Source organism: Carcharodon carcharias, chromosome 1, assembly GCF_017639515.1.
Source record: "Carcharodon carcharias isolate sCarCar2 chromosome 1, sCarCar2.pri, whole genome shotgun sequence".
In the NCBI taxonomy this organism is placed as follows: domain Eukaryota; kingdom Metazoa; phylum Chordata; class Chondrichthyes; order Lamniformes; family Lamnidae; genus Carcharodon; species Carcharodon carcharias.
In genome coordinates, this window is record NC_054467.1 from 218,488,435 (window position 1) to 218,625,154 (window position 136,720).

General features: G+C 43.3%; 1 protein-coding gene and 1 non-coding gene across 4 annotated transcripts; one reads left to right on the top strand and one right to left on the bottom strand.

Annotated features, from left to right (window-relative positions):
• Positions 1 to 37,550: 37,550 nt before the first annotated feature.
• Positions 37,551 to 98,821, bottom strand: c1h18orf54 (chromosome 1 C18orf54 homolog). 3 transcript variants are annotated; one of them, XM_041191828.1, is made up of 8 exons: positions 98,585 to 98,821; positions 89,519 to 89,836; positions 86,516 to 87,385; positions 80,957 to 81,107; positions 67,840 to 67,945; positions 62,777 to 62,917; positions 45,400 to 45,473; positions 37,551 to 37,852 (listed from the first exon to the last, which is right to left on the bottom strand). In XM_041191828.1, exons 1-8 carry the CDS (start codon positions 98,676 to 98,678, stop codon positions 37,762 to 37,764), a joined length of 1,845 nt encoding a protein of 614 aa, XP_041047762.1. In that variant the 5' UTR covers positions 98,679 to 98,821; the 3' UTR covers positions 37,551 to 37,761. The 3 variants fall into 3 exon arrangements, 2 of the variants coding, with proteins under 2 accessions (XP_041047762.1, XP_041047771.1); XM_041191837.1 differs by lacking the exon at positions 89,519 to 89,836 and having other exon boundaries at positions 37,575 to 37,852; positions 98,585 to 98,810; XR_005943544.1 differs by lacking the exons at positions 37,551 to 37,852; positions 67,840 to 67,945.
• An 18,377-nt stretch (positions 98,822 to 117,198) lies between these two features.
• LOC121285755 lies at positions 117,199 to 117,305 on the top strand. The gene has a single exon (XR_005944773.1). It is a non-coding gene; the product is annotated as a U6 spliceosomal RNA (small nuclear RNA).
• Positions 117,306 to 136,720: the final 19,415 nt, after the last annotated feature.

The window sequence follows — 136,720 nt, forward strand, 5'->3', positions numbered from 1 at the left end:
TCCTATTCATGTATTTGTCAAGCTGCCTCTTAAACATCACTATAGTACCTGCTTCCACCACCTCCTCTGGCAGCAAATTCCAGACACTCACTATCCTCTGTGTAAAAAACTTGCCCTGCAGATCTCCTTTATAGTTTTCTTCTCTCACCTTAAATCTATGTCCCCTAATAATTGACTCTTCCACCCTGGGAAAAAGCTTCTGACTATCTACTCTGTCTATGCCACTCATAATTTTGTAAACTTCTATCAAGTCGCCCCTCAATCTCCATCGCTCTAGTGAGAACAATCTGAGTTTTCCAACCTCTCCTCATAGCTACTAACCGCCAGACCAGGCAGCATCCTGGTAAACCTTCTCTGTACCCTCTCCAATGCTTCCATATCCTTCTGGTAATGTGGTGACCAGAATTGCACGCAATATTCGAAGTGTGGCCTAACCAAGGTTCTGTACAGCTGCAGCATGACTTCCCAACTTTTATACTCAGTACCACTGCCAATGAAGGCAAGCATGCCATATGCCTTCCTGACTACCTTATCCACCTGCGTTGCCACTTTCAGTGACATGTGGACCTGTACACCCAGATCCCTCTGCCCGTCGATGTACTTAAGGGTTCTAAGCAGCACCGAAGCAATCATCGATGTACCGGAGAAAGAGTTGTGGGAGGGGGCCTGAATAGTACTGGAACAAGGAATGTTCCACATGCCCCATAAAGATACAGATATAATTGGGGCCCATGGTGGTACCCATAGCCACATGTTTTATTTGGAGGAAGTGAGCGGAGTTTAAGGAGAACTTCTTCAGTGAGAGAACAAGTTCAGCCAGACGGACGTGAGTAGTGGTGGATGGGGATTGTTCGGGCCTCTGTTCGAGGAAGAAGCGGAGAGACCTGAGACCATCCTGGTGGGGGATGGAGGTGTAGAGGGATTGGATGTCCATGGTGAAGAGGGGGCAGTTGGGGCCAGGGAACTGGAAATTGTTGATATGATGTAGGGTGTCAGAGGAATCATGGGTGTAGGTGGGAAGGGACTGGACAAAGGGAGAGAGAATGGAGTCAAGATAGCAAGAAATGAGTTCTGTGGGGCAGGAACAGGCTGACATGATCGGTCTGCCGGGACAGTCCTGTTTGTGGATTTTGGGTAGGAGGTAGAAGCGGGCCGTCCGAGGTTGGGAGACTATGAGGTTGGAAGCTGTGAAAGGAAGATCTCCAGGGGAGATGAGGTCAGTAACAGTTCTGGAAACAATGGCATGATGTGCAGTGGTGGGGTCATAGTCCAGGGGGAATAGGAGGAAGTGTCTGCGAGTTGACGCTCAGCCTCTGCAAGGTAGAGATCAGTGCACCAGACAACAACAACACCACCCTTGTCAGCAGGTTTGATGACAATGTCAGGGTTGGACCTGAGAGAACGGAGTGCAGCAAGTTGAGAGAGATAGATTAGAGTGGATGAGAGAAGCAGAGAAATAGTAAGGTACTTGTTTGACTGGCGCAGACTCGATGGGCTGAAGGGCCTTTTCCTGTGTTGTAGACTATATGACTCTATGACTAATTAATAAAGACTTTCACATTTCAACAGATAAGTTAAATTATTGTCTATACGATCTGAACACATGCTATTATTATTTCTGTTGGCCGTTCTATTGTGGTTTCTAAACAAAAAGTCTATATTAATAAATCATCTGCATATCGTGTTAACTGTAATGTCTTCTCATTCTGGCCTCTTGTGTATCCCTGATTTGAATCGCTCCACTGTTGGTGACCATACCTCATTGCCTAGGTCCCAAGCTCTGGAATTCTGTCCATACGCGTCTCTACCTTGCTTTCCTCCTTTAAGACGCTCTTTAAAACATACCTCTTTGACCAAGCTTTTGGTCGTCTGACCCAATATCTCAAAGAGTCATACAGACTCGAAACATTAACTGTGTTCCTCTCCGCAGATGCTGTCAGACCTGCTGAGTTCTTCCAGGTATTTTTATTTTTGTTTTGGATTTCTAGCATCCGCAGTTTTTTGCTTTTATCTCCTTCTCGGTGTTGTACTTTGTTTCTCATAACACTCCTGTCAAACGCCTTGGAATATTTTATGAAGGTGCTATACAAATGTAAGTTATTCTTATGTCTTTCTGGAAAGATGAAATGCTGACATTGCTTCATCCACTCAGGTAGGAGTAATCGCTTCTTTAGTCACTGACTTTCAAATAGATGTTGGTGATGTTTTCTTCTTCCCCATTGGAACAGAGCACCATGTTAACAACATTTGTGTTGAAGATCTGCTGTGATTCCTTGCCTATGGCACAGGAGACCAGGTGAGAACACAGTCCTATTCACAGGACATGGTTAAGCTGGAGGAACTGCAAAGCGTCAGAATCCGCCAACTGCTAGTCTTTTATCCTTCGTGGAATATACACTTTTGAAACCCATAGCATAAGTTGACTTACAGCATCTTCATTCTTAGACTTTTCTACCTTGCAAGAATGGGCAGGAATTCTGTTCTTAGCCACACACTGATGCTCCTCTGTAACCAGCTTCTTTGGCAAATATCCAGGGTTACTCACCCTCCCATATTCCTTACCTATACCATGGCAGAAAAATAATAGCTTCACTATGGAACCTGATTCTGATATCACAGTGCTTATGTCCACAGTTCATCTCCTGCTGTGGAGGGGCTCGAAAGAGATCCAATTATTTGAGAGAGACTCGTAATTTGGGCGCTGAATAGGCGTAATTTGGGTGATGTGCCTATGGTGCTGTTCAGTGCAGAAGTCCTTTCACTTTTATTTCTGGACCTCAGTAACATTGTGATGAAGCAGCAGCTTGCAACCTGTAACGTTAAGTCAAACAGCTACTCCCTGCTGAGTGCTGGCAAGTAGGGTCTCTTGGGGAGATGGAATGGATGCCGGGGTGGAAGTAGGGGGTGGGGGAAAGTGAGAACTGGATGAATCCCACCACTTGCCCATGTGGATTTTTATATTCAATAACTTTAAAGGAAGTCTTGCCACACCAACAAATAAATAAGAATAAAATACTAGTCCTAAAAATATCTAAGAACTCATTGGAGTTTAAATTCTTGGATTACTAACAACAATGCTTTCAATCTTTTTGTAGCTGGAAACTCTGGATATGGCTGACTACTACCACCCAACAACTGATCAAATATTAGCCCAGATATTGTTCAAACCACATAATGAATTCAACAAGATTCTTGTGATAGATCGTGACCAGGCTACCAAGTTACCATAATGTAATAACCTGAAAGAAAATAAGATCAAAAAATCATACCAGAATGAAAACTTATTAAGTGTATTTGAAATGTAAAAGTCTCTGACTAGTGTCTCTTTTGATGGATTAGTTAGTCAATGCTCTGTCAGTCATGGAACTGCACCACACACATCCAAAAAAAAGTCCCACGTTTGATCCCGGGTCTTTACTGAGTTAGTTTCATTTAGGTTAAGCACCACCTGACCCACGTGTGGCAGAGTCTGCAGATCACACATTGGACTTACTAGCCATCTCAGAACCCATCAAACCAGAATGGAAGCAACTCATTCTCAGTCCCGTGGAACTACCTAAGAAGAAAAGATGCATTAAATTGATGTCAATGTTCCTGTGTTAGAACAGGAGAAAAAAATAATCAGTTGATTTAGCACTCCTGCTGGTTTTTCCAAAGAGTTCTACTGAAGAACTGGACTTGTGCAGGCATTGAGTTAGGACAAGATTTAGATTGATTATAATGTTTCCACTTTCATATCTTTTACTTTTAATCTTTCATGGGATGTGGGCTTCACTGGCCAGGCCGGCATTTATTGTCCATCCCCAATTACCCTTGAGAAGGTGGTGGTGAGCTGCCTCCTTGACCTGCTGCAGTCCATGTGGTGTAGGTACACCCACAGTGCTGTTAGGGAGGGAGTTCCAGGATTTTGCCCCAGTGACAGTGAAGGAACAGCGATATATTTCCAAGTCAGTATGGTGTGTGGCTTGGAGGGGAATTTGCACTTGGTGGTGTTCCCACGCATCTGTTGCCCTTGTCCTTCTAGGTGGTAGAGGGTGTGGGTTTGGAAGGTGCTGTCTAAGGAGCCTTGGTGAGTTGCTGCAGTGCATCTTATGGTTGGTACATACTGCTGCTACTGTGCATCGGGGGTGGAGGGAGTAAATGTTGACGGTAATGGATGGTGTGCCAATCAAATGGGTCGCTTTATCCTGGATGGTGTTGGGCTCCTTGAGCATTGTTGAGCTGCACTCATCCAGGCAAGTGGGGAGTGTTCCATCACACTCCTGATTTGTGCCTTGTAGCTGGTGGATGGGCCTTGGGGAAACAGGAGATGAGTTAATCTCTGTGGGAATCCCAGCCTCTGACCTGTTCTTTTAGTTGTATCATTCAAATGGCTTTGGAAATAATATTCAGGCACTGCAGAACAGACATTTGACAAGGTATCATGGAATTTCTATAGCCTGTACCAATAATGAGACTCCAGCTTCAAAATTTCTGGTTAATGGCAACATTAACAATTGAATTATATTTAAAATGGAGTCATAATTCTGGAGTACTTAACATTATTGAATACAACCAATCAACAGTCACTTTGGATCTTTGTAAAGGTGACACCAATTGGTATTAACATGACAACTGTCAAAAGACAGGAAAACCAGAATAATGTCAATATAGTATTCAAAATTTTGACCAAGGTTTCTGTGCTGGCAAATTAATTGCAGAGGTACTTTTTCACAATTCAGACAAAGGCAAGATTTCCTTTCCTATAAACAGAAAACAGAGACATTTCCACTTACTGAATACGTGCTTATACGGTACTCTGATTCTTAAACTGTTAAATTATTTATGTAGATGAAATAATGGATGGAAGTGAGATAATTGGCTGTAATATTCCAAGAAGAGATTGTGAAGTGTATAGTACTGCTTTTTATGTTGACACCACTGGCAGTTAATACACCAATACCATGTCATTGCTGAGCCTCAAATCTCATGGAGTCGACCTTCTTATGTTAGACGTTTTTCTCTTTATTCATTGCCCATGTGGAATCCGTTTTTGTGAGCAGTCTTTTTTTGTTTGCATTATTTTTAATCTAGTATTGCGGACAAACATTTATCTGGTCGATATTTCAGTCAATTAAAATATAAGCTTTTTATAGGCTGGTAGTAGATCATGTGAACAAGGAAGTGAAGATAGTAAACAAAATGCCATTTTTCCCGGAGTTTCTGTGGCTCTTCTGCTGAGCAGGAATTTGAAATTCGTGTTTCTTTTAGAAGTGTTTTAGCATTCCAGTCCATGAAGTAGAAGGCTGTGGCTTCAAGCTCTAATCCAGACACTGCCTTCTCAGATCAACATAAGCCCCAAGTCACGATTTCTGGTGTCCTGATGAACATTTATCTCTTAAAAAACACCTTTAAGACAGACCACCTGTTCATTTATCTTGTTGCCGTTTGTGGAGCTTTGCTGTATGCAAAATTGTTCCCATGTTACATTAGGCCAGTGACTACATTTGGTAGTACATTGTTAACTGCAAAGCATTTTGGGGAAACCTGGGGATATGGTAGATGCCTTATAAATACAAGTCCTTTCTTATAACTTGTGTTACGATCCTCATAGAGACCGGTAACTTTTTAAATGAGATGAATTTCCCAAATTACCAACAGAAATAACCAAAGGATAAGATTTCATGTTTTAAGACTATACTATAACAAACCATCCAGAATCAACAAAGGTCAAACGTTACTTAAGAGGCAACTAATACACCAAACTAAAGAAAAGGTAACAAAAACAAAAACAGAATTACTTGGAAAAACTCAGCAGGTCTGGCAGCATCGGTGGAGAAGAAAAGAGTTGACGTTTCGAGTCCTCATGACCCTTCGACAGAACTTGAGTGAGTCCAAGAAAGAGTTGAAATATAAGCTGGTTTAAGGTGTGTGGGGGGTGGGGGAGAGATAGAGAGAGAGAAGTGGAGGGGGTTGGTGTGGTTGTAGGGACAAACAAGCAGTGATAGAAGCAGATCATCAAAAGATGTCACAAACAACAGAACAAAAGAACACATAGGTGTTAAAGTTGGTGATATTATCTAAACGAATGTGCTAATTAAGAATGGATGGTAGCGCACTAAAGGTATAGCTCTAGTGGGGATGGGGGGAGCATAAAAGATTTAAAAATATTTAGAAATAATGGAAAAAGGTGGGAAAAGAAAAATCTATATAATTTATTGGAAAAAAACAAAAGGAAGGGGGAAACAGAAAGGGGGTGGGGATGGAGGAGGGAGCTCAAGATCTAAAGTTGTTGAATTCAATATTCAGTCCGGAAGGCTGTAAAGTGCCTAGTCGGAAGATGAGGTGTTGTTCCTCCAGTTTGCGTTGGGCTTCACTGGAACAATGCAGCAAGCCAAGGACAGACATGTGGGCAAGAGAGCAGGGTGGAGTGTTAAAATGGCAAGCGACAGGGAGGTTTGGGTCATTCTTGCGGACAGTCCGCAGGTGTTCTGCAAAGCGGTCGCCCAGTTTACGTTTGGTCTCTCCAATGTAGAGGAGACCACATTGGGAGCAAGGAATGCAGTAGACTAAGTTGGGGGAAATGCAAGTGCAATGCTGCTTCACTTGAAAGGAGTGTTTGGGCCCTTGGACGGTGAGGAGAGAGGAAGTGAAGGGGCAGGTGTTGCATCTTTTGCGTGGGCATGGGGTGGCACCATAGGAGGGGGTTGAGGAGTAGGGGGTGATGGAGGAGTGGACCAGGGTGTCCCAGAGGGAATGATCCCTACGGAATGCCGATAGGGGCGGGTGAAGGGAAGATGTGTTTGGTGGTGGCATCATGCTGGAGTTGGCGGAAATGGCGGAGGATGATCCTTTGAATGCGGAGGCTGGTGGGGTGATAAGTTAGGACAAGGGGGACCCTATCATGTTTCTGGGAGGGAGGAGAAGGCATGAGGGCGGATGCGCGGGAGATGGGCCGGACACGGTTGAGATGCCCTGTCAACGACCGTGGGTGGAAAACCTCGGTTACAGAAGAAGGAGGACATGTCAGAGGAACTGTTTTTGCAGGTAGCATCATCGGAACAGATGCGACGGAGGCGAAGGAACTGAGAGAATGGGATGAAGTCCTTACAGGAAGCGGGGTGTGAGGAGCTGTAGTCAAGGTAGCTGTGGTAGTCGGTGGGTTTGTAATGGATATTGGTGGACAGTCTATCACCAGAGATTGAGACAGAGAGGTCAAGGAAGGGAAGGCAAGTGTCAGAGATGGACCACGTGAAAATGATGGAGGGGTGGAGATTGGAAGCAAAATTAATAAATTTTTCCACTCTCAAACCCATCATAAATCCACAGGGATCGCACACCTCAAAGGACGATAACACTAACTCTCACACACACCCTCGTATCCCTGTCAGGCTCATACCCTCTTGAGCTCGCTCCTTCATCCCGCCCATGGCTCCACTCACCACACAAACATTCCCCGCAGTGCCATGTGCCCTGCTCACACTCTCCCCATCTATTTTCATGCAGGAGAAGCCTGCTCACATCAGCCAGGAGAGGTTCCAGAGTGGGGGTGGAACAGCCCACATGAGGCCCCTCACTCACTTTGAGGAGTGTGACATCATGCTGACTGGTGAGGACATGGACCATGCCTGCGGCAATGGTGAGGTTGGTGGCGAACACCCTTGTGAGGATTCTGCACCACATCATCGCTCTCTCAATGCAACTGTGAGTGCTCTCTCTCCTGCTTTTGACTCTGCTGCCGTGCACTAATTATCTCATCTTTGGTTCACAGGGAACTCTGCCAAGCAACCGACACCCACAGCCAGTCATTCCCTCAGGTCCATCCAGGTCCTCACCTTCAGCCAAGAGGACTCCTTCTTCATTGAAGAGCTGGAAATAAGCAGCGCTTACCCACACCCTCCGACAGTTCAGAGAGACACACCTCGGTGAGACCTAGATTTAGAGCAGGCTCGGGTTCGCAATCTGGTGGTCATCAGATGGACACATGTGTGCAGCAGCTGGAGGCAGGTCCATGCAAGCTCCCTGGCACTTGGAGGACCCCACCAGGCATCTGTGAGGTCCCTCTACAGAACCCTCCCCCCCGGAACCACTTCCCCTTTTCAGACCCCTTCCCCACTCTGGACCCCTTTCCCAGTCCAGAGCCGTTCCCCACTCTGGAACTCCTACCCATTCTGGAACCCTTCCCCGTCTCCGGAACCCTTCCCCCTCCCAGAACCTCTCCCCCCTGGAACCCCTTTCCCCTGCCTTAGTAGTCCCACCTCCTCCTGGACTCCCCACTGCTTAGTCAGACCCTATTCCTGACTCCATCAGACACCCTTACTTCTTCCTCCACCCTTAGTCCTTTCCCCCTCCCAATTACTCCCTCCAGTCTTACCTCTTCCTCCAGCATCACTTCTTTCTCTAGCCTAACTCACATGAACATTCGAACAAGGAGCAGTGGGCCATTCAGCTCCTCGAGTCTGCTCCACCATTGCATAATAATCAGGGCTGATCTGATAGTAACCTGAAATCTGCATCTCACCTATCCCGTATCCTATCACCCCTTGCTTACCAGAATCTATCCACCTTTGCCTTAAAAATATTCAAAAACTCTGCTTCCACCACCTTTTCAGGAAGCGTCTGAGCCTCTGAGTGAAAAAATTTCACCACATCTTTGTTTTAAGTGGGCGACCCCTTATTTTTAAACAGTGACCCCTAGTTCTAGATTCTTCCACAAGAGGAAGCATCCACCCTGTCAACTCCCCTCAGGATTTTATATGTTTCAATCAAGTTGCCTCTTACTCTTATAAACTCCAGCAGATATAAGCCTAGCCTGTCCAACCTTTCCTCATAAGATAACACACCCATTCCAGCCATTAGTCTGGTAAACCTTCTCTGAACTGCTTCCAATGCATTTACATCCTTCCTTAAATAAGGTGACCAACACTGTACACTGTACTCCAAATGTAGTCTCACTAGCGCTCTGTACAACTAATGCATAACCTCCCTACGTTTCTATTCAATTCCCCTCACAATAAATAATAACATTCTATTTGCTTCCCTAATTACTTGCTGTACTTGCATACTAGCCTTTTGTGATCCCTCTGCACCTCAGAGCTCTGCAATCTCTCACCATTTAGATCATATGCTTCTCTTTTATTCTTCCTGACAAATTGCACAATTTCACATTTTTCCACATTATATTCCATTTGCCAGATCTTTGCCCACTCATTTAACCTATCTATATATTTTTGTAGCCTCCTTATGTCCTCTTCACAACTTACTTCCCTACCTATCTTTGTGTCATCAGCAATTTTGGCAACCATCCCTTCAATTCCTTCATCTAAGTCATTTATATAATTTGTAAGCAATTGAGTTCCCAGCACTGATCCCTATGGCACACCACTCGTTACATCTTGCGACCCTGAAAAAGGCACATTTATGCCTTCCACCTGCTTCCTGTTAGGCAGCCAATCTTCTATCCTTGCCAATATGTTAGCCCCCCCCAAAAAATGAGCTTTTATTTTCTGCAATAACCTTTGGTGTGTCATTTTATCAAATTGTTCTGGAAATCTAAGTTCAGTACATCCACAGGTTCCCCTTTATCCACAGCAAATGTTACTTCCTCAAAGAACTCCAATAAGTTGGTTAAACACGATTTCCCTTTCACAAAACCATGTCGACTCTGTCTGATGACAGTGAGCTTATCCAAGTGCCCAGCTATAACTTCTTTAATAATAGCTTCTAACATTTTCCCTACAACAGATGTTCAGCTAACTGGCCTGTAGTTTCCCACTTTCTGTCTCCCTCCCTTTTTGAATAATAGAGTAACATTTCCTATCTTCCAATACCTACCAATCTAATGGGACCTTCCCCAATCTAGGGAGTTTTGGAAAATTAAAAACAATGCATCAACTATCACACTAGACACTTCTTTTAAGACCCTAGGATGAAGCCCATTAGGACCTGGGCTCTTGTCAGCCCGCAGCTTCAACAATTTATTCAGTACCACTTCTCTGGTGACTGTAATTTTCCTGACTTCCTTCCTCACTTCCATTTCCTGGTTTATAGCTGCTTCTGGGATGTTACTTTTTTTTATCATTCATTCACTCGATGTGGGCCAGCATTTATTGCCCATTCCTAATTGTCCTTGAGAAGATGGTGGTGAGCTGCCTTCTTGAACCACTGCAGTCCATGTGGTGTAGGTACACCCACAATGCTGTTAGGGAGGGAGTTCTAGGATTTTCACCCAGTAACAGTGAAGGAACGGCGATATATTTCCAGGTCAGGGTGGTGATTGACTTGGGGGGGGGCGGAATCTCCAGGTGGTGGCGTTCCCATCTATTTGCTGTCCTTGTCCTTCTAGGTGATAGTGGTGATGGTTTGGAGGGTGCTGTCTAAGGAGCCTTGGTGAATTCCTGCAGTGCATCTTGTAGATGGTACACACTGCTGCTACTGTGCGTCAGTGGTGGAGGGAGTGAATGTTTGTGGATGTGGTGCCAATCAAGTGGACTGCTTTGACCTAGATGGTATCCAGCTTCTTCAGTGTTGTGGGAGCTGCACTCATCCAGGCAAGTGGGGAGTATTCCATCACACTCCTGACTTGTGCCTTGTAGATGGTCGACAGGCTTTGAAGAGTCAGGAAGTGAGTTACTCATAGCAGGATTCTTAGCCTCTGACCTGCTCTTGTAGCCACAGTATTTATATGGCTGGTCCAGTTCAATTTCTGGTCAACGGTACCCCAAGGTTGTTGATAGTGGGGGATTCAATGATGGTAATGCCATTGAACATCAAGGGCCAAAGTTTGGATTATCTCTTGTTGGAGATGGTCATTACCTGAGACTTGTGTGACGCGAACGTTACTTGCCACTTGATAACCCAAACCTCGATATTGTCCAGGTCTTGCTGCATTTGGACATGGACTGCTTCAGTATCTGAGGAGTCATGAATTGCACTGAACATTGTGCAATCCCTGAGGAACTCCAGCAGTGATGTCCTGGAGCTGAGATGACTGACCCCCAACAACCACAACCATCTCCCTTTGTGCTAGCTATGAATCCAACCAGTGGAGAGTTTTCCCCTGATTCCCTTTGACTCCAGTTTTGCTAGGGCTCCTTGATGCCATACTCAGTCAAATGCGGCCTTGATGTCAAGCACAGTCGCTCTCACCTCACCTCTGGAGTTTAGCTCTTTTGTCCATGCTTGAACCAAGGCTGTAATGAGGCCAGGAACTGAGTGACCCTGGCTGAACCCAAACTGAACATCAGTGAGCAGGTTATTGCTCAGCAAGTGCCACTTGATAGCACTGTTGATGACCCCTTCCATTACTTTAATGATGATCGAGAGTAGACTGATAGGGCGATAGTTGGCTGGGTTGAGTTTGTCCTGCATTTTGTGTACAGGGCATACCTGGGCAATTTTTCCACATAGGCGGGTAGATGCCAGTAATGTAGCTGTACTGGAACAGCTTGGCTAGGGGCGTAGCAAGTCCTGGAGCACGTCTTCAGTGCTATTGCCGGAATATTGTCAGGGCCCATAGCCTTTGCAGTATCCAGTGCCTTCAGCCGTTTCTTCATATCATGGAGTGAATCAAATTGGCTGAAGACTGGCATATGTAATTCTGGGGACCTCCGGAGGAGGCCGAGATGGATCATCCACTCGGCACTTCTGGCTGAAGTTTGTCATGGATACTTCAGCCTTATCTTTTGCACTGCTGTGCTGGGCTCCTCCATCATTGAGGATAGGGATATTTGTGGAGCCTCCTCCTCCAATGAGGTATTTAATTGTGCACCACCATTCACAACCAGGTGTGGCAGGAATACAGAGCTTAGAGCTGATCCGTTGGTCATAGGATCGCTTAGCCCTGTCTATCACTTGCTGCTTATGCTGTTTGGCTTGTATGTTATAGCTTCATCAGGTTGATGTCTCATTTTTAGGTATGCCTAGTGCTGCTTCTGACATGCCCTCCTGCACTCTTCAATGAACCAGGGTTGATCCCCTGGCTTGATGGTAATGCTAGAGTGGGGGATATGATAGGCCATAAGGTTACAGATTGTATTCGAGTACAATCCTGCTGCTGCTGATGGCCTCATGGGTGCTCAGTTTTGAGTTGCTAGATCCGTTCAAAATCTATCCCATTTAGTACAGTGGTAGAGCCACACAACATGGTGGAGGGTGTCCTCAATGTGAAGGCGGGACTTCATCTCCACAATGACTTAGCATGGCCACTCCTGCCGATACTGTCATGGACAGATGCATCTGTGGCAGGCAGATTGGTGAGGATGAGGTCAAGTATGTTTTTCCATCTTGTTGGTTCCCTCACCACCTGCCACAGACCCTGTCTAGCAACTATATCCTTTAGGACTCAGCCAGCTCGGTCAGTAGTGGTGCTACCAAGCCACTCTTGGTGATGGACATTGAAGTCCCCCACCCAAAGTACATTCTGCACCCTTGCCACCTTCAGTGCTTCCTCCAAGTTGTGTTCAATGTTAATATGACAATCTTCTTGTTAAAACCAATTGCTAGTTGGGCATTAATTATCTCAACAGAATAGAATAAAAAGGTACAGCTGGATCAATTTGTGTGGAAGTTACTAATATTGAGGACTTGTCTTGGAAATAAATCAGCTTTAACCAGTCTGGATTATTTCTTCCACCACAACCTTCTTATTGTGAGCAACATTCAACGCGGAGGAGCACTGATTCATCAGCTGAGGGAGGGTAGTACATGGTACTCAGTAGGAAGTTTCCTTGCCCATGTTTGAGCTGATCCCATGAGACTTTATAGGCTCCAGAGTTGATGCTGAGGGTTCCCAGGGCAATTACCTCCTGACTGTATACCACTGTGCCACCACCTCTGCTGGGTCTGTCCTGTGGTTGGGACAGGACATACCCAGGGATGGTGATGGTGGAGTCTGGGACATTATTTGTAAGGTATGATTCTGTGATGATGTCTATGTCAGGCTGTTGCTTGACTAGTCCTTGAGACAGCTCTCCAAATTTTGGCACTAGCTCCCCTGACATCAGTAAGTGTGCAGAGTCAACATGGCTGAGATTGCAGTTGTAATTTCTGGTGCCTAGGTCAATGCTGGGTGGTCTGTCTGGTTTCATTCCTTTTTTGTGGCTTTGTAGCAGTTTGTTACAACTGAATGGTTTGCTAGGTCATTTAAGAGTCAACCATATGGCTGTGGATCTGGAGTCACATGTAGGCCAGACCAGGTAAGGATGATTGATTTCCTTCTCTAAAGGAGAATGAACCAGATGAGTTTTTACAACAATCAGTCATCATTAGATTTTTAATTCCAGATTTTTATTGAATTCAAATTCCACTGTCTGCTGTGGCAGGATTCAAACCCATGTTGCCAGAGCATTAGCCTGGGTCTCTGGATTTCTAGTCCAGTGACAATAACGATGCCATCGCCTCCCTCTATAGTGAAAACTGATGCAAAATACCTGTTCAATTCACCTGCTATGTCCTTGTTTTCCAGTATTAATTCTCCAGATTCACTTTCTATAGGACCAATGCTCACTTTGTTATCTCTTTTTTAAATATTTATAAGAACTCTTACTATCTGTTTTTATATTTCTCACTAGCTTTATCATGCTCTAATTTTTCCTCCTTATTTTTCTTTTAATTATTTGCTGTTCTTTATATTCTGTCCAATCCACCTTCCACCTATCTTTGCACAATGATATACTTTTTCTTTAACCTTTCTAATTAACCACAGATGGTGTGCCTGTCCCTTAGATTTTTCCTATTGTTGGAATGGATCTATTCTGTGCATTCTGAAATATCCCCTTAAATATTAGCCACTGCACCTCTATTGACCTATCCCTTAACTAATTTGCCAATTCATTTTAGCCAGCTCAAGCTTTCATGCCCTCATAATTGCTCTTATTTAAGTTTCAAAACTTAATCTCAGACCCACTCCTCTCTCCCTCAAACTGAATGTAAAATTTAATCATAGTATGGTCCCTGCTACTTAGGGGTGCCTTCACTGAGACCATTGAGCACTCCTATCTCATGACATAATACCAGGTCAAGTATAGCCTGCTCTCTGGTTGGCTTCAGAACATGCTGTTCTAAGAAACTATCCTGAAAACATTCAATGTACTCCTCATCTTGGTTATCTTTGCCCATCTGACTTTTCCAGTCTATATGTAAATTAAAATCTCCCATGATTATTAACATGCCTTTCTGACAAACTCCCATTATTTCTTCCTTTATGCTCAACCCTACGTGGTTATTGTCAGGGGGCCTGTACACAACTCCCACAAGTGACTTCTTGCCTTTTAATGTTTCTCATCTCTACCCAAACTGTTTCCACATCCTGGTTTCCTGAACTTAGGTCATCCATAGAACCATAGAAAAGTTACAGCACAGAAGGAGGCCATTTGGCCCATCTTGTCCATGCCAGCCCGAGGACACCCAGGTGCCCTTTCTAATCCCATTTCTATTGTGCTAATAGCATCATTACGTAACAGAGCCACCCTTCCACCTTTTCCTCACTTCCTGTCCTTTCTAACTATCCTGTCCCTTCAATGTTCATGTCCCAATCCATGTATTCCTGCATCCACACCTCCATAATGGCTATCAAATCATAATTATTTATTTCTATATACCTTCTTTGTTCATCTCTTTTGTTTTAAATGCTGCGTGCATTAAGCTACAGAGCTTTTAGTTTTATCCTTCTATTATTATTATAACCTCTAGTTTCTTCTGTTGATTTATTGTTAAGATTTGTACTCTCTATCCTTTCCTGTCATGGTCTGTTTCATTTCCTGTAATAATAACTTTTTCTTTTGCTTTGTCTCTGCTCTTTGATTTACCACATCTTCCCAAATTTGATCCCTTGCCCCCACTACTTAGTTTAAAACTCTCTCTACTTCCCTAGTCATGCAGCTTGCAAGAACACCGTTCCCAGCACGGTTCAGGTGTAGACCGTCCTAATGGTACAGATCCCACTTTTCCCAATAATAGTGCCAATGCCCCACGAACTGGAACCCACATCTCCCACATCAGTCTTTGAGCCACAGTTTCATCTCCCTAATCTAATTTATCCTATGCTCAAGTAATAAACCAGAGATTATGACCTTTGAGATCATGCTTCTTAATTTGCTGCCTACGTCCTCATACTGACTATGCAAGATCAATGTCATTGGTGTCTACATGGACATGATAACTGAGTCCTCCCCCTCCCACTGCAAGTTCCTCTCCAACCCAAATATATGTCCCACACCCTGGCACTGGGCAGGCAACACAGCCATCTGGACTCACGCTCTTTGCTACAGAGAACAGTGTCAATCCATCTGACTATACTGTCCCCTACTACCAGTACATTCCTTATTGTTCCTCCCACTTGAATGGCTTCCTGTCTCAGTTAGCTCATCCACCCTTAAGACATAAAAACAAAAAAACTGCGGATGCTGGAAATCCAAAACAAAAACAGAATTACCTGGAAAAACTCAGCAGGTCTGGCAGCATCGGCGGAGAAGAAAAGAGTTGACGTTTCAAGTCCTCATGACACTTCGACAGAACTTGAGTTCGATTCCAAGAAAGAGTTGAAATATAAGCTGGTTTAAGGTGTGTGTGTGGGGGGTGGAGAGATAGAGAGAGAGAGAGGTGGGGGGGGGGGTGTGGTTGTAGGGATAAACAAGCAGTGATAGAAGCAGATCATCAAAAGATGTCAACGACAATAGTACAATAGAACACATAGGTGTTAAAGTTAAAGTTGGTGATATTATCTAAACGAATGTGCTAATTAAGAATGGATGGTAGGGCACTCAAGGTATAGCTCTAGTGGGGGGGTTTTTTTATAATGGAAATAGGTGGGAAAAGGAAAATCTTTATAATTTATTGGAAAAAAAAGGAAGGGGGAAACAGAAAGGGGGTGGGGATGGGGGAGGGAGCTCACGACCTAAAGTTGTTGAATTCAATATTCAGTCCGGAAGGCTGTAAAGTCCCTAGTCGGAAGATGAGGTGTTGTTCCTCCAGTTTGCGTTGGGCTTCACTGGAACAATGCAGCAAGCCAAGGACAGACATGTGGGCAAGAGAGCAGGGTGGAGTGTTAAAATGGCAAGCGACAGGGAGGTTTGGGTCATTCTTGCGGACAGACCGCAGGTGTTCTGCAAAGCGGTCGCCCAGTTTACGTTTGGTCTCTCCAATGTAGAGACATGTTTTGTACCCTTAAGACATGGGTGGATGATCCGGTGTGCAGGTGTATTACAATGAAGTTCCCAATGTGTGACAGCGGAAAAAGTGTGTTATGTTTTAATATTGGTATGGTCCATAACTTTTTAAAGACTAAACAATACTCACGGAGGTGTTGAAGTGATTGAACATGGCAGCTCTCAGTTCTGTTACTGCAGTAGAATAAACAACAAAAACAACATGGATTCTGCAATCCCATAAAGCACTAACTCTCAAAGTACAGCAAGCTAAACAAGACACATAATACATAACATATCCCCACCCCCCCCAACCCCCTTTATTGGAAACGTCCATTTTACAAAACATTTTCTGAACTAGGGAAGAGAGTAGACTGCCTCTATTTCCGCTGAACCCATCTCAAGTTTCTGACTTTATAAATTCAGGCATTCAGGAAGTCTTCTCTCCCGGTATGGGTTACAGTGGACTTCTGGTGCTTTTACAGGGTAATAACGTTCATCAGAGGCTAATGTCAATTTAGGAATTATAGTCAAATCTGAAGCTGTGTCTAATGCAGGTGAAAGTGAGGCGACTTCAACTTCAGTCAAACTAGACTGAGGAGGTGAGACTGGAGTCGGCATTCCTTGACTTGGAGATGGCTCTTCCGTAAGAGTTTTATCCTTAGATGGTGCTTGACTTGGCAGCAGTTGGTGCACCACGTGAGATCCTTTGCAGTTTGGACTATGTATGAAACAGGTCCTGTCTGAGCAACCACCATAGCAGGTACCCAGTTAGCTCCGGTAGCATAGTTATAATTATATAACAGGAGCTTCTTGTCCAGAACAGAAAATTTTTGACTTTGATCTTTGTGCTCTTCTCTCCACTTGGTCGTGCTGTTGATCTTGCACAACTTGTCATGTTTTTTTGGTCTCAGCAGATCAAAGCAAGTGCACAGTTGCCATCCCATTAGTAGGAATGCTGGAGATGCTATAGTCATAGTATGTGGCGTGTTTTGATATCTCAGCAGAAATATGACCAGACACTTTTGAATGGAGGGATGTCCTCGTGCTGAACTTAAAGCGTGTTTCATGGTTTGAACAAAATTTCTGCTAACTCATTGGTGGATGGGTGGTATGGTGCTCAGGTGATGTGATGAATTCCGTTACTTCTCAAAAAATTCTCAAACTCCTGTGAGACAGACTGAGGTCCATTGTCGGTCACAAGTTGTTCTGGTAACTCATAACGACAGAACATTTCTCTCAGCTTTTGAATTGTACTCTCAGCTGTAATAGAGGTCATCACTGAAACTTCTGGCCATTTGGAACGAGCATGTACAACCACCACGAGCATTGTTCCTTCAAATGGTCCAGTGAAATCGACGTGGATGCACTGCCAAGGGTTTTCCAGCCAATCCCATAGATGGAGGGGTGCCAAATGAGGCATGGTTCTCACACTCTGACATGAGGGACAAGATCTTGCCTTGGCTTCAATGTCTTGGTCCAGGGCAGGCTGCCAAAAGTAGCTGTTTGCAGTCTCTCTCTTTTTTTACTAGTAATTTCCTTTTACTAGCTGTTTCACTTTTCAAGTGGCCTTACCACAAAGGTCTGTTGTCCTCATTCTCAATTTGTTATGTTTTAATATTGGTTATGTTGATAAATTTTTAAGGCTAAACAACACTCATGGAGGTGTGGAAATGACTGAACATTGCAGCTCTTGTTTACTCTACTGCAGTAACAGAACTAACAAAACAACATGGATTCTGCAATCCCATAATGCATTGGCTTGCTAAGTACAGCAAGCTAAACAAGACATTTAATACATAACAACACAGCCCGCCATTGACAGGCAGAGCGGACGATTACAAACTGGTTTTGCGAAGTTGCAGAAAAATCTGGGGGGATTCGCGGAAGGAGCTGGGTGGGGTCATGAAAGATGCCGGGGTTTGGTGCCGGGAAGGGAGGGGGGGGGGGGGGGGGTGCATAGAAGAAACCGGGGTTGGGGGGGCGGGGGGTTTGGCCACAGAAGAAGCTGCCGTAGCCGGGGTTGGGTGGATGGTTCACGGAAGAAGATGGTGGGGAGGGCGGCCGGGTGCATAGCTGGGATGGGTGCGGAAGAAGCCGGGGTAGGCTACTCCCTCCCACCACCCCCACCTCAGCTTACTCACAGTTCATCAACTGGTCGACGGCTAGCAGTCTCCCATCCCTGCCCAGCACTCCTGTTCCCAGCTCTCCAGCCTCATTCTCTCCCCCGCAGCCTGGTTACTGTGCCAGCAGCTCCAACATCAGAACATGGTGGCGGCTGGCCTAGAATTCAGCATTGCGGTCGGTGGGGGGGGGGCAGAGTGCAGGCAATGTAAAATCGAAAATGGCGATATAAATTGAGAAAAAAGTCCTTAAGAGTAAACAATGTTAAAGCGAAATGACTTTAAGTGAGGCGATTTATTGTGAGGACTTGCTGTATTTATTATTTTCTGTATTTCCCAGCGTAAATTAAATTATTTTGAAAGATGCCACTCTTAAATTATAGTCATGCATTTATTTGAAAAACATGGTTTTGAGACAAGTCAGCTGCAGAAAATCTGTGTTTTGAACAATTCTACCAGTTGTACTTCAAAATATGCAACATCTTATTTGTCAAGCTGCTTTTGTGAATATCTCTGTCCGAATAAACATGTTTGTAAGTTTAGTCCAAGTGGGGTGTGGATTATATTATCCAGTTTTTGAGATAGCATGAGTGGAAGTCCTATGTAGGAGATCACTTTTCAGTTTATAGGGAGCAATGGCATGCCAATAAAGGCAGAGAAGATAACTGGATGTGCTTAACTCATAATACATTTATGACTGAGGACCACCAGTCAGAACTCAATTCTCAGCTGCTTCTTCCCAAATCGTGCTGTACTTCAAATAAAATCTGTACTTAAATACAGACAATATGAGATTTTATTCACTGATTGCTACCATTCAACATTGCTACATTGCCTAGCTCTGAATTTAAAAAACCTGTCATCTCAGTAATGTTTGTTTGTTTTAAAATGTATTTCTCACTGCAGAGGGCAGTATTAGGACCACTTCTCTTTTTGATTTATATTGATAAGCTGGGCTTGGGTATTCTGCAGATGACGCAGAACTCGGAAATGTAGCAAACATTGAGGAGGATAGCAACAGACTTCAAACATAAGACAGACTTTTGAAGTGGGCGGACCCTTGGCAGATGAATTTTAACACAGAGAAGTGTGAAGTGAAGCATTTTGGTAGGAAAAATAAGGAGGGCTAATTAAGAATTAAATGGTACAATTTTGAAGAGGGCGCAGAAACAGTGAAACCTGGGGGTGTATGTACACAAATCTTTGAAAGTGAAAGGACAAGTTGAAAAGTCTGATATAAAAGTCTGTATATGGGATCCTCAGTTTTATTAAGAGAGGAACAGAACATAAATGCAAGAAAGTTGCACTAAACCTTTAAAAGACAGTGTTTAGGGTTCAGCTGGAATATAATGTTCAATTCTGGGGATCACACTTTAGGAAATATATCCAGGCCTTAGAGAAAATGCAGAAGAGATTTAGTAGAATGGTACCAGGGCTGAGGGACTTCTGTTATGTGGAAAAGACTGGAGAAGCTGGGGTTGTTCTCCTCAGACCTGAAAAGGTTAAGAGAAGATTTGATAAAGGTGTTCAAAATCCTGACTGGCTTTGATAGAGCAAATAAGGAGAAATTGTTTCCAGCGGTGGAAGAGTTGGTAACTAGAGGACCCTCTTAAGCTGATTGGCAAAAGAACCAGAAACAACATGAAGAAACATTTTCTAACACTGCAAGTTGTCATGATCTGGAATGCATTGCCTGAAAATTTTGTGGAAGCAAATTCAATAATAACATTCTAAAGTGATCAATATGCCAAAGGATTCAAATATTATGGCACACATGTATGCACTCTTAAGCAGTATCAACATTGGTGAGATGCAGAAGATGTTTTTCCAATTCCATCTTGCTTAAGGAGCTAATTTCACTGACTTCTTGGAAGAGTTGCTGTATAGTCAATTTTTGTCATATGGATAGTATGATTCCTTTATGATGGAGGTCTTGTTGTGCAGTGGGTGGTGCCCCGTCTCTGGAGTTTGAAGATTCCTTTTAATGCATGGCTATGATGGATGATACTGTGGAGAAGCTTGGTGGGGCTTCTACCCAAATATTAGAAAGAGATGCAGTTCTACTAAGATCTTTATTGGCATGTTTTGTGAAAACTTAACATGGTTGTTGTTTAAAAGAAGAGAGAATGATTGCTATTGTTTTGCAATCTCAATGGAATGATGTACAGGACTAATTTTCAGTGGCAGCTGAGCTGGAAGACCAGCCATATAATTTCCCAACCTCAGTACAGGATGCACAGCATTCTCTATGTTTTGTACTAGTGCTGTTTGTAGTTGGCGGAGATCAGTGGGTAAATGTACAGGAAATAGAACACTATCAAAATGGATCCACGCTGTGAATTATAGATAGGTTCTGCCCACATTACTCTGTAATCATTTATAACAGACTTTGTGCAATACTTATACACATTACAATATTGTTTCTGTAAAATAATTCCCATAATAGAGTGTGATGAATAATTCCTTCTGGTTTAATTAATTAGGCTATTTGGGTTGCCTTTTTTCATTTTGTTAGAAACAATTTGCTTTCACACATTACACATCTCAGACACTCACACTGAATTTTCAATGGGACCTTTCAATTTTCTGTTAATATTTTATGACTCACCTAAGTGCTGTAAGGAATTAACTCTGTCCCATAACATTGTTGATTCTTTCTGGTCCTAATGTCCCCTAGATTAAAGCTTTAGACTTCTTGACCTTGCTTTCGTTATTATTTGCTCTTGGGATTTGGGCATCACTCTAAAGCCACATTTATTGCCCATCCCTGGTTACCATGAAAGGGTGGTCGGCCAAGCAATTGTACAACTTAGTGAGCTACTATGGCATTATCAAGCAACGTGATTGAGCCATGAGACTGCGGATGAAGATTAGCAATCAATGGGGATTTTACAAGAATCTGACAACTTTCAGAGTAATTTTAAGTGCTATTTGCTCACTGGCTTGTGATTTGTGGTTTGCTCACTAGGTTTATGATCTCTAGGTTGCAGCTCTGCACTACAACAATTGCACAATGGTTTGCATCCATATAGGGTGTGATTAAATAACCCTAGTGTCAAGATGACCAACACCAGTATCCCCTTTTAGTATCCTCAACATAATTCAAATTAGTCAGTTAAAGGCTAAACAGACACAGAGTTGTGGAAGTGAGCTCAGGAAGGATTGCCAAAAGCTTGGTTGAAAAACTGAATGATAAAGCAGGCGTTAAAGAAGAGGAAGGTGATGAGGTGGAAGACCTGGAAATGCAATTTCAGAGTATGGGGCTTACTTAGTTGAAGGCACATGGCTACCAGTGGTTGGAGAAGCAGGATGCATAACAGACCAGTGAGTGGGTCAGAGGAAACTAGGTGGGGGGGTGCAGTGATGGTTTGGAAAGGTATCATAGGTACCGAGGGGAGGTGATGGCATAGTGGTATTGTCACTAGACTACTATTCCAGAGGCCCAGAGTATTGCTCTGGGGACCTGGTAATGATCTGGCAATACTTCAAATCCCACCATGGCAGATGGTGGAATTTGAATTCAATAAAAATCTGGAATGAAAAGTCTAATGATCGACATGAAACCATTGTCGATTGTTGCAAAAACCCATCTGGATCACTAATATTTTTTAGGGAAGGAAATCTGTCGTCTTTACCTGGTCTGGTCTACATGTAACTCCAGACCCACAGCAATGTGGTTGACTCTTAGATGCCCTCTGAAATGGCCTAGCAAGCCACTCAGTTGTATCAAACCGCTACAGTCACAAAAAAGGAATGAAACTGAACAGGCCACCCAGCATCGACCTAGGAACCGGAAATGACAACAGCAAAGTCCTCCCTATTAACGTCTGGGGCTAGTGCCAAAATTCGGAGAGCTGTCTCAAAGACTTGTCAGGAATCAGTCTGACATAGTCATTCTCATAAAATCATAACTACAGAAAATGTCCCAGACACGGCCACCCCCATCCCTGGGTATGTCCTGTCCCACCGGCAGCTCAGACCCAGCAGAGGTGGCGGCACAGTGGTATACAGTTGGGAGGGAGTTGCCCTGGGAGTCCTCAACATCAACTCTGGACCCCATGAAGCCTCATGGCATCAAGTCAAACATGGGCAAGGAAATCTCCTGCTGATTACCACGTACCGCCCTCCCTCAGCTGAAGAATCAGTGAACCTCCAATGTTGAACACTACTTGGAGGAAGCACTGAGGGTGGCAAAGGCGCAGAATGTACTCTGGGTGGGGGACTTCAATGTCCATCACCAAGGGTGGCTCAGTAGCAACACTACTGACCAAGCTGGCCGACTCCTAAATGACATAGCTGCGAGGCTGGGTCTGTGGCAGGTGGTGAGGGGACCAACAAGAGGGAAAAAAATACTTGACCTCATCCTCACCAACCTGCTGCAGATGCATCTGTCCATGACAATATTGGTAGGAGTGACCACTGCACAGTCATTGTAGAGATGAAGTCCCATCTTCACATTGAGGATACCCTCCATTGTGTTGTGTGGCGCTACCACCGTGCTAAATGGGATAGATTTCAAACAGATCTAGCAACTCAAGATTCGACATCCATGAGGTGATGTGGGCTATCAGCAGCAGCAGAATTGTACTTGAATACACTTTGTAACCTCATAGGCCATCATATCCCCCAATCTACCGTTACCATCAAGCCAGGGGATCAACCCTGGTTCAATGAAGAATGCAGAGGACATGCCAGGAGCAGCACCAGGCATATCTAAAAATGAGGTGTCAACCTGGTGAAGCTATAACACAGGACTACTTGAATGCCACACTGCATAAGCAGCAAGTGATAGACAGAACTAAGCAATCCCACAATCAACGGATCAGATCCAAGCTCTGCAGTCCTGCCACATCCAGTCATGAATGGTGGTGGACAATTAAACAACTCACAGGAGGAGGAAGCTCCATAAATAGCCCCACCATCAATGATGGATGAGCCCAGCACAACAGTGCAAAAGATAAGGCTGAAGAATTTGCTACAATCTTCAGCCAGAAGTGTCGAGTGGATGATCCATCTCGGCCACCTCCGGAGGTCCACAGCATCACAGATGCCAGTCTTCAGCCAATTCAATTCACTCCACGTAATATCAAGAAACAGTTTAAGGCACTGGATACTGCAAAGGCTATGGGCCCTGATAATATTCCAGCAATAGTACTGAAGACTTGTGCTCCAGAACTTGCCATGCCCCTAGCCAAGGTGTTCCAGGACAGCTACAACACTGGCATCTACCCGGCTATGTAAATATTGACCAGGTATGTCCTGTATACAAAAAAACAGGACAAATCCAACCCAGCCAATTACCGCCCAATCAGTCTACTCTCAATCATCAGTAAAGTAATGGAAGGGGTCAACAACAGTGCTATCAAGTGGCCCTTGCTTAGCAATAACCTGCTCACTAATGCCCAGTTTGGGTTCCGCCAAGGTCATTCAGCTCCTGACCTCGTTACAGCCCTGGTTCAAACATGCAAAAAAAAGCTGAACTCCAGAGGTGAGGTGAGAGTGACTGCCCTTGACATCAAGGCCGCATTTGACCAAGTGTGGCATCAAGGAGTCCTGGCAAAACTGAAGTCAATGGAAATCAGGGGGAAACTCTCCGCTGGTTGGATTCATACCTAGCACAAAGGCAAATGGTTGTGGTTATTGGAGGTCAGTCACCTCAGCTCCAGGGCATCACTGCAGGAGTTCCTCAGGGTAGTGTTCTAGGCCCAACCATCTTCAGCCTCTTCATCAATGACCTTCCTTTCATCATAAGGTCAGAAGTGGGGATATTCGCTGATGATTGCACAATATTCAGCAACATTTGCAACTCCTCAGATGCTGAAGCAGTCCATGTCCAAATGCAGCAAGGCCTGGACAATATCCAGGCTTGGCCTGACAAGTGGCAAGAAACATTTGCACCACACCAGTGTCAGGCAGTGATCATCTCCAACAAGAGAGAATCCAACCATCGCCCCTTGATGTTCAATGGCATTACCATCACTGAATCCTCCACTATCAACATCCTGGGGGTGACCATTGACCAGAAACTGAACTGGACTGGCCATATAAATACTGTAGCTATAAGAGCAGGTTAAAGGCTAGGAATGCTACAGTGAGTAACTCACCTACTGACTCCCCAAAGCCTGTCCACCATCTCCAAGGCACAGGTCAGGAGTGCGATGAAATACTCCCCACTTGCCTGGATGAGCGCAGCTCCCACAACACTCAAGAAGCTTGACACCATCCTGGACAAAGCAGCCTGCTTGATTAGCATCACATCCACAAATATTCACTCCTTCCACCCCCGACGCACAACAGCAGTAGTGTGTACCATCTACAACATGCACAGCAGGAATTCACCAAGGTTCCTTAAACTGCCACTTCCAAATCCATGACCACTACCATCTAGAAGGATAAGGGCAGCAGATAGATGGGAACACCATCACCTGGAAGTTCCCCTCCAAGTCACTTACCATCCTGATTTGGAAATATATCGCCGTTCCTTCACTGCCGCTGGGTCAAAACGCTGGAATTCCCCCCCTAACAACATTGTGGGTGTACCTACACCACATGGACTGCAGTGGTTCAAGAAGGCTGCTCATCACCACCTTCTCAAGGGCAATTAGGAATGGGCAATAAATGCTGGCCCAGCCAGCGAAGCCCACATCCTGTGAATGAATGCGAGGCCAAGGAGGATTTAACATGAGGATGATAATTTATCATTTGAGTTGGTAGCAGTTAGGGAACAACAGGATCAAAATACTTTGCAATGATGTTAAAACCGGGAAGGGACAAGTATTGTGCATTAATGTTACAAAGAGGCCAGAGTGGTCCATGCTGCTATTGGAAGAGGACCAAGGTTCTCTGCACTAATCATACATGAGGCCAGTAGTATTTTTCATTCTCACAAGGGACTATGTTTCTGTGTATTAAAAGCAGAAAGGATCACTTACCTCAAGAACAATACAATCAGTCAAAAGTTTGATATTTTAGGAAACCTGACAAATAAGTGACAAAGGTGGTACAATTGTAAGATGTTTTTTGTGAAAGTATACAAACTAATTAGGGAACATATTGATTGAATGGAACACTATAGAATTCTGCGTAAAGAGATGTAGGTGCCACATTGATGATAAATGTATGAAACTGCCAGGCTGGTGTATGGCTGCCCTGAAAAAAAACAAATAACCTATTATAAGACGGGGTGAAAATCAAATGAGGTTGTGCTGTTGCTGTGTAAAGCATTGGTTAGACCACATCTAGTGTGTTGTGTGCAATCGTGGAATTTATCATTTATTTTATTTATTATTGCTTTGAAGGGAACCAATGTCACATAAGGAAGATGGGCTTGAATGTCAAAACTTCAAATTATGAAGAAAATTCAGCAATTGGGCTTGTTCTTTCGAAAATGAGAGGCCTCAAGGCGAAGCAATTTATTTTTCCAAGCTTATGAAGAGGATTCAGAGTTATTGCAGGAAAATTGTTCACTATAGCAAAGGATTTAAATACTATGGGATACAAGTTAAAAAATAGGAATGAAAAGGAATGTCAGACAGAACATTTTACACACGATACAACAGTCTGTTGGAATAAGTAACCATGAAAGGTCACTGAAGTAAAAATACACCCAAGAGATGTAGATCTGGATTTTATGGTTGCAAATTGGGCGGGCGACCCCATCCCCACACTTATGCAAAATATGGTGTAATGATGTCAGGTTGACAATCTGACCTCATCGTGCAGTCTCCTTTAATATGGAAGGTGAGCGGGTGCTGAAATCAGAAGCCCACCTCCCATTTTGAGAAAAAAACAATTAGACAAGCTATTCAGCCTGTTAAAGTTGACTGCAATTTTTCGTTGTCCATTCCCACTGGTAGTCACACAGGAAAAAGATTGGGAGTGATTTACGCCAGGTACAAGCAGGTGGCCAAGGGATAATGAAAAGGCCTGCAAACGGGACCATAACTGCATGTGGCAGCAGAGTCTGCTGCCGAAGGTGGCTGCATTTGGATGCTAGTAGACTTTAGTTCTTCAGTTTTTAGGCTGACATAACAAATTAGAGAGTGAGAAGGTAGAGGGCGGCCATGGCTGACTTCCAGTTACGGAGTAAACCCTCTCCCCACCTGATGTCCTACCCTGGGCTTGGGCACCCCTACCCAATGCAAATTGGCCAGCCTGTCCACCAGTCGGCTGTTAATTGGCCAGCCGATGCTTGATTCATCGTGGTAAGGTGAAGGCGGGAAGAAGCAGACGATGCATTTCCTGTTCTGCCTCCCTCAACCCATTGGAAAGCGTAAAATCCAGCTCTTACGGATGTAATTACAGGTGTATTGAATGTGTTTTTGCTTCAGTGACCCTTCATGGTGACTTTCTCCAATATCATGTGTAAAAAGTGCTGTCTGACATTCTTTTTAGTTCCTACATTCCCATTTTATAACTTGTGTCCCATAGAGTTTGAACCCTTTGCCATAGTGAACAATTTTCTTGGAATAACTTATTTATTTCTTGCTACTGGACTCAGCACTTTCTGTAACTTCAACTGAAGTATTTGCAATGGCAATATGTGTCCATTTCAAATATTTTCCATTTTAAAGTAATTTAGTCACACACTATCACTGATCAACCACCTTTTAAAGGGTGTCAGTGTTTTAACTATGCTCAATAACAAGAAAAATGGTGCTCTGGGTGAGCCTGTATTTTTGCACTATTTCCTTGAGTTTAAGAATAATGTAGTACTCAAAATATTTAAAAGAAAACTCCCCTCTCTTCATCAAGGCTGTTCTCATGTGGCACCCACCATTAGCTTACATGACTGCGGATCTACTGGAAATCTCTGTGCCTCTCTCAACACTCCACTGAGGTGACTCTGCGCAACCGATCCACTCTATGTGGCAACCACACTTCCCTACTTGCTCACACTAACCTGCATCCAATGGCCACTCATTTGTTCGTACAGCTCAACTATTTCACAGGGCAGAATTTTTCTCTTGGCATGTGGGCGCCTGCTCAACCTGCTCAAGCGTGAAATAGCACGTGATAACGTCCCGGCGTTATCAGCACCCACGTGATATTTCAGTCGGCGGGCGCGCACAACAGTTGGCAGTGTGCCCACCGACAATTAAGAGGCCTATTAGGACCATTAACGTTCTAATTGACAGGAGATTCTTCATTGCCTGTCCAACATTATGGTCGATGGGCGGGCGAATCGGCCAGGCAGCCTTTCCCTTTTTGAGAAAACCTCATCCAAGGGCAGGAAGAGGTTTCCAATATTAATTTTAAAAAATAAAAATGTTTGGACAGAATTTTCATCATCCATATGTGCAGGTGACTGATTTTGATGCGTAGACTTTTTTTTCCTGACATTTCAAAATCTTTATTTATAGCTTTTGGATCCTTCAGCTCCCTAAGGCAGCTCTCTGTCTTCCGGGAGCTTTCATTCAGTGCTCCCCCGTGCCCACGCTTATGTCAGCACCTGCCCTCCTCCTGCCCCCACCCCAGCAGCATTGAGCATTTCAGCGCGAGTTTCACATTGGCTAGCTGTTAATTGATACTGCAAAGGCTATGAGTGCTGACGACATACCGGCAATAGTACTGAAAACTTGTGCTCCAGAACTAGCCACGTCCCTAGCCAAACTGTTCAAGTACAGCTACAACACTGGCATCTACCTAGCACTGTGGAAAATTGCCCACAAAATTGCCCGGATGATTGTCCTGTAGACAAAAATTAGGACAAGTCAAACCTGGCCAATTACCGCTCTATCAGTCTACTCTCGATCATCAGCAAATTGATGGCAGGGGTTATCATTCATGTTATCAAGTGGCACTTATTCAGAAACAACTTACTCACTGATGCTCAGTTTGGGTTCTGTCAGGGCAACTCAGCTCCTGAACTTGTTACGCCTTGGTCCAAACATGGACAAAAGAACTGAACTCAAGAGATGAGGTTCGAATGACACCCCTTGACATCAAGAAGCATTTAACTGAGCGGCATCAAGGAGCCGTAGCAAAACCAGAGTCAATAAGGATTGGGAGGAAACTCTTTGCTGGATGGAATCATACATAGCACAATGGAAGATGGCTGGGATTGTTGGAGGTCAACCATCTCAGTCCCAGGACATCACAGTAGGAATTGCTCAGGGTATGTCCTAGATCCAAATACCTTCAGCTGCTCTATCAATTACCTTCCCTGCATCATAAGGTCAGAAGTGGGGATGTTCATGGATGATTGCACAATGTTCAGTACCATTCATGACTCCTCATATACTGAAGCACTCTGTGCCCATATGCAGCAAGACCTGGACAACATTCAGGCTTGGGCTGATAATTGACAAGTTACATTTGCACCACACAAGTGCCAGGAAATGACCATCTCCAACAAGAGAGAATCTAACCATCGTCCCTTGATATTCAGTGACATTACCATCACTGAATCCCCCACCAACATCCACCGCACTCGCACTTTCCTTCACCTTCTGAATTCCTGCTTTCAGACACCCAAAAACTGTCACTTGCTGAGCTACACCAATCCAGTGAGGAAAAGAGAGAGCAACAGCATATGACTGTTACAGAGGGCTCATTACTTGATCTGGCATGAGCAGCCACTAGCTCATGCGTTACACATACCTGAAGCATATAATTGGACAATGCACACAAGGAGTCACTGAACACGACTGAACTGCAGCAAGGCTAGGTGAAAACGATGGTTCAGTTGCCAGCTCATGCTGATGAGGATGCAGACTGAGGTATTGGACCCATTCATTGGCCTGCCAGACAGCCTCCTGTATCTGGCATGGAGCAGTCTGGCAAGGGGCACCATGCAAAGCTTGCACTATCTGCAGCCTCTCCTTCATCTCCCGGTTGACCTGCAGACACCTGTTGCAGCCTTTGTGTGGACATGTCACCTACTTTTCTGCCCTCCCTGTGAGGAAGCAGAAATAATCCCTGCTATATCCAGGAACACAGCAGAGCACTTCCAGAAACAAACACAGTACTTCCAGAGACATTGCAGTAGAGGAAATTCTTCAAATTCATCTTATACGCATGTTAAGTGCCTGGCCCTTTAACTTACACTGGGTCCTCTTCTTGCAGCTGAATGCTTGATCTTTGGTGGGGGAGATGCAAATTTGTTGAATGCTGCGTGCACCTCCAGAAGTATGATCAGTTGGTAGTGCTACAGATATGAATTTTGCCTAGTGACACTTGCCCCAACACCTACCTCCAATTCAGATTAAAATATTCTGCATCTGTATGAAGTGCCAGCACAATAGACCTGTTAACCTAACATGCTCAACCTTGGGAAAGGCCTGGTATTAACTGGAGCTCCAATCTGCTTCAGTCCAAGAATGTTTTTCTCAATCATTAATGTAAAGATGTTTTGGGGAGATTGTTGCTGCTATTTCTAGTAGATAATCCTGGTTCCTCAAAGAAGTGAAATACAATTGCTGCAAAAAATTTGCCATACCCCTTCCGCTTTGTCACTATGTTTGTTCCTGTAGGTTCTCATTAGAAGTGCAGCAAAATAAGCAGTATATTATCATTGCTAAGAAGGACATACGTTGCATGTCAGCAATCTCACTGTTGCAGGAAAATCTAGGCCATAATGTGTCTCTTCTTATCTTGAGACACCAAAAGTGCAGCACAAAATTTCATTGTGTGGGAAATAGAATGAATTGGTGAGACAGTAAGAACGGTATAAGCTTTTAGAGCTTCAGTCTTCACTTTATTAATGGTAGTATCCCATTGTAATGCTGCTTTCTGGAGTTAAACCTTACTGTTGACTGCATAGCAGTACTTGCAGATTGCAGAATAGAAGCATGGAAATTACAGTACAAATGGGAGGCTTTTGGCCTGTGTCTGGGTCAGTAAAAATTTTGCACCTTTAAAGCAGAAAAATGTCAAGATGCAAACTGGTAATAAAAATAATTGTTTTTCCTGCTGCACCCAAGATACTTATGTTTCTTATCTTTTGCTTTACACAGTATACTAAGGCTTGCACATCACTGTCCAAGGGAGCAGGCAGGCATTATAGACTTGGATAAAAGCAAAAAACTGCGGATGCTGGAAATCAAAAACAAAAATACCTGGAAAAACTCAGCAGGTCTGACAGCATCTGCAGAGAGGAACACAATGAACGTTTCGAGTCTGAATGACTCTTCATCAGAACTGAGGAAAAATAGATAAGAGGTAAAATATAAGCTGGTGGCGGGGTGGGGGGGGGGTGCGGTGGGACAGGTAGAGCTGGATACAGGGCCAGTGATAGGTGGAGATTGCCAAAAGATGGCAAAGACAAGAAGACAAAGAGGTGTTGATGGTGGTGAAATTAGCTAAGAAATGTGCTAATGGTGACATTAAGGGTAGAAAACAGGACGAGCAAGGTACAGATAGCCCTAGTGGGGGTGGGGTGGGGGGAAGGGATCGAAATAGGCTAAAAGGTAGAGATAAAACAATGGATGGAAATACACTTAAAAATAGACTTGGACCTCATTACATACAGCCAGTGTCTGAGAGCCACTAGTGGTAATTTTGTCATTGTGAGGAAGCCTCTCCCCTTGCCCAAGTCTTGTGAGTAATTGTGCAAAGTGTCACAGGTCAGGCAAATTCAAGCTAAAAGTGAGAAATAAAACAAGGATATTTCTGCCACTTATTGGATTTCAAACCAGAAAGTCAAGTTTTAGGGAAGATCGAACAATAATTTTAAGACCTCAAAACTGAGCTATGAAGGCTGATTTTCCATCACTACATTTTTAAAAATGTAACACTAATGCTTCTATAAGTTTACCCTCAACTCTATACATGCATGCATAAGTCCACCTACAACAGCTTCGCCCGTCCTTCAAAATGGGATTATTGCTACTGCAACAAATGTGCATGGCCAATCTTGCCTTTCCTAGCCTAAACCCAATTCCTTGCCCAGCTCTGAAATGGATTAAAAGCAAAATACTGCGGATGCTGGAAATCTGAAATAAAAACAGAAAATGCTGGAAAAACTCAGCAGGTCTGGCAGCATCTGTGGAGAGAGAAAAACAGAGTTAACGTTTCAAATCCATGTGGCTCTTCTTCAGATCTAAAGACAAGTAGAAATATGATGGACTTTATACTGTTTAGGAGGGGTGGAGCAGGTGGAATGATATAGAAGATCAGGGATAGGTGACAGCTAAAGAGAGATTGACAAAGGTGACAAAAATCCTAATTGGAAGATTAGGCACCTTGCAGCCTTCCGGACTTAACATTGATTTCAATAACTTCAGATCATAAACAATCTCCTCCCTCTTGACACCTTTTTTAATCTATTTTTTATTTTTATTTATTATATTCCATTGTTTTATTCATTTGCTCATTTTTTAAATCCTTTTCCCCCCAAACCCCCCTTGCCCACAGGGTCATTTGTCACTTGTTTCTATGTTGTGCTTTCAGACTCTTCTTCTGCTATTAACACATTCTGCCATCTTACCTTAATGCCACCATCAGCATCTTCTTTACCTCTCCCATTAACACTCCCTTTGTCTTGTGTCCATGACATCTTTGTCAATCTCTCCTTAGCTGTCATCTATCCCTGACCAATGTCATTCCACCTGCTCCGCACCCCCCGCTTAAACAGTATAAAATCCATATTTCTACTTCTCTTTAGGTCTGAAGAAGTCATATAGGCTCGAAACATTAACTCTGTTTCTCCCTCCACAGATACCAGAAATGGGGAGGCAATGACATAGTGGTATTGTCACTAAACCAGAGACCCAGGGTAATGCTCTGGGGACCTGGGTTCAAATCCTGCCATGGCGGATGCTGGAATTTGAATTCAATAAAAACCTGGAATTAAAAGTCTAACGATGACCAGTCTAACGATGTTGAATGTAAAGGAAATCTGTCGTCCTTACCTGGTCTGCATACATCTTAAATGCCCTCTGAAATGGCCTAGCAAGCCACTCAGTTGTAACAAACTGCTACAAAGTCACTAAAAAGGAATGAAAACGGACGGACCTTGATTGACCTAGGCACTGGAAATGACAACAGTAATCTCAGCCCTGTTAACCCTACAAAGTTCTCGTTACTAATATCTGGGGGCTAGTGCCAAAATTGGGAGAGTTGTCTCACTGACTAATCAAACTAGCCTGACTAACATCCTCACAAATCATACCTTACAGATAATGTCCCAGACAGCACCAAGACCATCCCTGGGTGTGTCCTATCCCACCAGCAGAGGTGGTGGCACAGTGGTATAGAGTCAGGAGGGAGTTGTCCTGGAACCCATGAAGTCTCATGGCATCAGGCCAAACATGGGCAAGGAAACCTCCTACTGATTACCAAGTACTGTCCTCCCTCAGCTGATGAATAAGTGCTCCTCCATGTTGAACACCACTTGGAGGTTGCACTGAGGGTGGCAAGGGTGCAGAATCTGGGTGAGGGACTTCAATGTCCATCACCAAAAGTGGCTTAGTAGCACCACTACTGACCAAGCTGGCCAAGACCTAAATGATATAGTTGCTAGACTGGGTCTGTGTCAGGTGGTGAGGGAGCCAACAAGAGGGAAAAGTATACTCATCCTCACCAACCTGCTGCAGTTGCAACTGTTTATCACAGTATCGGTGACCACCGCACAGTTCTTGTGGCGATAAAGTCCCACCTTCACATTGAGGATACCCTCCAACATGTTGTGTGGCACTACCTCCGTGCTAAATGGGATTGATTTCGAACAGATCTAGTAACTCAAGGCTGGGCATCCATGAGGAGCTGTGGGCCATCAGCAGCAGTAAAATGCTTCACTGCAGAGGGATCTGGGTGTCCTCGTGCATGAATTGCTGAAAGCTTGCATGCAGGTACAGCAGGTAATAAGGAAGGCAAATGGAATTTTGGCATTTATTGCTAAAGGAATAAAGTGTAAAAATAGGGAAGTGTTGTTGCAACTGTACAAGGTGTTGGTGAGACCACACCTGGAGTACCATGCACAGTTTTGGTCCCCTTACTTGAGGAAGGATGTAGTTGCATTGCAGGCAGTTCAAAGGAGGTTCACTAGATTGATTCCAGAGATGCGGGGCTTGTCATATGAGGAGAAATTGAGCAGTTAGGCCTATACTCACTGGAGTTTAGAAGGATGAGAGGATATCTAATTGAGGTATATAAGATGCTAAAAGGGATAGACAAAGTAGATGTGGAGCAGATGGTTCCCCTTGTGGGACATTCTAGAATGAGAGGCCATAATTTTAGGCTAAGGGGTGGTAGATTTAAATCAGAGATGAGGAGGAATTGCTTCTCTCAAAGGGTCGTGAATCTGTTGAATTCACTGGCTCAGAGTGCCGGGACACTGAATAAATTTAAGGAGGAGACAGACAGGTTTTTAATTAGTAACGGGTTGAAAGATTAAGGGGAGAGGGTGGAAAGTTGGAGTTGAGGCCAAAATGAGATCAGCCATGATCGTATTGAATGGCGGTGCAAGCTCGAGGGGCTGAATTGCCCACTCTTGCTCCTAGTTCTTATGTTAATTGTACTCGGAACAAAATCTGTAACTTCATGGCCTGGCATATCCCGCACTCTACCATTACCATCAAACCAGGAGATCAACCCTGGTTCAATGAAGAGGGCATGCCAGAAGCAGCACCAGGCATACCTAGAAATGGGTGTCAGCCTGGTGAAGCTATAACACAGGACTACTTGCATGCCAGACAGCATAAGCAGCAAGTGATAGACAGGGCTAAGCGATCCCACAAGCAACAGGTCAGATCTAAGCTCTGCAGTCCTGCCACATCCAGTCGTGAATGGTGGCGGACAATTAAACAACTCATTGGAGGAGGCTTCACAAATATCCCCATCCTCCGTGATGGGGGAGCCCAGCACATTAGTGCAAAAGATAAGGTTGAAGCATTTGCTACAATCTTCAGCCAGACCTGCCAAGTGGATGATCCATCTTGAGCTCCTACTGAGGTCCCCAGTATCACAGGTGCCAGCCTTTGGCCAATTCGATTCACTCCATGCAGCTCACCACCACCACCTTTTCAAGGGCAACTAGGGATGGGCAATAAATGTTGGCTGAAGCCCGCATCCCGTAAATGAATAATAAAAAAAAATCCTAATTCAGTGCCCATCAGTACAGATTGCATGGTCCAAGCAAAATAACTTTTACTCTTTTTGGTTTGGAACAGCCCAGGTTCCAGTTTTAAAAGAGGGAAGTGCCCAAACTAACAAGTTGCTTCATGGCAAGTAACACTATGGATTTCCTTGGAGATGGGAGTGGAGCAATGTGGCCATGCAAGAGAAATGAGTGAATTTTTACACTTGTCATTTCAAATAACTGACTGGGGCCTGCAATTTTCTATCTCTTCGTAAAGTGACTGCTACTCCCTTGCTTGATCCACTATTTAAGAGCAATATTGAGCTACTTGTGAAGTTATTAAAAGTGGTTTTACAGATACTCCCAAACAGCCAGGGCAACACAAAACAACTTTGTCTCCTTATTTTAAGCAGTTGCCAGGAAATAGCAGCAGCATCTGGTGAACAAGAGTGTTTAGTGCATGGCTAAATGGAAATGAATAAAAAGCAGAAGTACTGTGGATGCTGGAAATCTGAAATCTAAACAGAAAGTGCTTGAAATCTTCAACAGGTGTGACAACATCTGTGGAGAGAGAAACAGAGTTAACATTTCAGATCAATGACCTTTCATCAGATCAAAGGTTCGAGTTGGAATACCTATTAACCGAGTGCAGAGGCAGGCAAAGAGTGGGGGTGGGGGGTGGGGGGGAGATTGGGAGGGGAGGAAAGAATAAAAGGTCTGTGATACAGCGGAAGACAGGAGAGATTAAATGACAAAAGGGATGATGGTGCATGGCAAAAGGAGAAACCAATAGAACAAGTAAAGATGTGTCCAGAGGAGGTGTGAATAACAGGATCCTGAATAGCTGTCGAAGGGTCACGAGGACTCGAAACGTCAACTCTTTTCTTCTCTGCAGATGCTGCCAGACCTGCTGAGTTTTTCCAGGTAATTCTGTTTTTGTCCTGAATAGCTGCATGATTATCTTGTTGACCACATCAACATCTTACAAACAAACAGCAAGATTAATGATGAGTTAATCGGTTTCCTGGTGGGATTGGCTGAGGAAGGGGCTTTGGCAAGAATGCTCATCTTCAACTAGCAGTTGCGTTATCTTGGTGTTCAGTTTTTTACTTGGCTGGTTTTAAGGAGACATGCCTCTCCTTTGGTCAGATGGCAAATTAACTGACATATCAAAAAATTTAAAATAAAAACAGAAAATGCTGCAAATACTCAGTAGGTCTGGCCGCATCAGCGGAGAGAGAAACAGCATTCAAGTTTCTGTTTTTAATTTCAGATTTCCATCTTCAACAGTGCTCTGCTTGTGTCACAATAATTTGTCTGTTGGCATAATGTAAACTGGAAAGTACACCTTTAGTGAGCTGTAATCTTTGTTTCTTCCTACGTTATTGACAATTGTTAATCACTAACTTCTCACACAGTTTAGTATTATTTGAATAGAAACAATGTGCAAGAGTACTGGGAAAAAAGCAGGAAGATGGCACTAAGTCACAATGCCATTTGGAGAGCTGATGCAGACATGATTGGCTGAATGGCCTCTTTCTGTGCCGTAACAATTCTGTGATACTGTGAAGCCTACACCATTAATTTGTGTCATAGCGACGTTAACTATCACACTGTGTTCATGCCATATACTTCTAATGCTACACAACAACAACTGGGGAGGCACTCAAAGCAAAAAACTCTTGAGTTTAAATGCCTAATTGATTAGCTGTGGTGTTAAGTCAAGCAGTTTGACCAGCCAGTCATTTTTGATAAACTCAGAATTTCAGTTAAAACTTAAAAATGCTGCAAATGTTCATCAGGTCAGTCAGCTCCTGTAAAGAAATAAGGTTGCGTCAGTTTGGGTGGATATCAATCACAGTTCCCTTTATTCAGACATAAAATTGTTTGGATGGGGGGGGTGGGAAGAGTTAAATTAATCATATATATACTGGGTGACGGTCTCATCTTTCATCTGAGAAAATTAGTTTTGTTATTCTGTTGTCCTTGAAGAATTAAGATCTAAATGATGAGTCTGCAGTATCTACTGTGATTTAAGAGTCAAACTTAAATAAATCCAATTACACTGGTATGAGGGACAAGCGGGCTAAGAATGATTGGGAAAATGGACTAAAAGGTATGGGGGGGGGGAAAGAGAAACAGTGGCAAACCTTTAAATAAATAATTCAAAATTCTCCACAAATATACATTCCATTAAGAAGCAGAAAGTCAATGGGAAAAGTGATCCATCCGTGGCTGTCTGAGAGTTAAGGATAGTATTAGATTAAAAGAAGAGACTTCTAATGTTGTGAAGAACAGAAGTTAGTCTAGGGATTGGAAGATTTTTAGGAACCAGCAAAAACTGACTTAAAAAATTGAAAAGAGAGATGAAATAGAATAAGAGTAAGCTGGTAAGAGAAACTGTTCCCACTCATGAAAGGACAGATTTAAAGTGTTTGGCAAAGCTTTTTCATGCAGCGAGTGGTGAAAGTCTGGAGTGCACTGCCGGAGAGTGCAGTGGAGGCAGGTTCAGTTGAGGCATTCACAAGGAAATTAGACCGTTACCCAAAAAGGAAGAATGTGCCAGGTTACTGGGAGAAGGCGGGGGAATGGCACTAGGTGAACTGATCATTTGGAGAACTAGTGCAGACACGATGGGCCTCATGAACATACTGCAAACAAATATATGAATTAGGAGCAGTAGGCAGCCATTTGGCCCCTCGAGCCTGCTCTGCCATTCAATAAGATCATGGCTGATCCAACTGTGGCCTCAACTCCACATTCTGCCTACCCCCACTAATGTTCGACTCCCTCAATAATCAAGAATCTACCCACGCCTGACTTAAAAATATTCAATGCCCCTGCCTCCACCATTCTCTGGGGAAGAGAGTTCCACAAATTCACGATCTTCAGAGAAAAAAAATCTCATCTCTGCCTCTAATTGGGAGACCCCTTATTTTTAAATTACGAATTGCCTCCTGTGCTGTAACAATTGTAATTTTTTAAAACCATGGAACTTTTGTCATCCACTTGAACCACCAGAACAAAAAAGACAGAGCTTCACTTTCAATACTGTATTTCATTCTAAGGCTTACAAGTTTTGACAGTGCAACAACTCCACAGGAACAGGAGTAGTGCATTTAGTTCCTGAAGCCTGTTCCACCATTCAATAAGATCATAGCTGATCTGCAGCCTGATACCATATACCTGCCTTTTCCCCAAGGAGAGAGCCTTAAACCATAATATTCTCACATGGGCAAAGAAAAACAATTGACCCAAACAAAGTTAATCAATTCAACAGTATATATTCTGCAGACCTGCTGAGTTTTTCCAGGTATTTTTATTTTTGTTTCATATATTCTGCATTAGATGGGAATGTGGCTGTAGTCAGGTGACTCAAATCATCACAAACAAGCCAGCATATTTTAATCATTCACTTTTCAATTAAACTTAATGTTACTTTGTTAGATTGCACAAGCTATTAGATTTTAATAATAGTCTCTCTAATTGCTCATCATTTGTATTGATTTCTCTCCGCTTCCTTTTCCATCTTAGCACCAATATCATCAACAAGTTCCTTCAGATGTTTCAAGTGGTTCAGTGCCCTGGTGAAAGAAAAAGTTCAGCTGTCACTACACTTTATCCTGCATCCATAAACAATTAGGGGTTTGTTTCTATTCATACAAACCAGATTGGGATTGAAACTATACAGAATAATACCTACCAGACTATCTGATGTGATTGGTTGGTTTGCTCATCCTTTCCCTACAGTCTTTTTTCACTAACTTAACCAAGAATGTTTAACTCCATTGATTTTGCAGATTTAAGTTGATGTATTTTCAGAAAATTGCCCCATTATATGACAGCCAGATGCACCAATTATTAGACATACTTGACGAGCAAAACCCATTCAATTCAATAAATCTGAGTTAACAATTATGTAGCATTTTATAAAACCAGTGGCACTTAGTGTAGCTCGTAGATAAAGGGACAAAATCAACAAATATCACTAAACTTATCTCTTTAAACACAAAACTAGAACTATCCCCTACTATCCAGGCATGTTGTACAAAAACGAAGCTAGACACTTGAATAAAAGAAACAATTTTAATACTGAGAAATAAATGTCACATATTGCAACATGTATTATTAGAGATTCCAAATTCATGTACAATTTAATAATTGAGAACTGAGAGATTAGAAAGATCAGGAAAGGATGAATAGAATGAGGTTCTTGTGTCTAGCACAAAAAAAAATGCTTAAGGGTAACAAAATAAAAAGGTCTTTTAAGGTTCTATAAGTATTTAATAGGATAGAGGATGTAGATAGAATTTTTCCACTTATGGTGAGTCCAGGTTTAGCGAAAAACTAATAAATCCGGTAAGGATTTTGGGAAAAACATCTTTATCCAGAATGACAAGAACGTGGAACTTGCTACTACATTTCTTCTTATTCATTCATGGGTTGTGGGTGTTAGGAGGCCAGTATTATTCCCCATCCCTAGTTGCCCTTGAGAAGGTAGTGTTGAGCTACCTTCTTGAACCGCTGCAGTCATGTGGCGTAGGTACACCCAGTGCTGTTAGGCAGGGAGTTCAAAGATTTTGTCCCAGTGTGACAGTGAAGGAACGGCGATATATTTCCAAGTCATGATAGTGTGGGGTTGGAGGGGAAATTGCAGTTGGTGTTCCCATGCGTCTGCTGCCCTTGTTCTTTTAGCTGGTAAAGGTCGTGTATTTGGAAGATACTGTCAAAAGAGGCTTGGCAAATTACTGTAATGCATCTTGTAGATTGGACACACTGTTGCCACTAAGCGCCAATGGTGGAGGGAATGGATGTTTAAGGTAGTGGATGGCAATCAAGTGGGCTGTTTTGTCTCTTGGGTTGTTGGAGCTGCACTCATCCAGGCAAGTGGGGAGTATTCCATCACACTCCTGACTTATGCCTTGTAGATGGCAGGCAGGCTTTGGACAGTCAGGAGGTGAGTTACTCACCAGGGAGTGCTCAACCTCTAACGTGCTCTTGTAGTCAAAGTATTCATGTCTAGTTTAGGTTCTGGTCAATGGTAATCAGCAAGATGTTGATTGTGGGGGATTAGTTGACCAAATAGCATTGATGCATTTGACAGCAGCTAAAACAAATACACAAAAGATAATGGAATTGAAGGTTATGCTGATAGGGTGAGATAAAGTAGGCTGGGAGGAGGCTCATGAGCATAAACACCAGCACAGATCAGTTAGGCTAAATGGCCTGTTTCCGCACTGTCAATTTTATGTAATTCTATAAAATTAAGCACATAATTTACACTCCAGTACAGGTTATGTCTCGCTGATATCCTTTTGGGGATGGGAACAGGAAGGAATATATCTGCAAGTTTGCACTTGTGTGAGTGATGTTTATTCACAGTTAAAACTGCACTTACCCCTTCTATAAAATGTTCTAATAGTAACCTGTTCAATTGAACATAATCAATAGCATTTACAATCAAGACATATGGCCAAAGTCTATTTCCATTTCCCATGTAAAATGGAGTGCATCAGTGCAGAGAAAAGCATCTGAAATCTTCCAAAGATAAGTGGAAATTATTTTTCCAATGGAAATTTTAATGATAGATAAGAGCCAGCAAAGCATTTCTGAGGATTCAATATATTTTGGTGCTTGGATAGAGCTTCTATTTACTAAGCAAACTATAATCAAAAGAATTTGCTGTAGGATTATATACAGATGAGCATTTGACCCAAGTAAATAATTGAAGATGGTTTTTACTATGCACAGGACTGATAAAACCAGGTAAATTAGCTATTCACCTCATTTGATGAAGTGATCTGATAAATTACAGGATTATAAACTAATTGGCAACCTACAAGAGAACTGGGTTGTACTTAATAGATGTTCCATGCACTGTTAGAAAAGCACATTGGATTGATTTCAAGTGGCATTGAGCCAAACACATTAAAGTAAATATATTAGGAATGGAAATTCTATTCCAAAAGGTTTGGCACAATTGAATTACTACTTCTTAACTTAACTTGCCCTCAATGCTTTTCAGTCTTAATGGCACTCTGTACTATAGACTTTGGCCTTCTATGAAGAAAGGACATTAGTCCTTTTCGTACTTTAGGGATGTCACAAATTGCTTTATAGCCAAGGAATTATTTTTGAAGTGTGATCACTCGTTTTGTAGGCAAATATGACAGCTAAGTTGTGCCTGGCACAATCCCACAAAACCAATGAGAGGAACGTCCAGTTAATCTGTTTTTGAAGATGCTTGAAGAATGAATGTTGGCCAAGATACTGGAGAACTCTCCAGCTCTTCTTACATCTAACTGAAAGGGCAAACAAGGCCTCAGCTTTATGTCTCACACAACAACAATTTGCATTTATAAAGTGTCTTTAATATAGTGAAAATCCCCAAGGTACTTCATAAGAGTGTATTCAGGCAAAAATTGGCACTGAGCCAAAGAAAGAAGCATTAGGATGGGTGACAAAATGTTTAGTCAAAGTGGTAGGTTTTAGACAGCATCCTAGACGAAAGAGATGGAGAAACAACGTTCTGCAGAGGGAATTCCAGAACTTAAGGCCTAGGCAGCTGAAGGTAGGGCTGCCAATGATCAGGCAAAGGAATTGGCACAATCCATAGCATTTACAATCATGACATATGACCAAAGTCTATTTCCAAAGGACCCAACCAAAGGACAACACATCTGACAGTGCAACATTCTCTCATGATTTGATGCATTGAAATGCTTAAGAGCTGGATATGTCATTCAATAAAACGCCAAACATTTAAAGTAAAATAAATGAGTTAATCTCCCGTGATGTTGCACTCAGAGTCAAGGGCTAGTGTCATGGAATGGGAAATGGAAAATACAAGTGGGAAGAGGGGCGCAAGAAGAGGGGGGCAGTGGGAGAAAAGAAATGGGAACAGGTAGAAGTAAAGCAAAAAAAAATCTCAACATTGTGGAAGTTAGGAGAAGTTGGCCTCTGAACCTCTAACCTAGCGCTTGGCAGAAGCCAAAAGGCATCATGGAGAAGAACAATGGCAGGAATAGAAAACACTCACATTGGAAGGGTGCAAAGGTAAAAATGGCTCTCGAGGAGGAGGATGTTGGAATGCTAGAGACAAATCTCAGGGGAGGAAGAGTCTTATCCATCATAGCACCTCAGTGAGGGAGGAGTAAGCATGGTCAGTGTGATAGACTGCTCTGCAGTTACTGCTGCTAGTTAGTGGCAGCCTCAATGGGGTCAGCAGGTGCTAACTGCAAAAGTTGTTCTATTTGGGGGCTTGATAGAGCTTGGGACCACTGGGAAGGTTTCTTTTTAATGAGGCTGGGGTAGGGCAGAGGCATAATCTTTCTGGCCAGTGGCATGTTCAATGTTGTACCTAAGAGTGCGCCAATATCGGTCTCTGGGGCCCAGATTTTATATAGTCCAGGGAGTATATTCATGTAAAGTCAGGTTGGATGATGTGCCTGTTGCCATGCTGCTACCACTGGCATCTTACCAGTGGCAGACCTTAGGCCAATTGAGGCCCTGAAGTATCAAATTAAAGACCACATAAGAGCCTTTTCCTGCCATCACTGTGGACACTTTGCATTGGTGGCCTCCTTGTGGGCTTGAGTGTGGAGGGCCCTTTTGATCAGGCATCCTTTGGCCCACAGAGGGCCCCCAACCAGGTGGCAAGGGTGAAAGAGCCCCACCCGACCCCTCACCACCCTCATGACAAATGCCACCCCCTACCCGAGCCTGCCTGGGGCCCTGGCAAGCCCCACAAACTCACCTTGATTCTAGGGCCTCCTCCCTGGTGGCTGCTCCAGGCCTGTTGCAATCCTAGCTGTGGCCAATGCTCCCAGTGGCCCTCCTGGGACTGAAAAACTGCTGCCCCCCCACCCCGACTGGCCGGCAGTTCTTGGGGGTCGGGGAGGCCAGGACCTCCTTAAAAGGGGTGGAAGCCTTGGCTGCAGACAGTTCACAGCCCGAAAATTATAAAATCCAGTCGGGGATTCCATAACCGGCTAAGGCAGGGTCGCCGCCAACTTTCCAGCCAGAGAACAGCCGCAGCGTAAAATCCCAGGACGGTGGTTGCACAGCCGGTACTGTAAGGTTTCTGTGGCAGGAGGGACAGGAAAGCTTTGTGGGGCCTTCTGAAAATGTATAAAGAAAGGGCAACGCTGCACAGTTCACATATATCAAGGGGGCAACTGGACTTCAAGATGTTGCAAGGAGCCTGTGAAAAGAGCTGCCTTTGGGCTTGTAGGAGGGAGCCATCAAGAACGTTTTTAAACCGGAGACAATCCAAAAGGATAAGGGGGAAGCGATGCCACAGAGTCAGCGAAGGCCTGCCAAGCGAGGTTTTAGATCTTTTAAAATGATAGGAATTTAAAAGATGTCCCTCAGGCTATAAAAGTTACAGCTGAGAGAGATTCAGCCACTTCTGATTTATTTTTTTCTTTGGCGCTGAACTGCTCTGTTTAAACACAAGTGGCACTGGAGTAGATGCAGGACCAGGGAGCCAACTGTGCAACATTATTTCCCAAGCAAAGCACTGGCAGAGCAGCTGCATTTTAAAACAAAACGTTATTGCGTAATCTTTCATCGTCTGACATAATAGATATTCCATAGGCGGCCAAGAAAGCTGTAATAAAACTGAAAACGCTGGAAAAACTCAGGAGGTCTGGCAGCATCTGTGGAGAGAAACAGGGTTAATGGGTGGAATTTTCCGTGCCCGCTGGCGGTGGGCGTGATAGGTGGCGTGCGTGGAAAACATGGCGCGATCTGCTTCACGGAGGTGTGAAGGCAGGATCGCGATCGTCCACACAGCCCGCTGACGGCGGGCTGCCTTTCCCGCCACTGATCGGTAGGGAGCTAATTGTAATACATCAGCATATAATTAAAAGGCCATGCCGCCAGGCTCTTGGAACCTCACCGTATCATCCAATCCCACCGACGTGTTTCACAACAGCACACAGGTGACGTGCACTTGGCGGCGTTCACTTTGGGGGAACTGAGGTGAGTGAGCAGCAGGTTTCTCCACAGCTCGCCTGTTGTTTTCATGCCTTGGGGCGGCGGGGGCAACAGATACCTGGCCCCAGAGGGGGCAAGTGGGGGGGGGGGGGTGTTGTCTGGGGCCAAGCTGGCCAGCCTCAGAGGCGACTGCTGAGGGGCTTGGGGGGAGACCAGGTCAAGTGCTGCCCTGGTGCAGCGTATCGTGCACAGGTAATCAGGATGGGGGTCAGGCTAAGCAAGGGAAGTGGCTAAACATTAGGGACACCTGTATAAACTGACCATGCCTCTGCAACTGAGACAGATCAGGCGCAGCCACAGTGATATGACTGGGGTCAGTCTCCTAGCCTGCCCACCCATGCAGGCAATGCGGACACACCAAACGACCACAAAGTACTCCATACATTCCCTCCACCATCGCCGACCACCCACCCACAAACTTCAAGTCCGCCACCACTTTACTGGTCCGTGGAGTAGTTAGACTACACACGTTGTACAATTTCCTCGCCAATACTAGCCATGGAGTAGTCACTGCTGGAGGTGCTCATAGCCTCTTGCAATCTCAGCAACCTGGTTAGGGGCTGTCTCCCCCATGTCATGGACTGACAGGCAACCATGCAGCGCACACATCTGTGGCCATCCAAGGGGTGACCAGCACTCTCCAGGAAGCATTAAGGGGCGGTCACACAGGACCAGGAAAGGTGCTAAGCACAGCCATGATAACCGCGTCTCTCTCTCTCTCTCTCTCTCTTTCATGCTGCAGGAGGATCAAGTCAGGATCATGGATGCTGGTGACGTAGCTGTATGTCTGATGGCCTACAGATACTAGAAGACTGAGGAGAGAGTGACTGAGGCTCCTGGCTGCTCAAATGCAGGAGCAGCAACCGCATGAAGAAGGGGCAACAGGGGCTCCCCCACATACTACCCAGGAGCAACAGTGAGCTGTGGCTGGTCGTTGCCTAGCAACACCCAGGCTCTATAGACACCCCCTGCCATTCCTAGAGATGATTGAAAACCAGTGTCGCTGTTGACTGCCCATTGTCTGGGGACCTGGTGGCTCACATCTGCACTTACTGCAGGACTTGGCGCCAAGGGAACATGGAGGGCATCCACTGCCAATGGCTGTGAAAGTGACTACAGTGCTCAATTTCTATGCCAGTGGCTCCTTTCAGGGCTCCACAGGTGACCATTGTGGGATTTCACAAGCCGCCACCCACAAATGCATCCATGAGGTCACGGATATATTACCAAAAGTAATTTTTCCAAGTTTGCTGACGACACAAAACCTGGTGGGAATCTGAGTGGTGAGGAGGATGTTAAGGGGCTTCAAGGTGATTTAGACAAGTTGAGTGAGTGGGCAAATATATGGCAGATGCAGTATAACATGGATAAGTGTGAAGTTATCCACTTCGGTAGGAAAACAGAATGGCAGAGTATTATTTAAATGGTGATGGATTGAGAAATATTGATGTGAGAAGGGGCCTGGGTGTCCTTGTACATCAATCACTGAAAGCAAGCATGCAGGTGCAGCAAGCAGTTAAGAAGGCAAATGGTATGTTGACCTTCATTGCAAGAGGACCAAGTACAGGAGCAAGGATGTCTTACTGCAGCTATACAGGACCTTGGTGAGACCACACCTGGAGTATTGTGTGCAGTAATGGTTCACCACACTGATTCCTGGGATGGCAGGATTGTCATATGAGGAGATTGGGTTGACCAGGCCTGTTTTCACTGGAGTTTAGAAAAATGAGGGGGGATCTCATTCAATTGTGTAAAATTCTGTCAGGACTGGGCAGGCTGGATGCAGGGATGATGTTTCCTCTTGCTGGGGGGGTCTAGAACAAGGGGTCACAGTCTCAGGATATGGGGTCAGCTATTTAGGACTGAGATGAGGAGAAACCTCTTCACTCAGAGGGCAGTGAACCTGTGCAATCCTCTGCCACAGAAGGCTGTGGAGGCCAAGTCAATGAATATATTTAAGGAGGCAATAGATAGATTTCTGGATTCTAATGGCTTCAAGGGATATGGGGAGAGAGCAGGAGTATGGCATTGAGATAGAGGATCAGCCATGATCATAGTAAATGGTGGAGCAGGCTCGAAGGGTCGAATAACCTAATCCCGCTTCTATTTTCTATGTTTTGTACCAAATTACCTTTGTAGTGATCTGCTGCCAGGTGCCTCCTCAAAATCCACACCGTGTGTCTGAGACATTATGTTTTCAGATATCTGTTCAAAGAAAGACTTTACTCAACAAAAGGATATAATTGTAATTGTAATAATCACATAGAACCATAGAACACTACAGCACAGCCATTCGGCCCTTCTAGTCTGTGCCAAAATATTATTCCGCTAGTCCCATTGACCTGCAGCTAATCCATAACCCTCCAGACCTCTCCCATCCATGTATCTATCCAATTTATTCTTAAAACTTAAGAGTGAGCCCGCATTTACCATGTCAGATGATAGCTCGTTCCACACTCTCACTACTCTCTGAGTGAAGAAGTTCCTCCTAATGTTCCCCCTAAACCTTTCCCCTTTCACCCTAAAGCCATGTCCTCTCGTGTTTATCTCTCCTAATCTAAGTGGAAAGAGCCATGTACAGTAAAATATTTAAAAAATACCTTCAGGCGCTAACTGATCTTAGGAAGTACACCAAGTGTCACTAAGATGCTCAGGCACTTTTAATTCCCTATAAAGCCCACGTACATTAAAAACTTGTTCTTATACCAGAGATCTTGTTGTGCCTCTATCACACACCTGGATAAGACTTATAAAAACTCTGACAAGTGAGCCTTCTCTCACCATAGTCTACACTTCCTCTGTCTCAACACCTTCCTGGTTTTTCTCTCTATGTATTGATACTACAGATATTACTCCTCTGAACTCCAAATACATCATACAATCTGACCTTCCTACGTCTCATCTCCTCATGGTGTTAAAGCCAAGACTCATTGTATTATCAGCTCTCAGAATATTGAAACTTTGCACCTTCTTACCTGGTTGATTTAGCTTGTAGTTCCTCCTGCCCTGGTAGCTTTCTGACCATTGACTTTTTCACCGAGAAGGGTGGTCAGAGTCAGAAACTCGCCACCTGTAAGGATTGTGGAGGCAGAAAACCTCAACACATTTTTAAAAATCACTTGTATATGCTGTAACCTACAAGGCTACGGACCAAGAAATGGAAGGTGGGATTAGATTGAATAGCTCTTTTTTGGACAACACAGACAGGATAAGCCGAATGGCCTCCTACTGCGCTGCGAATCTTTCCATGAGTGGAATCTTACGGACTTTGGCTTTAGAGTAACAGCAAGGTCATTTCCAGATCAGAAACCTGACACTTTGGATACAGACACTTCTGGTTGCTCTTTGGAGAAATTAAGAGCCTGCCTCCAGGATTGGTGTTTAGTTAGGTGGAGCGGGCAGGATGCTGCATCAGAACCACAAATGAAGGATCAGTATTTAATATCCTATTAAATCCTAAACACTATTTATCCTTATACGTAACAGTAAAAATCAATGATCATGATCACATTGATATCTGTGGGAGCATGTTGGGTGTGTATGGTGGCTGTCGAGTTTCCCGATTTGCATTGGTGACTGCACTTCGAGAACCACTCTCAGTGGCAGCATTGTGCACTGCAGTTTGTTCCGTTCAAGGCACAAAACAGAAAAATGAAGAGAGGAGGAACGCTGCCTCCCTGCTTCACAAACACATCCCCAAAGGTGGAAGTAGCCCGGACATGGTGGCAGGTGCTTTTTCCAGAGGACAGTCGGAGGCAGCCAGTTGGCCTCACCAACAGGCTTGTCTGGAGGTTGTAGAGGAGTTGAGCAGCGAGAGCGTGGTGCCGAGGGGAGGGATCCCATGTAGGAAACAGTTCAATGACCTCTTGAGGTTGGCAAGGTGAATGTTGTGCAACTCCCAGCTTTCACTCTTTTACCTCCTTAACAGTCTCCAGCACGGGTAAGGAGGGGAGGTGTTGGCATAGTGGTAGTGTCACTGGACTAGTAATTCAGAGGCCCAGGCTAATTCTCTGGGATCATGGGTTTGAATCTGAATTTAAATTCAATTAATGAAATCTGCAATTAAAGCTAGTCCAATGGCGACCAAGAAACTATTGTCGATTGTTTTTTTAAAATTCATTCACGGGACGTGAGTTTCGCTGGCTGGGCCAGCATTTATTGCCTATGCCTAGTTGCCCTTGAGAAGGTGGTGGTGAGCTGCTTCTTGAACCGCTGCAGTCCATGTACACCCACAGTGCTGTTAGGGATGGAATTCCAAGATTTTGACCCAGTGACAGTGAAGGAACGGCGATATATTTCCAAGTCAGGATAGTGAGTGATTTGGAGGGGAACTTCAGGTGGTGGCGTTCCCATCTATCTGCTGCCCTTGTTCTTCTCGATGGTGGTGGTCGTGGGTTTGGAAGGTAGTGTCTAAGGAGCCTTGGTGAATTCCTGCAGTGCATCTTGTAAATGGTACACACTGCTTCTACTGTGCGTCAGTGGTGGAGGGAATGAATGTTTGTGGATGTGGTGCCAATCAAGTTGGCTGCTTTGTCCTGAATGGTGTCAAGCTTCTTGAGTGTTGTTGATACTGCACTCATCCAAGCAAGTGGGGAGTATTCCATCACACTCCTGAATTGGGCCTTGTAGATGTTGGACAGGCTCTGGGGAGTCAGGAGGTGAGTTACTTGCCACAGGATTCCTAGCCTCTGACCGGTTCTTGTAGCCAGAGAATTTATATGGCTGGTCCAGTTCAACTTCTCATCAATGTTAACTCCCAGAATGTTGTTAGTGGGACATTTAACAATGGTAATGCCATGAATGTAAAGGAGAGATGGTTGAAATCTCTCTTGTTGGAGATCGTCATTGCCTGGTACTTGTGTGGTGTGAACAGAAACATAGAAACTACGAGTAGGAGTAGATCATTCAGCCCTTCGAGCCTGCTCTGCCATTCATTATGATCATGGCTGATCATCCAACTCAATAGCCTGCTCCCACTTTCTCCCCATACCCTTTGATCCCTTTCACCCCAAGACCAAATCTAACTCCTTCTTGAAAGCAATGTTTTGGTCTCAACTACTTTCTGTGGTAACGAATTCCACAGGCTCACCACTCTCTGGGTGAAGAAATTTCTCCTCATCTCAATCCTAAATGGTCTACCCCATATCCTCAGATTGTGACCCCTGGTTCTGGACTCCCCCACCATCGGGAACATCCTTTCTGCATCTACCCTGTCTTGTCCTGTCAGAATTTTATAGGTTTCTGTGAGAACACCCCTCATTCTTCTGAACTCCAGCAAATATAATCCTAAAAGACTCAATCTCTCCTCATATGTCAGTCCCGCCATCCCAGCAATCAGTCAGGTAAACCTTTGCTGCACTCCCTCTATAGCAAGTACATCCTTCCTCAGATATAGAGATCAAAACTGCACAGAATATTTCAGGTGTGGTCTCAGCAAGGCCCTGTACAATTGCAGCAAGACATCCCTGTTCCTGTACTCGAATCCTTTGGCTATGAAGGAAACATACCATTTGCCTTCTTTACCGCCTGCTGCACCTGCATGCTTACCTTCAGAGACTGGTGTATAAGGACACCCAGGTCTCGTTGCACATTCCCCTCTCTCAATTTATAGCCTTTCAGATAATAATCAGCCTTCCTGATTTTGCTACCAAAATGGATAACCTCACATTTATCCACATTATACTGCATCTGCCATGCATTTGCCCACTCACTCAGCTTGTCCAAATCACACTGAAGCATCTCTGTATCCTCCTCACAGCTCATCCTCCCACCCAGCTTTGTGTCATCTGCAAATCTGGAGATATTACATTTAATTCCCTCATCTAAATCATTAATATATATTGTGAATAACTGGGGTCCAGCACCAATCCCTGCGGTACCCCACTAGTCACTGCCTGCCATTCAGAAAAAGACCCGTTTATTCCTACTCTTTGTTTCCTGTCTGCCAACCAGTTTTCTATCCATCTCAATACACCAACCCCAATCTCCCATGTACTTTAATCTTACATGCTAATCTCTTATGTGGGACTTTGTCGAAAGCCTTCTTAAAGTCCAAATAAGCCTCATCCACTGGCTCCCCCTCATCAACTTTACTAGTTACATGCTCAAAAAATTCCAGTAGATTTGGCAAGCATGATTTCCCTTTCATAAATCCATGCTGACTCTGTCCAATTCTGTCACTGTTTTCCACGTGCCCAACTATTAAATCTTTTATAATGGACTCTAGGATTTTCCCCACTACCGATGTCAGGCTGACTGGTCTATAATTCCCTGTTTTCTCTCTGCCTTCCTTTTTAAATACTGGGGTTGCATTAGCTACCCTCCAATCTGTAGGAACCGTTCCAGAGTCCATAGAATCTTGGAAGATGACCACCAATGCATCCACTATTTCTAGGGCCACTTCCTTAAGTACTCTGCGATGTAGATTATCAGGCCCTGGGGATTTATCAACCTTCAATCCCATCAATTTCCCCAACATCATTTCCCTACTAATACTGATTTCTTTCAGTTCCTCCCTCTCACTAAAACCTGTGTTCCCCAACATTTCTGGCATGTTATTAGTGTCCTCCTTTGTGAAGACAGAACCAAAGTATGTATTTAGTTGGTCAGCCATTTCTGTGTTCCCCATTATAAATTCCCCCGTTTCTGACTGTAAGAGATCTACATTTGTCTTCACCAATCTTTTTCTCTTCACATACCTTTAGAAATTTTTACAGTCAATTTTTATGTTCCCTGCAAGCTTACTCTCGTACTCTATTTTCCCCTTCTTAATCAATCCCTGGGTCCTCCTTTGCTGAATTTTAAACTGCTGCCAATCCTCAGGTTTGTTGTTTTTTCTGGCCAATTTGTATGCCTCTTCCTTGCATCTAATACTATCTCTAATTTCCCTTGTAAGCCATGGTTTGGCCACCTTTCCTGCTTTACTTTTGCGCCAGACAGGAAGAAACAATTGTTGCAGTTCATCCATGTGCTCTATGAATGTCTGCCATTGCCTATCCACCGTCATCCCTTTAAGTAACGTTTCCCAATCCATCATAGCCAACTCACACCTCATACCATCGTAGTTTCCTTTCTTAAGATTGAAGTCCCAAGTCTCAGAATCAACTACGTCACTCTCCGTCATGATGAAGAATTCTATCATATTATGGTCGCTCATCCCCAAGGGGCCTCGCACAACTAGATTGCCAATTATTCCTTTCTCGTTACACAATACCCACTCGAGGATGGCCTGTTCTCTCGTTGGTTCCTCAATGTATTGGTCCAGAAAAACATCCCGTATACACTCCAGGAATTCCTCCTCTATGGTATTGATACTAATTTGATTTGCCCAATCCATATGCATATTAAAGTCACCCATAATTGTTCCTTTATTACATGCGTCTCTAATTTCCTGTTTAATGACATTCCCAACATCACCACTACAGTTTGGGGGTCTATATACAACCCCCACTAACGTTTTTTGCCACATATCAGCCCAAGTCTGGATATCATCCAGGTCTTGCCACATATGCACATGGACTACTTCAGTGTCTCAGGAATCGTGAATGATGCTGAACATTGTATAATCATCCGCGAACATCCCCACTTCTGACCTTAGGTTGGAGGGAAGGTCATTGATGAAGCAGCTAAAGACGGTTGGGCCAAGGACACTAACCTGAGGAACTCCTGCATCGATGTCCTGGGATTGAGATAATTGACCTCCAACAACCACAACCATCTTCCTTTGTGCTAGGTATGACTCCAATCAGTAAGAGATTTCCCCGCTTCTCACTGACTCCAGTTTTGCTTGGGCTCCTTGATGCCACACTCGGTCAAATGCTGCCTTGATGTCAAGGGCAGTCACTCTCACCTCACCTCGGGAGTTCAGTCCTTTTATCCATGTTTGGACCAAGGGGTCACTGGCGGAACCCAAACTGAGTGCCAGTGAGCAGTTTATTGCTGAGTAAGTGCTACTTGATAACATTGTCGACTGCCTATTTTCTGAGCAAAAACTGTACTCACCTTGGTCCTAATTCTCTGCCTTTTCTTATTGCAGGGGAAGAGAACCGCCCAGCCAGGATGAGGAAGCAGGGGCTCAGTCGCCTCCTTGACCATCCTAACGGAGATGGCACTTGTTGCCAGTTTCCTTGCCAAATCGCAACTTCCTTAGGCCCATTCCTTTATTTTCTCACATAGTTGTAATTTGCCAGGGCAGAGTTGACGTGGTGCACACCACTGAGATGTGAGATGATGCCCTTTTTGACACCTGATACTTCCAGATATCATTTAATGCTTTTGCTAATTGTTCTTTTCCCACTTATGATGGACTGGGTGGGGGGGGGTCTTGGGGGGGGGGCGAATCCATTCAAACAGTACTAATATTTCCTCTCAACACCCATCCATAAACAGAAAGGTGTTTTGATTCATTTCCTTTTTAATAAGCAGTGAAATATTTCCCAACTAATCATTTTTTGTGTGATCCAATTCCAAGTAAGAACCCCACAGCAAATTTGAGGTAGGATGAACTCAAAAAAGGTTAGTTTATTGCACACATTCTGAAAAGGAGAGTCCGCAACATCTCTCCACACACATACAGCAAGGGATAGAGAAAGATTTTTAAGCAGAGACCACAGAAAAAATTAAATATGGATCCACGGAAAGTCCAGTGTCAAGAATCAAAGTCCCATGAGGAATTCCTTCAGAGGTCAACGGTCTGAAAACTGGCATTAGAAAATTTGCTTTTCCAGTGGCGCTGACTTCACAAGATGAAATAGGCGTGCAGCGATGTATCAGTTTTTGTAGGCGATGGTGCAGAATTTCCAGTAGAATCATGGTAGATGGGGTCAGGTGTCCAACCTGGCCAGAGCTCCTTCTGCATGACCTGCTAGTCAGATGTTAAAGCAGCAGACAGGCTTGCAGCTCAGGAAGGCAATATTAACTTGTTCAACAAGCCAGAGTCTTAGGTCATGTGACCGTACCTCACCAAAAGGTCTTCAACAAAGGGTCTAGGTCTGGAATTTGGCTTGGTCTTCAGGACTGATGACATCCCCACCATTATGGGTTAAAAGAAATGTTTGAGGGGCCATTGTCTTAGTAGACTCTCTGACTCGACTGGAAGGCTTGGTTTATCAAATAAAAAGTGCCCTTCATGTAGCTCTCTTTGAAGTTGGGCTGTTAGCCAGGTGGTCTGTTAGCAGCTCCTCAGAAATAACGAGTTGTGACATTGCCGACACTGCAACGTGACTTCTTTTGCTCTGCTGAGTCACAGACAATAACTCACAGACATAGAGACTGTCATATCACACCAGCAACAATCGAATTGATGATTAATCTACATTTAGACTGCTGTAGCTATCAGGACCAACTTTTCCTTCATTGTGATCATGAAGGATTTGAAGACATTATAAAATGATAGTTTAATTGATGTTCCTTAGTACTCCGATGTCATAGACATTAGGAGTAATGCCAACAACTGCTACAGGCTTACAAGAAGGACAGGGTGTTGATTTTTTTTTTAATTAAGTGAAGTACGAATCAGGCCACTGCTGAAAGAGTAGATGATAAGATAAATCAGGAAGCAGCGTCTATATCACTTCCAGCTTGGGTTTTAAAACTTTGAAAATTTTACGAGGAAATTAAATGTGAGTTATTACTTGCAGCGATTTGAGATTGAGGAAAAGAATACATTAGAGTAGGAGATTGTATAATGAGACAGTTGTTTAGCTCAAAAGCCAGTAATGAGCTAGGCAGGGAACTGAATGAACAGAGTTGAAGCTGAAGCATCCCAGGATTAATGACTAATGATAACTCAGTCCCTACACATGGCCGAGTTCAATATTTCATTATCTGCTTAATGAGATCATCAATGCTCTGTTCAAAAACAAGTATAACTTTGTCCAAAATTCAGAAAATATTCTATGCTGCTTCTTTTAAAAAATGTATTTTCTCTCTCCCCAGCTCCTAACAGTGTTGGCTCATATGGGGGTTCAATTCCAAGGATTTTTTTGATATTTTAGCCAAACTGTCAGTTTGGTACTAATCGCAACATTAAATATCAAGAGTTTATCTGACTGTGAGGCGTCATTATAATTGAGCATGACTCAGTTTATGCAAGTGCATTTTTCTAGTGGAGTATTGCATAGTGGTCACATCAAGAAATTTGACTGTTGTCTTTCTTAAAAAGAACAAGTGTGGAGATGGTTGGAAACAATTGTATAACTGAGAATAAATAACAGCAAAAAAAAACCTTTTAACTTTGCACTGTGAACAATTTATCATTTCATAGTGGTGAGTGAAGAATGAAGAACCTGGAGCAAATACGGTTATCTTTTGTTATTGCATTCACAGCAAAGACAAAAACTGCTGGAAAAATATTTCTCTAAACTTATTATCTGTCATATTTTGTTGAACACAGGGGAAAGAGATAATGATGTGGTTAACTGTAACTTGACAAACAGCAGAAATTTTCAGCCACTTTGATTTTCATTTGTTCATAGGATGTGAGTGTCGCTGGCTAGGCCAGCATTTGTAGCCCATCACTAGGTGCCATTGAGAAGGTGGCAGTGAGCTGCCTTCTTAAATCGCTGCAGTCCATGTGGTGTGGGTACACCAACTTTGCTGTTCAGCAGGGAGTTCCAGGATTTTAACCCAGGGACAATGAAGGAAGGTGATATGTTTCCAAGGATGGCGAGTGAGGGGAACTTCCAGGTGGTGGTGTTCCCATCTATTTGCTGCCCAGGTCCTTCTGGATGGTAGTGGTCGTGGGTTTGGAAGGTACTAAGGAGCCTTGGTGAATTCCTGCAGTGCATCTTGTAAATGGTACACACTGCTGCTACTATGCGGCAGTGGTGGAGGGAGTGAATGGTTGTGGTGCCAATCAAGCGGGCTGCTTTGTCATGGACGGTGTCAAGCTTCAAGCATGGTTGGAGCGGCACTCATCCAAGCAAGTGGAGAGTATTCCATCACACTCCTGAATTGGGCCTTGTAGATGGTGAACAGGCTATGGTGAGTGAGATGGTGAGTTACTTGCCACAGGATCCCTAGACTCTGACCTGCTCTTGTAGCCACAGTATTTATATGGCTAATCCAGTTCAGTTTATGGTCAATGATAACCATCAGGATGCTGATAGTGGGGCATTCAGTGAAAGTAATGCCATTGAATGTCATAGGGTGATGACTAGATTCTGTCTTGTTGGAGATGATCATAGCCTAGCACTTGTATGGCATGAATGTTACTTGCCACTTGTCAGCTCAAGTCTGGATATTGTCCAGGTCTTGCTGCATTTGGACATGGACTGCTTCAGTATCTGAGGAATTGCAAATGATGCTGAACGTTGTACAATCATCAGAAAACATTCCCACTCCTGACCTTATGGAAGGAAGATCATTGATGCAGCAGTTGAAGATGGTTGGGCCTTGGACACTAGTCCGAGGAACTCCTGCAGTCATGTCATGGAACTGAGATAACTGACCTCCAACAAAACCTTACTTTGTGCTAGGTATGACTCCAACCAGTGGAGACCTTTCCCCCCAATTCCCATTGACCCCAGTTTTTCTAGGACTCCTTGATGCCACACTCGGTCAAATGCTGCCTTGATTTCAAAGGCAGTCATTCTCACCTCACCTCGAGCTCAGCTCTTTTGTCTATGTTTGAACCAAGGCTGTAATGAGGTCAGGAGCTGCGTGACCTTGGCAGAACTCAAACTGAGCGTCAGCGAACAGGTTATTTCTAAGCAAGTGGCACTTGATAGCACTGCTGATGACCCCTTCCATCACTTTATTGATGATCGAGATTAGACCGATGGGGGCAGTAATTGGCCAGCTTGGATTTCTCCTGCTTTTTGTGTATAGGACATACCTGGGCAATTTTCCATATAGCCGGGTAGTTGCCAGCATTTTGGCTGTAGTGAAACAGCTTGGCTCGGGGCACATCCAGTTCTGGAGTACATGTCTTCAGCTATATTGCTAGAATATTATCAGGGCCCATTGCCTTTACTGAAATTTATCTTGTTTATATTTTTTTCATTTTTTTGAAATCTTCAGTTTGGTCTATTTGACTGAAGTTAAGGAGGATGGAAGAGTCTTTTTAATTTTCTGCCATAAGAAAAGGTTTTTAACAACTTAAAAATTTCAAATTAATTCATTTAATTGGATTTCTCGGTTGCAATCAAAACCTTCACCTTCTCCCACAAAAATCCTTTGAAGCTGCATAAAGAGTGAGGAAGGAAGGCAAGGAGTAAGAAGGAGTGATGATCAGCTAGATAGATTGTGTGTACTGAGTCTTGTACCCCTTTCTAGAGAACAGACCGAATCACATTAAGCACCAGTCAGTGTGCAGAGCTGTTTATAGTGCATCAGGGTGATCCTCTGAAGCTGTAATTTTAGAGGACAGATCATCAAGTGAACCAAGAAAGGGGTGCAGTTACCCACCAGCAACAGCTGAGGACCTCAAGGCCACCAATACTGTACAAGTTGACTCAGGCCTTTGTACTTGTATAACAAAGAGCTAGCTGAAAACCAAACCTCCTACATAAAAGCAGTTCCAAAGAGTCATATTGGACTCAAAAGGTTGGCTCTGTTTCTCTCGCCACAGAATCTGCCAGAACTGCTGAGTTTTTCCAGCAGTTTGTTTTTATACCAAATTTCATCATTTTCCCCAGGTGAACCTGGAAGAGGTCGTAGTAGAATGTCAAACACCATCTTCCCTGAGGCAGCCAATTTAAAAGCCTTCTCTGGAAGCCCCATCCAATTAAGAAGTCCATTAGGGTGGGGACAGGGGAAGTAGTGTTCAGCATGGCCCATGGGTAGGGCCTCCAGCCACTCTTACATTGTGAACATTGCTGAGGAGCCAATAGCACAAATACCTTCTGTAGGAGGATAGCAACTGCTCTCCATCTCCCTGTCATAGCTGCAAGGCCGTAGGAGGCTCCTGCCTCCTACGGAGCCGCTCATGCTCAATTTCTAGGCTCCTGACACAAGGGCAGGAAGCCCCTGTACCATCGAAAAAATTGCGATCCAATTCTACAATGAGGCTATTTTCCCCATTAGGTGCCCTGTTTGGTTAACCACCACTGCCAGGCAGATAGTCATTGTTCTTGGGATCCCACAGGAACATCTCAGATTGTATTTTCCCCAGCTCCCCACCAACCCAACTTCAAACTCACCCATGGGAAAATTCACCCCTTTGTCTTTAATGTCTTATCTTCACCACTCTCCCATGAAGGAGGAAGATGGTGGTGCATTAGATGCAATCTCCAACAAGAAACAAGCAAAGCTCCCAGAAAAGAAGAGTAACAAACTTTTCACTATCCCAGTCATGGAAGTAGTCAAGTTCCACTGCCCAGCTGAAGGAACTCCAATACCCAATGCTAGTGATCGATATACAGCTAAGATATCAATCCATTTCAATGAAGGATTGGATACAGGATCCAGTGTAGTACTGGAGACACACACCCTGGGAGCAATTCAGCCTTTGGATGTAGAGAATTGCATATGTGTGGTGGAAAATGAAAACAGGAGCATTAATCTCTCATATCATCGATGTGTAGTGGATACAAAATTGGCTGACAAATAGGAAGCAGAGATTAATGGTCAACGGACTGGAGGAGGGTTTATTGTGGAGTTTCCCAGGGGTCGGGTATTGCGACTTTGCTTTCCTGATATATATTAATGATCTAGATCTTGGTGTAGAGGCCAATTTCAAAGTTTGCAGATGATACGAAGCTTGGGGATGTTGTAAACTGCAAGAAGGACAGTGTAGAACTTCAAAAGGACATAGGCAAGTTGGTGGAGTGGGCAGGTAGGTGGCAGATGAAGTTCAATGCACAGAAGTGTGAGGTGATCCATTTTGTTAGGAAGAACATGGACAGACAATATAAAATAAGGGGTGAAATTTTGAAGGGGGTGCAGGAGTCGAAAGACCTGGGTGTATATGTGCATAGATCATTGAAGGTGGCAGGACAGGTGGAGATAGCAGTTAATAAGGAACCTGGTGTCCTAGGCTTTATTAACAGGGGCATAGAGTACAAGAGCAAGGAGGTTATGCTGAATTTATAAAATTTACGTGTTAGACCTCAGCTGGAGTATTTTGTACTGGGTGCCAAATTATAAGAAGGATGTGAACACATTGGACAGGGTGCAGAAGAGGTTTACAAGAATGCTTCCAGGGATGAGAAACTTTAGTTACGAATATAGATTGGAGAGGTTGGGGCTGTTCTTCTTTGAGAGAAGAAGGCTGAGAGGAGATTTGAAAGAGATGTTCAAAATCATGAGGGGGCTGGAGTAGATAGGGAGAGACTGTTCCCGCTCGTAAAAGGATCAAGAGCGAGAGGGCACAGATTTAAAGTGATTTGCAAAAGAAGCAAATGTGACGTGAGAAAAAACTTTTTCACACGAGTGGTTCAGGTCTGGAATGCACTGCCTGGAAGTGTGGTGGAGGCAGGTTCAATCGAGGCATTCAAGAGGGCATTAGATGATTATTTAAATGGAAACAATGTGCAGAGCTATGGGGAAAAGGCAGGGCAATGGTACTAAGTCATAATACTCATTTGGAAAGCCGGTGCAGACACAATGGGCCAAATGGCCTCCTTCTGTGCCTTTAATATTCTGTGATTCTCTGATAGTTGAAATTAGTCAGCTGCCAATTGTAGAGCCCACACTTCCTGTTAAGACAGAGTGAGATTGCGGGAATTAATGTAAAGTCTGTTCCTGAAGTATGCAGTGAGCCACAGTAACATATTTAGTGTCCAAAACACATGCATGTTAATGGTTCCTCACAACAGCTGCTTTTAACACTGTAATGGAGGAATTGGAAGTTCCACAGTTACAAAATGGTACTTTTTAAAAAAAATGTATTCATTCATGGGATGTGGGCATGGCTGGTTATTCCAGCATTTATTGCCCATCCCCAATTGCCCTTGAGAAGGTGGTGGTGAGCTGCCTTCCAAAACTGCTGCAGTCCATGTGGTGTAGGTACACCCACAGTGCTATTGGGGAGGGAGTTCCAGGATTTTGACCCAGCTACAGCGAAGGGACAATGGTATATTTCCAAGTCAGGATGGTGTGTGGCTTGGAGGGGATGGTGACGTTTCCATGATCTCACGGGTGTACCTACACCACATGGACTGCAGTGGTTCAAGAAGGCAACTCACCACCACCTTCTCAAGGGCAATTAGGGATGGGCAATAAATGCTGGTCTAGCCAGCAATGCCCATGTCCCATGAATGGATTTATAAAAAATGTCTGCTGCTCTTGTCTTTCTAGATGCTTTTATTTCATTTAGACTTCGTAGCAACTTGTTACAACTGAGTAGCCATTTCAGAGGGCACTTAAGAGTCAACCACATTCCTTGGGGTCTGTGGAGTCACATGTAGGCCGGACCAGGTAAAGGTGGCAGATTTCCTTCCCTAAAGACATTAGTGAATCAGAAGGGTTTTTATGGTGTCATGGCCACTATTACTGGGGGGTACGGGTGCGGGGGTGGAGGTGATGGCATAGTGGTATTGTCACTGGACTAGTTTTCCAGAGTCCCAGGGTAATGCTCTGGGGGCCCGGGTTTGAATCCCACCACTGCAGATAGTGAAACTTGAATTCAATAGAAAATCTGGAATTAAAAGTCTGATGATGACCATGAAACCAATGTCGATTGTAAAAACCCATCTGGGTTCACTAATGTCCCTCAGGGAAGGAAATCTGCTGTCCTTAACTAGTCTGGCCTACATGCAACTCCAGACCCACAGCAATGTGGTTGACTCTTAAATGCCCTCTGAACAAGAGGGAAGGTAATTAGGGATGGGTAATAAATCACATCCCATGAACGAATAAAAAAAATCCATATTTATTCATTGGATTTAACTCTCACCAGCCTTTGTGGTGGGATACAAACCAGCGTCTGCAGAACCTTAGCCTAAGCCTCCGGGTTATTTGTCCAGTGACATTAGCACTACGCCACTGCCTCTCCCTAATACAGGATGCTGGAGAATATAAGTGCCTAGACGGTAATTCTCGTGTAATTTTTCAGCAATCTGGATGCTTTGATGTTTCTCCTTTTATGCCCCTGTTCCTATTGTTTTTCTCATTGCTGATCATCATTCAGCTTGAGATCACTGCCCCATCCCAATTTTGCTGCTGAAGTTTTATTTTCTGAGCACAAAGATTGTGTATCCCTGGAAAAAAATTAAATACTCGTTTATGGTGAAATCTGTGATAAAAAAGGTAGGCTGTCCAAGCAGGTACCCCAAAGCATGAATAAATACCAGTGGTGCCTTCGCAAATTCCCCCAAATCAAAAGGGAAAAAAAAGAGGGAGTCCCGGAGCAGCCATATCTTCCAAGCCAACCTGGTTATTCATTCAAAACCAGTTGCACTGGACAGGACATGTTGTTTAAATGCCTGACACCAGACTCCTGAAGCAACTGTTCTACTCGAATTTGGTCGCAGAAGAAGGATCTCCAAAAGAATCCACAAAGAAAGCAAACATCCTCGCCGACTCATGGGAGTTCCTGGCTTGTGACAGACCAAGGTGGAGGTGGTTGATTCGAGAAGGCGCCGAACACATCAAGAGATATTTTCAGGAGCACACAGAAGAAAAGTTGGCATAAACCTCCAAACATCTCATCTGCCCACCCCTTCACACACCACCTGCTCTGCATGTCACAGAGGCTACAGATCGTGCACTGAACTTATCAGCCATCCCAGCACCCAACTAACTGAAGTGGAAGGAAGTCATCCTCAATCCTGATGAACCACCCACGAGAGAAAAAGGTAACATGCAAAATTAATTTGGACAACATCAACTGAGTTCCTTCAGCATGTATCCTTCGACTCCAACTCCCTCCCTAACAGCACCGTGGGTGTACCCACACCACCTGGACTGCAGCGGTTCAAGGCGGCAGCTCACCATCACCTTTTCAAGGAGTAATTAAGGTTGGGCAATAAATTGCAGCCTAGCCACCCACATCTCGTGAACAAAGAAATAAATTTAAGAGAGGTGATGATCTAGATTACTCAGAACACAGAACTTTACTAATATGGGAATCTGAAATGCCTGTTATATTTAGGGGTACTCATCAGTTGAGCAAATTATTGGTGCAGAGTACAGAAAACATTGCACTGAAAGCAAAAAATGAGGATAAAAGCCCAAATGGCCCATTAAATCTCATTCCTGTGGTACACCAGCTCACTCAGTTTAGCATTCAGCTGTATTTGGCTACCTTGAATGTTTTTTTTAAACCCCCTATGTCATCTGGAAGATTATTTTTGCATAAATATTTCTCAGCTTATGTTTTAAATTTACTTTGCATCAATTTAAATTGGCACTCTACATTGCTGACGTCATTTTTCCTAACTGTATCTGTAGCATTTAGTATTTTAGATAGTTTGATGCATTCCTTCTTGAACCACCAACTTTTTTGAGGAGATTTTGAGATCTGTAACGTTTCGATCCATTTACATTTAGAATCAGACTCATTACTTTTTTCTGCACCTTCTCCAACATTTTGTTTGTAATGTTGTGACCAGGGGGAAGTAGTCCTCCAAAGTGCTCCAAACCATGTTATAAATAACCAGAGAATGGATAATTCTGTGACTCAGAATGAAAATGGAAAAAGAAGAAAATCTATTCTTTGGCACAAATATTCCTCATTTTTACCGACAAAACAAGTTAAAAAGACATTGCTGCAATGCAAGCGGCCCACAGAGACTGCAGACCACAAATGCCTAGAGATTGAAACTGGCTCCGTACAAAACTCTTAACAGTAGTTTGAAGTAACCAAAAAGTAAACAAAAGCTCAATTTTAATGCTGAGTGCGTAAAATTTTCATACTTCATCCACTTGAACCGTCTTAAAATATCCGAAAGAACAATAATAGAATTTGCCTTTCCAAATTTGTGTTCTTTCTGAAGTGATGATTTTGAGCGCTATGAAACTTGGGTGAAGTAGAGCAATGATTGTCAAGTTAAGAACAATGCTGATGAATTTACAGCACCCTGCAAGAAGCATGACATAACAGTAAAGCGCACTGGGTTAAATAAAACTTTTACTACAGTGTATTAGTGCCAAACATTCATAATTGAGATCACTGGTTTTTGATCTGGAGTCCACGAGCCCCTGGCAGGTCTATACAGACTTTCCAGCGGGTCCTCAAAATAAATCTCTCTACTGGACGAGACAGAAAAAAACGTGGGGGTGAAGTGGAAGGAAGGAAAAAAGGCAAGTCACCAACTTTCTATAAATCGACAATAGTTAAACATTAGTTCGACATGGGTAGCTGATAAGTTATCCACTACTAAAACTCCCAAATACTCAGCCTTTTTCATGGTGATGGGTGCTGTCATGTTTTTAAGTGGTGAGACCCGCATTTATTTTCGACAAGAAGGGAGGGGAGGTGGCCAGCTACTACTTTGTTACTCAGGTACATTCAATTCAGAATTGTGAGTTCAGCATATGCCATTATGACGCGACATGGCCTGATGAGTATTTCCAGCGTTTTCTGTTTATATTAGCCTCTTGTTAGTTTGATTCTTTTAATCATGGAAAAGCTGTCAGGTTGATTTCCTTCAATCGTCCACCATTTTGCAGTACTGTAAACTGCTTGTATAATTAAATAACACAAAAACCAGGTTGGATTTGCACAGGTCTGTTAAAAATTCACAAAAATGTCACATTCAGATGAGTACTCTGCAATAAAATTGGAGGGATGGAAACATGCCGGTCTACAGGAAGTTATTCTCTTGAGTTGGACAATATATACTTTTGCCAGGAGACTAACCGCTACAAAAACAAAAGATACCTGGAAAAACTCAGCAGGTCTGACTTTGTTTTTGTTTTGGATTTCCAGCATCCGCAGTTTTTTGCTTTTATCTTAGTAACTGCTACATTTGTTTTCAATCTAATTTGTTCCTCGATTGTCACAAAAAATTAAGTCATTACGTCCACCACCCATTCCCCCAGTTATGAAACCTCTTCACACTCACTTTCCTGTTTTGAGCTCGTTAACATCTAAATATGGTGTGGCTGCTGTTAATACTAATTTGACCAATAGCTGTTTTCGCTAGTGTGATCTATGAACTGATTGGGTATGTATGCCATTAACAGGCAATCTTCAACAAAATTATTGGCAGTTGAGTTGACATGCACTAAAATATTAGTGGTACCAGAATAAAAAAAAATATTAGTGGTAACAAAAGAAAAAAATATTAGTGATGTCACACTTATCCTTTATCACTGGTTTGGATATGTACCACTGGCAAGGCTGAAAGTAATTGTCGATCCCTAATAATTCTAGCAGTGGTGGTGGTAAGCCACCTTCTTAAACCACTGCAGTCCATGTAGTGGAGATACACCCACAGTGCTGTTAGTATTTCAGTTTAGATTGGAGGGTGGGGGTTGTGGAGGTTGGTGATTACTAACCAATCCGTTTGAAAAGCAATCCTTCAACTAGAACAGCTTGGGAAGTATTGATTTGATCAAGTCTGTAACTACACTGTAATACTACCCTTAAACTAGAAATTCAAGGAGGTTTTTGCTTTTACCTTTCTAATCTCAGGTTCTTCTGCACATTCGTCATCAAAACTCTGCTGCACCGTTTGTAAACTGAACAGCATCTGTTTCAACGCTTCAACTGGTCCATGGTGCTTTCCTCCAGAAATTCCTGATAAACCAGAAGGATTCCTCTAAAATCAAAAATAAACAAAGCACTGAACGGAAAACCTCAAAGGAAAGGAAAGGTTTATCTGCTTTGTATTTCAAAAGAAAACACTGACAACGCTTGCATCTGTAAAAGAAAGCCAAGATCCCACCTAAAAAAAATGTTAACCTGTCTTCCTCTTTCAGATGCTGCCTGACCTGCTGTGCATTGCCAGTTTTTATTCGACATTTACAGCATTCAGGTTTTCCTTTCATTTTGTGACTTCAAAGTTTACATATTCAATTCTTTTTTTAAAATAAATGGTTATATGTCACACTGCCTTCTGGATATTGAGAATCAGTCAGACAATAGATCCATTTGCCAGGAGAGTTACCACTACGTCCGTTTTCAATCTAATTTGTTCCCCAATTGTCACAGAAAATCAAGCCATTACGTTCATTACCTATCCCCCAGTTATGTAACCTGTTCATACTCACTTTCCTGCTTGCTCTCCATTCCTGATCATCATTTTATCCTCAGCAACTATCTAATTTCCTTATATAAAAGACTTCAGGGCTCAAATTCAACAACTGCATGTGACAGAGAATTCCATGTTTTAATTACCCCCAGCCTAGACATTTCTTCTAACAACTTTAATTATTCTGGTTATTACTCGTATGTTATTCCTTCACATTTCTAAATGGACAATCTTTTCTCTTCAAGTTAATCTAGAATTGCACAGCAGTGAGAGACTAGCTAATATACTAAAGTACTGAAATAATATTTGGGCCCACAATATCCTTACTTAGGTGAGAGTGAAACCAGAATAACCAAACTGACACAATTGACTTAGGAATTCAGGAAACAATATTAAAACTTACTGGGGATATACTACATTACGATAAGGATTATGAAAATAGGAGGAGGGTAGAGATATATCAGCAAGTTGAGCAGATGAGTGGCATTTACAGTTCAGTTGAAACAAGTCTTTAGGTTCAAATAGCATTCCAGTACTTTAGTATTGCACTGAAGTGTCAGACTGGAGAACTACATTCTCAGAGGGACACTTTTGGAAACTTAGAAACTAGAGGCAGGAGTAGGCCATTCGGCCCTTCAAGCCTGCTCCGCCATTCATTATGATCATGGAAGATCATCCAACTCAATAGCCTGCTCTTACTTTCTCCCCATACCCTTTGATCCTTTTCGCCCCAAGAGCGATGCAAATGAACAGTGAAAGCAAGCCCCTCCCATCGCCTCCTCCACCCCCCAGTTCCTATTCAAGTGGACATGGAAGGAAAGAACTGACATTTATATGGTAACTTTCACGTTACCAGTAATCCATTTTGGAACATCCTGATAAAGCGTAGATACAATTGTTGCGTAAGCAAACACAGCAGCAACTTTGCATGTAGCAAAGGTCCACAAAACAGCAATGTGATGAATAAATAGTTCACATGTTTTCATGATATTAATTGAGGAATAAATGTTGACCAGGATAATGAGAGAACTCCTTAGCACTTTTCCAAATAGTACCATGAGGCTATTTTATTTTATCTGAATAGGAAAATGGGACCCCAGGTTAATGTTGCACCAAACGCAGCACTGCTCCTGACAGTGCAGACACCATGACATTATTTATAGCGGAGTGTGCAGACCTGGGGTCCTGGACAACATCCACCCTTAAGCAGCATTATCAAAAGAGATGAAGCAATCATTTATCCTATGAGTTGTTTGTGTAACCTGGCTGTGTGTACATTGGCTATGACATCTACCTACACAGTTGTTTAAAAAGCAATGTGATATGACCAAGATAATCTGTTTTTGTGATATTGATTGAGGAATAAAAATAGGCCAGGAGATAAGGGGTAACTCCTCTGTTCATCTTCCAAATAGTGTCACAGGATTTTTTGCATCCATCTGACAGTGTAGCTCCCTCTCAGCACTGCACTGGAGTGTCAGCCTTGACGTTTGTACTTGTGACTTGAATGTGAAACTTTGATTGGTGGAAGGAGTGCTATCAACTAAGCTACAGTTGACATTTGGCCATGAAGTATTTTGAAAGATGCTGAGGGTGTTTAAAAACTATATAAGTTCTTTCCTTTCTCAATCCAGATTATTTATAGAAAGGAGATACCGGAGGAACACCACTTTTGAGAAACTCCCTTCTATTGCCATTTTGCTTTCTGCTATGTAGTCACCTATTATGGTTACATTATGCTTAATTCCATTTGCCACTTTTTTTTAAACAGAGTGTCTCTTGTGGTAGAGGTAGTTTATCAAAAATATTTGAAAATGTTTATGTTCCCATCTATTGCATTTCATTGAATTATCCTGTCACTTATTTTGAAGAATTCTGTAAAGGTTGGTCAATAGGACCTATCCATCCTGATAACTGCAAGTGCTTAATCAATTCATCAGTATCATGAACTCAAGAGTCTAACCAACAACTGTAAGAACGAGTAACCAACCTAAAGTTTTAGGACTTACTCCATCTTCCTTTGTGGGAGCCCTTTAACTTTCTTTTTCAAAGTTATAATCACAGCATCCATTATTCCTTAGGATCTTTCAAGATCTTCAGAAGTAAAACAACATCTCTTAGTAATTCAACTACCTTAAGACTGGTCAACTCTTTAACATAATGTTTCTTTCAATAAGAACCTCCACTAGCCATTCTGCATTCAGTCTAGTGGTGGTTCAACAGTCCTAATTGCCCACTCCTCTGAAATGGAGGCAACATATTTCTCTATCTTTATCGCTTCCATTTCCTCATTCACCACTGCAAGTTTGTTTAACTCATCTCTTAGCAGTCGTATCTCCATCTCAGCTGTCCCTCTTTACTACCGATGGGCCTAATAAAAAGCCTTCTTATTAGTTTGTTTTGTTTATTTTATCTTGCACACCTCATCTTTCTTATAGTTTTACGACATATTGTTGACATTTATTTTAACTTTCATTTTTACCTTCCAATTAAGCTTTTTTTTAAAATTTCAAATTTGATCCAAACTTCATTTTCATTCATGGAACTTCAGCTTTTAACATTCTCTTCGTTTCCTTCACTGAAATTTATGCTGACAATCTCCTGTTTAAATATTTCCCAATACTTATCTATGGTTCTGTTTGCCAAATCTTATTTCCATTTATTCAAGACAAGATTCTTTTTGTCTCGCTAGAATTTGCTTTTTCCAAATAAGCTATTGCATCATTGACACATCTTTTTCATTTTCTATTGTTACACTGAATCTATATTGCAGTAATTATTTTTCAAATATCGTGCTATATTCAGATTTCCAATTTGCTCCACATCACCCAGAACAAACTCAAAGTAGTACTTCTTTGGTTAGACACGGCGCCTTCTCCATATTTTGTTTTAATATTCTTTTTCAAATATTAATCCAATTTCATTTCAAATCAGGTTGTAATCTCTGATTCAATTATCATGCTAACCCTGAATAAAAAAATCCCGCCTTCTACATCTACTCCAGGGAATAAACTCCCCCTCAAGCCACTTACAATCACATTTTCAAACTACCAACTATTCTAGCCCTTGACCTTTCATTCACTATAATATCTCTGCAGTTGTTGATCTACTCAAACACTCCATCTTCACCTTCAATGTTTCACATTCTTGCCATTGCTCTTGGAATGGTAAACATTTTTGCTCCTTTAAGTCTAAGGAATGCAAATGTGAGCATACCTGGAGCAAAACAGACTTAGACATCAGTCAACAGAGAGCGAGTTCCACAGGGGCTCACACTCGTGTGTCAAAACCACAGATCCCGCTAGGATCATCCTGAACCAAAATGATAGTGCAACTGCCCATCATAAACTCCTCTCTCCCAAAAAACAGGCCCAGACCAAAATCAAATACTGCTTCTCCATGACTTTCCTTTGTCCTTTAAGTCAAAACTCACTTGCTTTTTCTTATTGTAGTCAGGAGGTGACACTAGTTATATAATTTTAAACATCTCTTTCAACCTTTCCTCTAGTTCCTCTCTCTTCTCAATTTTCCCCATGCCCTCTGTGTTTAACTAGACCATGAGACCCATCACCTGTTCCTGCAACCCCATTCCTACTAAACAACTGAGCACCTGACTCACGCACACTGATATAATAAATGGTTTCCTTCCCTCAGGCACTGCCTCCCTTCCAAATTTCCATCAGCCCCTCTTCGAAAATAAGTGCCTTCACCCCTGCTATCTTATTATTCACTGCCTGATATACAACTTTGCATTCTTTTCCAATATCTTTTAAGAACATAATAGAAAGCAGGAATAGACCAAATGGCCCCTCAAACCTGCTCACCATTCAATACAACCACAACTGATCTGCTACCTCCCTTTATCCCTTGATTTTGAGAATCAAAAATCTATCAATCTGTGTTGAATATACTCAACAATGGAACATCCATAACCCATTGGTATAGATATTTCCTAGGATTCACAAACATCTGAGTGAAGAAATTTCTCCTCATCTCAGTCCTAAATGATCGATTCCTCACCCTGAGGCTGTGTCCCTGGGTTCAAGATTCCCCAGCCAGTACTGTGGTTTCCCCATCTCTATTTGTTTTAACAGTCGTATTTGAAATGAACTGAAAGTGTTTGTTTAGCTGTCAGTGGGCACAAGCCCACAGCACAATATAGGTCCTAATTTAACATTAATTGGCAATTTCACTCACTGGTGAAGGAAATAGAAAAACGACGAACTGGTATGGTAGGAAGTACTCTTCTGATGTTGTGGCTCAGGGAACATTTGAAGCAGAGAAGGCTTTATTCTGTACTTAACCATGATATCCTGGAGCTGAGAGTGCTTAATATGATGCCAAAGCAAGAAAGCATTCGACTTCCCAGGATCGACATCCTTCACTTTGATGAGCACAACATAAATATACACACAAACAAAATAAAATAAGATTGTCCCACTCTATTGAATGAGAAACAATAACCAGTCTAACCCTCTCTCTACACTAACCTGATGGCCTGTATTTAAAAAATCCTGATGCGAGCTATCAATCGGAGCAGGATTTGAAGCTTCAAAACAATCTTCTCCACTGTTGCCCACAGGCACTGGTGATTTGCTACATAAGCAACAAGAAAAAGGGTTACAGAGGAATTCAACAGTCTCACTTATCACTGAAAACCAGATCACAGATGTTCCCCATCAAAGGCACGGAATCTTGCTGACATGGAGTCTGTGAGCGAGAGCAGCTCTCTTATTTGTGAAACCCTGGACAGCAAATTTCATGGCGTTCATGCTTTCCAGCAGGTGCCTGCATTCAGGCAAAACAAACACAGACTGGGGTAACCATGTTATCGAGCAAAAACAGAAAATGCCGGAAAAACTCAACAGGTCTGGCAGCACCTGTGGTGAGAGAAACACAGTTAACATTTCAGGTCTGTGACCATTTGTCAGAACTGGGAACAGTTAGAAATGTAATAACTACCAGGTGAGTCAAAGGGAGGAGGGTGGGAATAAGAACAAAAGGAAAGGTCTGTGATAGGGTAGATGGCGGGTGAGATTCAATGACAAAAGGTTTCATGATGTAAGGCTAAAGAAAGTGGTAATGGGACAGGTAAAAAGATAAAAAGATGTGTTTAGAAAAGATCTGATGGCATGGTCCCTGACTAGCTGCTGTCTGAAAGCAAAGGAAATAAGAGGGAAACAAAAAAAACTAACTGGCAAAAGAAAATTTAAACAAAATGGGGGCAGAGTTATGATCTAAAATTGTTGCATCAACGTTGAGTCCAGAAAGCTGTAAAGTGCCCAGTTGAAAGGTAAGGTGCTGCTTCCTGAGGCTGCATTGAATTTCAGTGGAACACTGTGGCAAGTCAAAGTCAGGCAGGTCAGAGTGGGAGCAAGATGGAGTATCACAGAGATGACTGGAAGCTCATGGTCACACATGCAGACTGAATAGAGGTGTTCTGATCCCTGCTCTCGTCCTGAGCTGGAAAAGTTCATTCATTTTGCTTCTAATTTCTTCCCTTCTCTCACCTTCACATGGTCCATCTCTGACTCTTCCCCTTTCTCCTCGACTTGGGAATTGGATCATTATCGGAGAAGGAAAATTTTATTCAGGAACACAGACAAAGGTGGGGCAGTGGCATTGGGTGAACAGCTCTTGCAGAGGGCCAGCACAGACACAATGGGCTGAATGGCCTCCTTCCGTGCTGCAACCACTCTATGATTTCTTATCTTAATTTCTGGGGATTGGCTACCAATGAATAGTCACCATAAGCCCACTGATCCCCATGGTTACCTTGGCAACTGCCTCTCAACCCACTTCGTGTAAGGACATAATTCCATTTTCCCAGTTTCTCTGCCTGCATCACATCTGTTTAACAATGTAAGCTTTTATCCAGCACTTCCAGTATGCTTTCCTTTTTCTTGAAATGAAACCACCAAACTCAACTTCCCTGCCCTCTCCTCTCAGCGCTCTGAAGGGACCATTTTATCTGCGACACCCTGGTCCATCTCCAATAGCCCCTCTCTTTTCTACCACACCTTAGCATGCAAACGCAGGAGATGCGACAGCTGTCTTTTTATCTCCTCTTTTCCCACCATCCAAGGGAAACAGCAGATTACTCGTACTACTTTCAATTTAGCATACCATATTCACTGCTCACAATGTGGTCTCCACTACAATGGGGTAATCAAACGCAAACAGAGAGTCTGCTTTGCAGAACACCCAGGTTCAGTTTGTTGATGTGAACCCAAGCTGGCTGACGCTTGTCACTTTAATTCTCTAGCTTGCTCCTACTCTGGCCTTTCTGTCCTTGGCCTGCTGCAGTGTTCCAATGAAGCTCAACCTAAGCTCAAGGGACCGTACTTCATCTTTCGACTGGGCATTTTACAGCCTTCTAGAGTCAACAATTAGTTCAACAATTTTAATCATAACCTCCCCCTCTATTTTGTTTCATTTTTCTTTGTTTGTTTTTCCTCTTATTTCTTTTTTTCCCCTTGGCTTTGCTTTTGGATGATAGCTATTCAGGATTCTGCCATTTACATCTTTTATCTCTACCTGTTCCATTGCCACTCCCTTCGGCCTTACATCATGAAAATGTTCCTTTATCATTGACTCTCTTCTTCCCTATCACAGACCTATGTAATGGTCCTAGCTGTGGTTACCCCCGGACAAGCCTGATCCCAGACTGGAGCCCAGCTTGATAGACCCTAACTTTTATTTGTTTGTTTAGAGACGTGGAGAGTAACTACTGAACAGAGTCACAGGAGTCACAGAATCACACAGTGCAGAAGAGGCCCTTCGGCCCATCAAGTCTGCACCGACACGTGAGAAACACCTGACTGACCTACCTATCTAATCCCATTTAGCAGCACTTGCCCCATAGCCTTGAATGTTATGATGTGCCAAGTGCTCATCCAGGTACTTTTTAAAGGATGTGAGGCAACCCACCTCCACCACCTTCCCAGGCAGCGCATTCCAGACTGTCACCACCCTCTGGGTAAAAAAGTTTTTCCTCACATCCCCCCTAAACCTCCTGCCCCTCACCTGTGCTTGCATTGTAATGAGGCTTCACTATTGTTGCAGCTAAGGTAAACAAACAGGGGTGGAAGAATTGGGCTATTGCCTCGCAACAGAGGCCCAGAGAGGCAGGCCCCACACAGACAGGCAAACACAGTCAGCTGATGAACTTTTAACAAAAGAATAAAACATTTATTAAACAAGATGAACTATATTACATTACTCCCTTACCCACAACCTTTACAGATATATGTACAGATTTGTAAGGATAACACAAATTATAAAAGCTATCTTATGCTCTAATGTCCACAGTAAGTACACAGTCCATTTGCCAATAGGCAGCCTGTGGTCAGACACACCACACTCTGAAACCAAGTGACAGATGCCACCTCAACCAGAAGTTATGGATCTCTCAACTCCACCCAGGCACTTGTCCCACGGTGAGTCAACCGGTTTCACTGCACCCCATCTTTCACACAAGGGTTTCCACTCTCCAAGAACTCATCTTGGAATCTTCTCCCAAACCAACGCTTTCTCTCAGAAGCCTTCTGCAAGAGTTCACCTCCAGAGTTTCGAACTTTCCTTCCGATGTTCCTCTTCCCTGGGTCACCACATGCATTCAAACTGTCTTCCACGCACCTCTCTCACCAACTCAGCCATCAACAGTAAACCACTGCGTCACATGCCCTAGCAAAGAATTACAGATCTTTAGTTGTTTCTTTGGACCTTCTTGCCTCTTCTCAAGCCTTTATCTCTAAGCTTGAAGCTTCAAACTTGAAGCTTGGAGCCTTTCTTTGCCCCTCACTCTTAACTTCACTTAACAGACATTTTCCAGGTTCCTGTCCTTCCTGTGGCTAGAAGGTCTGCTTGGGACTTTCCTCTGTTTCCATCTCACTTCTTTGGCCTTGGAATCTTTTAGTTCTTTTGGGAAATCTGCAGCTCCCTCTCCTAGTGTCAAGTCTCTCTGGGGTCTTGACTTCAAACTGAACTTAAAACTGCAGTTTCTTTAGTTTCTCTGTGTTTGTCTGGGGCCTGCCTCTCTGGGCCTCTGTTGCAAGGCAACAACCCAATTCTTCCACTCTTGTTTGTTTACCTTAGCTGCAACAGTCATGAAGCCTCATTACAATGCAAGCACCTTTTTAAAGTGAAACTAAAATGCAATTTGACCTTTAGCATATAGATACAGAAATACAAATCAAACTTAGACTTTAAAGTTAAAACTCATTCCTAACACCTACAAATACCAATATAGCTTACTTAAACCATATCTATTTCCTAACAACTACCCTCCTGTTTTTCTTCCCAACCTCCCCACTTTCACTCACTTAAAATCTATTACATTTCTAACTTTTCCCAGGTGTGATGAAAGGTCACAGACTCGAAATGTTAACTCTGTTTCTCTCTCCACAGATGCTGCCAGACCTGTTGAGTGTTTCTAGCATCTTCTGTATTTTTTTTCCAAATTGCCAGTATCCGCAGTATTTTGCTTTTGTATGGCATTGAACATTTCTGTGCTGTATGCATGATTCCTTACTTCCATGTGGCTCATTATTTCAATTTACCCTCCTATTGCCACCTCGAACTTTCACCTTTGACATCTGACCAGCTTCAGAAAACTGAGTGAGGAAGTACAAAACGTCAGGAACAGTGGACAAGATTAAATGCTCCTCCGGCAAAGGATTTGAAGGTGGGGCGGCACATTAAATCCAACAGATGACCTGCCCACTGCCAATCTGTCCACCCCTAATCCCACTGCAATTATTTAAGGTGGCATCAGACAGCCCGCCTGCCAGTGGGTTAATCGAGGCCCTTAGGTGGGCGATTAATGCCCACTTAATTGCCTCACCCTCCTGTAGCCGGCATTTAACTGGAGGTGGGAAGAGGCCCACGCCAAGTGGCCACCTGGCAAGTGGCGGGCACAGCAGGCCCTCTTTAACAGGCCACCTGTGACCATCAGAGGGCTCCTGTCATGGCCTCTCAAACCCCAGCCATCCAACCCTTCTAATCAGGTCCTGCCAGCTTGGCACCTGGGAAGACTCCAAACACTTACCAGCTCTGATCTATCGCCACACGCCTCCTCCTGGCCTAAAGTGCCGGACAGCTGCTGGCCTCCAATTGGCCAGAAGCTCTCAGAGACTAGTGAGAGGTGGAAATCTCACCACCAGCCAATCAATGGTCAATTGGCTGTTAAATGGTGGCAGGGCAGCCAGTGTTCCCTTCAGGTGGGGGGGGGGGTGGGGGGCTGGATCCACACACAGCATAATTCTCTTCAACTATCTCTTCAACTTGCTTTAATTCAGATCTTCAATTTCTGCCTTTAACTTCATAAAAATAGGAGAAACCCTTCAGCCCCTTAAGCCTGTCCTGCCAGTCAAGTAGATCATGCCTGATCTGTATCTCAACTTTAGAATGTACTTATTTCTCCATTTCCTGTCAGTTTGGTACATTTGCATATAGTCAAGCTACCTTTCCATTGTGTCACCTTTTGTCTTTTTAAATTCTTTTTATGTTGCTTTTTGTTTTTTAACCACCAATTTCTCTCTCAATCCTGCTTTACAAAAGGTCTGCTTTCAGCCAATTACATTGAGTAGCCTCAATTTTATATGGGTGTTCTGCACATCTGAAGCATTATCATCACCTGTTCTCCCATCTCCTCATGCTTTGATCAGCCCTAAAAAGCAAGATAGTCATGATGCAAAGGTGGTGACCCTGTACAACCACAAGGGTGACCACAGAAGCTGTGACACCATCGAAGCATCTCCCTGCTGAGCATCGCGGAAAAAGTATTTCCCTGTGTTGTCCATGCCAGACTGCAGATCTTGGCTGGACATTTCTATCCTGAATCCCAGTGTAGTTTCAGAACCGTATCTACAACTGACATGACCTTTACAGTCTGGCTGCTGCAAGGGAAATGCTGTGAACAAAGGAGACCAACATATATTGCCTTCACCATTCTCACCAAGGCATTCGACCATGTGAGCAGAGGTGGCCTGTTTAAGCTGCTGGAGAAAATTGGTTGCCCAAAGTTGCTCAGAGTGATCTCCTCTTTCCAGGACAACATGATAGGTAAGGTCAGCGATGTCGGAGCAACATCAGAACTGCTTGAGATCTGCAGCGGGGTCAAATAGGGTTGCGTTCTGGTGCCAGCACTCTTTGGCATATTCTTCTCTTTGCTGCTGTCACATGCCTTCAGTTCATCTACAGAAGGTGTCTGCTTGCATATCAGAACTGAAAAAGTTGTTCAGCCTTGCCCACCTGAGATCCAAGAAAAATTGCGCCAAGTTCCCAGAGAGTTCCTCTATACTGACAATGCCACACTAGTATTCCATACTAAGGAACACTTTTGGTGGCAAATAGACAGACTGTCTCTCATGCCTGTTAAGGGTTTGGTTTGAACATATACATCAGGAAGATAAATGTCATGTTCCAGGACGTTGTCTTACAGCCAATCAGCATTAACAATGTGATGCTAGAGATTGTTAATAGCTTCACATATCTAACCTCCACAATCACCACAATGTGTCACTTGATGCTGAAATCAAGCCGAGTAGGAGAATGTGGAACAATCTCATCCTGACTGAGAATACCAAACTGCGAGTCTACAAGGAATGCATCCGTAGTCCACTCCCCCATGCACTCCCCTACAGTAGAGACCTGGACAACATATGCTAGACAGGAGAAAAGACTGAAAAGTTTCCACTTTAATTGTCTCAGACGTATCCTTGATAGGACAAGGTCACCAACTCAGAAGTGCTGGAGTGTGCTAATTCCATCAGAATACACTCATTGCTAAGCCAATGATATCTGCGTTGGCTCGGCCATGCTCATAGGATGGACAACAGTCTGCACTCAAAGGCTTTCTGTACGATGAATTTGTCACTAGGTTATGATCTGCTGGAAGTCTGTACCCCGGCTACAAAGACACCTCCAAGCGTGATATGAAGATGGTGGACATTGACACAGGCAACTGGGAGACAGCTGCTGACAGCCAGGACCGCTGGCTGCTGACTGGAAGATATTGGAAGAGGTACAGATAAATGCAAAGCTCAGCTGGCCGAGAAGAGGGCCCAGAAAAAACAGGAGCCAGCAAATCGTGCACCTTCTCAGCCTAATGTCTTCCTCTGCAGTAAATGTGGCAGAGACTGCCAAGTCAGGGTGGGGCTCCTGAGCCACACCAGGCGATGCTTAACAAAGTTGACCACCATTGTGTAGACCAATATTTCATGAGTCAGAAGGCTGCCAAAAAAAAGACCATAAAGCACCTGTCCTATTTTTACTTCTGATGAATAATTTCAAACAAAATTATAAGCTGCTCCTTCCACTTTTCAGATGCTGAAAGATCTGCTTTGCTTTGCCAGCATTTTGCTCTCTTTTTAAGATTCCAGCATTTGTAGGTTTCCTTTCCAACTCTTCCAACAGAAATTACTAGAAAGTAATCAGGAGCAAGAGCTCTCTCAGATTTTTGTCCACCTTGGAACATCCGTACCTGTGCTCTAGCTGAGATCAACTAAATTAGAAAAGGAGGGCAGTCTTTATGGTTCAGTGCTACATTAGGTGATGCACACCATAAGAGGCTTTAAAAGTTTCTGATTTCTACAAAATGTGGCAGTTCTCTTCAGATCATCACTATACACGTACATTAACTCCAACACCAAAGGGAGCCATTATGGAGAGGTGGTGGCGTAGTGGTATTGTCGCTGGACTAGCAATCTAGAGAGCCAGAGTAACTGCAGATAGCGGAACTTAAATTCAATAAAAATCTGGAATTACCATGAAACCACTGTCGATTGTCATAAAAACCCATCTGGTTCACTAATGTCCTTTAGGGAAGGAAATATGCCGTTCTCACCTGGTCTGGCCTACATGTGACGTGAGACCCACAGCAATGTGGTTGACTCTTTAATGCCCCCTGAAATGGCTTAGCAAGCCACTCAGTTGTGTGAAACCGCTAAAAAATTTCAAAGGAATGAAACCGGGTGGACCACCCGACATCGACCTAGGCAATGGAAACAACAGGCAGCAAACTCAGCCGTTTCAACCCTGCAAAATTCTTCTTACTAACATCTGGGGGCTAGTGCCAAAACTGAGATGGCTGTCTCACAGACTAGTCAAGCAACAGCCTGACACAGTCATAATCACAGAATCATATCTTATAGATGATGTCCCAGACACCACTATCAACATCCCTGGGTATGTCTGTCCCACCGACAGGACAGGCCCAGCAGAGGTGGCGGCAAAGTGGTATACAGTCAGGAGGGAGTTGCCCTGGAAGTCCTCAACATCAACGCCAGACACGATGACGTCTCATGGCACCAAGCCAAACATGGACAAGGAAATCTCCTGCTGATTACCACGTACTGTCCTCCCTCAGCTGATGAATCAGTGCTCCTCCATGTTGAACACCACTTGGAGGAAGCACTGAGGGTGGCAAGGGCACAGAATGTACTCTGGTTGGGGGACTTCAATGTCCATCACCAAGAGTGGCTTGGCAGCACCACTATTGACAGAGCTGGTCGAGTCCTAAAGGACATAGCTGCTAGACTGGGTCTATGGCAGATGGCGAGGGGAAAACATATTTGACCTCATCCTCACCAATCTGCCTGCTGCAGATTTATCTGTCCATGACAGTATCTGTAGAAGTGGCCACTGCACAGTGCTTGTGAAGACGAAGTCCTGTCTTCACATTGAAGAATACCCTCCATCATGTTGTGTGGCACTACTACTGTGCTAAATGGGATAGATTTCGAAAAGATCTAGCAGTTCAAGACTGGACATCCATGAGGCGCTGTGGGCCACCAGCAGCAGAATTGTATACAAACACAATTTGTAACCTCAAGGCCCGGCATATCCCCCACTCTACCATTACCATCAAGCCAGGGGATCAAACCTGGTTCAATGAAGGTTGCAGGAGGGCATGCCAGGAGCAGCACCAGGCATACCGAAAAATGAAGTGTCAACCTGGTGAAGCTACAACACAGGACTACTTGCCTGCCAAACAGAAAGTGAAAGACAGATCCAAGCGATTCTACAACCAACAGATCAGATCAAACCTCTGTAGTCCTGCCACATCCAGCCATGAATGGTGTTGGGCAATTAAACAACTCACTGGAGGAGAGGCTCCACAAATATCCCCATCCTCAATGATGGGGAAGTCCAGCACGTCAGTGCAAGAGATAAGCCTAAAGCATTTGCCATGATCTTCAGCCAGAAATGCCGAGTGGATGATCCATCTCAGCCTCCTCCAGAGGTCACCAGCAACACAGATGCCAGTCTTCAGCCAAATCAATTCACTCCACGTGATATCAAGAAATGGCTGATGGCACCAGGTACTGCAAAGGCTATGGACGCTGACAATATTGCGCCAACAGAACTGAAGGCTTGTGCTCCAGAGCTTGCCATGCCCCTAACCAAGCTGTTCCAGTACAGCTACAACACTGGAATCTACCCAGCAATGTGTAAAATTGCCCAGATATGTCCTGTACACAAAAAGCAGGACAAATCCAATCCAGCCAATTAACACCCCATTGGTCTACTCTCGATCATCAGTGAAGTAATGGAAGGGGTCATCAACAGTGCCATCAAGTGACACTTGCTTAGCAATAAGCTTCTAACTGACACTCAGTTTGGGTTCCACCAGAGCCATTCAGCTCCTGACATCATGATAGCCTTGGTTCAAACACGGAAGACAGCCAAAGAGCTGAACTCCAGAGGTGTGGTGAGAGTGACTGCCCTTGATATCAAGGCAGCATTTGACCGAGTGTGGCATCAAGGAGCCCTAGCAAAAATAGAGTCAATGGGAATAAGGGGGAAAACTCTCCACTGGTTGGAGTCATACCTAGCGCAAATGAAGGTGGTTGTGGCTGTTGGAGGTCAGTCATTTCAGCTCCAGGACATCACTGCAGGAGTTCCTCAGGGTAGTGTCCGAGGCCCAACCATCATCAGCTGCTTCATCAATGACCTTCCTTCCATCATAAGGTCAGGAGTGGGGATGTTTGCTGATGATTGCACAATGTTCAATACCTTTTGCGACTCCTCAGATACAGAAGCAGTCCATGTCCAAATTCAGCAAGACCTGGACAATGCCCAGGCTTGGGCTGACAAGTGGCAAGTAATACTCATGCCACACAAGTACCAGGCAAGGATCATCTCCAACAAGAGAGGATCTAACCATCACCCCTTTACATTCAATGGCATTACTATCACTGAATCACCCCCTATCAACATCCTGAGGGGGGGTTACCATTCACCAAAAAGTGAACTGGACTAGCCATATAAATACCGTGGCTACAAGAACAGGTCAAAGGTTAAGAATCCTGTGGCAAGTAACTCACCTCCTAACTCCCCAAAGCCTGTCCACCATCTACAAGATACAAGTCAGAAGTATAAGGAGTATGCCTGGATAAGTGCAGCTCCAACAACACTCAAGAAGCTTGACGCCATCCAGGACAAAGCAGCCCAACGATTGGCACCACATCTACAAATGTTCACTCCCTCTGCTGCCACTGTATGTTGGTGGTAGTGTATACCATCTACAAGATGCATTGCAGAAACACACCAAGGCTCCTTAGCAGCACCTTCCAAACCCACGACCTCTACCATCTAGAAGGACAAGGGCAGCGAATACATGGGAACACCAACACCTGCAAGTTCCCTTCCAAGCCACTCACCATCCTGACTTGGAAAAATATTGCCATTCCTTCATTGTGACAGGTCAAAATCCTGGAACTCCCTCCCTAACGGACCTGTGGGTGTACCTACACCACATGGGCTGCAGCTGTTCAACAAGGAAGCTCACCATCACCTTCTCAAGGGCAATTAGGGATGGGCAATAAATACTGGCCTAGCCAGCAAAACCCACATCCCTTGAATTAATTTAAAAAAATTATATAACATTACAACTTCAAATTCACACCATCACGGTTTTCATTACCATTTAATGCTTGTGGTTTCTGAAATTTTTTTGAAAAGTCAACAAAACCTTTTCTCATCAGCAGATGGCTCTGCTGTACTGCACAACACATTTTCAAAAGCTTCCTCATAACATACGAGCATACAAAATAAGAGCAGAAGCAGGCCATTCAGCCCCTCGAGTCTGCTCCACCATTCAATAAGATCATGGCTGATCAATTTGTATTTCTAAATCCACATTCCCATTTAAATCCAATAACCTTCAATTTCCTTGCCTAGCAAGAATTTATCTACCTCCGCCTTAAAAGATATTCAATGATCCTGCCTCCACTGCCTTCGGAGGCAGAGTTCCAAAGTTGCACAACCCTCAGAAAAGATTTTCCTCATTTCTGTCCTAAAAGGGCAACCCCTAATTTCAACACAGTGCACCCTAGTTCTGGACTCACCCACAAGACGAAACATCATTTCCACATCCACCTTTCCAAAACAGTTCAGGACCTTATATACTTTACTCAAGTCACCGCTCACTCTTCTAAACTCCATTGCAAACAAGCCCAACCTGTCCAACCTTTCCTCATAAGGCAACCCACTCATTCCAGGTATCAGTCCAGTAAACCTCTGAACTGTTTCTAATGCATTTACATCCTTCCTTAAATAAGGAGGCCAAAACTGCACAAAGTATTCAAGATGTGATCTCACCAATGCTATATATAGCTAAAGCATAACATCCTTACTTTTATGTTCAATTCCTCTAATAAAGGATAGCATTCCATTAGCTTTCTTAATTGCTTGCTGTATCTGCATGCTAACTTTTTGTGACTCATGCGCTAGAACACCTAGATCCTGCTGCACCTCAGAATTCTGCAGTTGTTCTTTCTAAGTAATCCTCTGCTTTTTTATTCTTCCTGCCAGAGTGAACAACTTCACATTTTCCTACATTATACTCCACCTGCCAGATTTTTGCCTACTCACTCAATCTATCTATATCCTTCAGCAACCTCATGTCCTCTTCACAACATTCTTTCCTACCTATCTTTGTGTCAACTGCAAAAACTACCATGCCTTCGCTCCCCTCATCTAAATCATTGATATAAATTGTAAGTTGAGGCCCCAGCACAGACCCCAGCGGGACTTCACTCGTTACATCCTGCCAATCAAAAAATGACCCAGTTATGCATACTCTTTCTGCCAGCCAGCCAATCTTCTATCTTTGCTAATATGTTACCCCCTACACCATGAGCTTTTATTTTCCACAATAACCTATGATATGGCACATTATCAAAAGCCTTCTGGAGATACAAGTGCAGAACATCTAGGCTCCCCTTTATCTATGGCGCAAGTTACTCCTTCAAAGAACTCCAATAAATTTGATAAACATGATTTTCATTTCACAAAACCATGCCGGCTCTTCCTAATTACCTTGAGTTTTTCTAAGTGCCCAGCTTTACCTCCTTAATGATCAAATCTAGCACCTTCCCCATGACAGACATCAAGCTAACTGGCCTATAGTTTCCTGTTTTCTGCCTCCCTCCATTCTTGAATAGGGGGGTAATATTTGCTACTTTCCATGTGAACCTTATTATAGAAATATTACTGTGACCATATTATAGAAAGAATATAGAGACATGGGAGAGAGTGCAAAAAAGATTTACAAGGATGATAGTAGGACTTGGAAGATATATTTATCAGCCTGGAGCTCTTTACTCTAGAAAGAAAAACTGCAGAATAATCTGATAGAGACCTTTAAAATTGTGAAAGGGTTTGATAGGGTAGATACACAAAGATGTTTCCACTAATGGAAGAGACCAGAAAATAGAGGCCATGACTATAAGATAGTCATTAATACACCCAACTGGGAATTCAAGAGAAAATTATATATACCAAAAGAGAATGGTTAGAATGTGGAACTTGCGACTTCATGAAGTAGTTGAGGCAAGCAGCATAGATGCATTTAAGGGATACTTGATAAGCACACGAGGGAGAAAGGAATGGAAAGTTATGCTGATAAGGTTGGTTGAAAAGCTGTGGGAGAAAGCTTATTTGGAGCATAAACACCAGCAGAGAGCAGCTGAGTCAAGTAGCCTCTATGTTGTAGATTCTGTACAATTTTATGTAATAATGCTGAAAAATGAATCTCAAGATCATAGTAATTTCTCTCCTTCTTCCCAACCAGTATTGTCATTCAGTTTATTTTCTGTTCAAGTAGCAATATGGAATAGGGAAGTGCATTAATGTAATCCTTATCATACTCTTTAATTCATCACCATAAATTGGTCCCCTTATTATAGTTCAGCGTACTCTCTCCAGATACAAATCAAATTGAGAAGGAAAAAAGGTCCATAATGATACTGACTATTTCCCCCCCCATAGTATGATAATTTCACAGGTGTAGTACCAAACACTATATTTTACTGCACTCAAAATGCCCAGCACAAGGCCTTTGGAAAGAGGACATTACCCTTCCTGCCAATGTTGTGACCAAAGTAAATCAAATTGCACTATGTTTAGGATGTTAATAGCCCACTTTTGCTAGGCAGGGGACCCGAAAATCTCCTCCAATTGCTTTCCTTGAAGTCCAATGTTGGCATTAGCAGACAATATCCATAACTACTCTTCTAAAAAGTTTCTGATCTTTTTAATGCTCAATGTTATAGGCTGTAGCCCGTCACTAAGGTTTATCAATAAGGAAGAGAAACTTACAATGTAACAGGTGGATTGTCCCAGGAACGATCAGCTTCCAGCACCTCTTCAGTACCAGGACTGCCATGATTCTGTTGTGGGCTGGTCATATGCTGCGAAAGCATCTCAAGAGCATGTTCTGCCTTCTGGATTAGTAAATCAATGTGCTCATCTGAACAGGGAGGAGAGCAGGAGATTCCTTAAGGATAGTCTATTTTTCAGAGATTGCATTCCAGTACTATCCTGCGCAACCACATTAAGGCCCCATTCCAATAAGAACAAAAGAAACAGAAACAAGAGAAGGCCATACTGCCCCTTGAGCCTGCTTCACTATTCAATAAGATCATGGCTGATCTTTGACCTCAGATCCACTATCCCGCTTGATCCCCAGATCCTGTGGCTAAAGCTGTTAATCTCAGCCTTGTACTCAACCCCAGGGTGTCATGGATGCTCCATGCATCCACTAGCTCTGCAGCCAACTTTTCTATAACGCTGGGTGTGGGACATTAAGTCCATGGGATTTGTTGCCTTTTAGCCCATTAGTTTTACTGGTAGTAATATTAATTAATATCGGTAAAGGAAAACCAAGATCCTCACCCTCATTTGCCCCTTGATTTCCTCTATTTTGGTAGGCTTGTGTGCCTTTTACTGTGAAAACAAATACAAAATATTGTTCGACTTCTCTTCCTTTCTATATTCCCCAAGATTTCCCCTGGGCTATTAAGGATTCCTGTTTACTTTTGTTACTCTCTTCCTTTTCAAAGAACAATAGAAGCTCTTACAATCTATTTTCATATTTTTTACTATCACAGATTTGTTGCAATGCAGAAGGGGGGTGGATGGCGTTTGGCCAATTATGTCCACATCACTCTCTGAAGGAGCTGTTCAACTAGTGTCATTCACCCTCCTTCTCCCCGTAACCTATCAATTGGCACAAAGATAGATAGGAAAGTAAGTTATGAAGAGAACATAAGGAGTCTGCAACGGGACATAGACAGCTTAACTGAGTGGCCAAAAATTTGGCAGATGGAGTATAATGTGGGAAAATGTGAACTTATCCACTTTGGCAGGAAGAAGAGAAAAGCAGCATATTATTTAAATGGAGAGAGACTGCAGAACTCTGCGGTACAAAGCAATCTGGGTGTCCTGGTACATGAATCACCAACTTAGTTTGCAGGTACAGCATGAGATTAGGAAAAAAAATGGAATATAAAAGTAGGGATGTTTTTCCACAATTGTAGCGGACATTGGTGAGACCACATCTGGAGTACTGTGTAGTTTTGGTCTCATTATCTAAGAAAGGATAAGAATACATTAGAAGCAGTTCAGAGAATGTTCACTCAACTGATACCTGGGATGGTGGTTTATCTTATGAGGAAAGGTTGGACAGGCTGGGCCTGGAACCATTGGCATTTAGAAGATTGAGGGGAGATCTTAAAGAAACATACAAGATCCTGAGGAGACTTGACAGGGTGGATGCTGAAAGGATGTTGCTCCTGTGGGTGAGACTAGAACTAGAGGACACAGTTTAAAAATAAGGGGTCTCCCATTTAAGACAGGGAGGAGAAGAAACTTTTTCTCTGAGGGTTGTGAGTTGTTGGAACTTTTTCCTAAAATGGTGGAGGCAGGGTCAATGAATATTTTTAAGACAGAGATAGATAGATTCTTGACTAACAAGGAAGTCAAAGGTTATCAGGGGTAAGGGGGGGAACGTGGAGTTCAGGCCACAATCCGATCATCCATGATCTTATTGAATGGTGCAGCAAGCTTGAGGGGCTGAATGGCCTGCTCCTAATTCATATGTTCATATAACCCCACATATTCTTCCTTTTCAAATGATAGTCCAATTCCCTTGTGAATGCATCAGTTGAACCTGCCCCCCCACCATAATCTCAGGTAGTGCATTCCAGACCTTAACCACTCATTGCGTAAAAAAGATTTTCCCCGTTGATTTTGCTTCTTTTGCCAAATACTCTAAATCTGCACCCTCTCATTCTCTGTCCTTTCACAAGTAGGAACAATTCTCTTACCAGCTTACTCTTATTCTCTTGTTTCCCTTTCTTACAATTTTTGATCATTCTTTGCTGGTTTCTAAAGCTCTCCCAATCCTCAGACTAACTTCTATTCTTCACAACTTTAGAAGTCTCTTCATTCAATCTAATACTATCCTTAACTCTCAGACAGCCACAGATGGATCACTTTTCCCGTTGACTTTCTGCTTCTCAATGGAATATTTGTGGAGAATTTTGAATTATTTGTTTAAATGTTTGCCACTGTTATCCCCATACCTTTTAGCCTATTTTCCCAATCAGCCTTAGTCCGCTTGTCCCTCATACCAGTGTAATTGGCTTTATTTGAAGTTTAAGGATCTTGTTCCTATATCAATCACAGTAGATACTGCAGTCTCATCATCTAGATCTCAATTTTTTATGGAATAATAGTTCAAGAAAAAAAAATCTAATTTTCCCCAGTACAGAAGAAAGATGAGACCATGACCCCCTCCAGTTATCTGACTAATTTCACTCCCCCCCCACCACCGCAAACAATTATAGGTCTGAATAAAGGGAACAGTGATTGATATACACCCAAAATGTTGCACTTTTTCGGCACTTTTTAAAAAAAATCACCAGTTCAGATTTCCAGCATTTGTGCTTTTCCTTTTGTATTTTACCCATTCAGGTAATTTCTTCAATCTAAGGGACCATTACAAATGAGGTTACAGGTAAATAAAAAGAACCTGAACCAAATCTAAACTGCTATCAGTCCTACTATCCACCAAGGAAACAGTATGGGCGCCCACAGCTTTGGGACAATACGATTATTCCTCCTTCCAGTACTGAAGGCTCTGACTGGTGAACAGTTCCACAACCAATTGCTTGCCCTCTGGTAACGCCCAAGTGACCACTATTCATGTGCGAATGATGTACAGTGAGTATTGACGCAATATTTGACTTAGGGGTATCATATACAAAATTGACCTCCTGCCTTGGATGTTCACAAAAGTGCACTTTCCAGTGGGGATCTCGGATTGGCAGTCAGCAGCAGGCATGACTGATTCTAACATGCAACACCCACAACACACTACACCCACCCAACCTCTGAGGGTGCCAATGGCCAATTGCAGTGCCTCAGCAGATGCCCAACCAACTCGGTGCAGGCCTGGGATTCTCTGGTTTATAAAGGTTAACCTAATACGGATTGACTATGTGGAGCTTACAGTTCTTTTAAAAATACTATGCAGTGCTAATTTTGAGTAAGTGCAAATGTGTAAGTCCTGCTGAATCTGAGTGTTTTTGTAAAGTTTTAACTGAAATTCTAAGTTCATAAAAAGTGACTGACTGGTCAAACTGCTTGATTTAACACCCACAGCTGATCAGTTAGGCACTTAAACTCAAGAGTTTTTTGCTTTGAGTGCCTCCCCCAGTTGTTCTTGTGTAGAATTAGGAGTACATGGCATGAACACAGTGCGATAGTTAAGAGCGCCATCGCACAAATTAATGGTGCAGGCTCCAATAATATTAAACTGTGTGAGGTATTCACCAGAAGTTAGTGATCAACAACTGTCAATCAAGTGGGAAGAAACAAAGACTGCAGAGCTCATTAAAGGTGTACTTCACAGTCTAAATTATGCCAACAGACAAATTATTGCGACACAAGAGCAGAGCACTGCTGAAGCTGGAAGTCTGAAATTAAAAATGGAAACATTAATGCTGTTTCTCTCTCCATAGATGCTGTCAGACCTGAGTATTTCCAGCATTTTGTTTATATTTTAAATTATTTTGATATGTCAGTTAATTTGCCATCTGATCAAAGGAGTGACATGTCCTCATAATGCCATCCAAGTAACAGACTGAACACCAGGATAATACAACTGCTACCTACTGCCTGTTGTAAAAGAGCAATGCCAACTTTGCCAAACAAGTAGTATAATTCTACAAACCAAATTTTACAATTATGTTACATTAAGCTAAGCCCAGCTAAGGCTACCTTACTTTTCTCCTTTGTTAAGCACCTTATGCAAAAGATGCTATATAAATGTAAGTTGCTGGTCTGTAGCCAAGTTTCCCTAAGCCTTCGATTTTAGCAAATGTATTATCCTTGCATTCACAGAAGCTGTAAGCCAGTGATTAATACCCATGTTAATGGCTCCACTGTGTTTTTAAATTCAGTCAGTTTATATAAAGCGACTCCAGAGTCAAATCAAGCTCGCCAAAATAATCCAAAATGTAAACCATTCATTTCTCTTCCATTTGGCACATGATTTGTTACAACCAAGTAAAAATCGAAAAAGAGATATGCTAGAAAATCTGAAATAAAAACAAAATTCTGGAAATAGGTCAGTTCAGTCAGCATCTGTCAAGTGGAAAGACAAATTATGATATTTTGGGTGTGTGACCTAAATGAGACTGAAGTCAACAAGCATTTTAAAAAGGTTGGAAGGATATAAAAAAAGAGGGGAAGGAACCAGCACATGCACACACTGTTTTAATGTCTGTTTTAAGTTTATGGCAACGCTAATGATTTTTATATCACCCTTTTTTTATTAGGTTATCTATAGTTTTCATATAATACAGAAATTAGTCAAATGGTTGAGAGTGAGGATGAAAGCTGTAGATATCAGTGGGCTGGCTGGTCCGGTAGGCAGAAAAGCAGCAAAAAGGATTTAATCCAATGAAGTGCAAGGTAATGTGTTCGGGGAGAACAAATAAGGCAAGGGAATACACATGGTAGAATACTGAGAATTGTAGAGACCTTGAAGTGCATATCCACAAATCCATGAAGGTAGCAAGACTTGCAGATAATGTGGCTGAGCAGGTATATGTAATATTCTCTCTTTTTTTTAAGCCAAGACACAAAATAAAAGATCGGGGACGTTAGTTAGGCCACAGCTGTAGTACTGTGTACAGCTCTGGTCACTGCAGCACAAGATGGGTGTGATTGCACAAGGCAGGGTACAAAGCAGATTTACAATGATGTTGAGAGGACTGTAGAATTTTAGCTATTAGGAATGATTGGATAGGCTGGCATTTTCTTTGGGACAAATGAGACCGAGGGAAGATTTAATTGAGATGTATAAAATTATGAGGAGCCTAGATAAAGTAGATAAGAAGGACGCATCTCCTTTAGCAGAGGTTAATAACCAAGGCATAGATTTAAAATAATTGGAAAAAGGGTTAGAGAGGAATAGAGGAAAAATTATTTTCACTTCAAGGGTTGTGGGGGGGTCTGGAACTCACTTTTGAAAGGATGATAGAGACAGAAATCCTCTTGACATTAAAAAACATACTGGACAAGTACTTTAAATATTGTAACCTACAGAGCTACGGACCAAGGCCTGGAAAGAGGGATTAGGCTGGATCGATTTGTGCTGTAAATATTCTATTTCTATACCATGTTCCAAAATACCAAAAAGTTAAAGTCAAAAACGCTGAATGGAATTTTGTATTCCATCAAAGCAAGCTTATGTGATGGTAAGTCCAGAGAGGTACTACCTTTGCACATCAATCTCTGTTTACATTAATTTATTTAAGTGGTGAGTTCCTAGGTGGACCTTTGTTCCCACACCACACCTTACCATACCTCTGAATGATTTACTGCAGTGAGAATCTTCCACTTCTTCTGTATTATAGTGAGCAAACCGAGCAGTATGCAGAGGTGTTCCTCTTAAAGTGCCACTAATGCCACACACTGTATGTTTATGAAATGCTGAATCCCTCTCTAAATATTTGGCAAAGTGCTTATGTTTTGGTGTATATCTAGCAGAACTAGAGTATAGTCTGGAGTCTGTGAGGCCAGTTCCATATTGAGTTGATAACAGATACTCCCTTCCATTCAATTCTTCTTGATCACATGAATCTGAGCCCAGGTCACAGTCTTGAAGCCAGCCCGGGTATTTCAGTTCAGGGATGCTAGTTATCCCAGAGACATCAAGCTCTGATTTTTGGCTGGTTAACCATCTGGGATAATTATACTGAGAAATGGAGTCATGAATATACTTTCCAAATCTGCAGTCATCCACTGGAAGGGATGGTGGAACGGAGCAAGTCATGTATTTATCTTTCTCTCGCGACACCGTTTCTAGATGCGAGAATCGAGATTGTTTGAAGCCAACAGTTCGGTTTAATGGACTATAACCAGCTTTCCCACAAAGCAATGCAAAGCTGTCATCTCTTTTGTGATGCAAATCCTCAGAATATTCCTGAGAGGTCTTTGGAGCATACTTTGTAAATGCGTATGAAGAGCTATGGTTGAAGTGGCTTCCTAAATGCTGTTGAGTCTGTGTCGAGCACTGCAGCACAGAGGACCGAGTCAGTGGTAAGGAACCATCCGGCGGCATACCCAAAAGGTCATCAGTTGTGAGGCTTGCAAGATCTGGATCACTGGCTATCCGTCTCCTCAAAGGCCGGCTAGGGAAACCCAAATCCTTGAAGGAATGTCGCTCTCTGAAAACTAAAAGACAAATCAGGGATTTAATAACGTGTATTTTTTTCCCCTTGGTAACTCAGTGAATAAACATAATGTTCCGTTTTGGAACCAAGTCATACAGAATAGAATGGTCCAGGTATGGTCCCCAGTCAGTACTGAGTTAGATAATGGTGACTGACATGGCAGTATAGGCAAATCTTGGGCGTGGGGTGGGGAGACGGTCGGGGGAAATAGGGCTGACAAATTTCAGCCAGGGTTCCTGTTGCTGCTCAATACCCAATAGCCCCTGCTTGGGCCTCAGCATGTGTAGACATTAGATGAACAGAATCAGGTTGACTTATAACCCAGGCATTTGTATAGCTGCCAGAGCACACTAGCTTAAGCGTACAGATGAAGAATGAACATTTGGTCAGGGTACTGAAGGTTGTTGATTGTCATGGAACTGCACCCAGATATAAGTCAATACCTTCAGGAGAGGAAAGGAGAAAATGAAAAAAAACCAAATGACCACATATTAACTTGGGTGGTGATGGACTAGATTTCTTGAAATACAAACAAAAAATAAATAATACTTAAATTTTGGGTTTGTACAATATGAGGGTGTCTTTAAAAATGAGAAGAATGCCCAAAATAATTCATCTTATACTTAGAATAAAACTTGGCTACATTTAATAACAGTAACAGTTACCCTCCCAGCTGATAGATTTTTAACTTTCTAAGATCAGTCAAATAAGCAAAAAACCAGTGTGCAAACTTAACCCAAGTGGACTGACACAAGATTTTAAAATTGCGACTTTATAAAATATACAAATGTGCCACAAATAAATAAGCTAGAAAGAATACATTTCCAATCTGCTTTACATTTCCCTCCAGCACATGTGAACGCACAAGAATGCATTTGCTATAATATGCATTGGGGTGCCCTGAGGTTGTGAAAGGCACTATATAAATCCAAGTTCTTTCTTTCATATATTGACAAAAAAAGACAGTGAAAATAAAACAGCAACCTGTCTTCGAGGAAATAGGAAAAGATCACAAACTATGTCCCACTTTTAAGTTACGGTCACAAATTACAACTTTCATTACAAGCATCCTCATATTAGCGGTCATAGAATTGGCAACAAAAATTAAGAGATAAACTGGAAGAATCAAAGTCCACGTTTAACCATAAAAAATAGAATGGACATAAATCGACATGTAAAAGAGAGTTAAAAGCAATCAAGGGCTAAATGGTATGCTAGTGACCTCTACAGACCAGGTAAGTCCCATTCATTTTTCCATGTTAGCTGAACAGAACCACAGCTGCAGTAGTTTGACAAAAAATAATTTCCATTTCCTTCAGCTGGAGTGGGGAAGCAATTAGCTAGGGCACTGCCTAGCAACCCATGTTGGATGGTGCACAACAGTGTACAGGAAGGGAGTTGCCTGTATAGGCCACATGGTAAAATAGCCTAAACCCAAAAAAAATACTGCAGGCGCTGGAAGTCCAAAACAGACAGAAAATGCTGGAAGTACTGAGCAGGTCTGGCAGCATCTGTGGAGAGAGAAACAGGGTCAATCTTTCAGGCCCGGGGTTACATATGAAGTAGGGGCAGGAGTGGACCCCTTGAGTCTGCTCCGCCATTTGATAAGATCACGGCTGATTTGATTGTGGCCTCAACTCCACTTTCCTGTCTACCTCTTATATCCTTTGATTCCCTCGTCAACCAAGAGTCTATCTAACTCAGCTTTCAAAATATTCAATTATCCAGCCACTGCTCTCTAGGGGAGAGAATTCCACAGACTAACGACCCTCTTGAGAGAAAAAAAAAATCTCCTCATCCCTGTCTTAAATGGGAGACCCCCTCTCAGCACAGAGACGCTCTGTTTTTCTCTCTATGTTTCTCTCTCCACAAACATTACAGACTTGAGCACTTTCAGTGTTTTCTGTTTTCGCTTATAGTATAAAAAGCCTACTTTTTGCTCTCAAAAGTGAGTGAGGTACTGGTGGGTGACAGACATCTCCTCCCCACAAAACCACACTCCTGCAAGCGTCAGCATCTCCAGGGGAGGTTGTCCCTTCAAAAATGATAAAAAAACAAAAGTTTGACTTTTGAGAGTTTATGACTTCTCAGCAATTTGGTCCTGGATGGGTGAAGGAAAGTCTAATGCGCTTACCCTCTTTCTTGCCGTGAGGAGAAGTGGTAAACAGCTTGGAACCGCTACCCAAACGCAGTTTGTTTGTACCTCCCATGGAGGACAACGGTTTCTTTTCAAAGTTATCAATGTAAGCTTCCAGTGCCTGCGACGCTGACTGATAAGTTCTACCTCCGTAGAGGATGGAGCTGTGAAATTTGGTGGAGCCAGAAGAATGATCAAAGCTGTCCGGGTGACCAGGACTGGCAAATAATTCAGATATAGTAGGTTCAGGAGAATGGAAATCCATGCCATCATTCATGCCGATCATTGACATCACATCCTCCGTATTAGTCTCATCTTAATGCATTAAAAAAGAACAAAAAGATGCAGTTTATGATTTTTATCCTTCTGTTTACAAAACATTTTCAACAACTCACGTAAAGGTGAAAGTATTTAAGAGGATACGATACTTGCAACGGGACAGGCAGGAGTGGACCAAGAGTGAGAAGCATTCTGAAGCAGACAGTAGCGATGTCTCAGTGGAGGGGAATGGAGTGGGCAATCGTTTTGAAGACAGCAAACAACAAGGAGGAAAAGCAAACCGTCATACAGATTGCCCTTGACCACAGGGGATTGGGCTTTATGGGCAGATGGAACATCATTTTGAGGGTCAGAAACAGAGGAAACAGAAACAGAATGTAAGCATGTGATAGCTTGGTAATGTGTATCAAGGACCTTGGTAGGATTAAGTGTACATTTTGCATGAGTGGATAATAACAGCGGTTCTATAACATTTACTATCCAAGATAAAGCAGCCCGCTTGATTCGCACAAACATTCACTCCCTCCACCACCAAATAGTGGCAGCAGTGTTTACCATCTACAAGATGCACTGCAGAAACTCACCAAGGCTCCTTAGGCAGCACCTTCCAAACCCACGACTTCTACCAACTAGAAGGACAAGGGCAGCAGACACTTGGGAACGCTACCACCTGGAAGCCACTCACCATCCTTGACTTGGAAATATATTGCATTCTTTCATTGTCGCTGGGTCAAAATCCTGGAACTCTCTCCCCAACAACACAGTGGGTGTACCTACACCATACGGACTGCAGCCATTCAACAAGTAGCTCTCAAGGGCAATTAGGGATGGGCAATAAATGCTGGCCTAGCCAGTGATGCCCACATCCTGTGAGTGAATAAGAAAAACTGTTGCAGGTAATGACAGTATTTAAATAAATATTAGGATCCAGCTGACAACACTCTCACTTGCGAGATGGAGGACATGGGTTCAAGCAGTGCAGTACTGTGGGTGTGCTAAATCATCAGAGATGCCACCTTTTAAGATAAACACAGGTCCTGTCTGTCCATTTAGATGGAATGAAAAGACCTTAAGACACTATTCGAAACGTACTTTTAGTACATTGGCCAACATTCCACTCCTTCCTCTATTGATACCAACAAAAATAAATTAACTGGTCATTCATCTCATTTGCTCTGTGGGATCATGTGGTACACAAATTGCCTTCAATTTCTTCCCAGTTATTCCTGTTAACTATTCAGTGAATATGGCAAAATTGCCAAATGTACATTTTGCTCCCACCTTCACAGTGGCGAAAATATAGTACCTAAAAGGGATAATGGGATGAGACTTGTAGATATATCAATTATATTTTATAAAATTGTTGAATACCCACCATCCTGGGATTCACCACTGACCAGAAACTCAAGTGGACCAGCCACAAACACCATCACTAGTAGTGCATATCTGAGGCTGTATATTCCGTGGTGCATGGTTCACTCAATTCCCCAGAGCTTCTCTACTGTGTACAATGCACAAGCATGAGGCCATACTCTCCACTTGCCTAGATGAATGTAGCTCCAACAACACTCGAAGTTCGACACTACGTAGGACAATGCAATCTGCTTGATTGGCAGCTTATCTGCTGCATCCACTATTGGTGTACTATCTACAGAATGCACTGCAGTAATTCACCAAGGCTCCTTATGCAGCACCCCCTGAAACACCTGCGAACTTCAGCACATGGAAGGGCAAGGAGAACACCATTAACTCCTTACGACACACTATGCTGACTTGGAAATATATCATTGTTCCTTCTTTTAAGCTTGTTCAAATCCTGGAACTTGCTATCTGACAGTATGATAAGTTAGAAGAAGCTCCTCCACCTTCAGCTCATTAGAGCTTCACTACAGGTAGCTATTGAAGCAGAGCCTATAACATCATTTTAATGAAATTGAATAAATATTTGAAGAGAATATGAAGAGCAGTGAAATGGAATTAGCTTCCGTCAGTGTTGTAATTTCTATAATTTATGTCTCTGCTACTGCCGTAATTAAGTCTGTTTCTAATGGACCCATTTTCTCTTTTAACCTTCTCTTTATCTTGATGTGCTTAATAAGAACCCTTGCCTCTATTATTCCCCCTTATTGTCATTTGTTCAACCCTGATTCTAACTATGCCAGTGGCCAACGCTTTTATCACCTTAGAAGTGCCCCTTTTGTCTTTTAGGGGTGCATGTACTTATTTTGTAATTAATTACAGATTTCGCAGCTAATAATTTCTCTCAACTATTCTAGTCAATTCTCTCCTTATCTTTTCAAAGTTAGCCTCATTTAAATTCAACAATTTAATTGATGACCATACCTTCTCCCTTTCTAGCCTTACGGTAAATTCAATTGTTATAGTCACCATTCCCAAGATGTTACCTTACCATCACATTGCCAAACATTTGTTTTAACTAAATCAAATATTACTTTCTCACTTAGTTGAAAACAATTGTTTTAACTAAATCAAATATTACTTTCCAACTTATAAAAGCAAAAAACTGTGGATGCTGGAAATCCAAAACAAAAACAGAATTACCTGGAAAAACTCAGCAGGTCTGGCAGTATCGGCAGAGAAGAAAAGAATTGACATTTCGAGCCCTCATGACTCTTCTGAGTCATTTTTCTCTTTTCTTCTCCGCCAATGCTGCCAGATGGGCTGAGTTTTTCCAGGTAATTCTGTTTTTGTTTTACTTTCTCACTTGGTTGAAAACATTGTTTTAACTAAATCAAATATTACTTTCTCACTTGGTTGAAAACAATCTGTCTTGATAAACTATCTTCACTGTATTCTATGAATCTGTACCCTTTTACGAATTCTGCAGATATTTATCTTCCAAAAGTATATGCAAGATAAAACGTTACAGCATTGCCATGCTTCCTCCTACCTCTCCCTGGACCATACCCCCACCACTGTACATCAAGCCATTGTTTCCAGGACTGTCACTGACCTCATCTCCTCTGGAGATCTTCCTCCCACAGCTTCCAACCTGATAGTCGCCCAACCTCGGACGGCCCGCTTCTACCTCCTCCCCAAAATCCGCAAACAGGACTGTCCCGGTAGACCAATCGTGTCAGCTTGCTCCTGCCCCATGGAACTCATTTCTCATTATCTTGACTCCCTTCTCTCTCCCCTTGTCCAATCCTTTCCCACCTACATCTGTGATTCCTCTGACACCTTACGTCACATCAACAATTTCCAGTTCCCTGGCCCCAACCACCATGGACGTCCAATCCCTCTACACCTCCGTCCCCCACCAGGATGGTCTGAGGGCACTTAGCTTCTTCCTCGAACAGAGGCCCAAACAATCCCCATCCACCACTACTCTCCTCCGTCTGGCTGAACTTGTTCTCACACTGAACAATTTCTCCTTCAACGCCTCTCACTTCCTCCAAATAAAAGGTGTGGCTATGGGTACCCGCATGGGCCCCAGCTATACCTGTCTCTTTATGGGGTATGTGGAACATTCCTTGTTCCAGTCCTACTCCGGCCCCCTACCACAACTCTTTCTCCGGTACACCGATGATTACTTCGGTGCTGCTTCATGCTCTTGTCGGGACTTGGAAAAATTTATTAATTTTGCTTCCAATCTCCACCCCTCCATCATTTTCACATGGTCCATCTCTGACACTTCCCTTCCCTTCCTTGACCTCTCTGTCTCAATCTCTGGTGATAGACTGTCCACCAATAACCATTACAAGCCTACTGACTCCCACAGCTACCTCGACTACAGCACCCTGCTTCCTGTAAGGAGTCCATTTCATTCTCTCAGTTCCTTCGCCTCCGTCGCATCTGTTCCGATGATACTACATTCAAAAACAGTTCCTCTGACATGTCCTCCTTCTTCCTTAACCGAGGTTTTCCACCCACGGTCGTTGACAGGGCCCTCAACTGTGTCCGGCCCATCTCCCGCGCATCTGCCCTCATTCCTTCTCCTCCCTCCCAGAAACATGATCGGGTCCCCCTTGTCCTCACTTATCACCCCACCAGCCTCCGCATTCAAAGGATCATCCTCTGCCATTTCCGCCAACTCCAGCATGATGTCACCACCAAACACATCTTCCCTTCACCCCCCCCCATCGGCATTGCGTATGGATCGTTCCCTCCGGGACACCCTGGTCCACTCCTCCATCACCCCCTACTTCTCAACCCCCACCTATGGCACCTCCCCATGCCCACGCAAAAGATGCAACACCTGCCCCTTCATTTCCTCTCTCCTCACAGTCCAAGGGCCCAAACACTTCTTTCAAGTGAAGCAGCATTTCACTTGCATTTCCCCCAACTTAGTCTACTGCATTCGTTGCTCCCAATGCGGTCTCCTCTACGTTGGAGAGACCAAACGTAAACTGGGCAACTGCTTTGCAGAACACCTGTGGTCTGTCCGCAAGAATGACCCAGACCTCCCTGTCGCTTCCCATTTTAACACTCCACCCTGCTCTCTTGCCCATATGTCTGTCCTTGGCTTGCTGCATTGTTCCAGTGAAACCCAACGCAAACTGGAGGAACAGCACCTCATCTTCTGACTAGGCACTTTACAGCCTTCCGGACTGAATATTGAATTCAACAACTTTAGATCTTGAGCTCCCTCCTCCATCCCCACCCTCTTTCTGTTTCTTCCCCCTTCCTTTTGTTTTTTCCAATAATTTATATAGATTTTTCTTTTCCCACCTATTTCCATTATTTTAAAATCTTTTATGGCCTGCTAGCCTTTCCACCCCATCCCCACTAGAGCTGTACCTTGAGTGCCCTACCATCCATTCTTAATTAGCACATTCATTTAGATAATATCACCACCTTCAACACCTCTGTGTTCTTTTGTCTGTGACATCTTTTGATTATCTGCTCCTATCACTGCTTGCTTGTTCCTACAACCACACCACCCCCACCCCCCACTTCTCTACCACCCCCCCACCTTAAACCAGCTTATATTTCACCCCTTTCCTAAGATTCACTCAGCTCTGTTGAAGGGTCATGAGGACTCGAAACGTCAACTCTTTTCTTCTCCGCCAATGCTGCCAGACTTGCTGAGTTTTTCCAGGTAATTCTGTTTTTGTTTTGGATTTCCAGCATCCGTAGTTTTCTGTTTTTATTGCCATGTTATTGTTTCTTACAGATCTCCCTTAGCTGCTGATAGTTATCGGTCAGGACCCCTAAATCTCTTAACTTGTAGTGATTCAAACTTGCTAACTAATCTCATTTAAATCCCTTCCAATTACCAAAATGGTATATATTATTAATTCTGGTAGTCCAACTCCCATCTTTTGTTTTCCTATCCTTTCTAAAAGTTGCAATCTCCTACAGCAAACTTTTGGCCAAATGACAAGGATTTAAACGCCATATTTACCATATCTATCCTGCTGAAAATAGCACCTGGGTAATGTGGCAAGTCCCCTGCAATAACATCCTTTCTTTCAAACATGGAATCCTGATGAAGGAGCTGTAGGGTTAATTTTAAAATTACTAATTGTTTTAAAAAAAGCTCACAATAAACTACAAAATAGGGAAGAAAAAGATGTGTGTTTCAGTGACATTTGCTGGAAGTATACAAGTGACATCATGTGAGGGCAGGATCAGGTTTGTTTGTGATGCTCAAACCATCAAAAGCCACACAACAGTCAACATCTAGGCACACAGTGATGCAGTACCAGAATATGGCTGATAGTTCCCACTTTATGATTCAGTGCCTCCAGGAATGGCTGAGAAAACATTAAAAGAGGTAAAGGCAGAAACAATCTTGAAACACGTTTCCCTGATCCAACCAGTCTCGCCAGCTGGATTGTTTCAGCACCAGGTCCTGAAGTGAGCTTAACAAAAACAAAAACAAAAATACCTGGAAAAACTCAGCAGGTCTGGCAGCAACGGTGGAGAGGAGCACAGTTGACGTTTCGAGTCCTCATGACCCTTCAACAGTTCTGTTGAAGGGTCATGACAACTCGAAATGTCAACTGTGCTCCTCTCCACTGATGCTGCCAGACCTGCTGAGTTTCCAGGTATTTTTGTTTTTGTTTTGGATTTCCAGCATCCGCAGTTCTTTGCTTTTATCTCTGAAGTGAGCTTAGTGGGTCACACTAACCACATGCTGCCCCAGTCATTACTACCCTTGTGCTTGCTAACTAAGCTGACAGAAAAGAGTAAATTATGAATTATAAACCTGACATTTATCATAAGCCTCCTTTTACTGTTGAACTTTAATCTCTATACCTTTAATAATTCAGTTCTCACTTTGAAAGCCATTTCTTTCCCCTTTGTAGGAATGTGTCTAGTCTGTTTCCGAACAACCTACTCTCTGAAGGCTTCCTACTGGTCATTTACTTTTTTACCTGCCAATCCTTCATTCTGATCCACTTGGGCCAAATCTGTTCCAACTCACTGATATCAGCTCTCCTCCAGTTGAGTATTTTCACGTTTGATTTTTCCTTGTTCATTTCCATAACCACTTTAAATCTAATGACATTATCATTACTCCTTCCCAAATGTTCCCCAAAGCAACAAGTTCCATTTCACTCTTGAGTACGAGTTCCAGTACTGGTTCCTTCCTCAATGAGCAGAAAACATACTGATCAGGAACATTCTCTTGTGCACAGTTCAGGAATTCCTCCGTCTCTGTCCTTTATACTGAAATATTAGGATAACTGAAGTTCCCTTTATCTAAAGCCTTAGTCTAAAGTTTTTGCCTCTTTCTGCAATTTGTCTGCAAACTGCTCCGCTATCTCCATCTCACTATTTGGTGGCTTATTGTATAAATACAACAGTGTAATAATTCCCTGACAGTTCCTTAATTCTAACCAAGTATATGCCCATCTTTGAATCCGCAAGTGCATTATCCCTTTCTATTGCTGTAACAATATTATTGAACAATAAGCCCAACTCTGCTTGTTTTTTTCTTTATCCTTCTCTATCTTTCCTCATTATATTATGACCAGGAATATTGTGTTCACTCCTCCCCTTACTTGAGCTAGTTCTTTGTTATTGCTATGGTAATATAATCCTACGTGGCCACTTGTGCCTACAGCTGACCAACATAATTTACCTTGCTCCATACATACATTCTATCTTAGACTATCTTGCGTTCCCACATTCTGATCTCTTCTACTTCTGAGTTACTCATTATGCTGCTTGTTTCTCCTAGTTCTTTGCACACCAGGTATCTCCTCACCAGTGCCCACCATCCTGCCAAACTAAATCCACTCCCAATGCACTAGTTAACCTCTCTTTAATGAAATTGGTTCTATCCCTGTTGAGATGCAACCATTTTATCTTGTACATGCCCTTCCTGCTCCAGAAACCTGAAGCACTGCCTCCTGCACAATTTCTCTAGTCAAATGTTAACCTCTTTACTGATTGCACTTGCACTCACAAGCATGTGCCACTTAGAGAAATCCAGAGATTATTACTTTTGAAGTCTTGTTCTCTATCTTTCTCTGTAGCTCCTGAAATGCTGCCTGTGGGACTCTTCTCCTATCTACCTCATTACTTCCGGCTATTCCACAACCCCAACAAAATGTTTGTACCCAGTTATGTTTGTGGCTGCTCTCCATCAAGGTGGTGTCACCTTCACTGAAGGTCAGTCCGAGTGTGCCTCGCTCCCGGAGGATTCCTATACTGCCTGCCTCTCCTTACCCTGCCAGATACTAACCACCTGAACTGTCGTAGCTTTGGGGAGACCATGTCCTGAAACGTGTGCTCCTAGAAATTCTCAGCTCTATCATGCCTACAGTGACTTTGGCCCCTCATCAAGCTCAGAAACTGTGACTGGAGGCACTTCCTGCGCAAGTGGTTGTCCCGAACATGTGAAGTGCCCTGAAATTCCCACATGGCAGATGAATTGCAGGTTAAGTGCGTTTTAGTCATCCCATCATTTTGCTTGAAAGCCAATCTACTTATTTCACAATAACATATATACACATATTTGTTATGATACACATTATAATGACATAAGTGTCCTGAAGTTACACATAAAATAAATACACGTGGTGATGTATTATATTTATCATATATATGTATATTTTAGTTTCTAACCCCTTACTCCAATTTAATTATTTGTGTCTACCATATTTTTATTAAATACATTTGGATCCATTTAATGTTACTTAATTTTGCTTAGTTAATTTTAAATTCACCTCCTTAAATTTAATTAAATATTTATTGTTACCCTTTTGTTTAACTTGCTTTGAAACTGCCTTCTCTCTCTGCACCAAGTTCCCATTCTGACCAAATTTCGGTCATCACTCCGTTTAGCAAATTCATCCAGGTCTCGGGCTAAAGCAGGAAGATCTTAAAAGTGAGAGACAGAAAGAGAGAGGTGGAGAGGTTTAGGGAGAAAGTTACAGAGCTGAGATGGCTGAAAGCAGAGCTGCCAAGTACGGGATTCACAAACTGCCAAGTCAGAGCAATGCAATAAGCAATACTGTTACCCTGCCAGATACAATCATTCTGTCTAACTGAAGTGATTACCACAACATAAAATCCATCACAAATACGTCTCTAAATACCTACATTACAATTAGCATGAATCTAATAAGCAGCATACAGAACAATACCATGCAATACATTTGAATGTATAACAGATGACTAGGAAAGCAATAACTTACATAGCCAATCAAATAACCAAGATCAAAATAGCGGTTATTTGATTGGTTAGTTTGAACCTAAAAGAGATGCTTTTTCGGGCAGTAACCCTGACACGCACATGAACAAGTGAAACACAATCACAATTAAATCCGAATTCTGGCCACACATTAAAATGATGAGAGACATTACCTGTTAACACACAAACCCTGCAGCTCGCTGAGGGGAAGATTGAAACAACACATTTACCCTGACAATAATGAGGGAGGAGGAAGCTCACAAACATCAATAACTACCAACAAGTATTTGTTTTGTATGTTTGTTCGGAGAGTGTAGTTCTTGTTTCAGCCCCAGCTCCTCCCAGCCTCTCCCCCTCGGGCTCTGCTCCAAACACAAACTTCCACCTCCGACAATTGTTACAGTTGGATCACAATGCGCCTGCGTCCCCTCTGGCACAATGGCAACAAAATCTCGGAGCGGTGGGTGGCCGACTATCAACAACTCCACTGGAGTCATTCACTCTCTCGTTGGGTTACCTAAATCTCCACTGGAGGCACTCACTCTCACCGGATTCCCTACAACTCCACTGGAGTCGTTGGGTTACCTACAACTCCACAGGACTCACTCAATCTCTCTTATTGGGTTATAAAAAACTCCGCCAGAACTACTCACTCTCTCGTTGGGTTACCTAATCCCCACTGGAATCACTCACTCTCATTGGTTTACATACAACTCCGCTGAAGACACTCACTCTCTCCCTCTCTCATTGGGTTGCATACAACTCCACTGGAGTCCCTCTCTCTCAATGGATTCCCTATAATTCCTTTGGAGTCATTCACTCTCATTGGGTTACCTACAACTCCACTGGAGTCACTTTCTCGTTGGGCTGCTGACAACCCTACTGGAGTCACCCCTCAGTAAGTTCGGTCTTCAATACTACTGGGTTGCAAACTGAACCTATTGGGTTCACCCACTGGGTTTATCCTTAACTCCAATGGAGTCACCCTCTCATTGGATTCACTGGGTTCAGGCTACATCTGCTTTTGGAACATTTCTGGACTCTTCTGTACCTTTTTGCAGTTTTGTTGATTTCAAATACATTAAAAACTTTTTTTAAAGTTATGGATTTCAATATCTTTAAGGGTTCGATGAACCAAAATAGGGCATCCAGGGTAACAGAGCCTGCAGTTTCATGTAATACTAACTGGATGACATATTTAATATTACATATGAACATATGAAATAGGAGCAGAAGTAGGCCTTTTGGGCCCTCAAACCTGATCTGCCATTCAATATGAAATTGGCTGATCTGTTTGTTTTGAATTCCACATCCTCATCTACCCATTATAACCTTTAATTCCCTTGCCTAACAAAAATCTATCTACCTCTGTCTTAAAGATATTCCACAGCCCCGCCTCCACCACCTTCAGAGGCAGGGAGTTCCAAAGTTGCACAACCCTCTGAGAGAAAAAATCTCTCCTCATCGATATCCTTAAAGGGCAACCCCTAATTTTAAAACAGTGCCCCCTAGCTCTAGACTCACCCACCAGAGGAAACATCCTTTCAACGTTCACCTTGTCAATGTCGTTCAGGGTCTTATATAGTTCAACAAAGTCACTCCTCACTCTTCTAAACTCCAGTGGAAACAAGCCCGGCCTGTCCAACCTTTGCTCATAAGACAACCTGCTCATTCCAGGTATCAATTTAGTAAACCTCCTTTGAACCATCTCCAACGCATTTACATCCTTCCTTAAATAAGGAGATCAAAACTGCACACAGTATTTGAGATGTGGCTTCACCAATGCCCTGTATAACTGAAGAATAATATCCTTACTTTTATTTTCAATTCCTCTTGTAATAAAGGATAGCATTCCATTAGCCATCTTAATTACTTACTGTACCTGCACACTAACTTTTTGTGACTCATGAATATGATTTAAAAAGTGGGAAAAGTGAGTGGAGTTACAATTTAATGTTTCCTGTCTTTTTCCACATTCTGATTTTGCTTCATGGCTACAGCAGTTTTACCTTGCTTATTTAAACATTTTAACTATATATTTTTGCCAGGACAACCTGTTTAGATAAATCTCTATTTGTCACACGTGATACTGGATTTCAGCAAAATGTCGATGTCAAAGAAGAGGTGAGACAAAGGGACTTGACTCGGGACTCATAGCTGACTCCATAGCTCAACTCATCTTTATCCTTATCCTCTTCAAAACTAGCTTGTTCTTCGTACAAAGTTTTCTACTAGAAGTCCTTTCAACTTTATCTGTAATGTTGTTACTCAGAGGAACCCAGAAACTGATCTGGAATGTATGTTCAGGCCTTTCTACAAGAATTGTGGTGATTCTGTTTGCAGATGATGTGTTTCTGACAGAGCCCCTGATCAAGGACTCTACTAACCACCTTGAATAATAGACTAGCTAATGGGATTCACTGGTGTTCGTCCAAATGTAGTGTTATGTTTTAATGGTTAAATAGATATAACTAGTTTTGTTTGAACGTTATCAGGCACTTAGGAACAGGAATAGCTTCTTGAGTCTGTTCTGGCATTCATTAAGACCATGGCTGATCTGTGACCAAACTCCATATATCTGCACTTGCCCCATATTCCTTGATATCTTTGGTTAACAGAAATCTCAATTTGAAAATTAACAATTGACCCAGAATCAGCTGTCCTTTGAGGAATAGGGTTCCAAATTTCTACATAACCACCTTCCGTTTATATGGCACTTTTTAACATAGAAACTAGGAGCAGGAATAGGCCATTCGGCCCTTTGAGCCTGCTCTGTCATTCAGTATGATCATAGCTGATCCACTATCTTAATGCCATATTCTCACTTTCTCACCATACCCCTTGATGCCCCAATATCCAAAAAACGTATCAATTTCTTACTTGAATATGCTCAGTGACCTGGCCCCTCAGCCTTCTGTGATTGAGAATTCCACAGGTAGATCACCCTCTGAGTGAAGAAAGTTTTCCTCAACTCAGTCCTAAGTGGCCTGCCCCGTATCCTGAGACTATGGCCCCTGGTTCTAGTCTCCCCAACCAGTGGAAATATCCTCCCTGCATCTAGTCTGTCTAGCCCTGTTAGAATTTTATGTGTTTCAATCAGATCCCCTCTCATTCTTCTAAACTCTAGTGAATACAGGCCCAGTCGAACCAATCTCTCCTCATATGACAAGCCTTCCATCCCTAGTATCAGCCTAGTGAACCTTCGCTGCACTCCCTCCGTGGCAAGTATATCCTTTCTTGAGTAGGGAGACCTAAACTGCATCAATACTCCAGGTGTGGTCTCACCAAGGTCTTGTATAACTGCAGTAAGGCATCCCTACTTCTGAACTCAAATCCTCTTGCAATGAAGGCCAACATACCATTTGCCTTCAGAACTGCTTGCTGCACCTGCCTCTTTACTTTCATTGACTAGTGTACAAGGACATCCAGATCCTTTTGTACATCCACATTTCCCAATATATCACAATTTAAATAATACTCTGCCTTTCTGTTTTTCACAACAAAGCGTATAACTTCACATTTATTCACTGTATCTGCCATGTGTTTGCCCACACACACCATTTGTCTAAATCACCCTGAAGCCTCCTTGCATCCTTCTCACAATTCACAACTCTGCCCAGTTTTGTGCTGTCAGCAAACTTGGGAATATTGCATTTGGTTTCCTCATCTAAGTCATTTATATATATCATGAATAGCTGGGGCCCAAGCACTGATCCCTGCGATACACCACTAGTCACCGCCAGCCATCTGGAAAAAGACCTATTTATTCCTACTCTTTCTTCTGGTCTGTCAACCAATTCTCAATCCATGCCAGTAGATTACCCCCAATTCCATGTGCTTTAACTTTGCCCACTAGCCTCTTACGTGGGACCTTATCAAAAGCTTTCTTAAAATCCAAACACACTACATCCACTGGTTCTCCCTTATCTATTCTACTAGTTACATCCTCAGAAAACTCCAATAGATTAGTCAAGCATGATTTCCTTTTCATGCTGACTTTGGCTAATCCCGGTAATGCTTTCCAAATGTTCTGTTACCATATCTTTTATAATAGACTCTAGCATTTTCCCTACAACTGATGTCAGGCTAACTGGTCTGTAATACTGTGTTTTTTCTCTCCCTCCTTTTTTAAATAATGGGGTTACATTTTTCACTCTCCAATCTGTAGGAACTGCTCCAGAGTCTATAGAGTTTTGGAAGATGCATCCAATATTTCCAGGGCCACTTCCTTTAGTACCAAACTTTGCTCAAAGAGGTAGGTTTTAAGGAGTGCCTCAAAAGAGGAAAGAAAGAAAAGAAAAGTGGTGAGGTTTCAGGAGGGAGTTCCAAAGCTTAGACCTCGGCAACTGAAGGCATGGTTGACAATGGTGGAGCAATTAACATCAAGGATGTGCAAGAGGCCAGAATTGGGGGATGCAGATATCTCAGAGGGTGGTAGGTCTGTAGGAGGTTACAGAGATGGAAGGTTTGAGGGCTTGGATGGCCTTACTGTGTGCATCCTTGATTTCCTGTTTGACAGTGAATTTCATACTCCATATTTTATCCAGTACTAAGAGTGCTTATTTCCTTATCCACAGCATAGACCACCTCTCTGATTATCTCACCTCCACCACCACTGAAGTCTCTTGTTAACTTCAGACTCAATTTCTCCAATGCTTCCACTGCTGGCCTTTCAAATTCCATCATATGCCAAGTCCAAATCATCCAAACTTCCACATCATGTACTGATCCTCCTGCACATCATTCCAATCCTCAGTTAGCTCTGTTGTTTCCACTGCTGTGTTGATATACCATAACGCAGCACGCAGCGGTCTTTATAAGCTGAGTCTGAATAAGTTATATAAATATAAAGCAGTCTTTCTGGCTCTGCTCAAGAATATATAACGTGTGTGAACAGTCTATTCAGCATGAATCAGGGTTTTACCACAGCAGATACAACAGCTTATTATAATGCCTATAACATAGCTCATACCAACCTGCTTTACTGAAGTGAAATAACTACTGAACAATAGCAGTAGAGGAACAGTATAGGCAGTGAGCAGGGGCAGAATCAATAACTTTGCTTAGTGTATAACATTCAAAATCTGCATCCTCATTTACAAATTCACATTTCAACCTTGTCCTTCCTTACTTTGCAATTTCTTCTGGGTCTAAATGCTAACAAAAAACTCTGATCTCTCTGTCATCCTGTGAATTGCCCTCCCCTCTGCTATGCCTTTGATAGCAATGCCTGAAGTCTTCTTAGTACAAAACCCCTGAAACTCTCTTCTTAAATACTTTTTCTCTCTCCACCTCCAAAACCACTTCAGAACGTAATTTGCTGAGCAAGAGTGCTCCTCCTGTTCGCATATTAAAATTACAAGTTTCTCCTGACACCACACCTCCCAACCACTGACTCTGACCACTTGGTCAGCCCCACGCATCCTTCTGTTTGCATCACCATTACCTGTTGTGCCTTTGGTTGCCTAGGCTCTTTGCTCTGAAATTCACTCCCTAAATCCATTTGCCTTCTTTCCTCCTTTGAGATCCTCCTTAAAACCCACCTCTTTGAACAAGTTTATGTTCACACATCCTTCTTAAGGCTTAATGCCCATTTTGCTTATTTATTTATCTATTTATTCATTCTTTCACAGGACTTGGGCTTCACCAGCATTTTTATTGCCCATCCCTAATTGATGGTGATGGTGAGCTGCCTTCTTGAACCGCTGCAGTCCATGTGTTGTAGGTACACCCACAGTGCTGTTAGGGAAGGAGTTCCAGGATTTTGACCCAGCGACGGTGAAAGAATGGCAATATATTTCCAAGTCAGGATGGTGAGTGGCTTGGTGGGGAACTTCCAGGTGGTGGTGTTCCCATGTATCTGCTGCCTTTGTCCTTTTAGATGGTAGTGGTCCTGGGTTTGAAAGGTGCTGTCAAAAGAAAATTTTATTATGCCTCTGTGAAACTCCTTGTAGTATTTTTCAATGTTATTGCTACTCTATAAATACAAATTGATGTTTTTCTTATTTCATAAATAAAACCCAATCCTAATTTTTTTAACTCTAGTCAAGAAAAACAGTATTTTTCAAATTCAACCTATGAATTACAATGTATTAACATATTTGAGACAGAATTCTATTAAACTATTTGTATTAGCCTACTGTTCTCTTAGAACTAAGATACAGCTTCTAGCATGTTAATTGCAGCAGTGAGGATTGTGGTTTAGCATCAGGAATTCAGCTCAGGAAATTTGCTTACAAAAATTGTAACTGAATTTGCCTAGAACCATTCCAAAATCCACACTTATACTCAGACTTTCCAACTAAAAATTAAAAGAAGAAAGATCTGCCTCAAGGTTTGCTTTTAGCTGAAAACAACTTGGGAGGACAGGGAAATTTGGCAGAATCCTGTACAGAAAGACATTCTATTCCCCTTCATAATTCCTTCTGATGCTGGTTTGATGGTTCCATGGGTCTTGAGCATACCTGAATATTTAACCATTCTCCATGTGAGTATGGTCAGTGAGTATCATCAGATCGTTCAACTGAAGGGGGTTATCACATGGAACCTGCAACCTTCCTACACCAGATGGGCTTGGTTTTCGGTTCAGGATCGGGAACCTGAAGCCCAGATAATTCCCTGGTCCCAACCCCGCACCACATCTGTGTTGCTCAAGTAATGCTATCATGAAATGTAAATGCCCTAATTAGTGCCACTGAACATTACCAAGGTGTGGGAGCCGACGCAGAGCACAAGCAGCAAAGACAGAGGACAACCATGATGGGGACCTGCCTCTGCCTTAGAGAGGAGCCAACTCCTCAGAGATCCAGCAGCATCAACGCGCACAAAAGTGGCCAAACAGCCAAATGCAAAGGAATGTGCATGATCTAACACAAGGTCTTCCAGGTCCCAAAACTTTTCAGTGTAGTAAAAATACTTTCACTTCTAACCGATTCAACCTGGCAGCTATGCACTAACCAGACTAGGATTTGGTCATTTACAATATCGCAGAATCACAGAATCGTTGCAGCTGTTATGACCGTGATGTGAGGAGTGCACGTATTATCTAGCCCCAAAATTCCACAGGCCATTTCACTAATTTAAAAGTTTAAGTTTCTCACCAGAATGGGCAATTGTTTACCTTCACTACTGGTACCCAGGATAAAAGAAACTTTAACCAGGCTTCTTTCAATAAATCAGAACAATGGTTTATTGTAAAACAAAACTTCTTGTTTAACAAGTTTCAAGAACTAGTTAACACACAACTGTACTCTGGAAGTATAACTATCTTTCTCTTCTTAAAATATCACAGAGCACGCACACATGCACACTTACAAACAAACAAAGGACAAATAGTCTCTCTGGAGAGATGGACTTTAGAGGTTAGGCGTTATAAAATAAAGGATAAAGTTTGCAGACTCTCAATGCTGTTGACCTGGAATTGCTTCGCATGAAGAAGTGCCGATGGTCCCAGTGGATCTCTGGAGGTTCTCACCAACAGAACTTTGGCATGGAGAAGAATGTATATAGCTGGATCAATTCTTCCTATCTCAGTTTTGCAGGTCCAAAAATGCAGAAATGGTGCACTCAGATGAGAATTATCTGGCTATAGGTTGATAACTACACACAGTTTTAAGTAAGGTGGAGAGAAGGAAAGTCATTTAGGATAACCTTCCTTTCCCACCTTATTCCCCAACAAGACTGAGTTCAATCCCACAGGTTCAAAACTTAAAGCTTGCTCTGCCATGTGATTTCCAGTAAAAACTTCCAGCCTTTGTCTACCAGTCTTTTCCTCCATTAATTAGTGATTGCAGTTCAAAACAAACAACAAACAATTCCTTAAACACTATGCAGGTCAGGTGATTCCTTGAAAGAGACCTGCTTGTTGACAGTTACAAGGTGAACTTTAAAAAAACTCCAGGTCAGCATCCAAATGTCCAGATAATGCCATGACCTTCCATATTTTAAAAGAAAAATCAGTATTGGAAGATATGATTCTAACACAGTGCAGAAGGAAGCCATTCAACCCATTGTATCTGCACCAGCTCTCCAAATGAGAGAATGGCACTTAGTGCCATTCCTCCACCTTCTCCCCGCAACTCTGTACATGCCTCCTTTTCAGATTACAGTCAAATTCCCTTTTGAACAGCTCGATTGAACCTGCCTCCACCACACTCTCAGGCAATGTGTTCCAGATCTTAATCATTCACTGCTTGAATAAGTTTTCTCTCATATAACATTTGTTTCTTTTGCAAATTGCTTTAAATCTGTGCCCTCTGGTTCTCAATCCTTACATAAGTGGGAACCATTTCTCTCTATCTACTCTGCAGATTAGAAAATGAAAATCACCTTTTTGCCCACAAAGGCCCATTAATAAACTCCTCAAGGAGATTAACAGTCTTGGAGGCAAGTGGATTCCTGACTCCCTCCCCACCATCCCCACTTTGAAATTTGGAGCACATCCCAGAGGTGCCGGGACAGCTGACAAGCTACCCAAGAACATTATTTTCAAAGCATGCAAGCTCTTGTTCCAGCAATTGAAAATCCCAACCAATGTTTTAGTTACACACTGGGCAGTGCCATTGCACAGTGAGCTAGCAAGATCTTTTAAATTATTCATAGTATAAAAGGCTAACAGAATGGATATGCTAATGTATGATGTAGGTGATGATGTACCACTGACATCAGTCAGTCATGTGTTGGACTCTCGAGAGAGAGAGAGAGAGAGAGAGAGAGGTTGGAACACACCATGCTCAGGAGCATCATGCTTACTCTGTAGCATATTTAGATGTAGTGCCATGAAACCAGTGTTGAGCAGATACCAGAATATGACTACAGTCTGTCGAGTAACCATGAAGTACGTTGAGAGTCCACAGATCAGAAGGACCACCCAAAACATGGTAGCAGCAGTGGAGACATCAATATAAAAAATACATTGGTACTATCGATGGAATCACAGAGTGAAGAAAAACTTAATAGCAGCTCATACTTAACAACTTGACGGAAGGAGGAGGCAAACTGAAGAGAGGTAATGATGACCATACCCGGTGAGCAGTTCCTGCCCCCACCCAGCCCATTTGACTGTTTAAGGGCCCACAGAGACGCCAGATGTGGGGACTATGGAGACACCACTTCTTTCTATTTCCAGCAGCAACAGGCCTTCATGCAAAAATACAAACGCATCCATCAGTTCCTTTCTTTATGCTGTAGGTCCAGTAATAGATGACATTCTCCTGAAGCAGGAAGTGGAGGAGTGCATCTGTGGACTTTGAGACCATTCTCAGAGCCTTTGACACCTATTTTAGCCCAAAGCAAAGCTTAGTGATCGAACAAGCACATTTTAACTGAAGGTCCCAACAACTTGGGAAATTAATTGAATTATTTCTCACTAATGTATATCACTGTTATGAAAATATAATAATTTTCATAATATTATTCTGGTCTATTGTTAAATAGGTTTATGGGTGTAAGTGTAGATAGTTCTGTCTGTGTGACTTACTTACATTTGGAGTCAGGTATACTGGAAGCTTGAAATTATCAAAAGAAGCTTGGTGTAGAAATGTACTTGAAGTGCAAATGAGTAAACATGGATGTTTTCTTAGCATTTAAGGTGTGAAGGGAATTTGCATTTTTAGATAAGTGAAGGGATTGTTTGTATTTCAAAAGGATGTTAGTCTGTTTACAACAATCCAGATACGCAAGGCTAAGGAATGTTTCCCAAAGGTTATTGACAATATTGGCAACATGTAAGTTTTTATATTATGGGAAAGATACAGTTCCAAAGACGTATGGAACAATGGAGTTTGCATATTAATGAGAGAGAAACATATTCAAAGGAGCAGGAAAGACATGTTGTGTGAAAGCCATGTAAGATCTAACAGGTGTGTGAGAAACAGCTTTGAGGAAGCCTCTGGCCAATTGTACATAATTCTGTTGCGCCCAGTAACTAAAGTTGGCGAAAACCATTTTGAACCCACTATCAAGTGGGTACTGTGTTAACTTGCTGGTTTTGTTTTTAAATTTAAAATTTATTTTGGACTGTTGCCTTAAAGGGGGTATAGAAGTGAGAGTCAGGTTAATTAGGAATTTTAGAATTTGTTATAGTATTAAGTAATTGTGGCATTATGTATGTGCTTGAAATATTTTATTTTGTTAATAAATATTTTAATTTAATCTTTAAAATCTCTAAAGGTGGACTCATTGTTTCTGAATTCAGTGCGCACATTTTCTCATAACAAATACAAATTTCAAAACCATTGCGATAGCGTGGTCAAGTTTCCCTTATGGATTTGGTCCGCTTGACACATATCATCTGCCATACCATAACAATCACATAGCTAGTTCTTGCGGATACAGGGTGCTGAAGGACAAGCTAAACTGTGAGTGCATAGTTGTGGGCGTTCAGGATGAAAAACTCTCCAACTTTCTGCAGACCAAAGATAACTTTACTTTGGATCAAGCGGTTCAGTATGCGAAGCAGGCCGAGTTCAGAGAATTTAACTGGGCTATAATTCAGTGTCACCCCGAGGCTTCACAATATTTCATTGACTGGACAGGCCCATGGGCATCAGCCCCTCCCATAAGAAAGCCTACCAAACTGGGCAAAGGGGCAAGAAACTCCGCACTGGCAGTCATTTGCAGATGATATGTGTCAAGCGGACCAAATCCATAAGGGAAACTTGACCACGCTGTCGCAATGGTTTCGAAATTTGTATTTGTTATGAGAAAATGTGTGCACTGAATTCAGAAACAATGAGTCCACCTTTAGAGATTTTAAAGATTAAATTAAAATATTTATTAACAAAATAAAATATTTCAAATATTGGTATGAAGAACCAACACCGACGCCAGGATTGCCCAGCAGGGGGCATGGAATGCTTCCAGTGATGCACAAGATTGTGAGGCGCCTGGATCGAGTGGATGGGAAAGGCCTATTTACCTTAGCAGAGAGGTCAATGACTCGAGGGCATAGATTTAAAGTGATTAGTAGAAGGATTAGAAGGGGGATGAGGATTTTCTTTTTCATGAGTTGTGGGGTCTGGAACTCACTGACTGAAAGGGTAGAAAAGGCAAAAACTCTCAACTCATTTAAAAGGTGTCTGGATTTGCACTCTGAGTGCTTTAACCTGCAGGGATACAGACTAAATGCTAGAAAGTGGGATTAGGCTGGGGCAGCTCGTTTTTCAGCTGGTGCAGGCACAATGGACCAAGTGGCTGCTTTCTGTGCTGTAAACTTTCTATGATTCTATGATTCAGTGCGTGAAAACTGGACATTTCAAGCGTTTCTGCAAATCCAACAACTGAGGCAGGAGACAAGAAAGTATTTATGAAGCACACTCCACCCAAGAAATTGGAAATCAAGACAAAGGCAAAATTACAGAGTTTCTTGGGGAAGTTACTCGTCTTAGTCAAGACTATTAGTCAGTTTCAGTTCAAAGTTCAAGGCTTTGATACCACCTTTAAAGTTGATACTGCAGCCTCTGTTAACATATTAGCAGATGATCTAGACTGGCTTCAGCCAATACCCCTTTATCCATCAAACATCAAATTGCAGGTCCAGAAGACACAAACCTTCCAATCAAAGGCAGGATAATTGCTCTTCTTCATTACAAGGGAAAACAGATCGTTGATTCTCTCTCCACAATCAAAGCACAAACTTATTGGATGGCAACATTGGCATACTTGTAGGAATCCTGGAAAAACACGATGTTCTCCAGCATTTGAAAAATTCATTGTCATTCATGGAACAATCTTCAACCTTTTATTTAGAACCAGTGGATCTCCAGCAGCTGAGGAAGTTTATTCAATCAGCAGTGAGTTCCTTTCTATCACAGAGACACCATCCACTGGACCCTGAGTGATTGAAGTTAGGAATCTCTCACTTCTTCATGAAGATAGGTTGGAGTTGGCGAATACAGAAGGCACCATGGCAGACGGTGACCATCCACTGGACCTGAACTGGCTCTTTCCAAAAGAAATTGATGAGGAAGAAGCCATTGCAGCACAGAGTTGGTACAGGATGAGGACCTAAGGGTTGGCCTGTCTTTCCAGTTGATAGATGTAGCATATGAATTCACATCATTTACAGAGAGAGAGCGTGAGGGGAGCGGGGGCATTTACAGCAAGAGAGTGTGAGGGGAGCGGGGCCATTTATGGCGAGAGAGTGTGAGAGAAACAGCGGGACCATTTACAATGAGAGAGTGTGAAAGAAACAGTAGGGCCATTTACAATGAGAGAGTGTGAAAGAAAAAGTGGGGCCATTTACAGGGGGAGAGTGAGAGAGAAGCAGCAGGGTCATTTAAAGGGAGAGAGTGTGAAAAGAGCGGGGCCTTTAACAGTGAGAGAGTGAGAGAAGTGTGTGAGACCATTAAAGAGCATGAGAGGGAAAAGAGCACGGAGTGCACCTGATTGGTGAGTAGGATTAGTGAGTATTTCTAATCTTTAAAGTAAAAGTAAGGTTTGTGTTTAGATCTCTAGTATTTTGTTCTCTTTTTCTTAAAGATAGCTTGTTAATACTTACATAGCTTGTACACTGGTGTGTATAAAAATAATTATAATAGAGTGTAAAGAGCTGGAATACTAGAGTAATTAATTAATAAATTGAATAAACTATGATCTTGATGACAGGGTGGGTGATGTGTTGCTGCTGCAGCATGTGGGAGCTGCTGGACACCAAAGTGATCCAGAGCGAACACATCTGTACCAAGTGTTTACAGCTCAAGGAACTTCAGATCTGAGTTAAGGAGCCAGAGTCTGAGCTGCAGACATTGCGCCACATCAGGGAGGAGGATGGTTACCTGGACACTTTGATCACACCCCTCAGATTAGGTAATTCAAATTTTGTTTGTGATCAAGGACAAGAAGATGTGACTGCAGGTGAAGCTGGTGTGGTGACCCAGGGAGTAGTGTTTGAGGAGCCTCGGCTCCTGCAACTGTCCAACAGTTACAAGGTTCTTCCAAGCTGTGTGGATGAGAGCGGGGACTGCAGGGAGGTGAGCGAACTGACCACAGCACCTTGGTACAGGGAGCCATTCAAGTGGGTCGAGGAAATGGGAATGTAGTAGTGGCAGAGGACAGTATAATTACGGGGATAAGCAGTGTTCTCTGCAACCATGAGTGGGAGTCCCGAAGGCTGTGTTGCCTGCCCGATGCCAGGGTTAAGGAAATCTCCTCAGGGCTTGGGAGGAACTTGGAGTGGGAGGGGAGGGTTCCAGTTGTCTTCATCCATGTTGGTACCAATGATATTGATAGGACTAGAAAGAATTTCAACAGTTAAGAGCTAAATTAAAAAGCAGAACCACCAAGATAATAATCTCGGGGTTGCTACCTGAGCCATGGGCAAACTGGCATAGGGTAAATAAAGTCAAGGAGTTAAATGCATGGCTCAGAGATTGGTGTTGCAGCACTGGGGTAGAGTGGAGCTGTTCCAGTGGGACAGGCTTCACTTGTATTCGAAGGGTCATGAGGACTCGAAACGTCAACTCTTTTCTTCTCCGCCGATGCTGCCAGACCTGCTGAGTTTTTCCAGGTAATTCTGTTTTTGTTTTTTCACTTGTACCATGCTGGGAACAGTGTCCTGGCGAATTGAATAACGAGGGCTGTAGAGAGGGCTTTAAACTAAATAGAGGAGGGGAAGTTTCTGGAAAGGGGATACGTAGGCTTACAAAGCAAAAGGATATGGCAGTCTTTCAGGGCAGCTATTTAGGTCATGATAACCAGAGTGTGACAGGAAGGGACAGAGTGTACAAACATGAAAAAGCAGTAGCAAATAGGATCAAAGGGGGAAAAATGATTGAAAGGCAAAATTAATGGCCCTTTACTTAAATGAACATAGTATTCGGAATAAAATAAATGAATTAACGGCACAAATAGAGGTTAATGGGATTGATTTTATAGGATTACGGAGATGTGGTTACAAAGAGATCAAAGCTGGGAACTAAATATTCAGGGGTATGTGACTTTTCAAAAGGACAGGCAGGAAGGAAAGGGTGGTGGGGTAGCTTTGTTAGTACAAGATGGAATAAGTACAATAGCAAGAAAGGATCTTGGATCAGAAGATGTAGAATCCATATGGGTGGAGGTAAGAATAACAAGGGGAAGGAGACACTGGTGGGAGTAGTCTATAGGCCCCCTTTCAGTAGCAATACTGCAGGATAGAGAATAAATCAGGAGATAATGAGGGCATGTAAAAAAGGCAGCACATTAATCATGGGTGACTTTAATCTTCATGTTGATTGGGAAAATCAAACTGGGAGAGGTAGACACGAGCAAGAATTCATAGAGTGTATTCAGGACAGTTTCCTAGAACAATACATTGTGGATCCAACCAGGGATCAGGCTATTTTGGATCTGGTAATGTGTAATGAGGCAGGTTTAATAAATGATCTTAGAGTAAAGGATCCCCTAGGAAAAAGTGACCATAATATGGCAGAGTTTAGCATATAGTTTGAGAGTGAGAAACTTGGGTTGGAAACAACTGTGCTGAACTTAAATAAGGGTAATTACAAAGGAATGAGGGCAGAGTTGGCTGCCGTGGACTGGGGAAGCAGTTTAGCAGCAAAGACGGTTGATGAACAATGGCAGGTGTTTAAGAAAATAGCTCATGACTCTCAACAAAGATATATCCTAGTGAGGAAGAATATTCAAGGGAGAGGATAAACCAACCATGGTTAACCAAGGCAGTTAAGGACAGTATCAAATGGAAAGAAAAAACATACAATGTGGCAAAGATTAGTGATAAGCCAGAGGATTGGGAAAGTTTTAAAAACCAACAAAAGATGACCAAAAAATAATAAAGCGGGAGAAAATAAACTTTGAGGGTAAACTAGCAAATAATATAAAAATGGACAGTAAGAGCTTCTTTAAATATATGAAAAGGAAGAGAGAGGCCAAAGTGAAGATAGGCCCCTTAGAGAATGAGGCTAGGGAAATAATAATGGGGAACCAGGAAATGGCAGAGGAGTTGAATAATTACTTTGCTTCAGTCTTCATGGTAGAATAATAACATTTCAAAAATACTAAATAATCAAGGGACAAAAGGAGGGGAGGAAATAAATACAATACCTATCACTAGAGAAAAAGTACTAGGAAACTAATAGGACTAAAGGCATTTAAGTCCCCTGGACCTGATGGGTACATCTTAGGATATTAAAGGAAGTAGCTACAGAGATCGTGGTTGCACTGGTAGTTATCTTTCAAGGATCCGTAGATTCTGGAAAAGACCCAGAGGATTGGAAAACAGCCAATGTAACAGCCTTATTCAAAAAGGGAGGGAGGTAAAAAAACAGGTATTGGCCAGTTAGCTTAACATCTGTCATTGGGAAAATGTTGGAATCTATTATAAAGGATATACTAGCAGAGCATTTAGAAATACATAATCTAATCAAGTAGAGTCAGCATGGCTTCATGAAGGGGAAATCATCCCTAATAAATCTATTAGAATTCTTTGAGGAGGTAACAAGCAGGATAGACAAAAGGGAACCAGTAGATGTAATATATTTGGATTTCCAGAAGGCGTCCAGTAAGGTACCACACATAAGTCTACTTAATAAGATAGGAGCCCATGGTGTTGGGGTTGTATACTAGCATGGATAGAGATAGGCTAACTAATAGAAGACAGAGAATTGGGATAAGAGGGGCATTTTCAGGATGGTAATCTGTGACTAGTGGAGTGCCACTGGGATCAGTGCTGGGGCCTCAATTATTTATAATATATTAATGACTTAGATGAGGGAAGTGAATGTACTATCACCAAGTTTGCGGATGACACATAAATAGATGGGAAGGCAAGTAGTGAGGATGACACAAGGAGTCTACAAAGAGATATAGACAGGTTATGCGAGTCGGCAAAAACTTGGCAGATGGAATATAATATAATATAATATAAGAGGAGCTGAATATTATTTAAATGGAGAAAGGCTGCAGAAGGCTGCAGCACAGAGGGATTTGGGAATCCTTGTGCATGAATCCCAAAAAGCTAACATACAAGTTCAACAGGTAATAGGGAAGGCACATTGAATATTGGCCTTTATTTCAAAGGAAATGGAGTATAAAAATAGGGAAGCCTTGCTAAAGCTATACAAGACACTAGTTAGACGACACCTAGAATACTGTGAACAATTTTGGTCCCCTGTCTAAGGAAAGATATACTGGCATTGGAGGCTGTCCAGAGAAGGTTCACTAGGTTGATCCCAGGTATGGAGGGCTTATCTTATGAGGAGAGGTTGAGTCAGTTGGGCCTGTACTCATTGGAGTTTAGAAGAATGAGAGGCAACTTTATTGAAACATATAAGATTCTTACAGGGTTTGACAGGGTAAATGCTGAGAAATTGTTCCCCCTTGTGGGAGATTCTAGGACCAGAAGACATAATCTCAGAGTAAGGGAGCATCCATTTAAAACAGAGATGAGCAGGAATTTCTTCTCTCAGAGAGTGGTGAATCTGTGGAATTCTTTAGTGCAGAGGGCTGTAGAGGCTGGGTGGTTAAGTATATTCTAGGCTGAGATAGACAGATTTTTAATCAGTAAGGGAATCAAGGGTTATGCGGACAAGGCAGGAAAGTGGAGATGAGAATTATCAGATCAGCCATGATCTCATCGCATGGCGGAGCAGACTTAATGGGCCAAATGGCCTACTTCTGCTCCTACGTCTTATGGTCTTATGATCTGATGCCCTTTTTGAGGATTCAGCTGTGTTTCTAGTGGCTGAGCAGTGTTCAGATCTTTGGTCCACAGAATCTACCAATGTAATACCTAGTCTATCACTGGTGCCTATGAAGAGCCTTCCAGAGAAAACGCTTTGCCTGATTTCACATTAGAGTCCATGGAGGATCACACTGCCAAAAAAATGGTAGCATCTATTTCCAGGGGTGAAAGTCAATTGAGGCCCATACTTCAGAGCAAGCTGAAAATCTTCTTCCCTATAAAACAGTACGTCAGCATAGAGGCTGAGGCAGAATCTTCAGCACTTCTAAAGCTTTATAGTCTGTACAGAAAACATGTCTCTGAGTTATTCAGCTACAGGAAATTCATCTTCATTTTGTCATTGAAATTCATCTGATTGCAGAAATGGTGCTGCCTTGTCTCCATATCCTCAGCAATCCTTCCCTATGCTCATAATGAAGCGGCCTCACACAGAGAAAAGTGTGGCTCTCTTATCACAGCCTATAAAAATAGGCAGTCCTTCTGAGATACCATCAGAAATCATCTCTTTTCCTGAGAGGCTTACTGGAATTATGTCATTTTTCATTCATCGGGGGGGATGCGATGGTGTAGTGGAATTGTTGCTGGACTGTTAATCCAGAGACCCAGGGTAATGCTCTGGGGACCTGGGTTTGAATCCTGCCACGGCAAATGGTGGAATTTGAATTCAGTAAAAATCTGGAATTAAAAGTCTAATAATGACAATCAAACCATTGTCGATTGTTGTAAAAACCCATCCGGTTTACTAACGTCCTTTAGGGAAGGAAATCTGCCATCCTTACCTGGTTTGGCCTACATGTGACACCAGACCCCCAGCAATGTGGTTGCCTCTTAAATGCCCTCTGACCTAGGGCAACTAGGGATAGATAATAAATGCTGGCCTGGCCGGTGACACCCACATCCCATGAACGAATCATAAAAAAAAATCACCCAGATTCATTGGAATCTCAGGTCTTCAATTACTTTCTTCGTCTTCCATGCAGCAGTGAGTGATATGACTGTGACAGTGTTCACTTGAGTTGAAGATCATTCGTCTTCCAAAGGTCTTCCCCTATGTGCTTTGAGGGAACAAAAAGTTCCTCAAGGAGTCCTGATTTCTCCCCTTCTAGTCCCAGAGAGTCCAAAGGTTGATGCCCTTCAGCCTTCTCTCTTAGGTCAGTCTTTTGTTACAAAACACTCATTGTCCTTGCTGTTTGTTAATCCTAAAACCTACACTCTGTTAACCAGCAATGCTGCAAAATTGTGGTCTGCTTCTGATGATGCTGATGTCCTCCACGGGAAACAAGAAAGCCCTCATGTCTCCTAAACGTCTTCCCTCAGGGCTGAGAATACTGTGGGAGACTGAATACCTCATGACTGTGACTTGGGGAGGGAGAAGAGAAGAAATTAGAGTTGGGTAGAAGTTGTAGTTGTAAAAAGGGAGTTACAGAAATACAATGTTAATCGTTAAAGAGGTAGTTCCATGTTGTTAAACATTCAATAGTATACTTGGGTGGAGGTGCAGTATAAAGGGTTAACAGAATTGATATGCTAATGTATGACATGGAAATGATATATCACTGACATCAGTCAGTCATGTGTTAGACTCTCTCTCTCTCTGGGGAGAGAGTTTGGAACACACCATGTTCAGGAGTAATGTGCACTCTGTAACAAATACTAATAAACAAGTGTTAAACAAGTACCAGAGCATGGCTACAGCCTGTCCAATAACCAAGAACCATGCCACAGATCAGAGGGACCATCCAAAACACTATTGTTTTAAAATAAAAATAGAATTACCTGGAAAAACTCAGCAGGTCTGGCAGCATCGGCGGAGAAGAAAAGAGTTGACGTTTCGAGTCCTCATGACCCTTCGACAGAACTTGAGTGAGTCCAAGAAAGGGGTGAAATATAAGCTGGTTTAAGGTGTGTGTGTGTGTGTGTGTGTGTGTGTGTGTGTGTGTGTGTGTGTGTGTGTGTGTGTGTGTGTGGGGGGGGGGTGGGGGGAGGGGTTTGGGTGGGGGGAGAGAGAGAGAAGTGGAGGGGGTTGGTGTGGTTGTAGGGACAAATAAGCAGTAATAGAAGCAGATCATCAAAAGATGTCACAAACAACAGAACAAAAGAACAAAAGTGCTCACTTCGGCAGCACATATACTAAAATTGGAACGATACAGATAAGATTAGCATGGCCCCTGCGCAAGGATGACACGCAAATTCGTGAAGCGTTCCATATTTATTAAGGAACGCAAGCTCCAACAACTCATCGACACCAACACCCATCTAGGACCCTCCACCCCTGCCTGTCCCTCCGTCCCCACCCTTTCTTCCAGTCCCAACCCCAGCCGTGTATTCACTATACCCCCTGACCTTCCCCTCTCCGATGCTGAACGTTCAGTGCTCAGCAAAGGACTTAGTTTCAAACCCTTACGCCCTCACCTCAATGAATTTCGGGCTCGGCATGATACTGAACTCTTCTTCCGCCGTCTTCGTCTCCGGGCTCACTTCTTTGGGCAGGAGTCCTCTCCCAGTTCAACGGATCCTTTTACCCATCTCCAATGTTCTCCCTCCACCTGGACCCCTCCCTCTGGATTCTTACCTTCTCTCGATCTTTTCATTGAGAACTGTCGGCGCGACATTAGTCGTCTCAATTTCTCTGCTCCTCTCACCCATTCTAACCTGTCTCTCTCTGAACTTACTGCACTCTGTTCTCTCAGGTCCAACCCTGACATTGTCATCAAACCCGCTGACAAGGGTGGTGCTGTTGTTGTCTGGCGCACTGACCTCTACCTCGCGGAGGCTGAGCGTCAACTCGCAGACACTTCCTCCTACCTCTCCCTGGACCATGACCCCACCACTGAACATCAAGCCACTGTTTCCAGGACTGTCACTGACCTCATCTCCTCTGGGGATCTCCCTCCCACAGCTTCCAACCTGATAGTCGCCCAACCTCGGACGGCCCGCTTCTATCTCCTACCCAAAATCCACAAACAGAACTGCCCCGGTAGACCGATCGTCTCAGCTTGCTCCTGCCCCACAGAACTCATTTCTCGTTATCTTGACTCCCTTCTCTCTCCCCTTGTCCAGTCCCTTCCCACCTACATCCGTGATTCCTCTGACACCTTACGTCACATCAACAATTTCCAGTTCCCTGGCCCCTACCGCTTCCTCTTCACCATGGACGTCCAATCCCTCTACACCTCCATCCCCCACCAGGATGGTCTGAGGGCCCTTAGCTTCTTCCTCGAACAGAGGCCCGAACAATCCCCATCCACCACTACTCTCCTCCGTCTGGCTGAACTTGTTCTCACACTGAACAATTTCTCCTTCAACTCCTCTCACTTCCTCCAAATAAAAGGTGTGGCTATGGGTACCCGCATGGGCCCCAGCTATGCCTGTCTCTTTATGGGGTATGTGGAACATTCGTTATTCCAGTCCTACTCCGGCCCCCTACCACAACTCTTTCTCCGGTACATCGATGATTACTTAGGTGCCGCTTCATGCTCTCGTCAGGACTTGGAAAAATTTATTAATTTTGCTTCCAATCTCCACCCCTCCATCATTTTCACGTGGTCCATCTCTGACACTTCCCTTCCCTTCCTTGACCTCTCTGTCTCAATCTCTGGTGATAAACTGTCCACCAATATCCATTACAAACCCACCGACTCCCACAGCTATCTCGACTACAGCTCCTCACACCCCGCTTCCTGTAAGGACTCCATCCCATTCTCTCAATTCCTTCGCCTCCGTCGCATCTGTTCCGATGATGCTACATTCAAAAACAGTTCCTCTGACATGTCCTCCTTCTTCCTTAACCGAGGTTTTCCACCCACGGTCGTTGACAGGGCCCTCAACCGTGTCCGGCCCATCTCCCGCGCATCCGCCCTCACGCCTTCTCCTCCCTCCCAGAAACATGATAGGGTCCCCCTTGTCCTCACTTATCATCCCACCAGCCTCCGCATTCAAAGGATCATCCTCCGCCATTTCCGCCAACTCCAGCATGATGCCACCACCAAACACATCTTCCCTTCACCCCCCTTATCGGCATTCCGTAGGGATCGCTCCCTCCGGGACACCCTGGTCCACTCCTCCATCACCCCCTACTCCTCAACCCCCTCCTATGCCCACGCAAAAGATGCAACACCGGCCCCTTCACTTCCTCTCTCCTCACCGTCCAAGGACCCAAACACTCCTTTCAAGTGAAGCAGCATTTCACTTGCATTTCCCCCAACTTAGTCTACTGCATTCGTTGCTCCCAACGTGGTCTCCTCTATATTGGAGAGACCAAACGTAAACTGGGCGACCGCTTTGCAGAACACCTGTGGTCTGTCCGCAAGAATGACCCAAACCTCCCTGTCGCTTGCCATTTTAACACTCCACCCTGCTCTCTTGCCCACATGTCTGTCCTTGGCTTGCTGCATTGTTCCAGTGAAGCCCAACGCAAACTGGAGGAACAACACCTCATCTTCCGACTAGGGACTTTACAGCCTTCCGGACTGAATATTGAATTCAACAACTTTAGGTCGTGAGCTCCCTCCCCCATCCCCACCCCCTTTCTGTTTCCTCCCTTTTTTTTTCCAATTAATTATAAAGATTTTCCTTTTCCCACCTATTTCCATTATAAAAAAAACCCCACTAGAGCAATACCTTGAGTGCCCTACCATCCATTCTTAATTAGCACATTCGTTTAGATAATATCACCAACTTTAACTTTAACACCTATGTGTTCTGTTGTACTATTGTCGTTGACATCTTTTGATGATCTGCTTCTATCACTGCTTGTTTGTCCCTACAACCACACCCCCCCCCCGCCACCTCTCTGTCTCTCTATCTCTCCGCCCCCCACACACACACCTTAAACCAGCTTATATTTCAGCTCTTTCCTGGACTCGAACTCAAGTTCTGTCGAAGGGTCATGAGGACTCGAAACGTCAACTCTTTTCTTCTCCGCCGATGCTGCCAGACCTGCTGAGTTTTTCCAGGTAATTCTGTTTTTGTTTTAGAACAAAAGAACACATAGGTGTTAAAGTTGGTGATATTAGCTAAACGAATGTGCTAATTAAGAATGGATGGTAGGGCACTCAAGGTATAGCTCTAGTGGGGGTGGGGGGAGCATAAAAGATTTAAAAATATTTAAAAATAATGGAAATAGGTTGGAAAAGAAAAATCTATACAATTTATTGGAAAAAACAAAAGGAAGGGGGAAACAGAAAGGGGGTGGGGATGGAGGAGGGAGCTCAAGACCTAAAGTTGTTGAATTCAATATTCAGTCTGGAAGGCTGTAAAGTGCCTAGTCGGAAGATGAGGTGTTGTTCCTCCAGTTTGCGTTGGGCTTCACTGGAACAATGCAGCAAGCCAAGGACAGACATGGGGGCAAGAGAGCAGGGTGGAGTGTTAAAATGGCAAGCGACAGGGAGGTTTGGGTCATTCTTGCGGACAGACCGCAGGTGTTATGCAAAGCAGTCGCCCAGTTTACGTTTGGTCTCTCCAACGTAGAGGAGACCATATTGGGAGCAACGAATGCAGTAGACTAAGTTGGGGGAAATGCAAGTGAAATGCTGCTTCACTTGAAAGGAGTGTTTGGGCCTTTGGACGGTGAGGAGAGAGGAAGTGAAGGGGCAGGTGTTGCATCTTTTGCACGGGCATGGGGTGGTGCCATAGGAGGGGGTTGAGGAGTAGGGGGTGATGGAGGAGTGGAACAGGGTGTCCCGGAGGGAACGATCCCTACGGAATGCCGATAGGGGGGGTGAAGAGAAGATGTGTTTGGTAGTGGCATCATGCTGGAGTTGGCGGAAATGGCGGAGGATGATCCTTTGAATGCGGAGGCTGGTGGGATGATAAGTGAGGACAAGGGGGACCCTATCATGTTTCTGGGAGGGAGGAGAAGGCGTGAGGGCGGATGCGCGAGAGATGGGCCAGACACGGTTGAGGGCCCTGTCAACGACCGTGGGTGGAAAACCTCGGTTAAGGAAGAAGGAGGACATGTCAGAGGAACTGTTTTTGAATGTAGCATCATCGGAACAGATGCGACGGAGGCGAAGGAACTGAGAGAATGGGATGGAGTCCTTACAGGAAGCGGGGTGTAAGGAGCTGTCTTCGAGGTAGCTGTGGGAGTCGGTAGGTTTGTAATGGATATTGGTGGACAGTTTATCACCAGAGATTGAGACAGAGAGGTCAAGGAAGGGAAGGGAAGTGTCAGAGATGGACCACGTGAAAATGATGGAGGGGTGGAGATTGGAAGCAAAATTAATAAAATTTTCCAAGTCCCAACGAGAGCATGAAGCAGCACCGAAGTAATCATCGATGTACCGGAGAAAGAGTTGTGGAAGGGGGCCGGAGTAGGACTGGAACAACGAATGTTCCACATACCCCATAAAGAGACAGGCATAGCTGGGGCCCATGCGGGTACCCATAGCCACACCTTTTATTTGGAGGAAGTGAGAGGAGTTGAAGGAGAAATTGTTCAGTGTGAGAACAAGTTCAGCCAGACGGAGGAGAGTAGTGGTGGATGGAGATTGTTCGGGCCTCTGTTCGAGGAAGAAGCTAAGGGCCCTCAGACCATCCTGGTGGGGGATGGAGGTGTAGAGGGATTGGACGTCCATGGTGAAGAGGAAGCGGTAGGGGCCAGGGAACTGGAAATTGTTGATGTGACGTAAGGTGTCAGAGGAATCACGGATGTAGGTGGGAAGGGACTGGACAAGGGGAGAGAGAAGGGAGTCAAGATAACGAGAAATGAGTTCTGTGGGGCAGGAGCAAGCTGAGACGATCGGTCTACCGGGGCAGTTCTGTTTGTGGATTTTGGGTAGGAGATAGAAGCGGGCCGTCCGAGGTTGGGCGACTATCAGGTTGGAAGCTGTGGGAGGGAGATCCCCAGAGGAGATGAGGTCAGTGACAGTCCTGGAAACAATGGCTTGATGTTCAGTGGTGGGGTCATGGTCCAGGGAGAGGTGGAGGAAGTGTCTGCGAGTTGATGCTCAGCCTCTGCGAGGTAGAGGTCAGTGCACCAGAATGGGCCAGACTTGCAAATTAGAGTCAAATTTGTTCAATTCAGTGAATACTTCCTACTTCACAGGGAACTGATGACTGTTGAGTCACGACTTGCTCAGAAGTTGTCAAAAAAGGTCCCCCCTTCATTACGTTTTCATGCACTTACAGAAATCCAGATTGTTCTAAGTTCGTTAAAAGCAAAATACAGGGATGCTGGAAATCTGAAACAAAAACTGAAAATGCTGGGAAAACTCAGCCCGTCTAACAGCATCGGTGGAGAGAAGAACAGAGTTAACGTTTCAAGTCCGTATGGCTCTTCTTAAGAGTCATATGGACTCAAAACATTAACTCTGTTCTTCTCCCCACAGATCCTGTTAGACCTATTGAGTTTTTCCTGCACTTTCTGTTTTTGTTCTAAGTTAGTAACAGAAATTGGAGTTCAATCACGAATAGTGCTATACAACAATATATCACCCTCACTCACGAAAAAAAAGTAAGAAATTGGGAAAATATCATTTGGATTATGAAACCTGTTCCTTCCAATTGAACTTTGCATGTACAAAGTACACTGTCATGGGCATCACCTCAAACTAATCTCCTGAGGAAGGAGAATAACTGCAGGTAAAATTTGCAAGCCTTGTGAAAATTCTCTGTCTCCCAAAGGCAATTAAATGAAATGCCAAGCTCTCATTCTAACATTAGAATCTACATTATTTAATCCTGACTAGATGGATTCCACAGATGACATTTCCAGGGTCTCAACAGTATAGGGACTATACCATTGAACAGAATATTTGATCCATCATTACATATTCTACTTTTAGTTTCATTTCATCCAATTCTTCTTAAGCAGTTAATAAAACATAGCATTAACTGCTTTTGATAATAGAACCGTGCATGTGCATGGGGGAGAAATTTCTAATTTTTGATTTGGAGTTCATCTCCTTTAATTCTACATGTGATTCTGCAGTTACAGTTAAAGGCATTTGGTATTAATTCTTTCTTATTGATGGCACTCATAAATAAAAGAACAGAAATTGGAGTTTCCTGAATTGTTTAACCTGTTGCCTGATTTAGCGTCTCCTGCTCAGTGGTAGCATATTCACCCATGAGACAAACATTGTGATTTCAAATTGAGATTTGAGCATAAAATCCAGGTTGACACTTCTATGCAGTGCTGAGAGAGTGCTGCACTGGTGCTATCTTCTGGATGAGACGTTAAACCAAGGATCTATCTTCCCTCTCAGGAAGCTATAAATGATCGGATTACACTGTTTTGAAGAAATGCTTAAGATATCCTTCTCCCCTGGTATCGTGGCCAATATTTATCCCTCAACTAAGATCGTTCAAATAGATTAGCTGGTCATTATCACATCACAGTTTGTGGGACTTTACTGCAAGCAAGTTGGCTGCTGTGTTTTTTTTATTCTTTGATGAGAGGGATTTCGTTGTGCCAGTAAGGCCAGTACTTTTTACTCATCCCTAATTGCCCATGAACTGAGCCACTTGGTAGGCCCGTCGAGAGGGCAGTTAATTAATAGTCAACCGCATTGCTGTATGTCTGGAGTCACATGTAAGACCAGGTAAGGACAGCAAATCTTCCTCTCAAAAGGAGTAAACCAGGTGGGTTTTTACAACAGTTGAAACATCACCATTACTGAGATAGCTTTAGATTAATCAACTGAATCCCTATTCCACCAGCTGCCATAGTGGGATTCAAACCCATGCCCCCAGGGTATTAGCCTAATCCAGACTACCAGTCCAATGACATTGTCACTACACCACCACTTCCTACATGACAATAGTGACTACACTTCAAAAGATCTTCATTGGCTGTAAAGCGTTTCGGGATGTTATGAGGTTTTGTAAGGTGTTCACAAAATTGATACAGCACAGTCAGAAGCCATTCAGCCCATCGAGTGTGCACCTGTTAAATAAGTGCAAGTCTTTTTTTCCTCAATCTAAGAGAATTAAGTTTACACATCCAATAAAAATCCAGCCCAAAGCCTGAACAAATGTATAAATATCCCTACTGTAAGTGTGTATGCATTTTGGTACTCTTACTGATTTTGGCTGGAAGGGATTTTTTTTTAATTTATGTTACGTTATTAATGTAGGATCAGGCTCAACTTACAAAAGGTTATCTCCCAGAAATAACATGACATTTTGAATGTTGATTCAGAACATTTAGTAGGATCCAAGATGGAATAGCTATTAGATTGTGTCAAATCTTACAACAGCTTTCAGACAATGAAAGGTCAATGATTTGTTTTTTTATTCATTTACAGGATGTAGGCTTCGCTGGCTGGACCAGCATTTGTTGCCCAGCCCTAATTTCCTTTGAGAAGGTGGTGGTGAGCCGCCTTCTTGAAACGCTGCAGTCTATGTGGTGTAGGCACACCCACAGTGCTGTTGGGAAGGAAGTTCCAGTATTTTGACCCAGTGACATTAAAGGAACAATGATATATTTCCCAGGGTGACTTGGAGGGGAACTTGCAGATGGCGTTGTTCCATGTGCCTGCTGCCCTTGTTCTTCTTGGCAGTAGAGGTTGCAGGTTTGGAAGGTGCTTTCAAAAAAGCCTTGGCAAATTGCTGCAGTGCATCTTGTAAATTATACACATTGCAGCCACTGTGCACCAGTATTGGAGGAGTAAATATATAAGGTGGCGAATTGGTATTGTTCCATAGCATAAATACGGTCTATAATACATTCTTCGTAGTTTGCAGAATGCCATTATATCCCAGCTGGGGAGTAAGCTGAACAGACAATATTAGTACCCTGAGCTTCTGCATCAAGGAGGGGTGCCATTTTGTTCAAGAACATGCAGATCTGAAGAGAGAAAGAGTTAGAAGATAATCTCTCTTTTTCCCCCAGTGGCAGCCAGAGACACATTACAGAACTTGGACCTCTCCTTTACGCTCTGCAGTACAGCTCATCCAAAACTCTACTGCCTGAACGCTATCTCACGCCAAGTCAATCATTCCTTTCCTCCTGATCTACATTGGCTCCCAGCCCCATTATTGCCTCCAAATTGAAATGATCATACTTGTATTTGAATCTATTTGTGGCCCCACCCCTCGTTATCATTGCGACCACATCCAGCTCTACATCCTATCCAGACTTATTTAGTCATCCAACTCTGGCCTGTTGTGCATGCCCTCCTTCCCACCCCCCAACACCACTCCTCGCTATTCTCTATAACCTGTGGCTTCTTTGTCAACTTGTTTAAGGTCCTTATTCAATGGTGGCTTCTGCACTATTCCCTGTTGCAGAGCCAATTTATGCAGCAAACCATTCTGATATGGGACTTTCTGAACTGTATTGGAGGAAGCTTCCATACATGTCCCGGCAGCTTACACACTCCCAATGATCTACTTAATGAGGACTCCAGTCAATCTGGTGGTAGTTCAGCTGGTGAGAGTGTAGTTTCTGAGGGAAGACATGAGCTAACTGAGCAGTGGGTAGCCCTTGTCCCAAGAAAATGGTCCTTCACCTGTTGTTCTGGGCAAAGGGTGGGTAAGCGAAGGTTTGCTACAAGACATAAGTGTCATATGAGCTGACAGGAAAGTGAACACAGATGTACTTGATGTACATCTGCTATTACATTTGATGTACATCTTGATGTACATCTGCTTGTACATTTTGCTTTTATATTATTATATACTTGATTCACCAAGGCTTCTTCGAAAGCACCTTCCAAATCCACGACCACCATCTAGAAGGACAAGGGCAGCAGATAGATGGGAACACCACCACCTGGAAGTTCCACTCCAAGTTGCTCACCATCCTGACTTGGAAATATATCACTGTTCCTTCACTGTCGCTGGGTCAAAATCCTGGAACTCCCTTCCCAGCAGTGTACCTACACCACATGGACTGCAACGGTTCAAGAAGGCAGCTTACCACCACCTTCTCAAGGGCAGCTAGGGATGGGCAATAACTGCTGGCTCAGCCAGCGAAGCCCACATCCCGTGAATGAATTTTTAAAAAATGTATAGTCGGTGATCACACACCAGTTACACATTAATGAAATAGAAACCCTTGCAATTCATAAAGGCAGCAGATTTATCTGTGGGATTCAGCATAGCAGTGTTTGTGTCCTTGAACTTGCTGGCAACTTGCAATCTGCACAAACCTCAGAGCCCTACCCTTCTGCTTGTCCATGAAGAACATGATAAAATTCTTTGCTTTACCAAACATGGTATCAGTCAACCGCTTCATGAAAGCATGAATGGCAGACTAACTAATGTTGCTGACTTGGTGCAGTGCTAACTAGGGCAGTGGGTTTATTTTGAAGCATGGAATTCTGCATTGACTGCTTTGGCCAGAGGCAGATCTATCATTGCACATGCATTGACATACACACCCCCATCACGATGGAACCTCCTTAAGTGAATAAAACTGCGCCGAAAAGAGACTGTAATGGAGAAGAGAGGTGTATCTGGAAGTAGGGGCTTTAATTTAATTTGTCAACTTTACATGTATATTAATTTCTACAGGCAGAAATATCCACTCTCCTCATCACCAGTACAATATGGTTGCAGTGTGCATTATCTATGGGTGCACCTCTACCATTTATAAAGTGTACTTTGACAGAATCTTTTACCTCTACTGTGACCTCTACTCTCAAAAATGACAAGTTGAGGGAGGCAACTAGGACTTGTTACAGCCTCCATGGTGAAGTGCAGCTTTCTTCCATGCTGCTCCTGAGAACTGCAGGCATCTAATTCTGGACCTATACAACCTGTTAGGAGGGTAAGGATTCCGTGAGGTCTCCTCTTTCTCTATGGTCTCCCTGCAGCTGCAGCTCTGGATAATCCTCGCACCTGTTGCTGCTGCTCGTCTTGCTCCGGTCAGAAAGGAAAAATCACAGGATGCCCATTTTCAGATGCAAATGAGAGCAATCACCTCCTGTTGTCCAGTGACAATGAGCATAAAATGATTCTGTGCAAAAAAAATCAATTTGAACTAATGGCAAAATGTCTGCCAAACTAGTGCAGCAATTTTTAAATGACAGCTGGTGAATGCCCATTTAAATAACGCTGGAAATGGCCATTTCTTGCTCTGTACTGCGTGTGATTTGTGGCTGGGTTTAGGAAAGTAGAAATAAAACATATGCTAATACAGTATTCACTATGGTTCAAATCACATTGAAAACCTACTTTGATTCACACAATTTAGTCACAGGAGTCTTACATCAACATCTGGAGCCCTGCCAGCCCCTGGTGGCAATAATGTGAATTACAAATGAGAATAAAACAGGCCCATTAAACTCCAACTGTTTGCATAATAGACAAGTACTGGTGTTAGGTACAGAATTCAAAGGTTTTAACCAAATATGTCCACGTTCAGCACAGTATGTGACTTGGAGGGGAACATGGTGGTGACAGTGTTCCCATGTCATTTTCGTCTTGCCTTTCTTCAGGCTCGAGGCTGCAGGGGGTAAAAGGTTCTGTCAAAGTAAGCTTGGTAATTTGTAGAAGTGTACCCACAAATAATACATACTGCAACCATAATGTGCTGGTTGTGAAGAGATTGGATATTTTTATCCGTATAAGTTAAAATATATGTAAAGGTAACAAACTAAATTACAACCAACCCGCCCCAAACCACCCCCACCGCGCCCCCCCCCCCCCACCCCCACCCCCCGCCCCCCGCATCCCCGCTCCTTTCCAGATACATCTCTCTGCTCAGTTTCATTGCCCATTCTGCACAGTTTCCTTCAATTATGGAGGTTCCATGAGCATGTCTACACTATGAAGAATCCTGCTTGAGACACCATGAAGTAGGCTTTGTAGTCTTGAGTATATTAACAGCCAACCCATTATTAACAACTCATATCTATGTACATATATACAGTAAGGGGTACAGGTATAGATCTGACTCCATCCTAGGTCTTTACACATCTCTGTACATCTCTGGATTGACCCTGCCTCTGGGTCACATGCCTTCTTACATCATTGTGTGGGCAGTACCGTACTCAGTCCCACATTAACCCTGTATGTACCAGATCATACTGCTACACACCATGATGAGATATGTATGTTGGTTTGCGGTCAGACTGGCAACGGCTCTGACAACAGGCCCGAAAGCCACAGCTCGCCACCACCTTCTCAAGGGCAATTAGGGATGAATAATAAAAGCTGGCCTTGCAAGTGATGTTCATATGAATTTTTAAAAGTCAACATGTCCATGTATTTTTTTGAGTTGAATTTGTTTTCAAAATTGGCAATTTATTGATGGTACCATTGCCCCTCCCCCCAGAAAATGTATCCACCACACAGACACATCTCACAGTTTATAAACCAGGCAATCATCTCCTGCTGGCATTTAGCTTACATTTAGCATTGTCCTGATGTGTAATCTGTTTTGTTCCAGATCATTTGGTTGGATTTACCACCTAACAATGGGTGGTTTGGGGTTGGGTCAGAGGTTAAAAATGAAAGCTTCTCAAACCCAACCCCACACCATCACTTCTGGGTTTAACAGCAGAGTGGATGGGGGTGGTGGCGACAATGGACATCCATCATTCCCAGGAATTTCTAATGAGGCTGGCAGCTTTACAGGTTTAACTGTGGCCTGCTGGCTTTCCCAGGCTTTGGGAGGCCTCAGGAGAAGGTAGGCGCCTTCACAAAACTGCTTGGGAGGTCAGGTGCCCCTTCAGCCCCACAAGCTCTGCACCCCCAACCACCTTAAGACCCCTCCATGCAAAGAACTCCTGGGTCCAAGCCCCATGCCTGTCAACCCCCAGGGGTCAGCCTCACTAGCCCTCCCCCAGGTCAGAGTTTGAAATCCAAGAATTTATGGGGAGATGGTGGCATTGTGGCAATGTCACTGGGCTAGTGATCCAGAGACCCATCCCAATGCTTTGGGAACATGGGTTCAAATCCCACCACAGCAGCTGGTGGAATTTAAATTCAGTTTATAGATCTGGAATATAAAGCTAGTTTTAATGATGGTGACCATGGAACAATTAGCAATTGTTTTGAGCTCACTAATGCCATTTAGGTAAGGAAAAACTGCCAACCTAACCTGGTCTGGCCAAGATGTGACTCAAGGCCCACAGCAAAGTGATTGACTCTTATCTGACCTACGAAAGGGCAATTAGGGGTGGGCAACAAATGTTGGCCTTGCCAGTGACACTCACATCCCATTAAAGAAAAAGAAATTGGACACCACCTTGTAAACCCTCCCCCCAACTCAGGTTTGGACACCACCCTTGAGAAGGGATTTGCATCTTGGGATCCACCACCTGCCCCCACCCACAAATTATTGGCTACTTGCTCCTGGGACTTGCTCTGGAGTCCTCCCTGTCTGTCGGTTGGGCTGACTTTTGTGCAGGTAACCTGCCAAGGAAAAAAGCTGTGGAGTTAAAACAGGATGTAGGGAAGACTGGACTTCTGGATTTCCAATCCAAAACCCTGCGCCCCAGCTTACATAACCTACCCTGAAAATATCCAGGCCATAGTTTCCACTTGGGGGAAGAACAAATCTCAAGGCCATCAATATAAGATAGTTACCAAGGCCAGGATTTTACTGCCCTGCCATGGCCTGTATCCCCCCAGGCAGATGCAGCGAGGCATTTCAGTCTCCATTCATATCGGCGGGGCTGTAGCATTGCACCGAGCAGAAGGGGCCATAAAATCTTGGCCCAAGAAATCAAATAGAAATTCAGAAGAAACTCCTGTACCCTGCTAGTGATGAAAATGCAGAACTCACTACCTCATAGAACAGTTATCGAGGCAAATGGCACAGATGCTTTTAAGAGGAAGCTTGATAAGCAAATGAGGGAGAAGGGAATAGAATATGCTGAAAAAGTTAGGTGAGGATGGATGAGAGGAGGCTCAAATGGAGCATAAAAGCTGACATGGACTGGCTGGGCCAAATGGCCTGTTTCTAAGCTGTATATCCAATGTAATTTTATGTAATTGCTCTTCCAATTGCTATGACATTCACTACATTCGCACTTTTCTGTTGAAAATAAATGCATTTTGCTGTTGGCTTGATAGATTTTAATGTAGCACGCACTGCAAATAGAGCAGCTGGTTCAATGAACTGGAGTTAATCTATCAGATAATGAAGACCCAGCATGAGCAAATTCACACAGGCAAATATTAAATCTACACTAGTGGTACAAAAAAAATCTGGGAATGAAGGGGCTATGTCCAAAATGTGATACTATCAGATGCTAATAATGCCCTTGTTCTGCACTTCCACCATTTTCTATTTTAAATGTTAATGTAACTTAACTCAGATGTGCCTGTTATATCTTCTAGCCCTAGGTTCTCAGTGTCCTTTTAAGTTTGTTCTTGCGATAGTGTCGCTGTCAAACTATTTCTTTAGCATCACATCACATGTAATGAGCTGCTTTTAACTTCCAATTTTTTTTCAGCAGATCAAAGGGACAATTCCTTACGTAACTCCGTGCCTTTGGCAAAAATAGTTTCCTCTTTGCTGTATCCAACTCAAAGCTTCTGACACTCAGGCTGTTTTCTTTTTGATTGTTTTTAAGGTGGAAGTTAAAGGGCAGGTATGTGTAGCAGCAAAATAAAAGTGTGATATGTGTTTGTACAGACATTAATCACTCCTTTGGGACTTATAAGTTTAACCCAGACCTGATTTCAAGCAGATGAGGGGCAGGGCAAGTGCAAACTCATTCACTGGCTTAAAGGCCTAGAGTATTTTATCCCCTGGGCCTCAGTTCTACTTCTTGTATGGAATGAGCGGGAAGAAGCTGCCGAGTGGCTGTCAGCAGAGGGTAATTGGGCAGTTGTCCTTGGCCGTCAGCTTCCAGGTAAGAGCTGAAGAAATTAATATAATTGTATTAGAAGCAGCTAGTTCAGAGGAGGTTCACTGCACTGATTCTTGGGATGAGGAGGTTAGTTTATGAGGCAAGGTTGAGCAGATTGGGCCCTTACCTGGAGTTTATAAGAATGAGAGGTAATCATATTGAATCATGTAAGATTCTGAGAGTACTTGACAAGATGGATGCTGAGAGAATTGTGACAGAGTATAGAACTGGGGGACAAATTTTAAAAATTAGGTGTCTCCTATTTAAGACCAAGATGAGAAGAAATTTTTTTTTATCTCAGAGGGTCATTAATCTTCAGAATTTTCTTCCCCAGAGATGAGTGAAGGCTTGGTCACTACATATACTCAAGGCTGAGGTAGACAGATTTTCGATCAACAAGGGAGTCAAGGGTTATGGGGGGGGTGGAGGTGCAGACAGGAAAGTGGAGCTGAAACCATGATCAGATCAAATGACAGAGCAGGCTCAAGGGGCTGAATGGCCTACTCCTGCTCCTAATTCTCATGTTCTTGAGGGAAGGTGGTGTTGGAGGGAGGGGGCAGGGGTGGTGCGGGGTGGGGGGTGGGGGTGGGGGGTTGGTGACTCCTGGTCCTTTTGGCCATGCAAAAGAAATGTTTTGGCTTCCCTTGAGGCTTCAGCTGTTTCAAGCCTGGTAGGAAAATATGGCAGCTCCCTCAAATTCGGGCCCCTGTTAAAATGACACAGGGGTCCTCCAATTAATGGAAGCCTCAATTCACATTTATCATGAGGCTCCATCCTGAGACCAGCAGATGACTGATCTGTCAAAACCAGTGGCATTAAAAGTAGCGGGAACAAAGCAGGAAATGGAGCTGCTCCATTTTAACTACTTACCCACCCAATTTCTGCCCAGTGAGGACAGTGAAAATTCGCCCCCCCCTTCCCCCTCACAGATCTGTATAGATTCCATTGACAAACATAGCTTAATTTACTGGATACTTTTCTCTTCCCCCACCATTTTTGTTATAATAGGGAAATCCTCTGTAGCTACATCTGTCTGAATGTAGCAGGTTGGCTGAGATGAACACAGAACAAGATCACATTGTCATGTAACAACTAGGCATAGCTGACATCAGAGTGTTTGCAAAATTTCTACATACAACCCTAAAAAGTACATTAGGAGATAGAATTGGTATGTCTTGTCAGAGCCTTATGTAACCCATTTTCCTGTTCTGCCTGCAGATAACATTCCTAAAGTAGGACTTGCAAGTGAATTATGACACTGTTGAGATCATTGCTGGAGGCTCTAGTCACCAGGTAGCGCTGTGGAACAAATTTCCCACCCTCGTTCTTTCTCTCTGTGCTACTTTCATATTTTTTGTAATGATCCTTCTCCTGTTAGATTATTTTTTTAAGTTTAAAAAATAATTCCACTCTTGTTTGTTATATATTGAAAACATAATTAATTTAATAATTAAAATATCTTTGACAGCACCTTCCAAGCCCCGTGAGCTCTACCACCATCTCTTTACCTTGCTTTCTTTCTTTATTCACTTGACTCATTCCTGGGGTGAGGGACTTATCTTCTAAAGAAAGGTTAAACAGGTTGAGCCTATACCCATTGGGGTTTCAAAGAATGAGATGTGATCTTATTGAAACATATAAGATCCTGAGGGGACTTGATAGGGTGGATATTGGGAGGATCTTTCCTCTTGTGGGGAAAACTAGAACTAGGGCACATGATTTAAGAATAAGAATTCTCCCTTTTAAGGCGGAGATGAGGAGAAGTTTTTTTCTCTCAGAGGGTCATTAGTCTGTGGAATTCTCTTCCCCAGAAAGCAGTGGAGGCTGGGTCATTGAGTTTATTCAAGGCAGAGTTAGACAGATTATTGATAGACTTGGGTGTCAAAGGTTAGAGGGGACAGGTTAGTGGAATTGAGACCACAACCAGAGTGACCATGGGGATTGATTTTATGTGTCCCCAACGGCCGTGCTTTAGGTGACGTTGGGCATGTAAAATACAGCGGGTATCCACACCACCACCTTCCCGCTCAGTCCGAGCTCACGCGCATAGCACAGGGGTGGGCTGGCGCAGAAATTGGCAGCCTTCCTGCCATTTTTAAATAAAACATTAAAGATCATTAGCAAGCCAATTGATCCCGATAACACAAAAGCGGCAGGATAGATTTTTTTTCTCCACAGGTGCTGCTAGATCGGCTGAGTTTTTCCAGCATTTCCTGTTTTTGTTTCAGATTTTCAGCATCTGCAGTATTTTGCTTTTGACCCCGATAACATGCTGCTCACACCATAATACAGTTGGCATGGCCAGTTGGGCTAGAGTGGGCAGGCCATTTTTTTGAAAAAAAACTTTTTTAAAGGGCGCAAAGGAAGTTGTGGGGGGGGTACCATCTTCGGGGTGGGGAGGGGGGGTGCCCTTTGCACATCAAGGGGCAGACCCCCCCCCAAGATACTAACCCACTTTCCTCCTACCTGCCTACTCTTTAAAACCCATCACTCCCCTCCAACATGCCCACCTAGCTAAACCTCCCCGCCCAATGCCCGAACTTACCTGGCTCCAGGATCCATGGGCCTTGTTTTTGGGCCTGCTTGCAATCCCGGAGACGCCCACTCCTGGTGCTGCCAGGACCGCTGGAGCTGCTGGCCAATCCAATTGGCTGGCAGTTCCTGAGGGCGGGACCTCCTCCCTAGAGAGGAGCAGAAATCCCACAGGCTACCTATTTAGCCTACCCACAGTGCGTTATGGCTTTTTTCTTATTCGTTCATTGAATGTGGGCATTGCTGGCTAGGCCAGCATTTGTTGCCCTAGGTCAGAGGGCATTTAAGAGTCATTGCTCTGGGCCTGGAGTCGCAAGTAAGTCAGACCAGTTAAGCATGGCAGATTGCCTTCCCTAAAGTACATTGGTGAACCAGATGGGTTTCTCTGACAAACAGCAATGGTTTCATGGTTATCATTAGACTTTTAATTCCAGATTTTTATTTAATTCAAATTCCACCAAATGCCATGGGGTAGGCAGGCGTGGAGCGAGTCGGCTCTATCCAACTTTGCTTCTGGCGTGCAGGAGGTGAGAGTGACTGCCCTTGACATCAAGCTGCATTTGACTGAGTGTGGCATCAAGGAACCCCAGCAAAACTAGAGTCAATGGGAATCAGGGGCAAAACTCTCTGCTGGTGGGAGTCATGCCTAGCACAAAAAAAGATGGTTGTGGTTGTTGGAGGTCAATTATCTCAGCTCCAGCACATCACTGCAGGAGTTCCTCAGGGTAGTGTCTTAGCCAAACCATCTTCAGCTGCTTCATCAATGACCTTCTTTCCATCATAAGGTCAGAAGTGGGGATGTTCACTAATGATTGCACAATGTTCAGCACCATTCGCGACCCCTAGATACTGAAGCAGTCCATGTCCAAATGCAACAAGACCTGGACATTATCCAGGCTTGGGCTGACAAGTGGCAAGTAACATTCGTGCCACACAAGTGCCAGGCAATGACCATAATCAACAAGAGAGAATCCAATCATCGCCTCTTGGCATTCAATGGCATTTCCATTGCTAAATCCTCCACTATCAACATCCTTGGGGGTTACCATTGACCAGAAACTGAACTGGACCAGCCATATAAATACTCTGGCTACAAGAACAGGTCAGAGGCTAGGAATTTTGCAATGAGTAACTCACCAAACCCTGTCCCCATCTACATGACTCAAGTCAGGAGTTTGATGGAATACTCCCCACTTGCCTGGATGAGTGCAGCAACCACAATGCTCAAGTAGCTTGACATCATCCAAGACAAAGCAGCCCACTTGATTGGCATCACATCCACAAAATTTATTCCCCCCACCACTGACGCACAGAAGCAGCAGTGTGTACCATCTACAAGATGCACTGCAGGAATTCACAAAGGCCCCTTAGACAGTACCTCCGAAACCCACGACCACTACCACCTAAAAGGGCAAATAGATGGGAACACCACCATCTGGGAGTTCCCCTCCAAGTCACTCACCATCCTGACTTGGAAATATATCATCGTTCTTTTACTGTTGCTGGGTCAAAATCATAGAACTCCCTTCTTAAAAGCTTTGTGGATGTACTTACACCACATGGACTGCAGCGGTTCAAGAAGGCTGCTCATCACCACCTTCTCAAGGGCAACTAGGGATGGGCAATAAATTCTGGCCCAGCCAGTGATGCCCACATCCCATGAATGAATATAAAAAGTGAGCAATCTGCTCTCCCCATATTATGCTGTCCATGATCTTAGTGAACGGTGGAGCAGGCTCAAGGACTGAATGACCTACTCCTGTTCCTATGTCCCATGTTCCTTTGACCAAGCTTTTGGACACCTGGTCTAATATCTCCTTATGTGGCTTGGTGTCATATTTTGTTTTATAATGTTCCTGTGAAGTAGCTTACTATGTTCATTACATAAAAGGCACTATTTAAATAAAAATTGTTGTTGTTCATGTCCCTGCACTTTTCTCTATGGGAATTGAGGATCCTTTCTGTGCTTGCTCCCGCTCATCCTCTCTTTCCCCCACTTTTGCACTGATGACTCCACTCTATCTGTCCCCTCACTGGTGGCTCCGCTCTGCCTTATTTCTCCATCTATTGGTCCAAAGATCTTTCTCCATGTCAGTGGTCCACCCGTATTGTTGACTGTTCTGATCCATGCCAAATCCAATTAAGCTTCTGGTCTTCACTTTTTCAAAACATTTAAAATGACCAGAATCTACCCTGATGCATTTATAATTCTATTTCTTTGATGGACACTACGTAGTCCCCTCTCTTGCAGCCTCTACTCTGCTTTATCTTTTTTCTCTAACTGAAGTTTTCTTTTCTGCAGCATGTAACCCTTTTCTACCTTCCTTCCAGTAGCCGCTAATTTTAATCCCACTTTCCAGGTCCTGGTCCGTAGCCTTGCAGGTTACAGCACTTCAGGTGCAGAGCCAGGTGCCTCTTAAATGAGTTGAGCGTTTCAGCCTCATCCAACAATTCAGGCAGTGAATACTAGACACCCATCATGTTCTGGGTGAAGAGGTTTTCCCTCATATCCCCTCTAGTCCTCCTACCAATCGCCTTAAATCTGTGCCCGCTAGTAGTTGACCTCTCCGCTAGGGGAAACAGATCTTTCCTGAATACCCTATCTAGGCCCCTCATAATTTTGTACACCTCAATTAGGTCACCCCTCAGCCTCCCCTGTTCTAAGGAAAACAACCCAGGCCTCTCCAATCTCTCGTCATAGCTGCATTTTTCAAACTCTTGCAACATTCTCCTCTGTACTCTCTTCAGAGCAATTACGTCCTTACTGTAATGTGGTAACCAGAGCTTCACTCAAAATTCTAGTTGTGGCCTAATCAGTGTTTAATACAGTTCCATCATCACATCCCTGCTTTTGTATTCAATACCTCGTCCAGTAAAGGAAAGCATTCCATATGCTTTCTTTACCACCCTGGTCCACCTGTCCTGCCACCTTCAGGGACCCATGGACATGCACTCTCGCTTCCTCAATCCCCCTCAATATCCTCCCGTTTATTGAGTATTCCCTTGCTTTGTTTGCCCACCCCAAATGTATTACCTCACACTTTTCCGGATTTAATTCCATTTGCCACTTTTCCGCCCACTCAACCAAACCATTGATATCATTCTGGAGACAACAGCTATCCTCTTCACTATCAACTGCACGGCCAATTTTTGTGTCATTTGTAAATTTTTCAATCATGCCTCCCACATTTAAGTCCAAATCATTAATATATACAACAAATAGCAAGGGCCCCAACACTGAGCATGTGGAACACTACTAGAAGCTGCTTTCCAATCGCAAAAAAATTCATCGACCGTTATCCTTTGTTTCCTGTCGCTGAGCCAATTTCGGGTCCAACCTGCCA

What these genes read in the sequence shown, in the direction of transcription:
- c1h18orf54 (XM_041191828.1), bottom strand. Translation starts at nt 98,678, where the DNA reads ATGTTTGTGAGCTTCCTCCTCCCTCATTATTGTCAGGGTAAATGTGTT. An exon ending in CAGGGTTTGTGTGTTAACAG is followed by an intron (nt 89,837 to 98,584) that starts GTAATGTCTCTC and finishes TAATGCATTAAG; the next exon opens with ATGAGACTAATACGGAGGAT. An exon ending in TCCTCACGGCAAGAAAGAGG is followed by an intron (nt 87,386 to 89,518) that starts GTAAGCGCATTA and finishes TTTGTCTTTTAG; the next exon opens with TTTTCAGAGAGCGACATTCC.